Source organism: Onychostruthus taczanowskii, unplaced genomic scaffold (genome assembly GCF_017590055.1).
Source record: "Onychostruthus taczanowskii isolate IOZ18803 unplaced genomic scaffold, ASM1759005v1 scaffold28, whole genome shotgun sequence".
In the NCBI taxonomy this organism is placed as follows: domain Eukaryota; kingdom Metazoa; phylum Chordata; class Aves; order Passeriformes; family Passeridae; genus Onychostruthus; species Onychostruthus taczanowskii.
Genome location: NW_024500128.1, coordinates 1,285,389 through 1,407,284, shown reverse-complemented (window position 1 = coordinate 1,407,284; position 121,896 = coordinate 1,285,389). Strand labels below are relative to the sequence as shown.

The 121,896-nt window shown below is 40.9% G+C and overlaps 1 protein-coding gene across 2 annotated transcripts; it reads right to left on the bottom strand.

The window, feature by feature from the left end:
• Positions 1-12,501: 12,501 nt before the first annotated feature.
• Positions 12,502-71,959, bottom strand: TGFBR2 (transforming growth factor beta receptor 2). Of its 2 annotated transcripts, XM_041407846.1 has the most exons (8): positions 71,943-71,959; positions 71,512-71,757; positions 44,485-44,656; positions 42,635-42,825; positions 29,388-30,187; positions 26,151-26,292; positions 18,289-18,416; positions 12,502-14,754 (listed from the first exon to the last, which is right to left on the bottom strand). In XM_041407846.1, the coding sequence occupies exons 2-8, from the start codon at positions 71,603-71,605 to the stop codon at positions 14,575-14,577; spliced, it is 1,707 nt and encodes a 568-aa protein (XP_041263780.1). In that variant the 5' UTR covers positions 71,606-71,757; positions 71,943-71,959; the 3' UTR covers positions 12,502-14,574. The 2 variants fall into 2 exon arrangements, with proteins under 2 accessions (XP_041263780.1, XP_041263779.1); XM_041407845.1 differs by lacking the exon at positions 71,943-71,959 and having other exon boundaries at positions 71,512-71,865.
• Positions 71,960-121,896: the final 49,937 nt, after the last annotated feature.

Below are 121,896 nucleotides of genomic sequence, written 5' to 3'. Positions count from 1 at the left end.
CTGTGTCAATGATTAACCTGTGCTAAGTGAATTGCTGTGTGCCTGTGCTGCAGGAGCAGAGCAGGGAAGCTGTGCCAGTCATGGAGTCATCAAAGAACTTGTACATGCCCTGGCTCTGCAGCAATCTGCCCCAGCATGCCATGGCTCATCCAATATCCTAAAGAAGCCCTTCCAGAAGTCTGGACACTTTGTCGTACATTGATGATTTTTGTATGTATCAAGGTAAAGTTTATTTTAGAGTGGTCTTAGTAAGAAAAGTGACACTGAAGGGGTAATCTTTTTAAAGTCCAAGAGAGAGGACCACTTTCAGCCTTGGTGGCTCATGTGTAACTAAAGAACAATAAATCACATTTCTAAAATTCATGAAAGAAAACTTGTAAAATCTTTAATTTTATCAAGGATGAAGGCAAATAATAGAAAGACATGGACTCAATAATTCTGTCAAACACAGATGTTCTGATTTCATGAAGTAATTTATTTCTTATAACTTCTACAAAGCTATTTAAAAATGGAAAGTATGATGAAAGCACTTGCCATGAAACAGCACAGACCCATGGAAAGTAACATTTTTCTTTAGGACTGTGCACAACACTGTTCTTCTAAGAAACTCTCAGCCAGCTTGTCATTCTGGGAAGTGACTCCTTAAATCTGTCAGGCACTGACACTGGCAGCTTTATCCATCCTTTCTTTTCATGCCAGTTGATATGGATTTTTATTCTTTCTCTGGTTCTGTACTCTCTCTCATGCCTGTAAAGTTATTTTTCAGAGGGGTTTTTTCAGTATTTGGAGCTATAGGAAAAAAAAAATATATAGCTATAGCTATATATATCAGAGTAGCATAAGGGCTAAGATTGAAAGTTGAAGCAAATGTAGTTCTCAGGTTATCCTGATGGGATGCTTTGCCTTACTTTTTCCAGTAATGGATTTGTCCAGATGCTCAGATGATGAGCAGCCACAGCTTCTGCTGGAACTATGGTAACACCAAAATCAAGTCTTCACTTGGGAGACTGGTTTAGCCTTGAGAAACTGAGTAAGACAAAGAGTGACAGAGAGAAATGTTACTTGTCCTCTTTTACAGATGAATGATACACAAGGAACTTAAAACTTCTATTTTTGTGAAAACTTGTACTGTAGCTTTAGAAAAATTGTGGAAGAAGTCACTAACAGGAGACAGCAGTGGGTGAAAAATGGGGCATACTCTGATACGGGCTTGGCAGAGGGAGTGCTGCTAGACTAGCCAGAGAGCTTTATGGGAATAAAAAAGCTGATTTTCTAGACTGGACTCTTCAAGTATTTGCTGTTTCATCATTTGAGATAATCTACATAAGATGGGAAGCAGGACTGAAAATGTAAAGTGAATAGGACTACTAGTGAAAGATGAGTAATGGGGACAGGATGATACTTTGGTATTGATTCTGAGCCAATCTAACTTCATACTGTCATCACTAACCTTTCCAGAAAGATCAGACATATGTTCACAAAATTTGCTGATGAAGTTTTCTTGGAAATTTTAGACTTCAATGTGCATGGAGAACTAGGTGATTTCTAAGTAGGTGTGGCAGAGGAGACAGTAAAAAAAAGTGCAAAATCTTTGGGGACTTGCAAAAGCAGCAAGCATTTTTTTGTTTAAGGTAGGACAAACTAAACACCTGCAAACCAGGAAATTATGAAGATAAGTATAATGATGGCATAAAAAGCAGTGTATGAGTTAAGCCTAAATGACATGTAAATAAAGTAACCCAGCCAAGAAATTCAGTGTCTATCAAAGCAGACCTAGCCTCTCATCTGGAGAACAGCAGCAAGGAAACTCGAGCTGGGCAGCAGGCTCAGTGGCTGGTCCAGCTCTGTTGTACATCAAGCTGTGAGCAGTGAATAGTGAAAATATTGATTGGTGCTACAGAGCCAAAGCATAGCTCTGCAGTCATGTGCTCCATCTACTGGTGTATCCTCTGGTAACCCACTTGTACCACATCCAGCAGGTCTTTTCCAAAGAGCACTCCTGGGCCTCTCACAGGCAGCAGAGGAGGGAATGGAAGTGAAATATCCTGGGATTTTTTTTGGCAAAAATGATTTGTCACAAAATGCTGCTTTGATTTTGGTAGTCTCCTTTAAAAACATTGGATATTGATGGACTTAGGGGAAAAATATGCAGACCTGTGATTACTTGTTTTTATCCTGCCTAAGTAGTGACCAGAATGCTTGTAACCCATTATGACACTGGTGCATTTGAGGCAACCAAGATGAACAATGGAGAACTCATGGCAACATGAAAAATTCACTTCCCTGATTCTCAGCCACTCAGCCAAGCAGTAATTCCTTACCCTGCTTTTTACCAGGGTAAAAAAAAAGGAGTTCAGGAGTGTATAAACCACTTTGAATTTTTATGGCTTCAGAATGCTCAGTTTCCAGGCTTGATTTTATAATAGAATCAGAGAATAAGCTGAGTTGGAAGGGACCCATCAGGATCATCAAGTCCGACTCCTAGACCTTCACAGGACACCCCAAGTGTCACACCATGTGCCTGAGAGCATTGTCCAAACGCTTGCACTCTGTCAGGCTTGGTGCTGTGACCACTTCCCTGGGGAGCCTGCTCCAGTGCTCAACCACCCTCTGGGTGAGAAACCTTTTCCTGATATCCGACCTAAACCTCTCCTGAGCCAGCTTCATGCCATTTCCTTGAGGTTCCTCACAGGTCATGACAGTGAAGAGATCTGTAGCTGCCCCTCCCCTTTTCTCTTGAGGATGCTGAAGACCACAATGAGGCCTCTGCTCAGTCTTCTCTTCTCTAGTCTGAACAGACCAAATGACCGCAGTCACTCCTCACCAGGCTTCCCCTAAAAACCCTTCACCGTCCTTGTGGCTCTCCTTTGGACACTCTCTAATAGATTAATGTCTTCTCTACATTGTGGTGACCAAAACTGCACCCACAGATGCACTCCAGATGAGTCTGCACCAGTACAGAGGAGCGCAGGACCTTTATTCTTAAGCAATCCAAATGTCAGGGGTTTTTTTATATTTTCCTTTCCGTGAGAAATATCAATGTTCTATAGGGAGTTGCAAAAGAGGATGTCCTGCCCCCATGCTCCAGAACATTTTGCAATTTCCCACAGAACAAAATTTCCAGCTTCTTGGCCACTCTGAACTCAAACATTTGGAGGCATTGATTGAACACAGCCCTGGAACATCTGCAGCAGGAAAAGATCTCAAGATCTCATTGAGAAAATATGACCTCCATCCTGAAACAAGATCAGTGATATCAGAGAACTAGTGTCCAATCTTTTCCTATCTATAATTCATGACCAAAAATTCTGGAAAATGTACATTCTTCCCATGAGCTTTTTGTAATTGTTGCTTCAGATTTTTTCTTACATCCTTGATAACCACCATGATTAGGGCCAACAAGTATTTTCCCCCTTTGTGTTTCCTACATCTTCAAAGATTCTAATCTCATTAACCCTTAATTGTCTTCTTGTCTGGTCCTGCATTGCAGTAATTGCTCTCATGTTTCCTCAGAGGCCATGTTTTAAAATCTCCTGATTATTATGTCCAAAACAAGACAGAGGAGTCCCCATGAACCTTTCCAGGTTTTAAAAGAGTGGCAGAATCACTCTGTACATCTCTCAGCGACCACTGCTGTTTATCCATCACAGTGTGATGTTCACTTTCTTTTGTAACAGCAAGACATGATTGATTCTTGCCAGGTTTGTGATCCTCCCTGGGCATTAGATCTTCTTTGGCCAACTGCTCTAAGTGGTTTTTCCCCATTAGATATCTGTACATTTAATTAGTCCTTAGTAAGTGTTTCCACTAAAGAGAATGATGTTTTTTTGAAATATTTGTTTAATCTGCCAAGAACAATTCGAATTGTCAGTCTGTCTGTCCTGCAGCACAATTGCAACCTCTCCCAGCATGATGCAGTTTGCAGATTTAATAAGCTGATATTTTTGTCCATCACCTTGGCTATTATTTAAAATAATGGTTAGGAAATAGAGTCACTGTGGAACCATATTCAAATGCTGCCTAAATCCATGTTGTCTCCTTTTCTCATTGGTTTCCACTTGTCTATAAATAGTTTGATTCTTCCCACCCTTTGTAATTATCTGAGATACAAGGGACTGAATGGGTTCTCCAGCTCCTCTTGCACCCTTTCAAATGAAAAATGCCAGCTCTGCCCCTTGGACAACATGGGAGCAAGACGTGCAGCTGCACATCTGGGGGCATGTTGCAGCTTGGAGAATTTGTTCCTGAAGTGGTTGAACCCCAGGCTGGATGTGGATGGAGCTGAGACTGGTAGGTGCAGGAAGGGCTATGAGGCCATGTGCCTGACTGCTGACTCCATGGCTGGGATGTGCATCTGGACTTGGAGCCAGACATAGACTCTCATTTTATGCAGGATGTCAGAGTAGTCAAAGAGAAGCGTGGCTAGGTATGAGATTGTCAGAATGCATTTCACCCAGATCAGTCAGGCTGAAGCAATAAGACACACTAAGCATTCTTCACCTTCTTGTTATCCTGTGCTATTTCAAAAATTAATCTTTTGTTGTCTGATTGTAGCTAGAGAGAAGAATAATATAGTCAAACAAGTGCAAAACAGTTTGACCTTTCCAGATACTTTTCTCTTTTTCAGTTCTTCCTGGTGGGTTTTATTTTCTGTGTGTTTTTTGATTTTTTTTAATGTTTTTCTTCATAAAGCATAACCTCAGCATTTAGTTTGTTATGTTTCTTTAGAACTGGAGGACAAAAATGTTGTTCTGGACCTGGAGTGTTGCACCTGATGAGACAATACGGTAGGAGATATGACACTAAAAAAGAAAAGCTATTCCCCTTCCCAATTAAGAGCTCTTTCCCCATAATTACTGTCTTAATGAAAGCACAACATGCAGCTCACAATACCTATGATTTCATTTTAATTACCACTGGAAGACAATTAAAGCAGTCATTTAAAAATGCAATTCTGCACGCCATGGATGGGACTCATGCTGGAGCAGTTTGTGAAGAACTGCAGCCCATGGGAAGGACTCAGGTTGGAGCAGGGGAAGGACTCCTCTGCCTGAGCAGTGACAGGAATATCCTGTGGTGAACTGACTGTAACACCCATTCCCTGTCTCTGTGCCACTGTGTAAATCCTGAGGTAAATCCTGTGAAGGAGGGAGGAGTAGGCAGAAGGTGTCTTAAGATTTGGTTTACTTCTCATTATGATGCTCTGATTTTTATTAGTAATAAATTAAGTTAATTTCCCCAATTCAAGTCTCTTTTGCCTGTGATGATAATTGATGAAAGGTCTCTCCTGGTCCTTATCTCAACTCATGAACCTTTCACTGCATTTTCTCTCCCCTGTCCGGCTGACAAGGGGAGTGATAGAGCAGCTCTGGTGGGTGCCTGGCATCACAGCCGGCATCAAGCCAGGGCAGTTTAATAGGGAAAGTGAAAGCTGCACACACAGACAAAGCAAAACAAGGAATTAATTCACTGCTTCCCATGGGCAGGCAGCTGTTCAGGCATCCCCAGGAGAGCAGGGCCAAATCACATGTAATAGTGACTTAAAAGGACAAACACCATCACTCCAAATGTCCCCTGCTTCCCCCTTCTTCCCCTATGTTATAAACTGAGCATGATGTCCTAAGCTCCGGAATATCCCTTTGGTCAGCCTGGGTCACCCATCCCAGCTGTGTCTCCTCTCAACTTCCCATGCACTCCCAAATTCCCAGACTGTGTGGCAGTACGGAAAGCAGAAAAGGCCTTGGCTCTGTGCGAGCCCTGCTCAGCAACAACAAACACATCTCCGTACTGTCAACCGTGTGTTCAGTACAAATCCAAAACACAGCTCCATACAAGACACTGGGAAGAAAATTACCTCAGCCATACCCAACACATATCCTCAAGTTAATAATTTTATGATTGACAAGATATGTATCTCAAGAAGGAAGTGTGTTGCTATGATGGTAAAGACAAGGTATTCACTTCATAGCATTCATACGTTCCTATTGCTAATGTGTTGGCTGTGCACATGGAAAAGGAGATGAAAAATATGAACGTCAGCATTTGACTTTTCTGACCCTGTATCCAAACTTAATTTCATGCACTTGTCCATGAAAAAAATTCCATCTCTTCTAGAAGCTAATATGATTGATTTTGAACATCAGGACAAGTAGTGCAAAAATAGAGAGCTCCAGCCTAGCCACCCCACATGGCAATAAGGCCTCAGCAAGCATTGTCAAAACGCACATTGGAAAATTGAAAGGCAAAAGTTTTTTTGTAAAAATCCATTGTATGTCTTGCTTGTATTTTTGAGCTAAATACTTTGTATTATTAGCACTAATGTGAAGGCCTCTAAAGATAGAACAACCAGTCTTTAAGCTATTTTGTGAGCACTCTCCATGTGTTGGTGGGCAAAGCATGGTGTCAGTGCTGAAAACCTGCCTGCAATCCACAGACATGAGAAGTCAAATTGCTGAAGTCAAATCTACTGACCTGAGCAGTGTTGGTGAAGTGAAGGGACGGTCCCAAAGGACACCCACGAAAGCACATGGAGCAGGCTTCTCCTCTCCAGGCTTCAGCTGTGGGGCCGTTTGCTGCCCATGCTCAGGCTGCCCCTGGCTCCCTGCACAGCCCTGCTCCAGCCTGGCCACAGGAGCCACGTTTGGGCCAAGCTGTTGATGTGGTGAGGATGGTGACACTGCTGCATCGCCTGCTTGCTCTCCGGACATTTTGAGACTCTTTCACATTGAAAAGCAAACCTTATTCTGCCAAAATGTTTTCATCTAGACCTAATAAAAGCAAATTAGACTCTTCTCCAGATCAGGAATTAATTTTGTCTGGTTGTGTGTCATGGCTAGAGTAAACAGTTTATACTTGGGCAAAGGCTGTGTTTAAGTATGGCTGGATCCTGTTTGGTTTGCTGTGATTAACCTAAACAATTGAGAAATGTTGAAACAAGTTAATTTAAATTCTTTCTTCCATTTCCTACAGCTTTCATAAGGTGAGGTTCTTAAAGCAACTATTACAGAAATTATTTCAAGGCAATAAAATTAATGTTAACATTCTTACATTAAAATGAAATTACCCTGGGGAGCCTGTTCAGTGCCCAACCACCCTCTGGGTGAAGAACTTATTCCTGTTATCCAATCCCCTGCAGGCTGCTTTTGCAGACTTCCTCAGTGCTGGGGCTGAAGTGTCAGTGATGTCAAAGAAACACTGCTCCTGCTGCTCACATGGAGATTAGATGAGTAAAAGGAGTGATAGCCAAAGTACATTAGTGAGTCTGTGTAGAATTGTACAGGACTTACCAACTAGATAATTAAAAGTCTTGGTATGAGATTTATGTGCTGTCTAAATTTTTTTAGCTAATTAAAGATATAGCCTACTTTCTTCTGCCTCCAGAAGCACCAGATGGCTTATGGAAGCAAGTATTTTTGTTGAAGAGAATCAGTAGCTTGACTTTAATTTGATGAAAGGAGGAAACCTCATCTTTCCAGAAATGTCTGGATTCAAGTATCAGCAGTTATTATTTTTAACTTGCTTAGTGCCTGTCTTATTGATGGTCTGCTCCTGAATATGCTGTCTGCTAACCCATGTGCTGCAAATTGTAATTCTCCTTGGTGGCAGCAGTTTTGAGCAGATGGGCTTTGTGTTTTCTTTCACTGGATCCTTTCCCTGACAGCCTTTATTTCAGTTTTGTTGGATCAAAGATGAAACACTGTTTTTTGTCATTCTAGTCATGCAAAAAGCCTTGCTCTTTCAAAAAATAGTACTTTACTTGAAATGATTTACTTGAAAAGTCACGTGAGAATGCTCTGAGAGACCCCAGAATAGGCCTTGTATTTCCATCTCAATCACTGAAGCAACAACCCTTGGCACTTCTGGTTCTGGGGAAGTATTTCTTATATGTTGCCAAACAATGTATTCCCAATTTAATATGGATATCTTTCAAATCCTTTTTTACTGAGTAGTCATAGCATAGACAGCCTTGATCAGTGAGTGCAGAGCAGTAACATACATGTATAAGGAAGTCAGATAAAGCCCAGCCTTAAGAGCTGAACATTTGCAGCCACAGACAGATGTTTATCTGAGGAGAAGTTTATATTGGCTTCAGTTTGAGAACTAGAAAGACAGTTTTCACCTTCAAGCAAAATCAGGAATTAGATGCAATCAATAGATTCTGTAAAAAATTTTCTAACCTTAAATGGTCTCCTGAAAGGTTGAATCATGAAGACCCTGGCATATTTTTAACAGAAGGGAATCTATTTTTGGAGCTCTTTGTGTGGCACAGGCTTTATTGAGGTTCGGGGGGTGGGGGGAAAAGCTCCATTTCTGCAGCTCAGCATACAGCTCTGATAACAGGTCCTGCATCTCAAGCTGGTTCAGTTCATCCAAAATAAAGCACTTGCCTATGCCCCACACACTGCCAGCTGGTGGCTGAAGCACTCTGTAAAAACTGGGACATTTCAGAGAGCCTTATGTTACACTGGCAGGCGGCTGAGCTGTAAAATACAGAAACCCCTGCTCCAGCAGGGCTGGAAGCGTTGTAGGACTGTTCTCATTCTGGCTCAGCACCTGGGATTCATGGGGAGGGGGTTCAGAGTTGAGGATGAGGTTGGGGGACCTAATGCAAGTTGCTCATGTGTGTTACAAATTGATGGAAGCTTCACCCCAGCGGTACCAGGAGCAGATTATGTGCTTGTCTGCTCCTCCAGAAAAACAAGACAACTGTGGGCCAGGGAGCCTCATGCAACCCCTCATGGGAGCAGAAAGACAGCAAACTTGGCTAGAAACCTCATCACCATGTCTGTGCAAGCCTGTTAAAAACACATCTGATGTGTGGTTCTCTTGGGCTTTGCTTCCTCTGTATCGCTTCTGCCCTAAGAGAGCCAAGGGGCAGTGTGTTAAACAGGTGCATGCAGTGGGTTTGCTTGCTCAGGTGCTGATTCTGGAGGACAGACCTCGGTGGTCAGGGCAGTCTCTGCTGGGGTAAAGATGGGGCTGGGAGATAGAGGGGTGCAGGAGGAAGGGCACAGCTCCAGACTGATCAGAAACAAAGGTGAGGTGTCCTTTGGGAGGTCATGCAATATCTGCTGCAGGTCTTTTTTTCTGAAACACAAACACACAGGAGAGTTTTTGTGAGAGGAAGACCAGCACCCTGATCCAAAACCGGGGGGAGAGAGAGGTCACTGTGCAGCCCTTGCTGGGCATCTGAAGGTGCTGGGGAAGAGGAGTGGTTGGGAAGGACTGCTGGCAGCCTGGGCCTGAGGTCATGGATGAAAGAACAAAGAGCAAGGTGAATTGCTCTTTGTTTCTTCTTCCACAGAAAATCCTTGCTGCAGCAGAGGAGAAAGAGAAGTGTTTTCAGCTGTGAGTGCTCCCCCCTGTGACACAGGACCGGGTCAGCCTGGGAAGAAATGCCAGGGATCTTTGCTCTCCCTGGTTTCACATGGCAACATCTTTGCAAGAGAGATGTTTTAGCAGTTAGGGTTTAATCATGCCAAACTTGATCAGGTGACTGTCTGATCTTTTTAAGAGTTTAGCTACCTAAGAGAAACTATCTGAAGAGATTGTTTTATCACCATTACAGCTGAGCAAATAATTCACAACAGATAATTTATGAGCTGCCTTTTGCCTCTGCCTCTTCATGAAGTGATTAAATGGTGCTCAAAGCATTCATTAGTCAAGAATTTTAAATCTATTTCCTGGGCATGGTCCTCTCAGGAGCCTCACAATTTGGCTGTATTTCAACAAACCAATGACTGTCTCCAGCTTTCTGCCCATGAGCAACACCATTAGCATCCAGAGGTCAAAAGCAGGTGAGAGTGGCCAGTAGGTCAAGACATGGAGAGGAAATGGGGTCCAGATGACCAGGCTGGGGCACCGTGGGCTCAAGCCAACTGAGTCTTGTGGGTTGTGCTGGGAAATGTAACCAAGTAGGACACAGGTGTCTGAAAGAAAAAACAATAACAAAGCACCAAAATCCTGCAATGAGGGGCATCACTTATATTGACCCAGGCTGAGACTCGAATTTTTGCCATCCCCCCCACAGCAAGAGCCTTCTCAACACACACATGGTGTGCACCGACTTGCAGGAGTGTTTGCCAAGTAATAAGCAGCATGAAAGCAGCCAAACTGCATTCAGAAACAGGCAGACAGTCTGGAACTGAACTCACTCCATCTTCTTTGTGGCCAGAAGGAAAAATTGCCACGGGCAGAATTTTATTAAAAACATAATGCCAAAAAAAAAAAAAAAAAAAAAAAAAAAAGGAAAAAAAAAGAAAAGCAAGCAGGAGAGAGAGAAAGAACTAAGGATTGGGAAATAAATTAATCAATGTTCCTCTGGGAGGAAAGGAAGCCCTTGGGTCCCAGTACAGCTGGCTTGACAAGAGGACAATATTGCAGGTGCTCTACATGCAGGCCAGTTTATTTCCAGGTGCATTTGGAATAACGATGTCTTAATGCTTTTCTATTTCATTTTTTTTCTCCTCAGAAGCTGGGTCATGATTTTTTCCTTATCATTCATGTCAATTCCAGTGGCAATTTGGAATATCCTAGAAGGGAGTGAAATCCCCACTGTGCTGGAAATTATGTGAACCGGTGACACAGAGGCAGGCTGCACTGGGAAACCTCCTTATCCAGTAGAGACCACTGCAAGGTTCAGCAGCAAAGCCAAGGACTGCTTTCTGCACTGCACAGCTGGAGCCTCCTTGCTGAGGTGATAAAATGCTGACCGACATGCTAATTAAGAGCTGCTCACAGTAGGATGTACAATACAATATTTAGAATAAGAAAGGTGGGCAAAACCTTAATTGAAAAAAAGAATTAGAAGGATATAGAGTACTTTATTTCAAGGATATCGTGTACTTCAAGACCAAAAGATGTGTGGAATTTGCCTGCTACATTTTTAAAAGGCACTTGCAAGACTTGCTTGCTGTGTTATGCCAAAAGGACTCAGACTTTGAGCCAGCATAAACAGGATGTTGGGGCCTGAAGGACTTTGCCAATATGTGGCCAGTGGTGGGGACTGCTGAGGGGTGGCCACTGCCACCAGTGCACTGGCACACGCTAGGGCCAGCCACAGGGATGCTTGGCTTGCCAAGGCTCAGCAGGGCACTGCTGGAAACCACAGAGGTGTGGGCAGTGAGCCTTTGCATCCTGTCGGGAAGGTGAGAGCTGTTCTTGCACTTGGCAGAGGGCAGCTGGCTTGAAGGAAGAGCTGCTCACCTGTGGCTGTCTGCTTGAGGGGCACCTAGGCAAGGCTTCCCCCCCAAAACCCTCCTTTTGCCGGTTTTAGACCAGATGTGGCCACTGTCCTTTGTGCACCTGACACTGCCAGTGTGTGCTGTTCTGTTCAGAGCACTGAAATCACTGACATCCTGTGAAATCACTGACATGCTCAAAATCCCACAAGGCCTTCAGCAACCTGATTTAAGGTGCCTGTTTTGAACATGACCCTGGGCCAGGTGACAAACACAGAACAGACTTGGATGCCCCTGCCAGCCGCAGTTATTCTGTGATTTCGCTTGACTCATGAATGAAGATCTGTGGGTGCCTCTTTGAGGTCAAAAGGAGATATTTTGAGGTCAAAAGGAGATATTCAGTGCAGCCAAGTATGAGGGCCAGTGGAGGTTTTGGCACAAAAATACAATCTATGAAAAAAATGGTGATGTCTGGAGCATCTCAAATGCCGGTATCAAACACTGGTGGATGGCACCCTGTGCAAAGGCTTAGATTCAACCCAAGAAACATTTGAGACAATTTAAAGAGGGCAGAGGGAGGTATCTTGCTGTTTTTTTTTTTTTTTTCTAATCTGTGTTCTGCATGCCTTCCATGGGAGGGGTATCACCTTAAAAAGGTGAAAGCTCTTTGTGGAGAGCAGTAGCTGTAAGGCACAAGCACATTAATCATGCACTTCTCAGTGACACAGATTTAGTGTGCTGTCTTCTGGCTCACTTGAAGCCAGAAGCTTCAAGCTGTAAGGCACAAGCACATTAATCATGCACTTCTCAGTGACACAGATTTAGTGTGCTGTCTTCTGGCTCACTTGAATACCAGCACCAAAATGACTGAGGTCTAACTATGGCCTTATCATAGAACCATAGAATCCATTATGCTGGAAAGACCTTTAAGATCACAGAGTCCAACCGCTAACCCAAAACTGCCCATCCATGACAAAACCATGTCTGGAAGAGTCACATCCACACTGAGACCCAAGCCATCCAGAAGTAGGAAAGCACCAGCTGTAAGCCTTTTCTCCCTCCCTTTCTTTGAGACTAGTGAAGGTATAACAGTGCAGGGGCTAAGGGGCCAGCAAGTTTGGCCATCTGCTAGTGTTGTTCTGCTGAAGGGCAGGGTGGAGACTCGGGGAAGGAGTCATTAGCAAAGCAGGACACATGCATGCTGGACAGACTGAGACTGACATTCAGGCCCCTGGTGGGAAGAAATGGGCTTGAAACATTTTAGGATAGGGTTCATTTTAGGAAGAGGCCTCTCCCTAGCATGGATGCTCCAGAGATGAACTTGTGTTGGTGTTATTTTATTTGCTCCAATAAACATTTGATTTATACAAAACAAGACAAAACCCCCCTCAAAACAGTTTACAAAGCAAGTTAAGTGTTTGAAACTTTTGATATACAAGAGTATATATTGCTCACATTCCTATTTCATACATGATGTACAGGTGAAGTATTCCTTAAAAGAATAAAAATTTTCCTTTACATGTAGTGTTAAAAAACCCCATGAAAACGTCAGTATTGTCAGGAACTACTGGTCTCCATTCCTTGACCTTCTGTGTGGATGGAGGAAGAGAAATGGGCCGAGATCTTCTACCTGCCTGGATGCACTCCCCACCCCATCTCCTACCTCTGCCTATGGCCCTCTGAATTTACAACAACAAAAAAAAGGCAGTTACAAAACCATTTCAAATAAAGTATTTGCCATCATAATCTTAACTCCTACTTGAATAAGCATGATTCCTATTGACTTGCATGACAACATTTTTGAGAGGAATACTGATGTTTATCTGTCAAAGGTGTTTAATAAGCCACACCAGATACATGTGTCCAGGATTGGTTTGTGCTGGTTGAATTTCTAACTTTCAAGTCCTGCTGACATGCCATAAGGAAAACAGGATAAACCACTGTAAAACACTTAAAGACAAAATTTTTAGCATTTCTTAAACACACTGCTGTCATACATATAGGCCCAATGTGATGTCAACTGTCTCAAGCATTTTGGGGAACTGAAAAAATGTAAGCAAAGTCTGAAAAACTTTTTCAACAGGATCTTTCTTTGGTTTTTTTTTTTTTTTTTTACATTCTGTGAATTGCTGACTTGCTGAGGCAGCCCTAAATGCAAGCAATGATGAGGGCAGGATATGCCATTAACCTATTGCTATGGAGCTTTCTCTCACCTCCAAGGTCTTTTTGCAAAATAAGGGCAACAGCTGTTGCCTCTTACTTTAGAAAGCATGGAACAGTCACACTGTGGTTTGCCTAGCAATTAGACACACTGTACAGGGGAAAAAAAGTTTGTTCTTGTAGCAAAACAAACAAGGTAAAAGACAGGGGGAAAATAATAGGACTGCCCACACTCAGAATGCACAGCAAATATAAAACATCTGCTTGAATTGTTGCTGGCCTTGTCCTGTTCTCTATGGTTTGGGGGTGGGGATGGGAGAGGGGAAAACTGATCTTGCCGATATTTTGCAACCTGTTTGCAAGCGGCATGAATTCAAAGCAATAAACATACAACATTAATGAAATTGATAACAAAACACATGTGGGAAGGACCAAACCTCCTCACATGCCTGTTCTGGAACACTTTGAGGACTTTGGGGTTAAGATGAGAGGGAAAAGACATTCCTGAACTTTCCACAATGTGCTGCAGACAGGACCATGCAAGTACAACTGCAAAGTCAACTTGGCCTGTCTGCTGTGACACTGCTCCTGCAACTGTGAACAGCAGGATGGCAGCCAGGTGGTCACAGCACATGCTTTGAAAGTCATCTTCTTATTGCATATTATTCCTATTTTTTGGCAGAACGCTTAGTGCACAATTGCTGGTGTGGTGCTATACCAGTCTCCCCAGGCTCCTTCCCTAAAGGGTGGGATTTCTAATGCACTGGTAATTTCCTGGAAGCCCTTTTTTTTCATAACTTTTCTTTTCCCAGGACATGGCTGTTTATAGATATATAGATAGATATATATATACATACACACACATTTTTTATATATATATGTGTATATATATATATATATATATATATATATAGCAATTTCATAGTTATATACAGGCATTAATAAAGTGCATAATGTTATTGGTTATTTTCAAATCCTTTTCCTGAGGAAGTGCTACCATATATAGCTCCTCCTATGACATGATGCTGGCTGCCAGTGCTGGGGTATGACTGCTACTCCCCCAGCTTGTAATTCCCAGAATACATCTCCCTGTCCAGAGCTGGAGCCTAAAGGGAGTAGTGACAGCCTCAGTCCTCTAGGAAGCAAGTCAAGGCACCGATCAAGACTTCTTCCTTTGCCAAGGTGAACACGTCTAGGAGCGGCTTCCCTCCGTTCCGGAGCTCTCGGGCACGCGCTACTTCGCGGTGGTCACGGAGCCGTCCTCGGGAATCTTCTCCTCTGAGCAGCTCCTTCCCGAGAGCCTGTCGTGGTGCTTGAGCTCGCTGAAGCGCTCGGCCACGCACTGCGCCGTCAGCCGGGCCTCGGGGTCGTGGTCCCAGCACTCGATGAGCGTTTCACACACCATCTGGATGCCCTGCCAGGAGCACACAGACAGCAGCCGTGAGGGGGCCAGCCACCAGCAAAGCCTCTGCCAGAGAGCTGCTCCAGTGCCCTCCGAATTTTGGGTGTTATTTCACGTGTGTCCTGGGGGTTCTTTATGGGATCTGCTGCTTCTGTCATGGGGGCATTGTTTTCTTTTTGTTTTGTTTTAAAGAAACCCTACTATAATATTTTCAGCACTGTAGTTGGAACTGTCATTTCTGGGCACGTGGTCTGATATGTTATAACAAGAACAACGATGCTTTGGACTCGTGATAGAGAATCAAGCAGGGGTTTTTGTTTAATATATATGATCAAAATTCTTGGATAACATGACCTCCTGCTAAACCCATGCCCTTGCAAGCCTGAATGCTGCTTGGCTTTTTCAAACAAAATTCTGATTGCCAGCAATATTGGGCTGTACATCACCTTTTTATTAATTTCTTGTAGACTACCTATATCTATGTGCAAATATGGGCTACAGTCCCCCGAACACTTAAGCACATCACTCACAGTTGTAACTGTTTAACCTTCATTTCAATTCCAATGCAAATGTTTGCAGGAGCAAAAAACCAGTTGCATCTCTGTAATGAATTTTATAAACATGAAGTATTTGCCAGGAAACTGTGTTTTGCTTTATGGCACTAAAAGCCCATTAAGTAGGATTTATCTTAAACTTATTTAAAAAAATAACATTTCACAACACTGCATTAATTGTATAATCTACCTAATTGGTGATGTTGACTGATGTCAATGCTAATAGCAGAATGTTACTGTCTGTATACAAATAATATTAGTTTTCTGCTGGCATTGAAATTACAGGTGATGTTGACTGATGTCAATGCTAATAGCAGAATGTTACTGTGAAATTACAAGCAGTAAATTAAATTAAATATTAAACATTAACTTGAAATCAATAGTGCAACAAATCTCATTAAGGGGGGTGTGGGGGTAATTGTAATATGTAAATCCATTCCAGAATTTTATCATGATGAATAATGAGTTCATTACAAAAACACAACTGCAGAGGAAGGAAATGAATATGGAAGAGCCATTACAGTAAGAACAACTTCTATGGAGTTCAAAGCAGATCCTCAGCTGCTACAAACCATCACAGCCCTGCGGAAACTGATGCATCACTGCATCTTAGAGAGCACAATGTGAAACACTGAAGGGATTCAGACAAAGGGAATTAAATCCACCTTCATTAAATGTCCTCTAAGCATGTTATCAGGCATCTTCTTCCTTAGACTCAGCTGAACCCTGTTGGGGCCAGCTATGCCCATTCTGGTGACACATAAGCACAAGTGCATGGCCCTCCCAGTTGGTGGGGTGCTCTGTGCTGGGAGCAGTTTGAGGTGTGGGTTTTAGACAGGGAAGAAACTTCTGAAGTCAAATGCACGACACCTAGCTCCAAATCCATGATCATTTAACCTGCTTTATAAACCCAGAGGTGATGAAATCCACAGTGTATCCTACAGCTCTACCCCAGCACCTCAAGCTGCAGCTCTCTGCACACTCAGCCCTGCTGTCAAGGGCTTTTAGTGCTGTTAGTATCAGATACCCAGGTGTCCCTCAAAATTCAACTTTCTTCTCTCATTAAAAGGCCCTCCTCAATAGCCCTGCTCCTCACAGCTGAGTACATAAGGAGCAAGTCCCTGCAGTCCAGGAAGGGGCTGCGTTCTGCCATAGTCATCAGGTGGCAAGTGTTCCTGGTTGGAAAGATGATTGACTTTAGCCACTCACTTGGTCTTTTTTAAGTAGCTGTCAGACTGATTTTAACTTCCCAAATGGAATTAAAAAGGGAGTGTTACATTGCTCCTGAAGGATGTAGTAGATGATATTCTTGGTTGCCTGGACTTTTATGAAAGTCTGTGATACTTTCCTTTTGTCACTAAAGACCACTCAGCATATTTCACTGAGAAGTAGAATGACCAAGCCTCACTTCTCTAATGTCTCTACTGATAAAACTATTGAGAGAAAAGGTGAAGAAACGCATGTGTTTGGTGTGTTTCCATTCAATTTCATCTACTGAAAATCTACTATTGCCTAGGAAGTGCAACCGTGGTGCTCGTGAATGGAGGAAGCTGACAAAGTGCTTTGTGATATGCAAGGGAAATGGACTGCTAATGCACAACCTGAATAAAACCAGACTTGCTTGCTGAAGACTAATTTCATGTTTCCTTAAACCTGTCAACAGCTGGGATACAACTATGACTGGTTTCCATGGTAAAGTACTCAGATTTGCATTCTCTGCTGAAGATCCTCTATAGTAGGATGGTCTCCCTGGAAATGAGGTAAAACAAATTGAACAGTCCCCTGTTTGCAAAGCTACCAGTGGTGAATGAAGAAGGGCATCACGCTGCTTTTGGTGTTGAATAATGCTGAAACCAGCCTGACTCAAAGTTAAACATCTTGATAGTGAGGTGAAGATGTGGTAGACCTGGTGAACTGCCCAACAAAGGAACAAACAAGTGATACTTATCTAAAGCTGCTGAGCTGACTGAGCTGGCCTGGAGACATCTGACTGACAGTCAATTGCTTTATATTATGAAAGCCCAGTCCCACTTTTTAACAATAGCATCTTCTAACATAACCCTTCTTGGAGAGAGTGTACAGATTCCTCCTCTTGAGGAGTCCAATGCCTCAAGGTTACTCCCATGCCCTCAAGGTTACTCCTCGAGGCTGAGTGGAAGAGATTTTCCTAAGCTTGTTGGCATGGGTGGCTGACATCAATCTAAAGTTAATAATTGCTTTTGCTACCTTTAGTATAGTTGCTTTAATATGATTGCTTCAATATTGCTTCATAGCGCACACTATACGAGTAGTTACAGCTCCTATACTGTGTAGTACATAACTCTAAGACCTTTTTGTCTAGTCATTATCATAATAAGTAATTGACATTTTTATAACTAGTTTGGCATTCTTAATCATGTGGGACAAAGTTGTATAATAGTTCAATTGCACCTATATAATCCTTAAAACGTAAACTGTTGACAAAATCTGGAGCTAAGACTGAGCCCAGCCACACCTAGACACCTCTCTGAGAAGGAGCTTAGAAAGCAAAGGAATCCTTTCTGTACCTCACGACTCAACAGGAGGGCTTCTCTAATAAATTTTGTCTGAAGCTCCCATTCTGCCTGCAACAGAGGCCCATGTGTGAAGTTGTTTTCTTTGCCCTTTCAGAGCCTACACACAGTGTGCTTTAAGGGCCTAACTATTCCCTGGCTCTCTGGATGATTTTTGGATCTCAGGCTTCCAATGTGTGTGTTTTGATTGCATTTAGATTACACTGGTGTGCAGCAGGAATACCAGGGCACTGGGGCAGGCATGGTGAAGAGCACTGTGGTGTCTGAACCACGTCAGCATCAGTGCCTCTCTGCACTGATGGAGTTTCTCCATGTGTGACAGACCTCTCCATGCAAAGAGAGGTGCAGCCTGCTGGGCAGGGCACTGAGGTAAGGCTCAGGCTTCAGGCAGCAGCTAAATGCACAATGCAGCTCCCACTGCCCACGTGTGGTGCTCTTACCTGATGGTTAAGCCAGGAGCTGGGGATCTCGGGTCGCCCTCTGTCTCTCAGGACATTGTCCTTCATGCTTTCCACACAGGGGTGTTCTCGCACTTTGGAGCCGAATGGGGGCTCGTACTCTTTCACTTCTGGGAAAGAAGCAAACACAGGGTATTTAGCTGGGCTGTGCTGGTGCCAAGAGTGAAGGGAGCTGGCTGTTTTCTGGGAGTAGGAGTTACTGATTAGCTGCTCACTGCCACTGTTCTGCTTGACCAGCTCCAAACAAAGCAAAGCCAGTTGGCATTTTCAAAAATGTTTCAAATGTGTTTCTCACACACACTCTCTCCCTCCCCTTTTGTTTCCTAGCCAACAAAACAATTCTGATTTAAACTCCTGAGTACATAATAATATTAGCAACAGTTCAAGAAGCAGAGTAATCTATAATGGTTTGTGAGCCTTTCAATCTCTGCCGAGGTAAAATGCACAGGAGGTTTAAGGTGAGTTTTGCATGAGCCAAGCTTTTGAACAGTTGGTCACCCTTAGCTCTCCTGGAGTCACTTATCAGGTTAAATATAAACTGAAATCTATCTAGGTCATGGTAGATGTGAATGTGTGGATTGCTAGGACAAAACAGTTGCTTGGAAAGGGCAAAGATACAGTTAAGGAGCAATGCTGGAAGCTGCCACACTGCCCTTGTTTACTCCTAAGCTACATTCTTTTGTAGAAAGTAGTAGTCTGCTCTTATTTTAGATTTCCTTCCCAAAATGGATCAGTTTTGGCCTGTGATACAGGGGCACAGCTTTCTGAAGGGGCTGCTGCCACTCTAGTTTTTGTTTGCATGTTGCATATTTTCTTTGCTTTTCTTTGGAGAGAGAAAGGAAAAGGCAGACATATGGGACCTTTGGAGAAAACTCAAGAAATCTCTGAGAGCGGAAATATTATAGTAGATGCTGACACAGTGTAGAAAATGCTGTGGTTTCTTTGGGAACAGATGGAGACTTTACTCACAGGCCTAATGACTTGCTGCTATCAGATAAAGATTTATGAAGCTGGCCTGTTCTGCTGCCTCTTATTTCTTTCTAGGAATTAATTGAGGGCAAGAGAAACTGAAGTATAATCTACAAAGCAGTCTGGAGAATGCATGTGAATGCCCAGATGATGTGTGAACAGAGACGAATGAGCAGAGAGACAAACCACTGCTGCATGATGCTACAACCAAGTTCAACTGCAATGCCCAGTGTTGCTTACTCCTCTAAAGGGCTAAAAATAGAGAATAATAATAATAAAGGCCGAGAAATATGAATAAGGATTAAAGGCCAGAAGAAATGGGAATCTAACACTTGGGTTTGTTTACTTTGGGAGAGAAAGGTAAGGATGGGGTCATATGATATGTTACTGAAAAAAACTAAGGATCAAGACAACACAGGTCAGATCCTTCTGTCACATCTCATGATAAAAGCAAGGTAGTATTGAAGACAAATATCTCTGGATTTTTCTCCAAAGCCCTGAAGTCAGGCTGTAGGTCTCACTTGTATGTGATGGCCATGAGACGAAGACTTTATCAGGCTAATGCTTAAAAAGAATAGCCAAGTTACAATAACAAACATTTTGGAAGGGATATTAAACCTTTTGCTTCAAATGCTCAGCATTTAGAGATTCAGCTGCAAACAACTGTGTGCAATGCAGCAGATCACCCCACAGATGCCTCCTGCAGAGCTCTTCTTTCTTCTCCCTAGCCATCTGCTGCCGGCCACTTTCCACAAGATGCTCTGAAGAATGGCTATAGTCGAGAAACAAAACTCCCATCTCCTAAGACCCAAGGGCCAAAGTCTGCTTCGCTTTCTTTCCTGTACAAGAATGCAAACCAGTTTCACCCACATTAATCTGAGTCTGAGATGACTCAGCCAAAGTAAATTTACAAGACTTTAGCCCTAGAAATGAATTGGGAAGTTGCCATGTTGCTAGTCAGACCCAGGTTAGCATGCAGCGGATGCACAATGATTATATTGCACATACCTGTATGTTCAAAGCTAACAAAAATATTAAAGCTCACCGGGACAATTTTAATCACATGACCTAGATGGCCATTTCCTGCACCATCTCCATCAGTCATGGCTCAGTTGTGGTAGTGGTCATGGACACCAGCCAAGGTTCTGAGGTCTTGCAGGGTGAGGAGTTAAAAGAGTCTCAAGGGCCAACAGAGGGAAGCTGGTGCTGTGGTGCTGACTTGTTCCCTCTCACTAATTTAATCTCAAGGTTGCTCAAGTTAATGAGATGGTTCAAGCAGGAGAAAGGAAAACCTTTCCTGGGAATTGACAGTTTCATAATACCTTTTTTCTGTTTGAGAAATTGTTTGTAAGTTATGACCATTCCTCTTCCAAATACGAAGACTGAATAAGTTCTTCAGGTCTGGATTTTTTGTTGTTGCTTTGTTTTTGTTTATGGTAGAGAAAGAGAAATTTAGGTCAGTTGCCAATTCACTGTAATGACTTTCTACTAATACAGTCATGCCTTCCCTCAGTTTGAAAAGCATGTGGCATCACCTTGCTATTTATTCATGCTTCTCTTTCCCTTAGAAAGTAAAAAAAGCTCACTAAATCCTCATGCAGTAAGTCATCCTAATGCTGTGGAATCTCAAGTGTCAGACACATTTTGCAGTAATAGCTGGTGTTATTCATGGATCATGTTTACGTGCTGCAGTAGAGGTAACAGATGTCAATTTGAGGTAGGTTAAGATGTTTGTGGCTAGATGCCTGTGTGTGGCTGTACACAGATGCTGATTCTATTGCTCATGCTTTATATGTTTCTTTTCACTGGTTTTAGACTGGTTGGGCACCAAAAATGACAACTGAAGTACCATAAATATGTCAGGAACTACGAACTACAGAACCTTCAGCATTCAAAAATGGCAGACTTCCTTCAACTTTAACCTCCGCCACTTAATCTTTATGGTTGAGAACTCACTTGCACTACTAACTGCTGTACCTCTAGTTGTTTTTTTTTTATATTGGCCTAGCTATAGTTTTTAGAAAGGCTGGGGTTGAATTTTTAACCCCAAACAGAGACATTACAGAAAATCTATTTGTTCTGTGTGATGAAAGCTTGGAAAATTTGGTTCACTTGTGGTCTTTTTCTACTCTAAGCTTTTTGCAGTGAAATTTTCTTTGGGTCAGAAGAGCATACCACAAACCCTGTTGACACTCCCTTATGTGATCTGTCTCACTGATTTCAGTGGGACAACTTCTCATGCTGGATGGTGTTTTATATGCAGAATCAAAGCAGGAGTGAGGTGAAAGGCCAGCAGAAGTCAACTGTGAGGCACAGTCCACAGCAGACAGCTTGTGTTTGGGAACTTCTAGGCTCCTTTGAAATGCCCCTTTATTTAGAGCTTATGAGGGGGAAAAAGGGATAAATCAATTGATGGTGGAGCTACTGTGACAGCTCATGCAAACACAGGTAAGAATCCTTCAGAGAGTGTCTTTCTTCATTCTTGAAGAATTTGGGTAGTGAATCTGCTGACTTGCACTAGTTGCACAAAGAGAAAATAATGCCCAAAGCAGAGATCCAAAAGCTGTTTCATGGCTAAGTTTAACATGCTGTCAAATGCTTACTTCATAAATTTCCCTAGGTTTCCCTGTTGAGGGAAGGATGCATTGGGATAGTGAACTCATTGTGCACACATACCTCCTAAGTGACTTCCCATCTGATGATCAAAGACACAGCCACCCTTCTACAGGCTTGGGAGTGACAAGCCCTGCCATCAGTGTAGGCTTAGGGGCTGCTCAGTCAATGCACAGTGAATCCTGAGGTGGGAAAGTGGCAAACACAGAGCATATCAGTGCTCAGCACGGGGTGTGGTGCAGTGACCTTATGCACTGCCACATGGGCTTGTTGAAGGACAGCACTTCTGCCTTACATGCAGCACTGTGGTGACACTGGGAGAATTTCCATGACATGGGTGCCTGTCATGGGGTGACACTGCACTGTGTGGATCTACCAAGCAGGGTTGTATGCCACTACAAGCCAGTGCAGTGCACACCTGCCCTGATTTGGCTCTGATTCACAGAAGGAGAACTTTAAATCAGCCCCCAGCTGCAGCCACCTCAGGGCCCACTGGGCAGGCAGGCACAGCCCTGCTGCACAGGCCATCTGATTGCTCCCTGCTGCCAGGAACGTCACTGCTCCACGTCAGCGTGATGAAAGCTGAGCACTTCATGAGGTACAGGAGGCACAAATGTTTAGTTGCCAAACTGTGGCTCTTGGCTGACTCTTCCCAAATAAGCATAAGATTACTCCTGATTTTATTCACGTGAAACACAGCTCTGGTAAAGCAAGGCTGCCATTTTAAGCAAAGCTCTGCTACTACACTGAAGCCAGCCACCACTCCAGGCAGTACAATACTGCACGAGCAACATCACCATTTTCTGAGGGGTTTCTCTTCCCTCTCTTCACCAAACCCATGCATCCAAAAGTTCCCTTTCCTCTCCTTCTCCCCTGCCACCCCCAACAGTCCCTCACCCATAGCAGTTGCGATTCAAACCAGATGGTTTTCTTTTCTTTCTAGCAGGCTGTCAGAGAAATTACACTTGTCTCAGTCACCAAAGCTGTGTCACCCTGAAAGCAAGTGGTTGAGATGAAAATTATATTTCTTACAATGTGCAGCATCTGGTGCACAGCTGTTGTGCTGAATGAAATACCAAGTTAACAGCAGCGTGGAACAGTTGAAGTTCTCCCCAAAGTAGTATTGCTGAGTTTCTAAATATGCCTCTTAAATTATACTCCAGTGAAAAATCAGTCAACCTCGATCTTTGCCTCTGTCTCCCTTTCCCTTGTGCCCCATTTCTGCTTCTCCATACTTAGCACAACAAAGTAACAACGAACAGCGTGGCCTTTCACAAAAGCCGATCCCCACCTGCTTATTTACTACAGCAGCTTCACAGTATGGGTTGTGCTGCTGGGTATTTTTGTTTAAATGTCTGCTGACTGAAGGAGCCTGGCATAGTGTGGAGGCTGTGTTTGACAAAGCATCTGTAGTGAAAGGACCTGCCTGCATCACCTCCCACACTCACCAAACACCTGCACGCTGACAAATGAATCCCAAGAGCTCCCTTTGAAAAAGAAATAAGTCCCTGTATCTCTGTGTGGCTGAATGGCAATTAGCCCCCCTTCCTTGCATGCTTCCCTCCCTAAATAAAGTTGTTAATGCTGTTGTCTTGGATAAGACTCCCCACTCTTGTGCTCAAAACTGCCCTGAGCTGACACCACAGCCAAGCCTGCTCTGCAAAGGCAGAGCCTAGATCTTTTAGGCTCCTTTGAAGAAACTGTCTACAATCAGGTCAGCCTACCCTGCCCCACATGCAAAGACATTTTTCTCATTGTCAAACAGTCTAGGAGTAAAAGAGGGGCTTGCATGAGCAGAGGCAGCTCCTCAGGAAGGCTGCGAGGAGAGGCGGGAGTCTCACAAGTGACAGATGGAGAAGGAAAGCAGAGGGGGAGCTGTAGTCATGAATCACTGTAAGGGTATTTCACCAGCTGGCTGCAAAGACAACCAGACTGCTCCAACCACGGGAAAATCTGAGAAGGAAATGAGAGTAATCGTGCACTGCTGTTGCAGCTCAGTACCAGTGACAAGTTAAGGATCTACATCCTGGGAGTTGTGTTTAACTGCTTTAGCCAGAGATGCTAACAGCAAGTTCCAACCTCTACAGATCTGCCCTAGTGCTCCTGGGGTTTTGCTGGGGACCTCACCTCAGGAAAGATGACTGAAATAGGGAAATAAAATTCAAGAAATGTGTTTCTGGAGATGAGAATGACTAAGGGATGAAATGAATAGGGAAAATCAGGATGTGGGTGGGGGTTAAGCATCACTTGAAAGGGGATGCCGGGCCAGAGAAATATTTCCCTTTACTGAAATGACTTCAGCTTTTCTTCTCAAGGTTATAACGGGTCAATCTCCTTCAGCTAAACATGCTGGTGATTTTCCTTCCTTATGAAACTCCCTTTATATCCTCTTTTAGCAGTTGCCTTCTGAGAACAGCAGCAATAAGCTTTGCTTTTGCTGCAATCTTTGTTTTGCCCTACTCAGCAAATCTGAACAGGAAGGGACTCGGGCATCACCAAAGATGAAAGACTCCACAGTGAACAGCTCATATTAATACCAATCAGGTGAGTTCCTAAATGCAAGAAACAGAGACAGATCATGAGACAGAGCACAGTTCCTTTTTTTCAGGTTTTAAATCTCCTCTGCCACATTTACAAAAGTGCTAATGAAAGTGCTAGTGAGGTTGTTCCAGTGCACTTAGAAACAGGCATGACCATGATCCATTAAATATGGATAGGTTTGCCTTGTAATATGTCAGACTGAGGTTCAGTTCCTGAAGCACCAAATGTTTTACCCTTAAATGTTTGACTAGAAAAGAATTTGGTGTTCTTTTAATGCTTTTATGCTAGCATATTCAGCACACATACTAGCTTTGTAGCTTTCCTGGCAGGGTGCAAACAGGGGCAAATCTGTTGCCCACAATACAGCCCACCCAGCAAGACCAAATGCTGGTCAGACAGAGCAGGAGACTGAGATGGAGGCAATTCCTCCCTGCTGCACATGGACATCGTGGTGCAGCCACACAGTCACTGTGCAGAGTGGCTTCAGAGACCTCCCTTGTGGTATCCCACAGATGCTGGTAGAGAAACAAGGAGCAGCTATGCACATCTTCCCCTGGGACATTGGTTTCCCCCCTGTACACTATGTTCCTCATAGCACAGTACTCTAGCCTGCAAGACTCTCCTGTCTCTGCGTCTATGGCAGCCCTTCAAGGTGGAACTGTGCCAAGTCCAATGAAAAGGGAGCCTCTGTGGTTTTGGAAGAAGGATAACAAATCAAATCACGGTTGCATATCTACTGTAATATCCACATTAGTGTTACCTTTTACAGCCCCGCTTCTTAGACTGCCTGTGTGAGCCCTGAACTGTGCAGCAATATTTTTTAGAATGACTCTTAGACAATTCCAGAAGGCTGAAGAATTTGACATGCAGCTTTGTCTTATTTTAGTTCCTGAAGGAAGGTGAAAAACTTCAAATATGGCAATATGTATTGTAGATATCCCAATAGCAACTTTTCTGATTTCTAGCACATACCAGTGTTGCACACTGGGAATTTTGGGTCCACTTTAGGTAAAGCAGAAATGGAAGGTTTTGTTTCAGAAGAAACTCTGAATATGAACAAGCATAGCAGCTTTTCATGGAGCTGTTCTGATAGTCAGTTCTAATAATTTTTATTTTGTTACTACACTTTATACCGCAAACATCCCTTGATTTCTCATATGGATAATCTCTTGCAAAATCACGAAGCATGATGTGCAGCAGCTGGTGACTTTAGGAAAACAGGAAACTTTCCATCCCACTATGATGCCTCTTACGGAAATTACCAATTAGTAAATGTGACACTTAACTGGCCCTTACTAGGTTTGAGAATTAACATTCCATGAAAGTAAACGGAAAGCAGTTATCACTTCTTCAGTTTAATATTTCAAATTGACTTATGTTTCCAATTATTTTGAATGAGATCAACCAGACTGAGTCAATCCATAGCTACCCAAGATGTTATAGGGAAACCAGACTTTAATAATCTTTAGAAGTGACCTACCTAACAGCAAACTTATCCTTACACCAACTGAGGATCAATTTACTCGTGTGCTCAGTGCTTGGTGTTCAAGCCTGCCCATGCACATGTGCATCTCACACTACTGAAGGACTGTTGATTTACAGCATCCAGATACACTAGAAAACCTTATGATAGGTAAAAAGAAGTGCCCTCTCCCCAGACAACCATGAGAGCATGTCTGTCTCAACATACTTTTAGAGAGAAGAAAACAGATGGCACTTACCTCCGACAGCGTTACAGCGAGATGTCATTTCCCAGAGGACCAAAGCCATGGAGTACACATCTGTTTGTTTAAAGGACTCCATGTTCTCCAGGTTCATCCTGGACTCTAAAACCTCAGGGGCCATATATCTTGCTGTGCCAACCTACAGGAGAAGAGATTGGGGAGAGCTCACAAGCTGAAATTGCAATTCATGTTTTGGATTCCACTGTGATTTAACTTCAGCTTTCACAGAAACAGTGCCATTTGACATGTATCCAAAAATTCAGGCTATACTTGGCACAGGCCATATTTTCTGCTGCCAGGGGAATCTGGCATTGTCCTGACTACCAACTTACTTGCACCTCTCTTGGTGAGGAAAAAAAATAGCCCTTTTACTTCCTTAAGCAAATAATTTTGACACTGACAAATTTTCTCACTCTTTGGTTATTCACAGATAAACTCCAGCCTTTGGGCCTGAAGCAATTGCTGCTGACCAAGTGTCTTTCAGATGAGCAAGAAACACTGTATTATATTGCACACCATATTACAGTGTTAACTGTTTCTTTTCATGGTAGGCTTAAAAGGAGAGTAAATGCAGGCCTGGGAGAAGAAAGCAAACACACAAATGCTGAATGCAGAACCACACATTTGAATTGAAACCAAAAATCTGCCCTTTGAAAAAACGTTCTCATAAACTTTATTCATACTGAGCAATTTTCAGCAATGACTTTAGCAGCTTTGCTGAGATCTAGATTATGATTTTGCATTACAGAATGTGAAGTTTAAAAGTCTGTTTTTATCATGAGAAAGGATTTAAGGAAGAATTCTTGGATCACTCAACAGTTGCTCTCAAATGACAAACTCTTCACAGCGTATAAATAATGTATCCCCCTTGAAAAAATGCAAACAGAAGTCTTTCATCAGGCAAAGACAGATTCAAGTTGAAGACTGTTTAATGGCAGGGATGAACAAACACAAGTGGGTGATGCAGTAGGACATATGATTTAAATGAGCTGTTTACACTACAGCAATCACTCCAGAGCCCAGAGGCAAGCAGGGCTGTGAAAGATCATTTCAGTTACTGGGTCTGCAACTGCAGACAGCCACATAGTAAATGTACAGTCTTGAGAGAGCCCTATGACACCCTTTTATAAGCTTCTGTAAACATGTCTTATCACCTCAGGCTCAGGGCAAGTGGGAAGATGTTCCACAAAAAGTGGAAAGTATCATAAGAAGAAGGAAAGATCAAGAACATAGCTTTGTCACAGGACCTTGCAACAGCAGAAAATCTCTGTGTCAAAAATATCCAAATGGTTGTAGGATCACAGCCTTTATAACAGAGGACAGGAAAAAAAAAATCAGTGTGAGCAGTCTCAAAGTTAAGTTCCCTGCTACGTTGACACTGATGAATTTAAGGCCAAGCATGTGAATAGCAGCTATACACTGAACAGATACTTGGGACAGTCACGTCTCAGCACCACCAAGGTGAGCACCAACTCCCTTCCCTACATAAAATGTACATATGGAAACACTGAAGCAGAGGTTGCTGCTACCCACTATTAACTCCCTAGCATATAATTTCTTCTCCAAGCACATCCCATCCAAAGCTTAAGAAGATTATCTGTGCACATGGGCAAACATCTGCAAACCTTGCAGATTTTAACAAGAGTTAATGATGCCTAAACACAGGTCCCTCACATTGCCACAAAGTTCTCGTCTGGTCTGGCATTTAACACACTCTTTGCAGCAATGAAAATGATTCTGCACTTTTGCAGGACAGTGGAGGGTTGGAGTCAAATCAATTGACTCATACTCCTTGTCACATAGAAAAACAACATCAGCTGGGTCACCTCCAAACAGATTCACTGAAGCTAAACCAAATAAAACAGTCAGCCTCAACAGCAGGGCCCACGGAGACGAACTCCAAAGCCATAACCTGATCTGGGCAGCCCTGTACTTTGTCACCAGTGTTGGTGTGGACTGTAGAAGTGGTAGTATCCTCCTACTTACAAGTGACTCTGAGCAATGCCAGAGAAATCAGTGCGCAGTAAGGGTCCGCTTTAAGCAAAGTGTCTGTGGGTGATGAATTTCAGAGTCCTTCTCTTACTTCAAATGGGACCAGACTTACGACTGACAATCTGGTATGACTTCATTGAGCTCTAAAAAGATCTGGCATACTGGAGAGAAATGATACATAACAGAGTGGTGTTTGTAGTATTTTAAACATGGCTCCGCTAATTAACATTCACTCCTGGCTCTGGTTAATAGATCTTCTAAAAATGAGATCAGGACAGCTGCTTTTCAATAAGAAGACTTCCAAAGGCATATCCACATTAGATTCACAACAGTAAAACTCCTGTGAACTCAACAGAACACCACAGACTGAAGATCTGTCCCTGAAAATGTTCTGAGCTAAAATATTCGTTCTATGTGAGGTAGAAGTTAGTTTAAATAGACAAGATTTGAGTGACCTATGTATAAAAATATAAATATGAAATACACAAATATACGTACAATTAAACTATTAGTAATTAAGTTAACAAATGATCTGAATTTATACTATGGGAGTTTTCATTAAAAGAGACAATATGTAGATGTAGGTAATCTTCAACACCTTCATAAACATCCCTGTCAAGTAGATATATTATCCATGTAGAATATTATCCATGCCCCTTAGTTGAAAAATCACAACAGGACAATTATTTTTATTTGACATCCTTGTATTTACTTACATGTGGAGAATGTACCATCCATTAAAGAGGTCTCTTTTTTTGAATTTAAAAAAATATTATCTATCTGTAGTTACATGCTTACAGCTTTTGAGGATGCAAGACTGACTTCACATATGCTGGGGTAAACCAGGATTGGGTCACATCACAGAGAAGTGTAATGCCATCAGGCATGAAAACCGTGTCAAAACCTCTCAACATGAAGCAGATCCTTTGTATTTGTATGTGTGTGCATTGCAGCAGCACCATGAACAGTTGCTAACAAGCTCATACATGCTTGGTATAAGTGAGAGCATGGTTGCATCACACACACATGCAGGTCTCCAATCATAACAAAACCTACATTGCACTCCTCTCGCTGTTGCTTTAATGTTTAAAGCCTCTTTGTTTATAAACCCATTCACATTAATTTTAAATTATTTTAAGTCAAAACTGCCATAGAAGCTTACAATTTTTCCATCTTTTCAGCCCAGGAACTGACAGACCAACTGGTACATTACCCGCCCCCCACTTCAACCTCCTAACTTACCTGCCCACTGTTAGCCAAGTCATCCACAGACAGGGAAGGGTCCAGCCTCAGGGATAACCCAAAGTCACAGAGACAGCAGGTTAAATCATTTTTCACCAGGATGTTGGAACTCTTTAGGTCTCTGTGTACGATAGGTGTTTTGGGACGACCACAGGGTGTGTGATCACTGTGCAGATGGGCAATCCCCCGGGCCAAGGACCCGCCAAGTTTCCAGAGGTCCTCCCAGCTGATAATGTGCCGTGTGAGATATTCCTGCAAGTTGCCTTTAGCATGGAAGGCAGTGATCAACCAATACTGTTTGCCAAGATCTGTCTTGCGCTCCTCTGCTGTCAAGAACTGGAGTATGTTCTCGTGCTTGAGGTTTACATCTGAAAAAATATCTTTCTCAGTTTTCCAGGAAGCATATTCTTCATAGGAGAAAATCTTGACTGCCACAGTTTCATACTGTTCTGATGTGTTTTGCTTTAATTTGGCTTTGTACACTTCAGCAAACCTTCCTTTGCCAACAACAGCGTCCAACTCAATGGGCAGCAGCTCTGTGTTGTGGTTGATGTTGTTGGCACACGTGGAGCTGATGTCTGAGCGGTCGTCGTCTAACATAATCGCACAGCCATCACTGCAGTCCTTATGCTTCTTGGGCTTAACATTCTTCTCCCATGCTTTGCTGAGTTTCCTCTTCTTGTGAGTGCGGTAGGCATAAAAGATAACAATCACAGCAACAGAAATCACCAGTAATGGGACAAGACTTATGATTGTGACTTTGGAAATTTCATCTTTCTCCTCTGGCTTATGGGGGTCATCTGTAAAGAACAGAAGGAGGGCATGCATGAAGTTATATCATAGTTTGATATGTACAGAAGGCTGTCAATAATTATAATTTTTATCCAGAATGCAATACATTATCTTCTCCACTAACAGCAAATAATAAAAATTGTCTTTGATTTCTTGCTTCAAAATGTTGTTTTGTATGTAGGCCTCTGCTTACCAGGACTTCCCTGTCTGCTTACTTTATAAAAAGCCAGAACTGAACAAGTAAGATCCTAAAGTAATTTAGCAGCTTTGTTGTTCTCTCAGGCTTTTAATACATAATGGATGAAATCTTCACTTTCCTGAATACAATAGCCAAAGTCTCCTGTACTTACTCTGTCAATGTATTCTGGACAGAACTGCTCCTTTAATCACTAATTACTAGAATACATTAATTTTTCTATAGATAGACAATGAAGCCTGTGAACTCCCATTGTCCATTTACTCCAGATCCAGTATATTTTAGTAGGATCCCTGCAAAGCCATCTTCAGAAAGTCTGTTCACACACTATATAAAAATATTTAGGCACAAATATGTATGCTTGCATACAGACTCAAAAACCAGAACTCATTCTCATGTTTTGATGTATGTGAATGTTGCTAGAACTAATTCAAACACCTGCATGAAAACAGGCTAAGAACGGTCACCACCACCATCCTACAGGTACTTCTGTATGGATTTATATATTGAAAAATTTCCTCTGTGAGTTCCTTGCTGGCTGTACACTGGTTTTCTGCTGTAAAGATGTTCACTCCAAATTCCATGCCACTGCACACACCAACATATTCTTAGGTGGAACACATAGAAAATAGAAGAACAACAGGGACCTATTCTAGAACAGGGATGTGTTCTGGGAAGAGTACAGATTATTATCCTACAGGTAAGAGCTGCCCCGTCACCTCTAAAAACTACCTTCTAGTTCAGTATTTCTTAGGGAAGACAACCAGTTTAAAAGTTAACAGTTTAATTCCATTAAGAGATTAAAGGAGGGCCAGAGTTCATATCTGAAACTGATTTGATTGAGCACATGGAAATTTACTCTCTCAGTCTCTTCCTTTGATAAAATGTACTGTATCATCTTTGCATGAGGGAGCGAATTGTTTGGAAGAAGTCCTGGGAGCCTAACCTAAATGGACTGAAACAAATGAAGCTGCAGCTACAGTTAAGCAAGTGGCTTGTGGCGGCAGCACGGTGCTCTGGCGGATGCTTACAGCCACGTCATTGACTCAAGCTCTGTGCATCAGGCCAAATAAGTCAATACGAAAAGGAAAAGTTTAATAAGCTCTGAAGGGAAGCTGTCACTGACTACATTAGCCACAAGTCTCTGTTTCCCCTACTCTGTGCCTTTCAAAACAAAGGTGAGCAATGCTAAAACGGATAAGGGTAAAAAGTCTGCAATTAGCACAACCAGTACCTCTAACCCTCCAATTTCACTTGTAATCATTAATCCATTGTAAATCCAGCTGGCAATTAGCAGGAGCCATCAGCTGTTCAAAGGCAGGTGATAGGACATCTGAAAAGTATATTCGTTTTATTTGGAAAAAGGCTTGCATCCTGAACCAGGATGTGCTTCCTCTATTTGAAAGGTTCATCAAACAGATGCAAGTGAGTAATTAAATCCTAGCCTCTCTCACAGGGATTCAAGAAAGAAGAAGTGCCTTTCTAGCACTGTCATTCCCAGCCTAGCACAGGTCAATGACATGCACTAACAGTACCTACAAAAATATATTTCCTTTATTTATGCTAAAGAACTTCAGGCAATCCCTCCTTCCAGACCTAAGCAAACCACAAATCTTGTTCTCCAGTAGTTTCTCTTAACAACAAAATGTTAGTAAAATTTAAAATTATTAAATTTAAAATCAAAACAATACCTAAAAGTTCATCACAGATTAAAGCCAACTCTTCTGCTTTTAAACATATTGAAGAGGGGAAAAAAACTGCTGTGTTTGTATGGCTCTTATGGGAGGAATATATTTAGAAAGTCAAATGTCACTGTCAGTAAATAGATTTGCATTGCTTATTCCCCTGTGCATTCTTTGCTTCTAGAAAATCTGCTTTATTAAGAACTTGGGAAACACCCTGGTGGAGGAGAACTGACTGCAGTGTGGGATGGCTGCTTTGGAGTTTTGACTGCAAGTAGGTCACAACTACGTGACACAACCATGACCTCTAACAATCAGAGAAAGTAATTTTATTGAATATTTGGGGTTCTGTTTTGCTGGTTTTGGTTTTTTGTTGTTTTTTCTTGACCACAGAAAAGCATGCTTAAGTCTGGACTCTGCCCATGGAAGCGAGTAACATGTCATCTATATCATAGGGTATGATCTTTCACAAAGATGAAAATGTTTCTTTACAGCCTTTTAAGTTCTTTTTCTTTGTCACAGAGCTGCAGTATGTAGACCAGCTATTTGAAACACAAACATCTTTCAAAATGAGTGACAAAAACCCTAAGATGCATTAGTTGTCTGTCAAATTGCTCCCCAAGTCCAAGCAGCTGAAGGTAGCTGGGTGCATGTTCAGCTCTAACTGAGGAGAAACACACCATGCTCCTTTACTGTTATGGCTACCTGCGTGAGGATCTCCAGTTATTCCCACAATGTCCTAGAGCAGGCTGTATTATTTTGCTCTACAGCTGAGAACTCTCCAGCAGAGTTCTCAGCTCCTTCAGCTCTTCCTCTTTTTGCACAAGAGAAAGCTCTGCTTGCGGTGCAGGGGAATTTCTGGGTAGAAGGGAAAAAACTGTCAATGTTGCAAATGTTACTTGAAAAAGAATGTAAAAAAAAGTTAATCAAAGCAGAAGCTGAGCAGTTTGGCCACTTCCCTCTGAGCACTGTATCATCCTGCAGCCCTGCCTGCAGTGGCACATCCACTTTGGCATGTTCACTTGGAGGAAGCAGAGAAGCAGGGGTTGAAAAGCATTCAGCTGCACAACCCCACCTAAAGCAGCAGGGACAAAGGCTGCGCTAATTTTCAGTATTTAAGACACCAGGCAAATCCCACTCAGTGTTTGGGAAGTGCAAGAATGAGCACACATCAGGGAGAACTGAGTGTCAGGACTGACAAGGCTGAACTTAGCTTAGGAGGGGACCAAACTGCCTGACAGGAGAATTAAAGGGGATAGCAAGAGCAAAGAGCTGGTGGCACTGAGGTGCGTCCCAAGCAAGTCACTTCTGGAACTGCCTTTGATTTTGCTTAATGATATAAGCAGAAAAAAATCAGCCATTCCAGCATAAACTAAGCATGGGGTACTTCTCTGCAAAATCTGTGTACAAAATCAGGACAGGATCAAAATTCAGAGCATAGCTGTATGCTTGCATAGTGGCTAGCCAACATTTTATGGCTTGACTAGAGGAATCTAAGAATAAATATGTTCACTTATAAATAAACACCTATGACTAAAACCTCATAATTTAAAAGATGGGAGTGCAGCTTCCTCTTTCTGAGCACTGGAATGAGCAAAACTCGGCTGCACAGACAGGCAAGGAAATGGTTAAATGAAACAGCCTTTCATGTTTTGCAAACGTGCTCCTAAATAACTTTCCCCACCCACAACTATTATTTGGGTGGATCAGTCCTTTCTTAGGCTTCAAAAGAGCCTATTAATATAGCATAACAATGGAGAAGTTGAGCTAAAAGAAAGCTTCCTGTATGCGGTTTAAACTAAGCACAAACCATCTGCATAACCCTTAACACTACCTAAGCCTTGAGGGAATAGGGTTCAGGTGCCAAGGAAAATGGAAACACTGTACAGCCCCTGTTCAGTCAAGGAGCTTCAAAGCCCTAGAGCTTGCAAATTCTTTAGGTTGGTTTTCATGCCTTTGATACAACTTTAGTGTCACTGAACTTTGGAAGGAATAAGTAAAACAATGGCAGTGAAATGAGGACACACACTTGAATGGCAGGGCAGCAGAATGCCCAGCCAGTACTGACAGAACTACTTCCTTAGTGTCTGCTGCTCCTGTGAGCTCTAAAGCTGCTGCCTATTCAACTGCTAGTCAAAGCCACAAAGCAGAGAATGAATATACTTGATATTAGCAGAACTCAAGTTAAATATATCAACACCGATGTATTGCAAGCTTGTGCAGTGTTTTAAAAATTCCCAGAAACAGAAAGTCACAAAACATGGTCCCAGACACAGAACTGTGATCTAGTTATTTTGCAAGATCCCAAGACACAAAGCAGCCCTTTGAGCTGACTGGAGGAAAACTCCATTTTGTAGAAATTCTGAGGTTTCAAAGTTTGATTTGAATTCCACACTGGAATGAAAACCAACACTTTTTGAATGCTTTTGCCTGAACAGAATTTCTGTTCAAATGCTGCAGTTTGGCAAGAGATGTATGTGAGTGCTGAATCCTCAGCAGTGAGTGGACTGGTATGGGTGGGGTACAGCAGCTTCAAGTTCAAGATCTGCTCTGAATCGCGAGAGCTTTTTACGAAATGGGAGTTTGAACCTTGCACGTGTAGTGATTTCTGAGCAAGGCACTAGGCAACAAAATATGGAAAAGCCTGCCCATCTCTTTAGTAGTGTCTGAATGAAAACTAGCTCCATAAAATGCTTCACTTTCAGTGAAATTAAATTTACTCTGAACAGCTGTTTGGAGTAATGTAGTTTATCTCTATTGCAGAATCCTAAAGTGGAAATGAAATATCCATAGCTCAGTGTTTCATGTACATTCCTGATTTTGGCCTTTTTAGAATTAAAATGGCTTGGAAATCTTCAGCAAAACATTTTTTGGTGGAAAATATTGATTTTCAGAACAGAAACTCTGCTTCTGACACTCCTATACTTTTCCCTGAAACCACTATCTTGAGGACAAAAGTGGTCTGAAAGTTGATCCAACTTTTAAAAATTTCTGCTGGTTTTACAGGCATTGTTTTAGGGGGTTTGCAGATGGGAGGTAGGGAGCTTTTTTGCTCAGGGTGGAGGGTGTTTCCTTAGGAAAATGGTTGAGCCTGACACAAACCACTCAGTAATAATGAAATTCAAATGCCTCACCTCAAATTAACCTGCATTTTTTAAATCATGATAGCTTCTTGGAAACATTTTAATTTTTCATACTTGCTGGAGACAATTTTTTTTTTCCAATTTAATAGTTTTGTTGTGCAGAAAATTAGTTCCACCCCTCCCTCAGCTCTATGCTGAATCAACTCATGGCAGAAGAGTGAGAGATTACTAAATTTTAAAACCAGAGTGGGCTCTATATTACTGTCCAGTGGAAAATAAACCCTGGCATTTCTTGCAGACTTTCCTGAAAGCTGAATTCCTTCAGCAAGTTCCTGTATTTGACAGGATCTTTTTTTGGACTAGGTAAACCAAGTCTGTCAAGGCCAGGAAGATGTGCTTGAGCTGTATGTCTTCATCGTTTAGTCAGAAAAGGATATTACCAGGGTATCCAGAAGAGGATCTCTCTCCTGGAGGGGCACTACCTCCGGTAGTTGACAGATCTGCCTGGGCTGCTATAGAATCATGGAATAGTTTAGGTTGGAAAAGACCTCTAAGATCATCAAGTCCAACTGTAAACCCAGTACTGCCAAGTCCACCACTAAAACCATGTCTCTAAGTGACACATCTACAGGTCTTTTAAATACCTTCAGGGATGTTCATTCAACCACTTCCTTGGGAAACCTGTTCCAGTGCTTAACAACAGCTTTCAGTGAAGAAATTTCCCCAGCTATCCAATCTAAACATCCTTTGTACAACTTGAGGCCATTTCCTCTTGTTCCATTGCTTCTTACTTGGGGGAAGAGGTTGACCCCCACCATGCTGCAACCTTCTTTCAGACAGTAATAGAAAGCCAAAAAGGTTCCCCCTTAACCTCCTGTTCTCTTAGCTAGACAACCCCAACTCCCTCAGACAGTCTTCACAGGACTTGTGCTCCAGATCCTTCCCCAGCTTTGCTGCCCTTCTCTGGACATGCTCCAGCACCTCAATGTCCTTCTTGTAGTGAGGGATCCACAGGATTTGACGTGTCCTCAGCAGTGCTGAGTTCAGGGGGATAATCACTGCACTGGTTGTGCTGATTTCTGAATCAGGCCAGGATGCCATGGGCCCTCTTGGCCATCTGCTCTCACTGCTGGCTCGTGTTCAGTCACTGCTGACTAGCACCCCCAAGTCCTTTTCCTCCAGGCAGCTTTCCTGTCCCTCTTCCTTCAGCCTGAAGCATTGCAGTGGGGTGCTGTGACCCAAGTGCAGGTTCCAGCAACTTTGTGCCCTAAGGGTTTACTTAAAGGTATGGGAACTCATTCACCTGTTCTTTTGGGTATTTGACTGCCTAAATGTTGCTCTGCAGTCATCAAATGGCTGGCAAACCCAGCTCTCAGAGGACTCAATGCATGTCACTGCCCAGTGCCACCACTTATCTCTTTTCCTGAAAGGTAGTAAGCATGAGCTATTTTGAAGACCAGTGGCACACCCACTGCTGTTCTCCCCTGCACATCTGCAGCTTTGGCCTTGGCACACAATATCTAGAGGATCAAGACTCAAGACTTCTCTGTAACGCCCAGGGAAAATCCCCAGTTACATGTGTTACATGTTGGAAGAGTCATGCATATTCATCTGTCACCTGATGGGAATGGCTGCATCTTAGTCACAGGGGTGGGAGGCAGGCAACTTGATTGCCTCTGGGTGGCTTACTTCAGCAAAATGGCTGGGCAGCAATGACCTAATGGATATTTCATCTATTGTAAGCAGGATTTCATTTTTCAACTGATTGCCAAGTATGCTATTCATCACCCAGGAGGTCTAAGAAACTCTTAAGCTCTAAGACAGAACAAATAGTTTGTTGCTGCTTTTATTCCCTCACTGCTGGCTAGAAAGTGTAATTCCTTGGTTTGCTGGCACAGCACCCATTTGCTTAAAATCCTCCACCCCACTAATGTGTTCCCTTCTTATCTCTCCCATTCTAATAGGTCCCTTCACTGTGTGTACATGGCATCTCTCACACACTTTGACTTTTTTAGCTGAGCTTTCCTACTCAGCAATATGAAAGCCAACATATTTTAACTTTACATTATGTGACTGTGTTTCTGTGGGCTTGGGTGTTTGCTGCTGTTTGCTGGTGGATTTCTGGAACAAATCAATCTCTCCAGTTTCAATATGTTTCAACAGATGCCACACATTAACCACTATTTTTATTCTCAGCCTGAGTTTCACCCCTCCAACCTTTCCCAAAATATTATGTTGCCAGTGTTGGTTACAGTTTGTTTCTGTCTGTAATTATTAAAGTCTCTTCCATGACAACCTGATAAAAGGTTGGCCACATTCCCATACTTATTAAGCTCTCAAGTGATGCAAATTGTAACAAATATGCCAACCAGACTGGAACAGCACTGACTAGTTTGTTTTTACACAAATCTGTAACTGAGCATGGTTATTTTCCTAAGAAGCAAACAATATAAATAATACAGAGCAAAACAAAATTTTGGCTCCTTTAGCCTCTTTTCATTCTATTTCCTTTCTATCCCATTAAGTGAATCAGATGTTCAGCATTACACAGCCTCTCCTTTGGTTACACACAGCTGCAGGCACTGGGTGGGACTCTAGTGCCTGCAAATACCTAGGAGGAAACAGAACAAAGCCAACATACAAGCAGTGAGAGGCTCTGTGCAGTGTTATGTAATGTTACTGACCTCTTTTATGGGGCAGCTGGAAGACAGTTACCTTCTGAACATGTTAGTTGGATAACAGAAAGAGAGATTAATGAAAGCCTTTGTTAAAATTCACTTGGAAGGAGTCCAGCTGTAATCATCTCCCTTCTGATGTTCCTTGAGCACCGGACAACTCATCACACAAGTATTTATGGACTGGTGACTGTTTGCACACAGATCTTAAGTCTGAGATCCTTCTATGGAGTCAAGTAAAATCACTAACTTTGACTCTAGTAAGGAGAGGAAGAGGAGAGAAAGAAAGGAAAAGACGGGATCAACATGTTAGAGACAAATGAGAGGTACAAAGTTAAGGACATTTTGAAACATTATCCATATTTCCTGCAGTCTGGGCACAGGACAAGGCATCACACAGGCATGCTTGTGGTGATTCAGGCAGCAGAGCAGCACCAGCTCTCCCAGGTAACAACTGTACACAGTGAGCAGTCAGAGCACTTGGAGCACTGCAAATCCACAGGCTGTAATTTGTTCAGGCAAATGACTCAGCCACAATTGATTAATCAAATAGGCATGTCTCTTATACTCTCAATTAACCAACTCTGTAAAACCATGATCAATGCAAAGTTAAAAAGAAACTGCTAAAAAGCAGCACAACACCCTCCCTCCCTTGACACACTTCCCCAATTAGCTTCATTATTCTCATAAACTCTTGTTGACCTGTCAGTCTTCTCTATCACTGAGGTTTTGGTATTTCAAGACAACTGTCTGGATGGTTCAGAGTTGCTGCTTAAGGCTTCTCTCATATCTGGGTGTGGTGGGAATGGCCAAAATAATGACTTCATCTTGCAGTAGGTGAGCACTAAACACAGTCTACCTAAACAATCCATGGAGACCTGCATAGCACTGCAAGAGACAGGTGAGGCTAAAAAATTACCACCATGTCAGTTATTAGAATGAAACAACTACAAACAAAACAGAACTGTGTTCAAATCCTGGTTCCAACTTTTCAGTTCTCTGCACCATTGCTTGGATTTGAATTTGATGCCCAGGATAATAACTGCGTATATATTGACAACAGTATTTAAAGGATTTGTTTTCTTGTTTGCAGTCTCCACTTCTGGTTTGCATATTGATAAATGACTGTGCCTAAATGAGCGGCACAAGAGGAAGGAGTTCCATGGCACACCAGGTAGGTAAGTCATGCACTAAGTAACATGTAGGCATCCTTGTCTACAATGTGTACCTTGTCATTTCTGTCCACGGAGAACAGGTCAGAGGTGGGGCTGGAAAGGCCACAGTACTGCTTGGTCCCTTGGGGTAAACCAGGCTTAACTTCAGTCAAAGAACTTGAGATTGTTAATAAAGCCCAGCTTTGTTAGGCAGCTATCATGCTCACACTGGCTAATGGCTGGGAGATGTAGTGAAGGGAAAGCTGAGGAACAAAGCTGCCCAAGGATCACGGGAGGACTGGGACTATGCAAACAACTACAGACAGACCTGATTCATCCCAGCAGATCAAAGTAGAAGAAGGTAAAGCAAGATTCAGAAGATTCGCCAGACACAACCAGACATCAGGGTGCAAAAAGCCCTCACAGTCTAGTCCTGCTATCATTTTTTCCACAACAGAAGGATCAGGTCTCTGTCTGCCACCTAGCCAACCTCTAGCCACCCCAGGCCTTTTACCCCAATTCTGGCTAATCCTTTCCAGTGGTTTTGCTCCCTGGCTTTGCCTTCTGGTAACACTAACATTAGACTTTTGAATAAATAATAATTACAAAACACTGGCATTGAGATTTGCTGTGAGAAGCATTTTTCCACCACAGGGATGTAAGCTGCTTGCCAGTCACCCACAATTTTGTTTGGCAAAAAAAGAGAGTGATTAAAAAATAAACACAGAGTAGTCAGATTTACAAAGGTTACCTGTCTCCTGCATGTTATTTCTCCAAAAACTACAGAACATTATTTGGAGTGATTTGCACTCAGTATTTTCCACCAGCTGCCGGTGGCCTGGAATGCCAGGGATCTGAATCAGGGTCAGGCCCCTGACACAGCAGAACTGCAGGCATATTTAGGCACGTGTTTGACCATGTCTTCCTTATCTTGCAGACTGGCAATTTAAATGACAATCCATACAATAAAGAGGCATTTGAATTTGATGTATCTACTTCAAACATTTCTAAAGCCACTCTTGAGTGAGACACAACACCTCCAATACCCAAAACCTTTAGATGCTTGTGTCTAAAAATGGAGTCAGGAGGTTTGCACAGTCAAGACTCATGCAAGCCAATAGTTCTGTAAACCAATTCTTCCATAAGCAATAACAGCTCAGCTGTGAATCACTGGAATTCAGTGACTAACTTTTGCTGGAAATTAGAACTTGTTGCCTTAACCAGGGTTTTCTTTCTTACCTCAGAAACACCAGAAACAAACTAAATCTGGTCTGTCTTAATGTGCATACTGGAAGAAGAGGTAAAACACTAGTCATTTATAACAGTAGCTTAAAAGGAAACACTGTGATCAGCAGGTGAAAAATTGCAATCTTTTTTATCTCAATTTCTGCTAATAAGTTATTAAAATCACTGTTTGATCAGGCTTTTTTTAGAGTTGCTCTCATCTTGCTCTCTAAAACTAGAATGTGCAAAACCACTGCAAGAAATTCTTGTTCTGGTGTACAAAAAATGTAGAGGAAAAAAAAAATCCGCAAGAACAATATATAGAATAGGTCTGGATGACAGTCATTCCAAAGGCAAAATTATTACAAGCTATTATCTAGTTGTCTGGAGGAGCCATGGACCAGCTGGCTGTGATGTTCTGCTCAAAGTTAAACACAGACAGGAAACCGCATGTCTGATACTGTAAAAATCGTTTGTCTTCCTGCCATGGCTAACCAGGCAAGCAACCCAAAGGGGCTGTTTTCATTTAAAAGAAACACTAATCCACAACAATAAAAAAGGAATGACAAAGCCTCAATTCTCCCCACTCCTGACTGGAGTTAATGCCTGTGTTGGTGAATGAACTGGAAATGTTATGGAAGTGAAGTTTTGCATTACTTTAATTTTTATCTGTAGTTATTCACTTAATACATATGAATGCAGCACGTGGTTTCATGAGTCACCTGAAGTACTCACAGCACGTGACCTAGAAGGAAAGGCTCCACTAGGAAGAGTGAAAGGAATTTGGGTAAAAAGACTGGGTTTAAACTTCTACTCCTCCTTGTAGGTTGATCTGGAAGTGTGAGTGAGCTGCAGAGTTCATAGGAATGAAGGCACTTGGTGCTGAATTTCTAGAATGGTTTTTATAATCATACACACCAAAGACACACATTTATCAGTAACTGCATTCAGCTACATAGCTCCAGGAAGAACAGCTATAACATGGCTAACTCATAACAATTTAGCCAAAATCCACAAGGGTGTTGTTCATGTTGTACAAAAACACTACACAGCTGACACAGATTAAGATCTCTTCTCTGGGGACACATTCTCACCAATAAAACCAAACAATCTGTTGGAATTAGGTCTTGGGTCTATCACTTGTGCTCATATCAATACCAGTATATACTCCAAATCCTTTAAAGATCACCCAAATAAGGGTTGGTCACACAACCATGGATCAGTAGTCAGGTTGTCTAGTTTCAAATCAAGCTTGACGAGGGGATGGGGAAGACAGGGATGAGGGGTGGTACCAGAAAGGGATAGCCTGGGCCAAGGGAAGCAAAGACATGCTAGCTTGCTCTTGGCTAATTTGGTGTGGTTTTGTGACCTAAACCTGTTGGCCTTCTTGGAGGCTAGGAAGTGAGAGCTACAATTGCTCACATAGTCGTTCACTTCAGTGCAGTCACACACCATGTTTCCCAGGAGTGGAAAGAGCATCCCAACTCTTTGTTATCTGAGGTAACAAGGACTTAATTATATCCTTTTCTGAGGAACATATGGGTGATGGGGATGGGTGTGGTGTGCCACACCCCTTTAGAAGTGTGAATACACAAATTTCTCAATAGAAGACCTCAGTCTTTCCTGTGAGAAACCTGACTTTGTCTCAGTAAAATAATCACAGCAGGTAGGACAAAATGAAGCAGAAGGGGTGCGTGCACCCACACACATCTGCGTGTGCATCAGGAGGTCCACCAGCACTGCACACACCTGCACTGCCCTCACTGTGTCTGCAGCGGCCCCCATCAGAGCTCACGAAGTAGAATGGGGATGGGTTATGCACTTGTGGTTTGGTCTGCACTCACATTTCCCTGGTTTAACTGAACTCATGTACACTTCCTTGTGCCATAGAGGTGTGAGGGAACATATTCCCCAGAGAAGGAGCCCAGCGTCTTCACACCCACCACAGGAGAGGTGCAGATGGACAGTTACACCAGAGAAGCTGACTTAAAATTCACACTCTATCAGGTTACAAGTAACATCTCTATGTGCAGATAAAACATTACAGCAATACAGCCTTTTAGAAGAGGTAGGACCTCAAAGACGGCATTTGCCTTTAGTTTAGATTTTATAATGTAATTAGCATGTGTTGCATTTTGGTGTGCTAATAGAACAACTGTAAACATCTTTCCTTCATCTTCCATCGGGTTTTGAGTGCAATATCTTGAGCTGAATATCAGACTTACTTCAAAATGAGGACAGACTGGCAGGAAGAATTGTTCTGAGGGTACTCAGAACACAGAAAAGAAAGGTTGAGATTTTGCAAGATTCAAGAAAGACTAAAATAGCACCTGCCAGTTCTCCTCCACAAAATGCAATTCCAAAGGACATCAGTATAACACAGTTAATATCCACACAGTTAATACTACTTGCAAGGAATGTAGGTAAATTGTTAAACGTACCTGAGGTAAAAATGAGCATATCATTGCATTCTTCACCTGTGCAGGAACACATGAACATCAATCCCCCATCATCCTTCTTTTCCCTCATCAAACACTGCTCTGAATTATAATCATCCAAAAAGTGACCATACAGTGTTTCCTGGGGATCATGGCATATTGTTTCTAATGTCACATTTTCATCATTCTGTCTCCTAAAAATGAAAAAGAAAAAATTTAAATAAAAAAAGGAATATTTTATAAAGGGAGCAGACAGGACCATGCTTGGCCAAAATTTGCCTCTTTTGAGAACATAAATGGCATTTAAAGAGCATCATATGTTTTTCTCTGTCTTTCCTGAATGGGGCAAATTTGGCACTGTCTGGGGTCCTCACATTTGTACAATGGCACAGCTATTCCTGTATCATATTGCTGCTAAGCTCACAAGAGTACCTCTGAAAATCTCACTTAGAATTATTCAAGCTAATGCTCGATGAACTCCTGTGAACTTCAGAACATACTTTTGGTTTTTGTGGTCACTGAGCAGACAGTAAAAATCTGTGGGAAATTATGATAAAAACTGAATTATTTCCTCAAAATCAGAGACTTTCTAGTCAGTTGGTCTTTTCATTTTGCTTTTGAAGCCTACAATCAGCACAGTTTGTGCACTGAAGGAGTTATATACAAAACCCCCCCTCAATCAACCAGAAACACCCCAGCAAAATAACAACCATAAAAACAGATGCAAGTTAGAGTTGCCTCACAGCTAGGGAAATATTTACAGCTGATAATCTGGACCATATTCCTGTGTTTTGTCCTGGTCCACAGATTTAATTTCACTGACAAAAGACTTGTAGGCAAAAAGCACTTTACAGTTCTCAACTTACTTGCCTTTTAGATAAAGGTTATGAAAAACCCAACATGTATCTTAAATTGTACAACAGCTTCTTTTTATAGCAATTATAGACACCGATGACTTACTAAAGAATCACAGAAGAAATATGGAAAAGCACACTGGACTGATCCTGAACTGAAATGCCTACTTCCAATTATGCTGAACATCTCAAGTCAATGGACACAACTAATCCCTCACTACATGAATTAGTTATGTCCCTCTGTAAGTTGTTCCAATTATTTTACTAAATCAGCAGCAACACTGCAAACACTCAGTTGTGTTCCTTTAGTCCAGTTATTAGCTCATTAAGAGTGTTTCTGGCTTTCTTTAGTAGGACTGGATTCCCATTTACGAAAGGCAAGGGAAGCCCCAGTTTTTAGACTGGAACACAAGCTTAAAGCAAATAAATCCTAAAAAAGTGTTACAGCTCATTTTCATAAATTCTTGATTTCTTTGAATCTAGACAGAAGCTATATAAAAAGCATCATGCCTACATCAAAGTCTCTACCTACACAGAAATTTTTTTCCCATTAAGAGGAAGTATTTCTACCTATACATGGCAATAAGCCTCTTGTGATAATTCTACATAATCTAGTTCCCTTGAAACCTGAGAGAGAATTGTCTTTGTTCAGCAACTGTCACTACAATCCTCTCTTGAGCCTCAAATGTGTTTCCACTCTTGAGTGCTGTGGGTGGATAGAGCTTAATGGCTTGCACAAAACCATACTTCTTTTCCAGTAACAGTGTAAGCTGGAACAGAACGGTTTTAGAAAAAACAAGTCCCCAGAACATTTCATATCAGAATTGTTAACTTCAAGCAGCTCTTGGTATGCTGTGCAGAGATATGAGTTGGAAGTGGGAGAGCAAAGCCTGGTGAGGGAGCAGGGACATTGTGAATATCAGAGCAATCGAGGAAAGTACTAAGCAGTGATGAATGAGGGTGTGCTCCTGTCCCCACCTGTATGAAGAAATAACTTACCATATAGCAACACAGACTTCACTACTCTTCTCACAGATAGAAGTGATGTTGCAGTTACTCTTGCACCGATGTTGATTTGAGCAGGTTGTTACTTTAATATCACAAAATTTGCATAGGTTTGACATTTTCAGTCCATTTTCCTTATTTCTTTCTACAGGTGATGTAAATTCAGCTTAAGAGAAAAAAAACCAAAACAACGAAACTCAATAATGGTAGATGATAAGATTGCATTATTGCTTATTATGAAGATCAGGTTTTCATCAGCAGCAAACATTTCCTCTTACCTTAAATTACAAAATCTTTGATCTTTCACAGCTACCAATTTTCTTTACAACAAGGCAAGTGCCATGATGTCAAGACCAGGTTAATCAAAGTGAATTTGAAAAGCGAAATGAACTTCTACTGACTTCAGAGGGAGCAAAAGTTGCTTTGTAATTTGCAGAATTATGCATTTTCCAAAACCAGTTTGCACTGAAATAGCTCCTCTGCACTCAGCCATTCGCATTACTTACAGGCAGTGTATCTGTCCCCCATGTGTAACACTGCATCATGGTCTGTGTGCCACAGTAACTGCGGGTTCCACACTGAGAATGCACATTAGCTGTGTGACATCAATATAACATGGATCAGCATGAATTTTGCAATTTTGTCTTTACTAACCTGAGGCACAACCTAGGCGTCATCCCTAATGTGATTACTGTTCACACATAAAAATCACAGAGCTGGAACAGACTTTGAGCTTCAGGTAGATGGTCTGCCAGAGGATGTGGGTGAAACTCAAGCTAGAAATGCAATAGGGCATCTGTGCAGCTCATGTGATCTACTGCGGGAGTTTAACTGGCCTAACTGCAGGGGACTTGAACTCAAACTAACTTGCAATGACAGCCTGTCTTGTAGATGCCTGCTTTGACCCAACAGCTACTTTTCTGCACCCAGAAATTGAATAATTACATGCTTACTGGTTCTGAGTCTCAGTACTTACCATCTGCTTCAGTGTGGCAGCAGTAAGGAAAGAGATATTTTTTGTGCCAGTGTTTGAACTTCAGGAAACATACTTTTAGCTCAAAAACTATTTTGAAAAGACAGTGTAACTACAAGGAACAGAAAATGCTGACACAAAATTCTTTCTAGAGCTAAAATGAACATGCAACTATCTGAAGTGGAGCAGACAATCAACAACGGTTTCAGTATGACTCACTTTGCAATATAATTGGAAAAGTAGGGTGAACCACTTTGAGGAGATACTGGGCTTACATGCAGCACAGCCCTTTTCTTGTAGCCACCTGCATGTTAAAACTGTGTTCATATTGCTTTCTGGAGCCAAATGTTGCTAGTCAACCTGTAATAGGCAACCAGGGATTTATAATTTCCCCCTCTCTACTCAATTAGCTGAGAAATCAATTTTTTCCTTCTAGAACTTCACTTTTTACTACCATTAGACTATTTTACTACAGGAAATAAATATACATGATTTTTCCAGGAGGAAATAAAAGAGCCTCTTGCTAACATTTTCAATTGAGTTCTGAACCATTGTGAGAGACTGAGAGAAAGGTCTTCTCTCTTTATCCAAACCACACATCTTTCTCATCACTAGCATGCTCTGGTAGTCACCTAAGGTTTCTGATCTAACAGCCACTATAGTCAGTGGCAAAACTTCCAATGGTTTAACGGTATAGAAGAAGATGCTACACAGAGGGGTGGTTAGTATGAGCTCACTGGGTGAGGCAGTGTGCTCCTCCCTGCTTTTGGCTCAAGCAAGAGCTAGCAGGGGTAGTTGTGAGGGCTGCACCTGGCTTAAAGCTGGACTCTGGGAAGACAGATAACAACACAATAGCTGAGGGCCATAAAACTTACTCAGCAGCTGAGGTCTAGTTGAGCATGCGCCAACCAAAATACAGCTGGCATGCAAATCCCACTATAAGTCAATCATCTTACTCCATAAATAGGGAACAGCCCAGGGTCTGCTGAGCTCTCCTGCACAGCTGTGGGCAGCATGCCAGGATCTCCCCTTGAACAGGGATGCCTCTTGAGGTTGCGAGAATCCTTATTGCACTAAATACTCAGTAAGTGAAAGGGGAATAAGCATGCTGAAACTTTGAAATCTTAGCTAAGTGAGATAAAGGAACTGCTTGTGCACATATAATACTTTAGACTTAAGTTCCTAGCCTGCAGCTAGGTCTGGATCCAGCCACACCTGGAAACTGCCTGAGAATGTGAGGGGGTCCCTTCTGAACCTCATGACTCAACATGAGGGTGTCTCTGACAGTTTTGTCCTACCTTGTCCTCTATGCAGTAAATAACAAAGTGTATGTTGCCATCAAAGCTTATTATAGCACTGTCACGTTTACTATCAAATTTTGTCAAAATAAACATTGCTACTTTTTCAAGGCAAGTGTGTCACCCCATTTGCAACACTGGGAGCTCTTACATCTTACATGGGTGGAGAACACTGGCAGTGTATTATGGGCCGGCAGAATTTTAAGTTAAGCCCCAGGTAAACATTTCTTGTTCTTAATTACATGTGTTGCAACAACTCCCGGTAGCCATGTAGAGGAACAAAGCCTCATTGAAGCAGGTGTGGTAAGAACTCAGAAGGTCCTTGATATTGTATTCTATGAAATACATGTCAACAATCCTCACTATAGCAAATGGTATATCTCTTCTTACTTACCACATGCTGAAGAGAAACTAATAGCTGTCACAACTTATCTAGCTTGGAGTAATGATCGAAACAACCTGATAGTGAGGGACTGTCCCTCAACCCAGAAAAAAAAAAAATCCAACCAAAACCAATTCACAGTCCTAAAAGCCTGGAACAAAAATAGAGACAAATACTGAGGGAGAGGTGAAGTGACTCACCCAAATGCACACAGGAAATCAGTGGCAGGGGTGCCAAGCATCTTACAACTGAGCACGGGGGAAAGGGATCAGCTGCATCTCTGCTGCTTTCAGCTCTGAGCTCACAGGGCAGCTGTGGCACGATGGATGCCTGTGCCATGAACATGACTCAGTCCCTTCCAGTGCCCACAGCACTGGAGCCAAGAGCCACATGAAGGTGGGTCCTTAGGTAAACTGTTTCAAGCACATCATATTTGTTGAGAGAAAGGGTTTGGTTCCTATGCTGTCCCAGGCTGTGCCAGGTTCTGCCAAGGCTCACCCACTGGAACAAACAGATGAAAATAAATATGTTTGGACCTCTTCCAAGGAGAGATATCCAAACCAAACTACTTGTTTAAAAATTAAATATAAAAAAAGAAGAAAAAAAAAAAAAGAAAATAAAAAAGAAGAAATAAAAGCCATCTGGAAAGCAGCAATCCCCTGTAAGGTCACAAACCTTAGGTTTCTATGGTAGGCATTAGTTTCATCACTAGTAACAGTAGCAAAAGGTTGTCCAGTTAGGACCAGGTAATTTCTGATCAGATTTAATTACTATCCAAAGACAATGGGGTTTTCGGACTTCTAGAACTGACTACACTTGAATTTTCTCCCCAAAATTCTTCTAACAGAGGCTGACATATCAGTGACTCTTTATTCATGCCTCTGGCAGTTAAAAAAACTGCCTAAATTGCCCAGGTGGACAAATTTTATTCCATGGTTCAACATTTGGTTTAAAGCGAGACTGCAGTCTACTTTCCCTAAGAGAGTCATAATGCTCTAGCAGATGTCGGTCTATTGTTTGTTATTACTCCTTGGCCTTGTCCACTGTGATAAGCCATCTAGTTCCAAACTAAAGCCATGTTTGACTTTTTCTATCTGATGCTGAAACCACACCCTGCAGATGGCCTGAGAGGAAATCTGGAGTTAGATAGGAACTTTGATTACAGACTGCTACTAGACTCCGAGACTTAGAAATCCTGAAAAGATGGGTCTTCTTCCAAGTCACATGAACTCACACCTATCTTTAATCAACAGGTCCTGCCTGGAGAATGACAAATTGGTAGGATTCTTCCCTAGGAAAGTGTATTCACTCATTCCCTGAGGGACTCATAAGCAAGGAGTGGTTCAGGACCAGCAGACTGCTTTTCTTCTTGTTGTCACTTAAGTGTTCACCTCTAAAAATATTTGACTATCTTGCTGCACACTTCATACTACATGAGCCATCTCCTCAAGATTTTCTCTTCTTAGAGAAAACCAAAGTCACCTGAACACTGTGGACAGAAGCAATCTTTGATTTTGCATGAAAAAAAGTGGATGTAATGAAAAAGTTAGCAGAGAAATCACAGATTTGCACAGGCAAATGAAGCCATCCTAAAATGTGTGCTTGTCTCCTAAAATTTGAATTTGCCACACACTGTCTAATGTTAGTTTTCTTATTTTGACTTCTACAGGAAGCCTAATTCTAGCTTTCCTTGCTTCTTTGTCCATAGAGAGGGATCCAAATAAAAGACTGTGCTTTCTTGGCTATGAAACTTTCAGCCAACCACTTCAGCAGAGATCAGCCACATGGTTAAAATGTATGGAACATGCAAGCCAACATGTGGGCTGGACATTATGGAAGAAACACTAGAGCAGCCACATTAGAAATGTCCACTCCATGGATTCTGGTGGAGCAAGGCTTGCAGAATATCACTTCTCTTCTGTGGTTCACATCTTTATTTATGATCTCTTAGGACATCATAAACAGGACACCTCACCCAAAGTCTATTGACTTTGCTTGAAGTAGTTTGCTTTGCATCTGTTGTCTGGAGATATGTAACTTCTATTGAGGCCTAATGTTGTAGCTTACTTTTCTCTTATCTTTAATATCATTACAGAATTCTCACAAGCTAACAACATTAAATAAAGCCCAAAATAACATGCTGGTTTTTTGGAAATATCTACACTGGAAAACTTTTTATGTCTTAGGATGCATTTCAGAAACAGCAGCCAATTTCTCTTATTCCTATCTTGTAAAATCCTGCCATAGCACTTCTGTTCTCTCATCCAGTGTCTCTGGCACATGTATACTTATAAAACAGCAGGCAAATCCCACCTCCTACCCCCCCCCCCCCAAAAAAAAAAAAGATGCTGAGAGAGACGATGGGATGGGAACTCAACTACTCAGCTGCTGTGAGATAATTCCACCTGACAGGAGAGATTTGAAGATTTCACTCCACTACATCATGGAAATCTGCCAGGAGGACAATATCTTTATCAGAGAGCCTTGAAGCAGATTGTCCTTGTTCTCCCAAAGAGCACAGCTAGATGACATCATATATCTGTGTTTGGAAAGCACAGTAGCAGCTATGAAGAGCATCCAAACTGTATTGCCTTCTCATCCAACAGAAAGACATCAAGTTTTGCCAGGAACTGTACTAAACACAGCACGACTTCTGTTTTGACTACTATCCCCAGCACATGATCTACAGCCCTAGAGGAACTTTGACAGTTATGGAGACACTGCCAGCTTAATTAAATTTGCCTTACACATATTGATGAATTAACTGCAGGAGTGAGAGCGACAAGGAAAATGCATGACCTGAGTTTTGCTTTCAAGACCTGGATGTATATCATGATGGCTACTCTTAAGTATACTGATTATGTCCAGTGTGGTAATACAAGGAAGTGAAGATGGAAACATAATCAATCCTAAAGATAAAAAAAACCCCACGAGTTACAAAATCACAAGACTAGTCACACAGATCATCGAAATAAAGGAAGGGAAAAAACCCAAACAAAAAAACCCTTCCAAAACAAAAAAAAAACCAAACCCCAAGCAACCAAAAAAACCAACTGCTGGGTTCTCCGCTACTTGCCATTGCTGGCTGCACACTTACAAGTGCTTTTTGAGAGATGTTTTGAAACTTTGGCCATGAGTAGGAGGGTTGGAATTACCATCTAACTAGAAAAAAAGACATAATAAAATGAAAATAAATCACTAGGATCCAGGAGGTGGATCTTCAAGAAAAATATCTGTATTTCTATTACTCATCATAAAATCACAGGAGCTGGCAACACTGCAGATCACCTAGTAACTCCCATCATAACAGGGAGAGTTTCACAGGGTTATTCGGGGTAACCCTATGAAATATGTATTTTCAGTTGCAGCTGCCATTTCTAAGCTTAATGCCAGCTGAGCTGAAATGGAGTGCCACCCTGATACATACTCTTATTTTCACCATGAGAGTATGAGCTCACAATGTTCACACTATCCTGGACACTGCTTTGGGTGCAGTCCTATATCTCAACCATGAGCTACCCCAACAGGATTACCATAGGTACAGGACTTTTATGACTTTCTGACTGTTTCTATTAAGATTAACAGCAATGATTATCAAGAGTGCTGAGACAGCCTCTGTAAAGCCAAACATGTGCTATCTTTTACGTACAACTAAAATATGTCAGAGGAAAACAGGTTCCATGAATGTTTAACCGCCCCTGTGGCAGGACTCCAGGAAACCACATTCCTATGGATTGTTCTGCAGAATCTCTCAGCCTCGATCTTTATCATACACAATCACAGATCCCTGACTACCACAGAGCACAACAGCTGCCTTAGTACTTCAAATTGTGCCTTTAATTGTACTGATTGCACTTTTGCAAATTTCAGGGGCTCAGCAATGGATAAAATGTAAAATAACTTCCTGTTTGAAGCCAGTACTTTGTGAACTACTTGGAGGAGATGCATCTCATGGCTTCCCCCTGTCATGTAAAGGCTTCTGCCCATCATGTGAAAAAAATGCAAGTCACATCCATCACACCAAAGAACGATTTGGTGGGGCCCACAGGCTTTTCTGAGGTTTGTGTGACTGGCTTTTAGCCATGACTGAGAAGTCTGCTAGGAAAGAAGAAAGCAGACTAGGTAAGCCATGTTGACCAGTTAGACCTAGGCAAGAGTAGTTTGGCCACCCCCAGCAGAAGGAAGGACAAGGCAGAAGAAAGGAAAGCCAGAAAACTACTGATGAACTGCAACGAATTTGGGAAACCACCATTTCTCATCTACCAGCAGGCAAAGTATAGGGAAAGGTACATGCAGAGGGAGAAGACAAAAGGAAAAGGAGAGGAGTTGGAAAACTTCATTTAACTTGCCTCTGCAGTAGAAGTGCCTGGCTTTTAACAGGCAAAACTTTGCTGTAGGGATTGCTGCAGGCATTGACACAGACACAGAATCAAATCTGGCAGGAGCTGGGGGAAGGGACACAACCAGAGAAAATAAGACAGGGAACAGCACACTGGAGACCCTAAAGATGAAGATAATTTTTGTATTTAAATCATTAAAATGCCACTATTTTTATCCACTATTTCCAAAATGAGTGATCATTAGCAGTTTTAATCATGGGTTAGGCTCTTTTCTCTGGTACAGGGCACGGCAGTGCCTCAAACATGCCTAAGAACAGAGCTCGCTGTCATGATTGACTGACAGCAGTTCAGGTGAGAGGAGACTCCAGCTCAGCACTTAAAATAGAAGTGTGAAAGCATTCTGAAAACATTATTGTGATGCCTCAGATAATGAGGTAGATTTTCACCTGCGGATCTTTAACTTGCAGCACATTTTCTGGCCACTATTTAGCACTCCATGGCTGGCAGAACAAAAGAATACTGTTTCCAAGCAAAAAGGCTGAAAAAAATCTAAATGATGGCTTCCCATAGGGCACTTAAATGGACATTTCATCTTCTCCTGACTTTAACCCAAAGCCTCCCTAACAAAGTTGGTAAACAGCACACAGCAATGGGAAACCATATGTGATATAACAGCAGGTTCAATTTATGCAATAAATTTATTCAGTTTATTGTGACTACAGGGTCTAGGTTTTTTTCTGCATAATGCATTGAGTTTGGAATTTAGTGGAAGTTGTCTTCAGTGGTTAACCCCTCCTGGGACTTCAAATATACAATGGACATGGAACACAACAATGTTCATCTGCTTCTCAAGATTAGCAAAACCAGCTTTCCTGCTTTTTTGGAATAAGCACAATTCATGGTTCAGAACTGACATTTGCATAACTAACTCTGACCTGTGCACTAAGAAGCATATTCTGCATCTAAACCTCCTTTTGTATTCTCCTCTGCTCAGTGAAAGCTGTCATTACTTCACTTGAAACAGAGCTGAAAGAGTATAAACACTTCAGCTTTGTACAAATATTATTTTTCTAACTTATGTGTTCTGAAAATAGACAGCAGTCATTCAAGCATAATACAGTTATTTCTGTGATATTTTTTCATGACAGATGAGTCTCTGTGGAAGACCCCCTAACATTTAGAACATATATACTTAGGAACAATTCTGACTCAGAAAAACACAAATATGCCTCTACGCTCTGCTACAGAACCTTGCCCATGCAAGGTTTCACAAACCCATGCAATTGTACCTTCTGTGTAGCTTAAATGGAGTTTCTGAACACCTTTTCCTTCAGCCAGTTAAGAAAGCTTGTTTATAGTAACCTGCTTCTCTCCACTCCTGTTCCCTCAGTAGTCACACCACTGCCTGCCTGCTTCAAAGTATGATAGAGCTCTTAATTCTTCATAATAGCAATGGGGAAGGTGAATCATTTGTCCTGATGGAGGCACATATTGCCTCCAAAAGCTTAATTTATATTTCTTCCCCTTATGTCTCTTATGACAAAAGTAATGAGGAACATCCATCTTAAAGAGCCATTTACCCTGTTTTCAAGGTTCTATTTATTAAACTCCCAGTTTCCAAGAGGGAAATTCAGAAGCCCACCCAGTACAGGTGGAACAGAATTTATTTGCTAAAAATGTTATGGCTAAGCTATTTCTATTAGCCATGAAGTATTCCACAGAGACACATGCTGGCACTTCAGTTTATCTGCAAGGCTACTGAGTGTGCTCAATGTCACATGTGAACTGAAAATCCCATGAGATCATAAAAGAAATTGATCATATTCTTAAGGTAACAGTGCTGCTTATTGGGAGGCATCACTTTCTTACTTACAAGCAGTTCTAAATGCCTGCCTTGGGATATCTGCTTAATGCAAATGCAATCTTGTCTGCCTTTTTAGCTGCATCCTCACTGGACAGGCTACAAGAAAGCAGAGAAGTTTTGAAGTCTATGTCTCAGGTCAAGGGACTGCACCTTCTGCTAAACTTCTGGGCAGTAGAACACATTATGATCCATGGTACAGGGAAAAAGGCAAATTTCCAAAGTGTTAGGAGCTTCCTGTTATATAAGGCCTCATCCTGCCTAACTTTCTGAACGGCTACAAGTAACTAAGTGCTGGCCTGGCACACACACACCATCACATGAGTTTATTGCATTTAATTAAAGGGGGGGAGGTTTTAAAGTTTTCATCAAATCCTGTTAAAGCTGGATCCTGTTAAGTTTCCTCAATACAGGTTGTATTAGGAACAAGTCTAGTCAGACTCAAAATTGAGACCTACCACATGTAAAGTTGTTGTGGTTTACTCAATTACTTTAAAATCAGCTATAAGCTCAAGAGGTCTGAATTCCGTGTATGCAAAAAAGCTTTTGTGTTACTTGATTATCTATCTGCAGCATTTTCAGCAGTAATAAGGAAGTCTGGATAGATAGCAGAAAATAATCTCTTCCAAATGCAAAATGGAAATTATTTGAAGACTGTTCTCTACACTGGCAGCATACAGAAACTCAGGTGGCAAAAAGCCAAATCTTTCTGCTGAAACTAGTTAATTCTCTCTAGTTAACCCTTGCTACAGCTAAACTCCTGCCAAATGTGTATCCTCTACTGTATGCAAAAGAGCACACTAAGATAACTAAAACATAGAGGAAACTGCGAAAATAATAACCAGAAACTGCCGTGGCTTGCCAAGAGTTAATACAGGTGAGCAGATGTTTATTAATACTGTTTGTTCACTCAGAAGACTGGCAGGCACTTCCAAACCCTCTCTAGTCTCAGAGACCTGCCTCCAGGAAACACAATGAGAAGAGGTTGCTTTGGAGGAAGACTTTTGCTTGCTTTTCAAAGTAGCGAAAATGAAGCGCAGACATAAAGACTGTGACAAATCACACAAAACAGGAAATTCAAAGTTACGTCTGACTCCCACAGCTTCCCTTTGATACAGCCAGGTTGCTTGGTGAATCAGAAAAAGTATCATGCCTGTATTTGCCATTTTATACTTTTAATTCTCATTTTTATTAGCTTTACTAGCATGCCCTAAAAACTACTGACACACACTTTCCTGACAGGTTTAGAAGTCAGAAAGCCATACCCATCTTTCCTTTTGAAAGGCTCCTGCCACATGCAGCTTTACAGAGCCCTCATCAGATCCCTCCTTTGGGGATGCCACTGCAAAGGCTGGCTCACACAAACGACTGACATCTGGATTTTAATGTTCCTTTCTGATGGAAAGAAACAATATATTTTGAGAAAAACAATTGTCTGCCTCATGCAAAAATCCTCAGACCATTTTCAGAAAAATGACAAATTTGTACCTAAAGCATTGTGAACACAACGGATCTTCCCTTTTCCCCCTTTCTCTCTAGTGAGGTCATAGAGGAATATCTGCACAAAGAATTTTGCAAAAAACATCAGTCATGCTCCCCTGCTTGTTATGTGTTCACACCCCCCACTGCACTTTCTCCTGCCTCCCAGAGGAATCTGGCCGCACCTTACCACACCTCCCTCCTCCTCCAAAGGCCAGCCTGATCCAGAAGAGTTCTCCAGTCTAGACATCTATCTGACAACACAAACACAATGAAGAATGTGGTATGAGGAGTGGCAGCCCACAGCTGGGGTAAGGCAAAACTGCATATTTCAGCTGCAGAGCAAGGGCAGAGAAAAGTCTCTGTGGATCCAGGGCTGGAGCTACTTCTGGGGAAAGGTCAGGCTGTCAATACACCAGGGACATGGGGGACCTGCCTTCTGCTGCTGTCTCCAACCCACAGTCTGCTTTCAAATGTTACATACCCTGAGACAGGAGATGTCACAGCCCTTCCAGGAGAGGAAACAGGGGCTCTGCAGTTAGTCTTTTCTGCCAGGCATCATCACTGCAAGGGCAGATGGGATTTGCTTAGGACTCATCAGCATGGCTTATGATGCTTTGGGGAGCATTCCAAGGACTGATGTTTCTTCCCAGACATATCTGCAGAAGCACCTCAGGCCTCTTACTTGCTTAAATCCACTGTAAAAGTGGATTCAAGGTTATTTTGATTTTGAAGTATAGAAAAAGGACTTTTGGTGTCTCAAGTTAACATTTTACAGGAGACATTTGAGAAGACAGGTACTACTCTCTGTGACTGTTTCTTCAGCAGTACAGAGACCTATCAGATGCCTCCTCTTCACAGGATGCTGGAACAGTCAGAACAGTCTTGTTTTTAGAATGCAATTTTTTCAAGAGGAAGGATATTAAAGGGAAAGAGAGTATGTGAAGCACATATATCCTCTATCTGACATGAAACATTTGTTTTTGCTGCAATTCTGTAATGTGAACACAAAATAAAATTCAACCAGCCACCCCAATTCTGCTTTGTTCCAGGGGAAAAGCATGATGAATATTTACCTGAAACTGCCACAAGTCTGGGAAAACACTCTGTAAACCCAGACAAAAGTTTTACCTTTTGTTCTGAAACTTCTGCTGAACTGCAACTTGCATCTCTGATTTCAAATATCATGCTTCTGACTACAAGTCCCTTCTCTAAACTGGAATCAAAATCCTGTGGACCAATGAACAAAACTTTAGTCAAACAAAGCCAAACCCAAATAATGGATTTGGGATTTAAATTTAAAAAAAGTAAACCAAAAGCAATCCTAAAATATAACACAGTAATTGGAATGGGCTGCATCTGTTCAAATACTAGTTTAAGCATCACATTTACAAGTAGGAAATACTGCAGAATTATGAAGCACAAGGGGCAGAAATAGCATGCCTAATACATTAAAAGATTTTATGTCCAATGGCTTGGTTTGGAGCACATAAATTGGAGGCCTGCCATCAGTGTTCTAATCTCACCTAGGCAGAGATATTTGAACAGAAGTTTCTTGCTCTTTCCATGCACAGCTCCATAGTGAGCCTCTGCACTGGCCCTCCACAAGTGCACCTTTTGTGCCAGCTGCCCTGAGTTAGGGGCGCTTTGTGCCTCCAACCAGAACCCACGTTCTTCAGGCATGACCTCAGCAACCTGTACAGCCAGGATTGGAGTTGACAGAGCAAACTTCGGCCACAGCTCCTGAGGCCACCTTAAACAAGGACCGAGGTGTGCACGGCAAGAGTCTCTATCTGTACAACAGAAAGCTCTATGTGTGTGCACCGGTTGCTGCTGAACCAAACCAGAATTTCTGTGGTATTTTGTAACACTCCAGTAAGTGTGGGGAGAAGCTGCACGCACACAAAGGCTCACAGCTGCCCAATCAAAATAAGCATTTAAATGGATTAACCAGACAACTGTTCTTTCAAACTTGCCATCGTTACACAGCTACATAAATCAGAGGGATTTATAAATATTTGTTTTTCTAGATAAAAGGAGGATATTAGTGGGATTTTTTTTAAGTGAATTCACTGCCACTATCTGTCCCTCCCAGCCATTAATGAACAAACAAGAAAACAAAACAAAAAGAAGGATGTTATGCATACAAGAATTGTAGTAATAATTCTAAAATTGTTACTTGGGAATTTTGGTTTAAGCTTAATATAAAAAGACAACTTACTAACGTAAGCAGTATGAAAGACCTGATTTTATTTAGGTTTTTGAAGACCTCTGAACTTGAAGAATATTTGAGAGATCCGGAATTTAAGTTAAGGCACATTCCATGACTAGAGGATGCTATTATGGTACTGGTTTACAATATAATCTACCGATTATGATAAGACAGAATTCTATGCAATTTCTTTCTCTAGACCGGAATATAACCCATCATTGCTAGTCTATTTGAAAAACTGTTTTCAAATAAGAAGACTCATTTAACAAGTCCACATCCTTAACACACACACAGAGGCTCCTCTGTCAGCCACTGATGGGCAAACATGCTTATGCGGAAGCTCTGTTCAGAGCTCCTTTTTACTGTGAGAAGCCATTTTCCTTCAGGAAAATGGTGTTTATGAACCATTCTGTCCCCACACAGCAAGTTTTGAATGACAGATTCAGGAAAACAGTATTAAAAAGAAATTACTCTCTTTCATAATCCATCAGCTCAGATAAAATAGTAAATCAGAGGAAAGTTAGACACAAATGTAATCCCCTAGGAGTAGAATCACTTTGAATAGATTTGAAGAAAAATACACATCCTTCTCAAATTCAGTAGCTTGGATGGTTATATTTGTCTCTGTCAAGTTACATGCAAAGAAGCAGAATAATAGAATTCAATACCCTGGGGACATGCTATCTTGATAGATGCATCTAACTGCCACAACTATTAATGGGAATTATATACTGAGTATTGAGAAAAGGGTATATGCATAAAACTACACACTTCCAGTGATATTCAACCTTAGGAAAACTTTCTTTTTCAGACTTCTGTTGCAAAGATCCTACTGCTGTGGCACGCTGTTAGGGAATTATCAGATTTCTTGGTAAAGAAGTATCTCCCTCAGCAAAGCAGCATCTCCTTTGTCTGCCAAAGGTAAATTTGCTAACATATCTCCCAGGTATTAGCTGTTTCTTTTTATGCATTTGCAAATTATTTCCCCAGTTACCTCTGAGACTGTGAATCACTAGCTGGCAATACCACCCTGCTGAAATAAGGGCACATATGATCAGCTCCTTCATTTCTATTTGAGGCTGAAATTCTACTGGGCTTAAAGGAAAATAAAAGTCAAGAGTGAAACCTGCCCATTCTGAAATAAATAGGTCTTTCACCTTTAAATACCTCTCTTGAAACTTCACTGAAAGGTCCTTACCTTTGCCATTATTTCTAAATCACATGCAAAGAGAATTCATTCACAATATCATAAAACTGAGTATTTTAAGGACACTTGCGTCAATATGAGTGCATGGTCCACCTACATTAAAAAAAATTAACTATGGATACTGAAAGACCTGCATGTAGGAATACAACACTTCTCATTCCATACAATAACACAATACTCACTGCTTGCAGCAGCCAGCCCCCAGCAGGGCTTGCATTACAATGTAAGGGGAGGACATTCCCACATTAGGTGCTGCTCAGCAGGAAGGGACTTGCCAATCTTAAGTGTTTAGTCTACCTGCCTGAAGATGTATGAGGGAGTGCAGGCTCTTACACGTCATTTATTATGAGGCAGAATATAACTGTAAATTTGAAAAGTACACATCAAGTTGGATTTCCAGGGTTTTCCCCTCCCAGTTGCTTTGCCTAATAGTTGTTACTCTAAATCCACTATTTCAGCCCTCCAGCTATCTCATCAGTAATTCTTAAGACAATAATCTTTCACCAGGACTCCAAGACAGCATATACACTTGCAAGCTTGTTTAAAAGAAACATTGCAAGGAAAAGACTAATTTAAGTCTCTAAGAAACAATTCCTTCTATTGAAGAGAAAGCTGGGAAGAGATAAGACAGAATCACAAGGGCAAGTGTGCCAAACAGCAGCTCAGAACCCACCATTACCTCTCAATTTTCATCTGAATACCTCAAACTTCATCCAATTACTTCAACCATTTTTTTCCCTAACAACTAAGAACTGTGAAAAGCAATATATAATGACATTTGATAAATTTTTAAATGGTGCACTTCATTTCTGGCACAGTATTATGTTCCGCTGCTACTACATAATGTTACTGCTACTGCAGGACAGAAGATGTTTATTGCCACATATATGACTTAAATTTAATAGGATAAGGTCTTCACCAGATGCTGTGATTTCTGAGTGTTGCTATGTCAACTTATACTCATTGATGTTTAATATTTTAAAGTCATCAAATGTTTCTGGATATTGGTCATCATCATCCTTAATCTAGAGTGCACTTATTCAACTGTACAAATCAGTAGGAGTCTGCAGGATGTCTAAGGGCTTCTATGAAATGCCTTGATCTTTTTAATCAAATGCCAAGTGGATTAATAATTACATCATGAAAATACTATTTCAACAACTGTTAGTGAGGAAGCTGTGCATAACATGGTCATAGCAGCCAAGCCACTCAGCATCCCCTTAAACACCACGAGCCAGTTACATGCTTTGTTATGGTTTCTGGCAAAACTGCTCAGTGACACGGGCAGCTCATTCTCTAAACCCGTCACTTTGGCATTTCTCACAAATACTGCACTCATGTAGAATACAGTTTGTTTTTAAAAGTGTGCTCATAAGGCAAAACAATTCCAAGCTTTCCCAACACAGTAATAGCTTAGACTATACCAGAGGAAAGTGTTCCATAGCAATAGAGACATTTTTTTAATTCCTTGGATGTAAAATTTTATAACTCATGCATATTTGAAATATCCCTGTACAACATTAGTTATCAGAGCATTTTAACTGTTTTGTTACTTCTGGAGATGCTAGTCTTAATTCTGACAGGGATGTGAGTGATACCAGCCTGGTGGTGGAAACCTGCTGCATCAAAGATTCAAAGGTTGCAAGAGCTCTATAACTCTATGGATGGTATTCCCTGTCTGGCCTTCTGAAAGTGAACCTATTCCACCCAGCTAGTTTTGCAAAGTCCTAACTTACCTGGGTATGTGTTTAACAAGCCAAAGCCTGTCTTAATTTAGAGACTCACATTGGAAAGTCCATCACATGCCTTGGCTGTACTCTAATAATGAAAGTATCCTGTTTGCTAAAAATGCGCACCTTTTGTCTGGGGTGGTTTCACTCACCTACAGCTTCCATTTTTCAGAATGGATGCTTTTTCACCTTTCATAATATCCTCCCCCATGGAGTCTAAAATATCAAGTTAGCACAGCTTAAAACCCTGTTTTCCACCAACTAACTGTGGCAAACTTCCTTGTGAGCTCTGCAGCATACAGCTAAGCATTCTGGCAGAGCAGATTTAGCTAGGTTGCAGTACCTTAACTGTGCCTTAAGGCAAATTACCCCAGTTAATGGTGTTTATGTTATTTATGGTAACTTAACAAGGCATGGCAAAGTGCCTGCATATCTGACCAATCTGACCAATCATATCTCATATCCAGCCAAAGAACAGCAGCTGTGGGCACTACTCCTAATTCTTTAGCTCTTCCTATGCCCAAAACCACAACAATCCATCAGGTTGAAAAAGCTGGAAATTATTAAAATTAAACTCTCACCTGAAAACGTGAAAAAGACAGCATGGTTCCAAACAGTACCTCCTCCCTCCTTACCCACTGCAGGCTAAGGACAATAGAGTAGAAATTGATGCCCTGGCAAAAGCAAACTATATTTCATTTCCAAAAGCACAGTGGAAACTTAAATCAAAATCCACCTTTTAAAGGGAAAAGTGATGATTGTATGGGCAGTCTAAGTATCCATGCTAAGCAACAGCTTGGAAAAGCAGGTGGCAGTGCTTTCTATTTCTAGGTATGTGGTTATGATAGTGGTAAATGTGCCTTGTCATTAGCTTTCAAAAGTAAGATACTTCAAATAATTAGTGGTTTTCTTCTAGCATTTGCTACCCACCTTCACCAATGAGAAGGCCAGTGAGTTTCTGCCTTCAAACCACCAGTAGGTAAATGCCTGATAATCATACTATAAGACACAGAAGAAAAAAGCCTGGTTTGGGAACGTGCAAATTGGCTGAACCATGAATAATATATATGTGGACAACTGAGAAAAGTTAGGCCTTCAGTTGTCAAACAGAAGAAAGTTACCAAAGCTTCCATGTGCCTCACCAAGCTCCTGGCACACAGCCTCATAACCTGAGAAAAATAGGGGAGAAAAAAAGTCCTAATATATTATTCAACTTGACAGAGTGTTTGAGACTGTTGAGAATTTCTGGATGCTCTAAAGGCTTTAATCCAGAATTTCTGTAGAGAAAGAACAGGGGTTATGACTCTCTTTGAACCTCAATTTCCCAATCACAATAGACAAGTGTTGAAGTAATCTCTGTTCATTTCCCACAACTCCTAGAATTGTCTATAGAAACTGTAATTAACATATCATTGCATTACTTTTTGCCACATATTAAACAACACAAGCTGAAACTGTGGAAATACTAATATAAATGATTGTACTGAAGTTTCATGGTGGCCTCAAAAACACAATGGATGAAATCATGGGAAGCTGAAAATCTGTGTTTGAATCTCTAAGGTCTAAGAGGCTTCTCATCTTCTAGCTCACTGCTTTAACCATAGGCTTAGATGCAAAAGTTGTTGTAAGTCACCAACAAATCTTGTCTCCTTCTCCCATGTGAAACAAGGAGCCTCTAATCCCTTCCAGTCTGTATAGGATGAACTTTCATGTCTAATACAGGTACTTTGAAATTATTTTAGGGTCAAGTGCGTATTTTTTTAAATAACAGGATATGGCTGATTCTTCATTCTGAACCCCAGTTCCTGAACATTGGTGATTTAGCTGGAATCACATTTTTATTTTCCTTCATAAACATAACAATCAGGGGACACATATGTATAAGAATCCCTAGGCTGCTCCTGCACTAAAAAATATGCCAGTGTGGCCTCAGGAAAAAGTGAGAACAGCAAAGCCCCCAGCCAGCCAGAAACCTTAAGGCAAAAGTATAAAATATGAGAAGTAAAGAGTGTGTGAGCAAGAAGCTGATGGAGAAAGAAAAACAACAAAAAAGGAAGCACATTTTAGTTGTATTTGCTTTTCCAGAAGACTTTACCAATCCCTTCCTGCTGAATGTCTTCCCATATCTATTATCCAGAGAAAAGAGAGAGCAGATACGGCTTTAGTTACAACCAGACAGTGGGGTATTCCTGTTTACATGCAAACTTGGGCTACGATAGCTCTGAAAGCCTCATGGCCTGGCACCGTACTTACCAGATGAGAATACTACAAATGCAATAAAAGGATCAGCTTCCCAGATTTTTGACTTAAGGCATTCCCTTGTGGTAAAGCTGGGTGAGGAAATGGAAGAATAGACCGAGGGGAAGAAGGGAAATTCAATAGCCCAGAAGCATGTATTGCTGACCTAGTTACTTTGTGAAGGCTTAAATAAAGAAGCTTACGAAGTCATGACTATTACATGGTCCCCTCTGATCTTTTCATGAGGATGAGAAATGGTTGTTTTCAGTTTAGAAAGGAAAAAAGTTTCTGTATGTAGAGTGTCTCGTTGTTGTGCTGTGAACTCCCTGGAGAGAATATCAGTCACCCTGCAGGGGCTGGAATAATGAATGAATCCGTCAGGGAACAGGCTTTCTTCTCCTGTGACATGCTTTGGGGGACCACCCACACACATGTCAACCCTTTTTCTGCAAAGTGCTGCCTCTAAAGCCTTCCCCCGTTTCAGCCAGCAAGGATACTTCATCCTAGAGCTTTCATTGATGGAGTTTAGATACTCTCAGGCTGAGGAGTGACATGACCATGGGTCTCCCACTTTCAGGGCAAAAGCTCTAACCACTGATGAAAAAGGAGGCAAGGCGACCGTGAAAATTGGTAATAGGAGCTGTGGCGAGGTAGAAGGTACACAGCGGGGCAGCTGGCCTCCTGCCACAGCATGGTCACTGCAGAATCACAGATCTCCTTCTATGCCAGAGACAAATGAGAAGGGTAATTGCTGCATGCTGGTGGGCAGAGACGGTCAAAGGGAATAAAGATCAACCACCACCTGCAAATGACAGCTCTTCTCCATTGGTTCCTGACTGCAGATTATTCAAAATTTTTCAAAACCTCATGAAAGGTTTCCCATTAGTGAAACACACAAAGATTTACTCCTTACTTCCTGCACCCTTTCTGTAAGTTTCTCAAGAAGAATGGAACACTGAAATCACTACCCAGTTCACATTAAAGGAAAGCTTAAGATAGCTACAGAACTGAGAGCAGAGCATCCCAAGTGGAGCCTGAATTTGCACAGTGGATACTACCTGCATAAAGAAGGAATATTTTAAGAGACTAGACAGGTGGAGGAAAAAAGCTGGGAAAGGAAAAAGATGTAGTTACATCTATCCTATTTCCCCAAGCACAGACTTCAGTGGCCAGAAGTTATTCACATACACTGCTGGCTGCAGTACTTGAAGGTACACTGAGTCCTGATGTAACTATGACTTCACATTTGCTCCAGCCACAGAGCTCCCAAAGCATATGGAAGTTGGTCAGGACAGCCTGGTAATCCTAAAATCAGGAGGGCAGCCAAAATGGTAAGAAATTTAATCTTCCTTTGAGAACTAAGACCTGTTTTAAATTGTTGCCGAAGTGGTACTATCCAAACCACTGATGTACTGCAACTTTATATAACAAGTTTTCAGCAGTATCTAAAGCTGCTAATTAGGCTCAGGGATCAGACCAGATCAGTATCTCAAGACACACAAGAATCCTGGATAGCTGCTTCTGCTTTCTTCCCTGAAAATAACCAGAAGAGATAACCCATTACTAATCATCTGTGGTCTGCTTCAAAGTTCAGCCCCTTGTACAGCAACATTAAAGATGTGCTTATATTAGTTAGTGAGATGAAATCTACAAAATTGCCACATTATCATCCAAAAGCCCCAGGCACCATCAAACCATGCCAACAGGTGATGTATAGGCATGAGGAGCTTAATCCCATTCTGGGCTGCAGAATCCACAGCAGGATTAAAACTGGAGGGAGATGGTTCACCTGCATCTCACATCTAAAATATTTAGATCCTGGAGAATTACAGGTCAACACTTGATAAATGTAACTGAACCCCCTTTTCTTGCTAAGTCAATAAATTGAGTACCAGCTCACTTATGATCCTTCTGGGTAAAATGTTAAACAAAATTTAAAATCACATCCACATTCTGAGAAAGCATTTGTTCTTTAGTCCTCATTTTGCATTCTCCACTTTTCTTCCTTATTAACTACACCAGCACTAGAAGCTTATCAGTGATGAAGGAGCTTAAGTTTTCATACATCTTAGGAAATGCACACAAGTATTTTCAAAGGAAAGGCCTGGTCTTGATGAGAAATCATCCTTCTCAGATATTTATCTTTTTTTGGGACTACCTATCCCACATCAATTCATCTGCATCCTCCCAAATTCCCCTACCATGACTCCTTCTAGGCAAAAATCCTTAATGATACCTTACAAGAAGTTTGGAAGTGTTCTCTTTCTGAAATCACGCATTCTTAATGTTCTGAGGACTTCAAAAAACTGCAGTCAAATTACTCTTTAGCTCCAAGAAAGAGAACCAGATCACTCTGGCTCCTGTAAGACTGATACCACAAAAGCCCCCTCGAGGGAATTACAGCCTCATAACATACAGTTGCCTATTATTTATTCTGTGGCCAGATTCTGCCAGCTGGTATAAATCAGGGCAGGTTCCTGGGCTTCAAGAGAGGAAGCTGATTTATGCCAGCTGACAGTCTGGCTGCACGCGTTCCACTTGCACAATGCTAGTTTTTAAAGAGACCTGTTAAAGTGCCCCAGGCACGTAAGAACCACGCTCGGGTCTTTACTTGGAAAACGTCGCTCCGAGGAATAGAACTGCGAGACCTTCCTGCTGCTCTCTGGGTGTACTGCTCAAATTCACAGAAGAAAGTCTCTAAGCCCTGACAGAGCCACCATGACCTTGGGAACAAATATACATTTTCTAATATCCCCTGCATAGAGCAGTTTTTTTTTTAACTGAGCTTTAATGCTGCATTAAATGAAGCCCATGGGAATATCAATGCAATGTTTTGGAAGAACTGATCAGCTGCAGAGAGGGCAGAATTGATCTTTCAAAACTTGTGTTACTGGTAACTATAAACACACTACAAAGAATGTGGTGTGACTTGCAAATCACTGGCTAAATGTATGCCTTTGGCTGCTTGATAAAATCTTTCTTTTTTTACCTTAAAACCTCAGGTATCTACTTAAGAGAACAGGGAAACAGCTCATTTGAGGGTGTGGGCTTAAGTGCTTGGGTACAAACAGAAGATAGTAGGAACAAAAGACAGCTTTCTAATACCTCTGATTTCAGATTGCCATTGCAAAGGCACAGTGTTAATCCCAGGTGTCACTGTAGGGATGTAACTGCTGGGTTGTCAACTGAGGCATGCTTCAAGTGTGAGGAAGCAGACTTCTCTATCTGCTCCTGAAATAGATTAATTTCAGTCCGATTTTTGCCAAAACACTGCTCTGGGTGAGCAAAGAATTGGAATCCTGAAATCAGACTAACAGGACTGTTAATAATCAAAATTGTGGTTCCTTTGCATGACACAAATTTCTGAATACAGCTTGTTATTACGATATGAAACAAAGACTAGAAGATACCATTCAGAGCACTGCCATCCCCACCCAACAAGGAGCAAACAAACACATGGCTACAGGTCAAACTCAAAAACACTGTCAGGGGAATGTTTTTCCTGCCCCACAAAGTGCTTCAACATTTCATACATTTTAATACTCACAACAGAGTGAAACCAAAATCATTTGAGGTGTTAGATATGGGGACATCTATATATGCATGCCCAGTGAGAGTGACAGCCCTCCAATATCCTGGGGAGAGTGGATAGGGGGAGCTCCAGTTTCAAACGTGCATTTTGTGAGTCAGGCCATGCACTTAATCCCACCTTTCTTCCATTGACCAGTGTTTAGTTATTGATTAATGATTGCTTTTTAATCTTTCTGTATCAGAAATTGTACTGTGGACTAGGGAAGTCCTAGTACAAAAAAAAAAAAAAAAAAAAAAAAAGGAAATGTTTCCTGATGAAAGTTTAATGGAAACTGGTACATTTCCACAAATTGTCTCAGTTTTGACAAATCAGCATTTTCCCATGAAAAACAGTGTCAAAAACTCTCAACCAGGTCTAATTCTAACCAGATTAACTCAGGGATGAATGCCAGCAGGAAGTTCTTGCTAAATACCAGTTGTTTGAGCAAGGGAAAACTACTTCTTCCTGAGACGATCTTCCCAGAGGTGAAAAGGCTTTAAAACCCATATGAAAAAAAGGACAGGTAGTTCCAGCTGTAACAACTACAATGGCATTCACAGCAAGAGAAAGAGCAAGGAAATGGCATATTTAAAAAAATATGCACGAACATGGACAAATCAGCAACTAGTACTTCCCCTGACACTGTTAATGTTATCATTTCTTAAAATCTAGAACAGCTGCTAAAGCTTTGCAGCAATGCAAACAAGCTGACATTAGCCTGTATGAACTGCTGGGCAGGGCACTTAAAACACGCTTCAATTTCAGTTCTGCTTAAATCTCTAGAAGATAATGGACACATACAAATGATGAGCATGCTGTCACCAAGAAAAAAACAGAGTTAAGCAATTCCTGGTGAGATTTTTTAGTTCTAACTACTCCTCTGGATGAGATTCCATCAGTCAGTGGTTTGAAACAATTTGCTCTCTTTACATATCGTACCCTAAACATCTGTACACAACTAAAACTGTTCTTTCAGGCAGCAGGATATAAAATGCTGTACTCAACAAATGCCAGTGCTATGCCAGAGTGCAGACATAATACGAAAAACAACTGTTGAAGACTTAGCTGGGTCACTGAGAACCCAATTCTGCAAATATTTAGTGCCAACCCATTGCTTACAATGGCATTTGCCCTGTCCTAGTGTGTACGCCCACTCCTTGCTGTAAAGGCAATCTATCCCCTGCAGTAAGAAGCTTCTCTGCTGTTTCTTAATACAACACCTACCAGTGAAATTAAACTTCCAAAGGACTTGGGCTGTCAAAGCCAAGACATACTTTTTCTGATTTATTTTAGTCTATTTTAACCTTCCAGAATAAGAGTTCATAGAAAAGTGCAAGTATTTTTTCTTCACCTTTTATTTTATTTTTGAAACTATTTTATAAGGATTTAAAAATCACTTCCCATTATCCTATAGGAAAAAAAAACCCACAAGACAACAAGAAACCCCTCTAACACCAACAGAATGTAAAGCTAAAGAACAATTAAGTAACCCAAATCTCAGCACACTTAGACTAGGATTCAGCCAACTTTCTTTTTCATATCAGGACAGGCACTACTTCATGCTGGGAGCCCCTTCTACTCTTCCACATCTTTACAGACTGATACCTCAGTCAATTTTACTGAGTTTGCAATGCTCTGGCAATACAGAATGTCTAATGTTCCTGGGATGTGCCTACCTGGGTATTCCCCCTGAGTCAAAAGGCTGCTCTACTGCAAAGGAAAGGATGCTATTGTCACCACCTGCCTCAGGGCACCCCTTCATTCCTCTGCTTGTCAGGTGCCAGAAGGGCAGAAGGGCTGTGGGAACCATGGGCAAATCAGGGCTGTAGCAGCCCATGTCCCCACTGCTGATCCCGGGATCACAGAGGTGGCTGGAAACCCTGCCTTGCACTGTGGGCTGGAGTGTAGCCATGCCAGCCAGGGTGGAGATTGCACGATCACTTTCTTCAGAATCTGTCAGTGCACAAGTGAGCATGTTTCATACCTAGCTGATATAAATGCACCCTGTTATGCAAGATCCAAGAGTAACAGATTGGGCGCAACCTGTTGGTTTTGCTCATTTTGGCAGTACTGGAAGTAAGGCACAGATCTTCTGAGGTCAGAGAAGTGGCAGTGAATACTAGCAAAGTGCACACAGCACATACATACATTATTGAGAAGAGTTCCTATGCCACAAATGCAAAAAAAAAAAAAAAAACCCAGAAAACAACAAAGTATCACTTTAAAAATATTTTGCACAGGAAATATAAGCATCGGAAACTCCAACAACTGGTGCTACGGTGATACTATGCTCTTTTTTTCTCCCCTCAAAAGAGCAAATGCTTTCTAAAAGCCTTTGAAAAAAACAAACTTGCAAAAGCCCCCACAAACCAAACCACGAGGAATTTTCCTTCTTGTAACAGCCTGACACCATATTTCCTCCTATGTTCAGAGTTAACCTTCTCGCAATGACAACTTTTATTAGACACCATTATAGGATGCTGCGTCTTTCAAACTGCAACAATTCATCACAGAAAAGAGTATTTAATTTTGAAACAATGTTGTTTGACTAACATATAACAGTAATATAATAGTAAGTGTTTATAAAATGAGTGAAAAAATACTACAAATATTAAAAACTCTGAATTACTCCATTGCCCTTTTTTTAAAAATTACTTTTGAAACTGTTTCAGGAAACCCGCTATAACTCTGTATAACTCTACCAATGCTAATGGAACTATAGTCATTTGCAGCAGCTTGAGACCTGGCTCATAATTTTTTAATAGAAACTATTGTGATATGGAATTCACCACACCTGAGTATTAGAGAAGCATGTTGATGCCAATGAACTAAAAATAGCAAGCAACCAAAAGTGTTTTTCAAAGTCTTAGGTATAAAAGTCTCACAATTCAAGGACATCCCATAAATAGAAGAAAATGCAATATCATCTCTGATATATCCCTACTTCCCACCGAAATACCCAGAAAAAATGCCAGTTTTAATGGGGAGCAGGAATGCATTTTAGACTCAATCTTGTTACAAACATGTTCCATCCCATTACAAGATGTTTGCGCTCCTACTTCCCTTTTGCAAACATTTGAAGCTCTAAATTTGATTTTCATACTATAAAATTAACTAACTCTGATATGGCTTTCAAAAAAATAGACAATAATGCAAATAGAGTTTGGCTGAATGGAGATATTACGTTCCTGATGTTCAGAGAACAATTATTACGTGGATGATTCCAAGGAACAAATTTCTGGTTATGATAACCCAAAGACAAACTAAAAATTCATATTCACTTGAACGCAATAACACCAATTTCTTATGTGAGCAACTGCTGTTTTGCACTGCCATTAATTGATAAAATGCTCAATAAATCATTCAAAACCATTCAAAAAAATCACATCTTGCCCCTTTAGCCAAAAAAGTCAATTACTTCCATGTAGTGCAGGACATGAGAGTATCTTTTTCAAAGCAGATAATTCCTATTGAACCTGTTCATGAATTTGTGGGTTTGTCTGGAATCTTTATGGGAATGTGTCATTCTTGTCCAATATTTTGCTGTGAAGAATGTTAAAATGAAATTTTACCAGGTGCTTTGTTAACCAGCCACCAGCCATCTGGTTAGTTAGTAGGCACACCTGGGAACTGAGCTCTTCTGAGACTGATATATCTCCTTTTTTTTCAGCATCACTATACTGATGAATTACTACAAAAGAAGCAGCTAATTTTTTTTTCTGTTTTGTTTTCCCCCAAGCATTTGGCAGCTCTAATTTTCATTCTGGTGCCAAATAAGCACCAACATCCAAACCTCACACTTTCTGCTCCACAGAACTGTTGCTTTCTGATTAACTCTTCCTGTCATAATAGAATTCTATGGCACAATAGAATCCTATGTTGATTATCAAAACAGCTTTTGGAACTATGGGATAGATTATCTGACAACAGTTTTGGTTTGATTATCTACTCAGTTTTGGTTATTGTGGGTGTAGATGAAGATGAGTATGAAAAATGCTGGAATTGTAAGCAGTTTATGTTCTTTTTCCTCACTGGACCTATGATAAGAAAGAAGAAAAAACTCCTGAGCCATGCCTGCTTTTAAAAATCTACCCATAGTTTGAGACTGTCTATAGCTGATTGAGTGTAATATATATATAATAAATAACATAAGATTAACAAAAGCTGAACTTCTCCATTTAAAGTTTTTTGTGATGGGAATCTGCAAAAGTTGGAGGCTGGGGTCAAAATAAAGGCCATCAATAGTTGAGTATGATTTATGTTAATGAAAAGTTATAGAAAATATATATTAAAAATTAAAAGAAGCTATAGACCTCAAATTTAATATAACTTTGAGTGGTGGGACACCACAGTGTCTTATTCTTACACTGTTCTTTTCTTCTGCCCTAAGCTTTCATGAGTAACTTTGCAGGTATGCAAAACCTGTTGACTTTGACAGGGTTGTTAATGAAGCATGAAGTTATTCAAAACTGCACATAGCTAAAGGCAGTAGCTATTCAAGAGTTATCCACTTTATGTTATTATGTTTCAGTCAAAATTTGGGATCAACTACTGACCATGAAGGGACCAGACAGGAGAATCAGAGGGCCCAAGGCAAAGTTTGTAGCAGCCCAGGTGTCTACACACCTTACCTGAAGACTAAAACTAGATATGCCATTACAAGACATCTTAGAAAGCTACTTAATTCTTCACAAGTGTTTCAGATGCTGTTTGCTGCAATATCCTGTTCTCTTTTTAGTTTCATCACCTGTTCTACAATGTGATTTAGGGCCTAACCTTGATATCACAGATGTTAATATACAGATGTGGGTAACTACTGGTAGGACAGAGATGGAAAGCCACTCAGGGCACGAATCTTGTTTTTGCAGCGGAAATTTAAGCTCATAGTATATTATAAATTATGATATGAAGAATACTGTAAGCTGCAGATCCCAAAACCTATTTAAGGATGTATTGGTAGAAGCAGGGTAAGGATTATAAAGTGTCATTTTTAAAGTGAGTCCAACAACACGTGCAGAGAGGAATGAGTGCTTTTCAGTCCAACTGCTCACAGCCACGGCTAAACTCCGCTCCTAGCAGAAACTCACGCGAACCCCAAGTTTTGGTAACCAAGTGCAGACCCACGCAGCCGCGGCTCTGTGGCCACGCGCAGGCCCTCGCTCTGAGAGCCGCCCGAGGCACGTCCAGCCGTGTGGCCGCGGCGGTGCGGCACAGCCGGTGCCGAGCCGAGCGGCGGTGCCGGGCCCGGAGCGCGCTGCCAAGGGCCCGCGGGGTCCCGGCCCGCGCCCCCGGCCCGTCCCTGCGCACGGGGCCGGCACCAGGTGCCGGAGCCGCCGCATCAGCTGCGGGCAGGGCCTGCAGCCCTTCCCCCGGGCACCGCAGGCAGCCCCCCAGATGTCCTCTCCGGGCTCCTCCGGCCCGAGCAGACCCTGCTGATTTCCTGCCAAACCCGCTCCTTTCTCCCCCTGTTCCCTCCACAGAAGGACCTCAGCTTTGGCCGCGAAACCCTGAGATTCCCAGTTCTTTCTTCCCCGCTTACTCTCCCGCAGGGCCATCAACAAACACGCTCACCCCCTCCCGAAATGTTTCCAGGCTCAAAACTTTCTTAGCAACCGTGTCCCCCGCCTCCCGCGGCGGACGCTTGTCGCTCGCCCGCCTGCCCCCGTCCCCTCCCGCCCCGCTCCGGCCGCAGCAGCTGTCAAGCGGCAGCGCGGGCCGGCGCGCACTTACCCCCGAGCAGAGCGGGGACCGAGCTGCCCATGAGCACCCAGAGGGAAAGGCGCAGCAGCAGCCGCCGCAGGCTCCTCGGCAGCCGGGGAGTCATCGCGGAGCCGGATCGGCGCGGCCGGCGAGCCGCGGGCGGGGCGCGGGGGCGGCGGGGAGGCCGCGGCGGCGGTGGCGGGGCTGGCGGGGAGCGGGGCTGCGCCGCTCCGCTGCTCGGGACCGCGGGTGACTCACTGAAACTTCACTTCGGCGCTGCAGGGGAAACAGGAAATCTTAAACTTCGCAAACAGCTGGGCAGGACTTTCTTACTCTTACAGTAGTTCCTTCTCCCCCTTCTCACAGTCGCCCCCTCCCCTGCTCTCGCCCTTTTTCTTTCCTTTTTCTTTTTTTCTTTTTTTTTTTTTTTTTTTTCCTTTCCTTTTAACATGAAACCTCACCCAGTTTGGTGTCAATCATCTGCCAGAGGCCAGCCCCTCTCAGGTCTGGCTCTCCCACCACAAGCGCGTTGGGGCCAGCCCCGACGTGCAGCCCGGATCCCTGCGCCTGCCTCCCTCCGAGGCGGGGACCGGGCACAGGCGCCCGCCCGGAGCTGCACCGTGGCTGGCGAGGAGGCTCAAGGTCGACAGGAAACCGCCAGCTCGAAGGGCTATTACTCGCTCCCTGCGAGTTGAAAAGGACCCAGTCGTGTCATTTGGGATATGCGTACTTTGCAGGGCTCCTCCTCGCATCCGTATCCCTGACCTTAATGATGCTGCAGCAGCAGCCTGTTTCCTCCTCTGCAGAACGGGTATCGGAAAGACGGACGTAACCCCCGGATAAAGCAGGGAGCAGGGGAGGTTGAAGTCAGGTTAACAGCAGGAAATATTCACGTAGACTAGCTGGGCACTCAGCTTGCAGATGTTGAAGCTGACTGGAACAACTTGCCACCTGCTGCTTATTTTGCTCCCAAATAAGCTGGTTGTGCACTACTTTATCTCAAGTGCTGTGTATGTGACAGAAATGAAGTTTGTCTCTGTCCCTCTCCAAAGGAACTTCTACCAGCGATTTTGCCTTCTCTGCAAGGGGGAATTTACACCTAGGATTCAGAGAGTAGGATCACACTGGTGATGCTAGCTTTTCATGGCCCAGTCAGAGACTGTAAGAACCATTCAGTTTTGAACCTGAATAAGGGTTGAGCTCTCTGCCAGTATAAATCCAGCCAATGCATAGCCAGCAGTTTTATTGAAACCCATTTTCAGCTTACAGTCTTCCTTCCCCTCTGATTTAAATGGCTGGGCATTGATTGAAGGGTAAACTGATGCACATGGGGATAATTTGAGGGCGATTGTTCCAACGTTGTTGATTCGCTTTTGTCTCAGTTACAACACTAGTTAGAGATACAGATCTGGGTATTTCAGAAAGAGGGCTAAGCCCTCAGGGGGAATATATGTGATTCATGCTCTGAATGTCCCAGATCACCTCTGTTTGAATTTGGAAATGTTTGCATAAAGAATTTAATTGGCCTATAACAGACATTTTAAAAAATCATTGTGCTTTTATGTAAATTTAGTATTAAACACTCCCTAAATGCATATTTTCACCATGAAGTCTCAGTTTATGGTACAAAGTCTCATAAACCTCTCTCCAAGAGCATTGTCCTCTCCCTCACCCTCTTTTAATATAGTCAAGATTCACTCAAAACAGGCGGTGGTCACCACCCTCCAGAGGTAAGAAAAGTTGCAGACTCCCCTTTGAGCACAGACTGGAGTGTTCTTATCAGTTTCTGTGCACCAGCTCTGTGCTAGAGGGTGACTGTGTTTTCAGTATCCACTTAAACAAAAGCATTTCTCAACTCCCACAAGTATATACTGTGTGCTGTACACTGCTCTCTCCTCAGAGCTGTCAAATTGCAGGTGCCAAAGAGTTGCTATTTGCTTAGAAAGTTGGCTGTGTGTGCTGAACTCTCCTATTAGTTTCTGGTGTCTACCTTCCAAGATGAAAAAGAAGTTTAAAAGCAAACAAGTACAGATTTAATATTACTATTCAAACCTGTCACGATCCAGGCGTGACTTGGCAAGCCTGTCACTGTCTCACTTGCATCTCTCTCCCCCACATGAGTGCTATTGGCTCTTCTCCAATATAGCCATACTGTGTCCAGTCTCTCTCATCCAGGGTCTGGCAGTAGGTGAGGGGCTGGCAGGAGATGGAGGCTTTGGGAAGGGCTGTATTCAGGTTTCCAGCAGTCTCAAATCCTCGAGTGCAGCCAGGCATCACTGCCCCTTCTCTCACATGAGGTGATACGGCACCTGTTAGCCAGCAAGTGAAGAGTCTGCTACAAGTGGACTTCAGGAATTTGATACTTCCATGTAAGCACTGCCTTTGTTTTTTCAGATACATCACGCTGTGAGATTGTGCTACAGCTGTGCTTTGGGTGTTCAGAGAACCCATGAGAATGAGAGATGTTACTAGAAAGTTTTTGTGTGGAAGGAAATCTTACCTGGATATCCTCAGGGGAAGAGTAGTGTATCTTTGTCACCAATAGCGTGTGTGGAAGTTGAAGTAAAGACAACTTTGGTTCACAGATTTATCCCATACAGGCTTATTAGCGAAAACTCATATTTTACTACAAACCTCCCTGTTAGGGCCCAAATGCAGCTTAATCAGGATTCCCTGGACAACCAAAATATATGAAACAAGACTAAGCTGGTAATTTCTTTCCATTTCCTTGTTCATAGCTCCCAGTTCCCTATTTTCAGCGAGCAGTTTCTTCTAGATTGAAACTAAGTATTTAACCTCAGCCTGACTGAGGTAGAGAAAGAGTCCTCTTCAAAGAGTGGGAGATTAAAGGTGTAAATAATAATCTCCAGCCTGACAGGGTGAGGGAAGACAGCTACTTTCAGTTCCTCACTTAAACAGGCAAAATATCAAAGCACTGAATATTGTGTTTTCTTTCTGAGCCTTTGAAATATATGCCGAGAACACAAACAATTTAGTACCTCTTGTATCTCGGGGTCTCCTAGTGAAAACATGCTAACTGCTCCTTGCTGCAGGTTTTAAGTACAGCTTTTAAAACAGTCCATAAAATTACTGAGTATAAATTATCTCTCTTTGTTATTCTAACTATTTTCTAGCTTTTTCTTATTTCTGTCAAAATCCCATGTGAACTGCAGCATTGTCCTCCTAGAAAAACACTTTCAAGCTTCTACAAAACATGCACTGTTACTAAAAAGCTGTTGTTTTACTGTACTTAACATACACTCAACTCAAAACCATTCTGCTCACAGCCATGAGCTGCTGATGTCCACAGTAAAGCAATTATTTTGATTAGTTTATTAACTCCAGTGTTGCTTTATGTAAGAATCCCAGAACAACACAGTTTCCAGATGTGGAATTAAGTAAGGCCTATAGAGTTGCAGTAACACAACATAATATTCATGCTTGATATATGTGATTGTAGAGCTGATATATGTGGTGTAGGGTGAGACATCTCAACTTACTTTAGCTGCCTAAAAGTTCTGAAGTTCCAGGAGATGGCTGAGAAAACCCGTTGCCTTTCTCACCAGCTAATGGAGCAGTCCTGTTTGCTCCACTGTGATGGGACAGTCCCAGATTGGGTTCAAGAACCAAAGGATGGAGGACAAATGCTGGATGAACAGAACTGTCATTATGGTGGCAGCAGGCTATTAGGGTACCCACATTCCCTTGGTCATCCAAGGAGGGAAAGGAGTCTAGATTTTTTAAAACCTTCTAAACACAATGAACTGATAATAGGGAGCATAATTAGCCCAGACAGCTACTTGGTAGGTATCTGATGTTTGATGACGTGAATCCTAAGAAAATGCTCTTTGAATTGTATACATCACAAAGCTACAAGATGCTTTACCCACTGGCAGTCACTGGAGCTAATGCCTGTGATTTTTGTTTGGAATGACACTAGGCAACCAGTGTCACATACATAGTATGCTGATATTGCCTTACTGAAACTATTAATTAAGTAACTGGAATAAGTATCTTGACCCAAATAAAAACATTGATGACTCTGGACAACTTTTGTCAAAACTACTTTCAAAATAAAAATAGGAAATCTGCTTGAAAAACTGACATGTCCCATGTTGATGTTTTTGTTGTGATACAGATTGGGTTTTGTTTTGAAGTAGATTATTAGTTTTGAATTTGAATTTATTTTGTTTTTTTGTTCTCACCATGTTACATATGAAAAAAAAAGGACATGGGAGCAATATCTGACACTTTGATTTCACTGCGCTTAGGCAAGAAGTTTATTTTTCAGAGAAATTTTGGCATTTCAGTTCAAATCAAAGTCAAATTTTGTAAACCTGTATTTTTTGAAACTCAAAACCTCTGTTCACTGCAGCGCTCTGTTCACAAAACTGACATTTGCCTGCTAATTTTCAAATTGAGAATGCTTGGCATGGAGCATTAGCCTTTCAGCATCCTTGATAAAAGCTCTGCCTGTCTTGTGTATCATTGGCTGAAGAACACTGTCCTCTTTGCAGCAGTGTGAAACTATTGTGTCCTGTATCACCATTTGAATCATATTTCTCTCTTAATTTAGGTTATCATAGAACACAGAATTACAACTACTGTTAAATGCAGTTTGTTTATTTTGTATAATCACTGGTTTCAACTTGTTATTGATAATTTGCACCATTATGAGAACACACACAGCCTCAAGCAAGGACATTTACAATGGGTTACATTCATTGTAAAATGTTTTTCAAAACTTATAAAATGTGTTTGGACTTAATGCAGCAATTATGCTTATCTCAAAGATATAATCAAATTAAAACATCTGTTGTGTGTAATCATCCGTCAGAAAAAGGAAATCAGCTTGTTATCAACTCCGGCATACATCAGAAGCAACAAGAATAATGTTATCTTCAAGATTTATCTTAGTAAATCTTTCTGCACAAATCTCCTGAATGACACTTATCAAAATAAAGTTTTGAAATATTATTTGAATTAGTACTCGATGCTCAGGCACTGCTGTTCACATGATCTCTGACTTTTAGCTAGAATGCAAATCGACCATTTCTAAGCCTCACCGAATTGGCTTGCTCTCTGTTTACTGTGAATGTGTAAATACCCTGTAACAGTGAAAGCAGAACTATGTTAGTGTCAGAAGAGATATCTTTCTGCAGTGCTTCTGGCAGGAAACACCATTAATGTCACCACACAACCTTTAAATTAAAACTTCCATCTTATTTTTCCAAAAGCAAAGGACATTTGGAGACTTTATACTGTTTTCTTCAGCTTCTACAATGAGTATCTGAGCTGGAGGGAAACTTGCACACTTCCCTCAGTGTGTTTTTGTGCGGAATCTTTTACATGTACAAAGAATTTGTAAAATTAAGTCTATACGATGTGACATTCTTAAAAGACATGAAAACAAATTATTACAGATGTACTCTGCATATAATTTAAGTTGCTCAAAAATATGGTTATCTATGGAACCTGTCTTCATTACCACATAATTTGTAGTATTTACTATCATTAAAACTTGTTTTTATAGGCTCTTCATTAGAAAGAATTTGAACATTGGATGCCAAGCCTCAGAAAATATCTGAAACTATCAAAGAACCTCAGTAGTATAACACAGAGGCCCTTCTGTTTCATTTTTCCCACAGGAACAAAAGGGAGTTTTGAATCTATCATAAAACATATCCCTAAATCTAATCTGAAAGACTCTCAGTACTTCAACCACAAAGCCCCAGAACTGAGGAAAGCATCCTCTCACCCCACCAAGCAGAAGATCGTGTCTGTGTTGTTCAGGAATGCAGCACACTGATGATGTTAAAGTGGCTCATTTGACCGCGATCTTTAAACAAATTTATTTGCGATAGCACAGCTGTTCCTCTCAGGAAGGAAATGCACGCTTCCATAATTTTTATCTGCAAGGCAACTTTATGATCTGCGGTCACAGGCGGTGGCTACTGTGCTTTAGAGGTCAAAAGCAAGCAGTTCAGGAGGATCCAGAATGCCTTGGGGGTTGGATATTGTTCCAACAGAGCTGACCCCATAACAAATGAGCTAATGTGGCTTGCAAATAACTTAGCTAATAAAATTCACTTGCTGTTTTCCTCTTCTGTGACTAAGATCTTCATCAAACTAGTCTGCAAGCCCCATTTTCAGGCTGTGCACACACAGTCTCCCACATCTTCCAACTGGTGTGACATCTCCCAGGTTGGATGATGCTCTCCATGCAATCCTAGCGGCCTTGAATGTTGGGCAAGCATTTCCAGTCACACCTCAGGCCAGAGTAGCCAGGCTACCGTCAGTGGTTTCAACTCCTGGCTGTAGCAGTCTAATACTGAGCAGTGAAAATTACACCGTGCTCACCTCAAACTCTCAGATGTGAAGGGCACCTGTCTGCTAAGTTGGGACAAACATTGGGGCACTAAAGACCTCTGCAAAGTCGAGGTAAAGATTGTTAAACCACAGCTTCAGTGATACTCAACCTTCCCTGCATCACTAGAACAACACAGGGGCTATTAGAGAAAGCTTTAATGCAATTTGCACACATTTTGTTACCTTTTTCAATATTAAAATGTTATATATAGTCCTTAACTGAGAATTAAATTATTTGAAGTTAATAAAAGATTCATATTGACTCCACTGTCTATGGAGAAATAACATGATATTTTCTGTCAATTTGGCAGTTCTGGAGTGTCAATTTCCCAAGTTCTATGCCCAGATATTGACTTCAGTGAGGGAACAAATGCACATTGCTGGTTCAAAGTCATTTTCCCTTCCATAAAAATGTGTACAAGATTTCTTGCTCAACTTCGCCCTGTCTGTTAGGATATTTCTGTCTTTGGAGAAAGCGGTTTGGTAATTCTTCTGCCTACTACAAATGGAGGTGCAATTGACAGCGATGAAGGATGAGAGTGTGAGTGAATATTTGATGTCTCTTCACATGCTTTGAAGTATAGATAAGGAGACATCTTGTCCAGTGCTACCACAGTTTGATCTCTGATGCAGCAGTCAGAGCCTTCCTATCCTGAGGGACCTCTGCCAATCATATCAAAAAAATGCTCAGAAATTGAGGAATTTGTAGATTTTATGGTGACTAAAACAAGACAGACAGGCAGCAGAGTGGGATGTTGTGCAGAGAAATGTAGTGATATTCCTTAGGGAATGAGAATATCCTGTTGAAGTCAGACTGAATTTTCTGAAAATCTTTTATAGTCCTTGCTATTTGATGCATACGTTTGGCTTGCCATAAATACTAGCCTGGTTTTCATCTCTACCTTTCTTTGATGATTTTTAGCATGGTTCAGAAATAAGAAAAGATGGAAAAATCAACTTCAATAATCTCCATCACAAATGAAAAATAATTTACAGCTGTCTGCATGACATTACTCTTGTATGATTTCAATGTTTTTCCTTTAAAGGGCATGCTGTTCTGAATTGGCATGTCTTTCTTTTCTTCATTTTGTTGCCTATTTTTGCCTCCATTCTTTGGTTTCCTTTCTCCCATTTCTCCTATTCTCTATTTAATCTTTGTTTTGTTCAGTTAATTTATTCTGAGTGTTATAATCCATCCCCACTGATGTTTCCTTTGGGTGTCAACTACAGACTATTATGTAAAAAATTAAAATTTTTAACATCTTTGCTATTATTATTATGTCAAAAAATTCTAATGTTAGACTTACAAACTGCTTTTCAAAACTGTCTTTGCTTGTGTGTCTACATTAACATTTCATCTAAAAAAATAATGACTATTAGTTTCGCAATTAGCAACTACTACACTCTCTTAATTAAACAGTTGTAAAACCTCTGGGCCTCACATAGTGTTTTTTAGTCAAAACCCTGAATAAAGGGCACAGGGAAAGGAGAATGGCATAACATACTTCACAGCTCATTTATTTGCCTTCTTAACTACAATAAAAAGTCCCAGCCCAGGCTGGTCTCCATTTCATTATCACCCTCAAAAATTTCTAGCTATTTTCAGATGTTCTGATAAGCTGATACATAATGTCCTGTAAAAACACCATGGCACAAGGTCCCACCTTTTCTAGCAGTGCAATCGTATATGTGTGTGTGGTGCTGGCAGCTGAGCTGGCGTTGGTGGAGCAGAATGAGCTTGGACTCCTGTACAGAGCCTGCTTCCACTCCTGTCTGATCTACTTGTGGATCTTAGTGGCATGTTGGGGAGTACAGTTCCTATTTTCACTGTAAAAAGATGAAAGATGTCTAATTTGCAGCGATAGCACGAACTGCATTATCTCACCTGGTCCTTCCAGTTGCTGAGTCCCCTCTCACAGTCTCTCTGCAGCTATTTCTAGCCCCTCTGAGTTCTTGCCAGCTGCCCCTTCCTGCTCAGCCCACTCAGCACACTGCATGGTTTGCTAGGCAGCAGCCCCCAGGGCTGGCATGGTTTGACATTGTTGCTTTGGGTTGTTGTGCCCTTCAGACAAATGCTGGGGTACACGCCTTTGTCTATCCTGTCTATCCATGGCTCTTATCATGGTATTTCCTGTGAAGTTTCTTAAACCCATTAAAGATTCAAGGAAAAATGCAATCTGAAACACCTACTGGGTCACTGCTTAATTTCTTTCCTTACTTGGCTGCAGTGGGCAAGAGAATTTAAAGGGCAAACAGGACTTTTAACACTTCAGTGGTGTGATTAAAGTTTGCTGGTGTCAGAGTCATACAGTCAATAATGATTGACAAGGCAGTTTTCATCTCTGAATTTTTACCCATAAAGTGTGGAGTAAGTGCTGTATTGGACTCTTTAAGAACTTGGATGTCTAGCTGTTGCATATTGATTAGTTTTGATGTTGTTCGTCCTCTTGGGTGTTGGTGAGAGCAATAAGAATCTGTCAAAGACCAAATTTTACACAGACATTTCAGGTATCGTTCCTTCCCTTGCCCACACTAAGCCAGACATGGCTGTCAGCCCAATCATTTAGAACACAGGCTCCAAAACTCTCCAGCCCTACAGAGCATCCAATGAAAGTCACAATCCCTTCCATGTGCCATGACAAATGGTGCCAGTTCATATTTCACAATGCTTGGAGCACAGAGCCAAGCTCCATGGCCTTCCTGCTTTCTGCTCATTGTACACCCATGTCAAGGCAAAGGAAGCTGCACATTTGCAGGGGTTTCACTGGCAACCAGAAGGCAGGCAGGTCGTGGAGGTGATGAAGGGAGCAAGGTACCAATTTGATTCTTCTACATGGAAATGTAGAGCTCCCTCAAACTGCTAGTGAAGCAAATGTAAATAGTACTTAACCTTCCACTAGAGGTAATCACTAGAGGAACCCGACTAATTTTTTTTCACTGCTAATTTTTGTAAAAAGTGGGTTTTTTCCTTTATTTTTGGCATTGGAATAAACCATTCAAGGTGCAAATTGTCACAATTGCACAATTCATGACCGTAGTCTCTTTCTCTCTTCAGAGAGCCATAAAAGTTTTCTAAGAATCAGAAGAAACACACTAATTTTTATACATGAGGAGATACACTGCTTCCAACAAAAAACTCAAAGATACTCAGCTGGAATGCATGGAGAAAGAGGCTCCTGGGAAGAATGGACAAATTTCTTTTCTCATGACTGAATATTATGACCTAAAAAAATAATTGCCTTGCCTACAGCACTGAACGGGTTTTTAAACAAAGAATTATATCTGTTCTCATTTCTGTTGTTTACTTTTGTCTACGGGATATGAATGGACAAATTTAGGATAACTCATAACTCTGTGGACATGTTTTTTTTCTGTGCAACACGCAAGTAATAACTACTACCCCACAGTGTGGATAGGATTTATCTATTAGGATTTATGTGTCAGAATTCACTTCACAGGTGTAAAACACCATAAATGATATATGTACTTCATAACTCTAATATGTTTTCTTCTACGTGGCCTTTCAGGTGCAAGAATCCATCTCTTTCCAGACTCTTAACAAGATATCTGTGGTATCAAAAGCGATCCATATAAGGCTTGCTAACATCACCACTTACTACTTATAGCTGAGTACCAATCATAGACCAGCAACATGAGATTCCAGGTGTGAAAGGAGTGGTGACAAGTGAGAACTGCAGGTGTTGATAGAATGTGCAACCCAATATGTGATAAGCAGCTACCAGTGTGAGCTTTGGTTTCAAAGACTATCACACATTTTGCAAAGGCAGCGTTTGCAGCCCTTGACAGGAATTAGAGGTTGTTTTGCAGCACCCACAGAATAACCTTCTGCTGTTGCTCTACAAAGGGTGCACACCACTTTCAGCTTTTGCAGAGCAGTTTACCATAGACACTTCTTTGTGGGCTCACCCCTGCCGTGCTGGTGCTTTTGTACACAGGCTGTTCAGAGCATGCATCTGCTGGGGGCTTTCTCCCCACCTCTGCAGCAGGGAGCCATTTCTTGCCTTCATCTGCACCATTAGGAGATGGGCCCCATGTGTAAAGTCCAGGTCTGGATCCAAACACAATTTTCTTCAGCACTCACAGGCGATCTTATCCTAGGTTTGGGCTTGTTCCTTTCAGATCCAAGACCAGCTGCACGACTTGTATTCCAACCAAAACTTTCTCCAAGTTTTGGAGTCTGAGGTTGCAGCTCTGGTTTAGCTCCATTTCTAGCTAATTTAGAAAACTCTATATGTAGAAGATTTAAAGCCAGACATTTGTCCCATTGAAGTCAGTAGAGTCTTGCTTTCTTGAAACAGATTGAAAAACCGCACTTAGGTCATATATGTAAGATTAATACTAACTAGAATGTTTAAAAATTTTTCCTACAGGCCTAACATTTGATTGGGAATCAGCCACCCTAGGTCTGTAGAATTCTCCTCTTTGTGGTCTCATTTTATTATATTACATGCATGGACATGTCTATTTAATATTAACTCAAGAAACATGTCCAAAAGACAATCCTTGTTTAGTTTGACCTTATACCTTCCAATAGTTGCTTCTGGAGGGGTGGGTTGTTTCCTCTAAGAGATTTAGCGCAGAGATAGGATAACAGATTGGAGTGGACTATCAAGCCATTCCAATGAAATGATTGTTATATTTCTGCCATTGTATAAAACCCAGGTTGGAGCTGGGTAGGTGAGAGCTGATGGTGCACTGAGTGGCTCAGAACACCTGCTGCCCAAAGGAAAGGACCGCACTGTAAGCACTCCTCGGGAACACCCATGAGTCTTTAGAACAGTTTTGCTCTTAGCTCTTTATTGCAAAGGGTTTTGGTAAACATCTCACTCTAGGAAAAAGAGTATTTCTAAAGTGTACGTTATTAGTTATCTTTGTTTGTTTGTTTGTAACAAAATTAAAATTGAATGGGTTGTGCTCACTGAGCAGCACAGAAACAGCAGTCGGCTTGAAACGAAATGAACTTGAGTTGAAAACCCTCATCTTCTGATACATTGGGCAATTCCCTCTTAAAATGTGATAAAGTTTATTTGTATAAACAATTGCTTCTCCAGCAGTGTACAAAGAAACAGGAGCAGGGGGTGGTTGTGGTCACAGCTAAGCAGTCTCAGTGACCTTAGATTACTAACCTAGCACTACATTACTCCTGGGCTCTTGTCAGGCTCTGAAACACAATAGCGGGTTCTGCTCAGTCTCTGTGTGAAACTTCATTGTGTTGGATGAAGGAAATCTTCGTCTACCTGAATTTCATTTCAGCTGATAATGACAGCTGTTTTTTAAGTGCTTAGAAAACCAGCAAGAGCAAAAAGGCTCTATCAGACATTAGAGGTCAGAACAGAGCCCTGGGAAAATCTACAGTTGCAGCAGCACCTGTCATGTCAAGCTACTATTCATGTAGGTTAAGCTGTGTAAGGAAGAAAAGAGGGATAAATTCCTGTGGTTACTTATGGTCCCATCACAGCCCTGTTACTGCTCTTACACATGAGTATAGGCAAGAGTTTTAAGATTTTCTGTAAAGTAATTTCAGGCAAAAAAATCCACAATGGAATTATTTTAAATAGTTGTTGAAGAGACCGCCAAGGATAACGAGAGAAAAAGTGCCACCCTTTTTTTTTTTTAACTGGGTGGAAAGAAGTTCTTGGAGAGTAATGTGGTAAAAACTCACATGTAGCATAGTGTCTTGGCATTGTACAGTGTTTTGTGTGATTGCTGTGACAGCAAACCTACCTACAAGGGTTTCACAGAGAGATTAAAGCAAGGCAAGCAATTTTTACTGGGGAGATTTATAAAACAATGCCTCACAAGTGACAAGAAGCAGCTCTTCAAGGCCTACCAGTTTACACATAGGTTGACAGAGTTAGCAAACATTTTTGCAACAGTGCCACCTGGCCTTCCTTTGAAGGAGGAGAGTGCAGCACACATACCCCTTGTTCAGGTGGAGCACTGCACAAACGCCTTGTTTAAAGCTGTCTGATATTTGTAATGGGGTTAATGTTCAACATCAAACACTTTTGCAAAATAGCATAGGTGACTGGGTCTACCTCTGAGCTGTGGCCAAGAATAAAATGTAGGCAGTCAAATTCAAAGGTGTCCAACCTTCTTCCTTGAACAAATGATGACATTCTCAGAAGTTCTTGATTTGCAATCAGAACCAGTTAGATTAAAACAGTGAGAGAGATATCTTTGGATTTATTTACCTTCATTAATGTCAAACAACACTGGACAATCAGGATTCAGTGTGAATCATCTGGAAAGGATGAAGGCATTAGTATGCCTTTTGCTCACCTAACAAGGTCCTGTTTTTAATATTAAGGCAAAATTCTAAACCCTTCCCCAGGGGCTATAATTATATTACTGCTATTTACTCTGAGTGCTTTTCTAATTTCTAATGTAACTGTTCCTAAACTACTGAAGTTGTACTGGGTAGTAAGAATCCTTCTCATGCTGGAAGCTTAAACAATTCATATTGCTCAGCTGATCAGGAATGTTGTGTTTCTTCAGTGTGAGCTATAGCCATTAGATCCATGAATTCATTTTTTTGTGACACCCCTGAGAAATGACTCCACTGTGTTACTGCCCCACAAAGGAAGGAAAAGAGGGAAGCAGCAAATATAGAATCTTTCCCTGATCTGAGGAAATTGCACAAGAAACATACTTTATATCCCTAAGAGGATCTGTTGGGTAAACCAGCTTAGTTCCATATTCCCCAGGAGTTCTTGTTATTCATGACAGTAGAAAGGACTAAGATTTGGTGAAGTCTTCTCAGAAAATCTAAAGAAATACATGTTTTGTAAGCTTTGAAAGGGAATGACATTTCATTCCCTAAACCAATTCTGTTAAAAAATTGGAAAAATATTTAGACTTTTCACAAGTGTTTATCTTGCTGGTTTTACTGCCACTCCTCTTACCCGTGTACACCCCAGTTTGCCACTAAAATGATCAAATGAAGGGATAATTAGGAAAACACTAAATTTTAATTTCAGACTACTCTGATGAATCTTCTCCAGATTTGAACAATAATAATAAAAATATAATCTTCAAAATAATGCAAAGTTATCATTAAAGGAAATATGCAAACTACTTTTTTATTACCTTTTTGGGTCTTAGGAGCACTGGCAATAATTATGGCGACTGCCTCGGGTCCCTAAAGAAGGGTCATGGCGGTAAAGTCTCCTATGCTTAGTAAAATGCAACACTAAAATGAATTATTTGAGTTAAACCAATGCTGTTTCTCCATGGACACTGTTAGACAGATTTACTCCTGCTTTATGTTGCCAGAGATTAATTCAGCTGGGAAGAATAAGACTGAGATGTCTCCGTTAATTATGCTTATCTAGAGAAAATACCAGAAAAAAAATCATATGCAATAAATGACCAGAAGTTTAAGGGAGATGCTTGTGAAATGACATACATTCTTTTGAAAATTGGAAGGATGACTGATCATTGGAAAAAAAAAAAAACCCTGGTCCAGATATCTGCACTTCTTGATATCTTCAGACTGAGGAAATGTGTTGCAACTAAAGACAAGTTACTGGACTGTCAGAATTAAAGAAAACATGGGTCAGACTAAGTTAACTAATCATATTTTCTGACCATAAATTATAGGAATCTCCAAAAAAGTATGAAAATCACAGGGAAAGTGTGGGCAGCAGCTCTCTCTGTCTAGTTCCAGCTGCTTCTTCTCACTGGCTGTGGGCTCAGGACACAACATTTCTCTAATCCATGGCAACTAGGAAAGTAAGATCCTTTAGCTTTTTTATTTTGAACTAATCTGTCTTTCTCTCTGAGCTTCTTTGCTGTTTCTACTAGGCTCTTTTTACATGGATAAATTTGGATTTCTTGTAGAAATTCCTCCATGTATGGCAGAAAGGAAGAGCCATGACTTCAGCTTCATGGGGTCTACTGAGGACAAGCATCCTTGCCTTCAGTCTGACAGGAATATGGAAATTTATGCTGAAATATTTGTCTGAATTTTATTAACTGCACATCTAATGCCTTGTCTACACACTCTGGGCTGCCCATTTTCCCCAGCAGTGGTCACTATCAATGGGAAAATGGCTCTTCCCATGAGAGGCTCCCACCAGTAACATCTGTGTTAGATGTGTCTGCCTGCCTGCCTGCCTACATCTCCAGTTTTGCTACAAGAATGGCAGTTTGGAACGATAATTTCTCCTTTTTTTTTGCTGTTGCATACAGGATATAGAGTGAACCATTCATTTCATTATATAATCACAGAACATCCCGGGCTGGAAGGGACCTTGAAAGATCATCTGGCCCAACTCGCTGAATGCACAGAGCCAAAAGGCAGGCTCTATTCCCAAAACATTGACAGCCATACATAAATACATATTTTCTACCAGCCTTTTATCTTCTACTCAGTGAACTATTTCTATTCATCAGATGTGCAGTTTAGGCTGCAAGGTTGTCCCAAAGCACAGCAAGGATTTGTTTGGCCAATGTATGTCTCTCAGTCAGCAATGAATGCAGCCAGAATGGTGGTGGAAAAGGAAATCAGGGAAGAGCTTTATAGACACACAACTGCTCTATTGGCCATATGAACAACCAAGACAACAACCTGTGATTGGTGCAAATGAATTTTCAATCTTCTTCTCCACAGAAATGTGTGCTAGCCACAGATTTACAGCTGGCTTTCTGTCATGAATTCCAGTCAGGTCTGCTGCTCTGTTTAATTCAAAGCAGCAGCCCGTTTCCCAGCTGGTGCTTCACAACTTAGGATCAAGCACATCTCTGAGACCTGAGTCTGGTCCTTACAGCTAGGTAAAACAGGTGGTCATTGGCCTCTAAGCTCTGCTAGATATTCTAAAATGAAAAAGGTTGTAGGCAAACCAGTTTGCCCATGAATTCTCCTTATAACACGTATACAAACTCAAGGGTGATTTATATTTTGAAGACCAAAAGCATTTTTCCTATGCAATTTACTTAGTCTTCCAAGCCTTTTGGCCTCAGTGCAGTAACACTCTGTGTATCCTCACTTTCACCTAAGCTTTCTGTGTCAACATTTACTATTCTGCTTTTCCAAAGAAAAACATGCATTTTCATGGAGTATTCCTTTCAGTTTAATTTACTTTGTTCACATTCTTTGCTATCATATGAAAACCACCCTTTCTACAGTGGTTTAACCTCTATCCCCTTGTATTTAGTTACTTGTCAAAATAAACCTAAATATTAAACTGTTTCACTGTTCTAAAAGCAGTTTCTAAATACCCTCCTGTGTTTCTAAATACACCTTCCTGTGTTTTTATTCTGAATGAAACTGTTGATTTACTTGACTAATTTCAACATTTTTGTTATTGCTTAAGAAATAGACTCTTCACAACCTCAAACTGAGTATGGAGCAGCAGAGAACTTCTCAGTATTTAAGCAGAAACAAATTCTGTTCCATGTGAATAAATCACATGAACTGACTTTTGCACTCAGAAGGTCTCACTCATGGAACTCTAGAAATCAATTTTTTTTAAAACCCAGAGTATTTGAAAAGCTTTATGGTCTCCCTTGAAATAAATGCAACTGAAGCTGGAAAGAGCCTGAAGGTAAAATAAATTATCTTCTCAGCCTAAAATCCTAAACAGAACAAGGCACTATCTGAATTTCTTCCACAGAACAATCAAAAGCAATAGTAAAGTCCTTGGTTACCTCTGCATATGGTCTTTGAGATCAATATTTACTAAGTTATGGGTGCTTTTGGGAGGTTGGGTTTTTTTTGGTTTGGTTTGGTTTTTTTGGGAGTGAAAGGAAGAGGGGATTATGGAACAAAACCAGCTGTTGAATTGTGTCAGATGTAGTAACAAGCTCCTTTCCTCACCCACCCAATCACATAGGGAAAACACCAATATTTCATCAAAACGATCAGAATCCAGAAGAGCATTCCACAGCAGCATTACCTTGGCAAGAGATACAGACATCACAAAGCAAAACTAGATTGATTTTGCAAATAGTTCTCCCACATTTTTTCCTGAACCCCGTGATCTAAAGCACATCAGAAGTACCCAGTTTACTCTGACATTTCTTCATTTCCTTTGAAAATTATGGCCAAGGCTGTAAACAGGTACTGAGAGAAAGCGGAAGCCAGCTGAGGGACTTGAGTTCTGACATTCAGTGCTAAATCACCTTACACTATGGAAAAAGTCAGCAGTTGCTTTCTGGATCTATTCACAGGTTTCTGATTCCACTTCTGCTACAAGAGCTCAGGATGGAGGTGACAACTGCATGAATCACTGGGACGACGTGTCCATCTACAAGGAAATGACGGAGTTTCCTAGTGAGCTGAAAGTGAGAGAAAGTATTTCTGGGAATTGCTGCAAATTTGATCATCCATGTCTAACGAGGAGTCAGCCATAACTTTGATGAATAAAGGCTATATATCTTTGAGGAAAGGTGGTGACAATGTTTTGGCCAGCTCTTCAAAGTGTTTCTCTTTTCAGCCAGACACACTTCAGTCTTGCCTGGGTTCAGCCTGAGCTGACTGTGCTTCATCTACACACTTCCCTGTAGGCATTTTACTGTGGTGCAAGTGGTGGTGGTTGCAGTGTTCAACAGGGGGTGTACCGGAGGACAAAGAAGACAAGTTTGGGTGGACACAGTAACTGTGAGATAACTCTATTAAGGCAGAATTCCCTTCTAGGTATTTCACTAACACCTTAGCAGCATCAACAGCCTCACCATGCAGTCTGAGCACTTAGGAAAAGGTGCCAACCCTGTCTCCGGGTATGAGCTCACTTGTCCAGTCTGAATCAAGTTGTGCTAATGGGGATCAATTGGCAGAAGGGCTCCTACTGGAGCCCTTCTGGACAAGGACTTGTTACAGAACTCCCTTTACTTGTTACAGAAGACTCCCTTTACTTCAGCATCGCTATGCCTACCCTGTGTTGTCAGTAGGTTATAAACAGGCTGTGCTGGCCAAGAGAGATTCTCCCCACACACTTCTGTCCCCTTATAAACATGCATGCAAATCACTGCATACAAGTACAAACTTGCCATTCAGAAGGTCTGAACATCTCAAATAGATGGCCAGAATTTTTAAAAGCCTCATCACTCACACAGGAACCAGAAAGAAGCTTTCCTAACTGAATAAACCAAAACCCACTCTGATGCTAATGAGAGCACTGGACAGTCTGTGACTGAGGTGGCCCAAAGGGACTGAGCTCCAAGACAAGGAGCTCTGCACAGGGCTGCTCAATCCTTCAGAATACATCCTTCATTGTTGTAGCCTCATACTTTGGTACAGAAAAATCACCAATAGATGCCTTTAGCTATTTTTAGATGATATTAATGATTCTCAGATTGCAAATCTGAAATGCCATGTGCTCACTGTTCCTGCTTTCTGAGTGCTTGTGTGCTCTTTTTTGGTTCTGCCTAACACACATTCTTGATGCCTTTGAAGTCAAGAAGAGTTTATTGTTAAAGGTGACCATGGAGATGTTGGTAAAGTGAATACCCATAGTACAAAGGTGTGTACTATGAATCAAAAAATAAAATAAAGCTTTAAAAACAGCAAAATATATGCTGGTCAGTATTCCTCTGCATTATACTGAGAGGAAGAAATACAGGTGAAATACGAATGCTGTTATGTGAAATACATATACCAATATTTAAGAGTGCTAAATAAATAGATCTTTTGCTTTAGCTGAAGAATTGTAAACTGAAAATAATGTCCCTTTTGCATGAGGAAAAATGCTCTAAAATAGAGTTGTTCAAGAAAATCTGTGCAAACACAAACTATTCCCAAAGGCAGGGAGCAAGTCACTAAAAAATTTGCTCTAAAAGTCGCTATGCTGATTGCACTTGCCTGCTATGTAATTTTCTCTTCCTGCAATTCATCCATAGTCTTCAAACTTTCAGTCTCAGGATAATAATTTTCACAGTGCATGCAAGCAGTATGGTTAGACTCAGGTAAATGCTGGAAAAAGCAAGCTGTCCATTCAGTTACCTGGTGGGCTGTAAGTTAGTCAATGGCTGCTTTGAACTTACAGTTTTGGAGGTTTCCTTTCAGCCTTTCACAGCAGAGCCTTGAATTACTGGATTCAAATAGATGTCTACAATTTATTCATTCTTAAAGCACAATTTCGTACTTAAAACTGAGGCATCCAACCCCTAAGACAAATACCTGTACTTTTTTTTTAATATGGATATATTTTCTTTTAAATATCAGATAATATAAATTGGAAACCAGAATTATACTGCATAAGTAATTTCTTTTACTTGTTATTTAATCCATATGTAGGCAAGAAAGAGAAAGAGGTGGGTGGGGACTGGACAGATGATGGGGACTTTTAAACATCTGTTACATTTCCAGAATTCCATTCCTGGTAAGAATTTGAAATGTCACAGCTGCTGCCCTTTTGCTTGTATGATTATTTCTCCAGCTGTGTGGAAACGCTGCAAAACCATTTTGTGACCTGTCACAGAAAATATTTTGACTCAACAATCAATAACATAGAAGTTCCTACTAAATGGTATTAGCTAACTCGGTGTCAGAGTGGATAAAAAAAAAAGTTGGTTCTTAATTATTGTATTTAGAGCTGATGTGCTTAGAATGTATTTTCCCAGAAGAGTTGCATTCCTTACTCTTTTAAGAGTTTACAACTTGGTTCTTCGAATCTCCTCTACACACTTAAGCACAAGTTAAGGAAAGGGTTAAAAGGCAATTAAGGGAGAGACTTTATCCGTCACTGGAGACTGATTTCTGACTCTGAACTATGTGCAGGGATAAACCCCCTGCAAATCAGAAAGAATTTTTTTTGCGCAATAGACTTTAGAAGTGGCTACCCAAGTACCCGAGAAAATGAAAATGGATGAGGGGGAAAAGTTATCTAAGAGAGCTGTGAGGCTGGAAAAGCCTGGGAAAGCACTAGGGAAGTTATTCTAATTGCTTTATAAATACTTCCCCTGATGGTTCTGGGTTCTATTGCAAAATGTCTCAGTTATCAAACCCCGCAGAGATACAATTCTGCCATTTCTCAGACAGGGCTGACTGACTGCTGGCCACCTGACAAACTGGGGAGATGCTCCACAAAAGTAAGTGTCACTGAGCTGCCAAGTGAAGCCAGTGATGTGCAGGAGGCTGAGGGATAGAGGGAGGCTCACCAACCTCACAGTGAAGAATTTCTCCCTAGTATCTGATCTAAGCCTTTGTAGATACTCTCTCTCCAGCCTGTCTTGTGAGCTCCCTTCAGGTACTAAAAGATCTCAGTTAGGTTCCCCGAAACTTTCTCTCTTCCAGGCTGAATAAACCCAATTCTCTCAGCTTTTCCTCACATGAGAGGTGCTTCATCACTCTGATCATCTTGGTGGCCTCCTCTGGACTTGCTCCAACAAGTTCATGTTTTTCCTGTGCTGGGGACCCCACAGCTGGATGCAGGGTTCCAGTGGAGTCTCACCAGAGAGAAGCAGAGGGGCAGAATCTCCTCCCTTGCCCTGCTGCCCACACTGCATTGGATGCATTTGACTTTCTCTGCTGTGAGTGCCCATGGCTGGGTCATGTCCTCTCACCCCCCAGCTCCCCCGAGTCCTCCTCTCCAGGGCTGCTCTCAATCTGTACTGATTCTTGGCCTGTACTGATACCAGGGGTTGTTCACAGCCAAGTGTTTTCTATCACCTTGTGATACTGTCCCTTGAGATCAGACTGTGACCTCTAAATGTTACTTCAGTCAGTCTTCAGGAGAGATCAAGAGGGAATCCTGTCACGCGTGCAAGTACAAGAACAATGTTACATACCCAGCTAAATGCACATAGCTGGCTAACAACATTAAATACCTGTCAGTGTTCATTATCTTAGCTTACATCAAATTGTTGACTGTGTCTGAACGCAGGAAAGGCTAAAATGGACAGTGGGGTGGTGGTTTTTTTTTTTTTTTTTTTTTTTTTTTTTTTTTTGAGAGGACATAAGGCAAAACTACTGCTGGTAACAACTGCCCACAGATTTCCCAGTCTGTCATTACAAAGATGTTGAGAAGGAGATTGAAAATTTGGCAAAAAGATTTTCAGATAGATGCTTTCCCACCTCACTGAAGAATGTCTTTAAGAAAAATCATTCAACCCTATCAGCAAACTCATGTTTTCTGTTTTTTTGGGGTTTTTTTTGCCATAAAAAAGGATTCCCAAGAGTTCTTTAAACTGCTTCCAGTTATACTTGCACATGTAATAAAATCCCAAGATTCTAGACTGATTAGACACATTCTATGGTTACACTGGATTACTTTCTTAGAAAAAATTGCATTTTCTGTAATTTGTTTCATAATCTGATACATAAGGTCAAATACTTACCCAAATTCGTGGAAGAATGATGTTAAATGAGGTTTTGAAAGATATTAGTGGGTGGAAAATGAAGCTGTTGCCACCATTTCCAAGGCCCTATTTGTCTGAAGTACTGCTGAGCTTCACAGTTACTCTTCAGGTTCTTTATGGAGCAATGGTTTGGGAAAATAAAAGAGTATCAGAATCTGAGCCCATGTTGCACTTGTTCAGTCTTTCAGATTTTCACTCAAAACACCTGACTGAGCTACATTTTCACAGAAACTCATGTGGGAAGCATAAAAAGAAGGGTTATCAGAGACTAGCAAGGGAAAATCATAATCTGAGAAATAAGGCTTTAGTGCTACAAGTGGGATAAAATCCTGAATGCATTTCCTTCAGTCAAACCTCCTATGATAATATATAGTGATATAAATCAGGATGTAGATTCAAGTATGTGTGGTAATTTGTCTGTCTTTCTTCAATACCCTGCTGGCAAATGTGGTTTATCAAGGGATAAACCTTGATGCGACAGAGTGACTGCCCCATTTTCTAGAACTCTTTCAGTATTGGAAGTTGATACTGTGAAAAAAAGTTTCAAGGGGAGCAACAGCTGGAGCTTCCCAGGAAATCGATGTGCCGGAGAGGAGACATTTGACAAGCTGTCTTGTGCCTACACACTGTGTATTTGTCACAGAGAACAAGTTGCTATGCCAGAGAAGAGCAAGAGGGTTTAAGAGAGAACAATTCAGTTACCTAAACATACTCATGACAGCCTCAAATGACACAGGCTCTGTAACAGATTTTAAGACAGACAACTGAAAGCCTTAGGGAATACCCTAAGCATTGGAAGGTCTCTGGACACTGATGTTTACGTGAGTGAATCCCACCCTGACAATCAAACGAAGCAGCAGAAGGGTTCTGGGGAGCAGAGAGACATCTGAGGTGGAAGGACAAGGCCTTGAGAAGACAGTCAGAGTATATCCACTACATTCTATTATAGAAAACCTATGGGATCAAACTGCTCATTATAGGAAAGACAAGATAAGAGGGGAGAAGATGAAAAGGGGAAAAAAAGAAGAAAAATTTTGTTCAGAATATGGACAATCTAACAAGGGGCAAAACCAGGCACTAGGGAAACATGTCCTGGAAAGGGATATGAAAGGTGAGGAGCAAAGAGGGAGGTAGATCTAATTTGGAGAAATGTAGAACCCACCAAGTTCAAAATACATGAAGTAATAGACCCTGTTTCATGAAAGTAGTTTCCAGTACTTTTTCAGCATTTTTCCTTGAAGAAGACCAATCACTAATTTCTGCAGCAATGCGGAGGATGACCTTTTCCAACTTTGGCCAGTTTTTCCATAAGTTCTCAGAAACACTCAGTTTTTCTTTGTCACTTCCATACCACAGCTAACATGTTCCCAGACAATGAAATTAAAAATACATGAACCTGACAGTTTATAGGATAAAGGAAGAAACCACACAGGAGAGAAAAAAGATTACAGGGTTTTTATTTTTTTTCCTCTAAACAATCCAGTGGGCAAAATTCTCTCAGGAGTTCACCCTCTGAAGTAAGGACAATTACAATACTGTAATTAAGACAGAAAGATTACTAGTTAACTCTAATTACATTTTGATTTCTACTATTCTTTATGGTTCTTTTTTTTTTTTTTTTGAAAGCTATTACTCACTGGAATGAGCCTGAACAGCTGTAAGCCTTTCTTGGTGATATGGGTTAGGAAATACTATCATTTGAACTGATTAAGTGTGCACGTTCCACTTGTCTTTATCTCATTAAATTGTAATACACAATACACTGTACACACTGGAAAACACACAGATCACACGCACAGGAGACAATCACTTGAGAACTGGAGACACCAGGCTTTCCTGGAGGCCACCTGGGATTAATTCCCACATAGCACAGAACGTATCAGTTTAATAGACCTCATAAAACTGGGATTAAGATTTCAGCCCTACATTAAGGCACATGACAAATTTTCAGCTGCTTTGAAAATGAAAGAGAGTGAAGGAAATATTTTAGAAGAAAATGTGGGACACAATTTACATAACAAAACTCCCCTTATCTAGGTAATATAGTCTTTTTGCCCAGTGGCAGCAGCCTATCTGAAAGGGTTGCATCAGGATGTAATTTTCTTCCCCTGAAATAGAGATTAAAACCTGCCTAGTAAAAGATCACCAGAAATCCAGGACATGCTGCACCTCCGAAACAGAATGTTTTACTGATGGTTATTTCAGTTCTTTATGAGACAATGGTTTCCAGTGCAGTTTAAATCTAAACAGAAGCAGGGAGGTGTTGCCTTTTTCAGATCTCTATTCTGTGATGTTTCTCCTACCTCTAGACCACACAGCATGATAGAATACCTGTGTGCCATCTTTGGTTTTCCTACCCTTCTTACTTATCTCTGTTGTGGACTATTGCAGCTCTTAGATCTATTATTGGGAAATGCAATGACTCAGAATAATGTATGTTTCCTACATGAAAAACAAAAAGATAAACTGTTACACTCCCTTATGGCACTTGATGCTTGATTTGCTGAAGTTATAGGGACTAGTCAAATATTAACAATCTTCAGAGCCTTTACAAATGCCAAGGCTGTTTTGCCTAAGGTCAGACATTACGCAAAAACATTTTCTTAACAAAAAAATACTTCAAAATCCCAGTTGAGTGCCATATATATATATATATGGATTTTAGGTTATTCTCCAGTGAACTGCACTGAAAATCTCAAAGCCCCATTTAGTAATTCCCCGCCTGCCTCTCTTAGCCTGGGTCAGTTGCCATGGCATCTGCACAGCTCTTTAAAAAGAACCCAAAGCCAATGTAAGCTACATCTGAGTCAGCTCAATGCCCAACAACAAAAATACTATTGCCTAAAAATGGGCACTCCTAGTAGATTTTACCTGAAGCAGACTAGTTTAATCCAGACAATAACACTACTAAGGCAAGACAGTGCATGCAACAGTTATGAGCAATAAAATAACTAATTTTGCCGCTGCACTTGTCAAAGAATTAGAAGATGTCATAACACCAGGTGTCAGAGAAAACAAAATAATACACCAATGCACAGACAAGCACCCAGGGTGACGGACCTGACAGCTTTTTTTTTTTTTTTCTTGTATTGGGCACGGGTTAACACTTCAGTTTTGTCTTCATTCAGATGTTTCCAAAAATACACTGATGAGAAACATAGGTTTCCTAGGAAGGAAGGGGGTGACAGAGACTGCTCTCACACAAGTAGTGCTGATATGGCACATTTACCTCCAGGGAAGTGATGGAGAGATGTCTGTTCAGGAGAGGACCATGCTCGTCTCCAAAGGGACATCTGGGTTCATTTTTCAGCATGTGTGGAATCTCATTCAATGCTCAGGCTTATTATAGATTTTGTGACGGAAGGAAAAACAGCATGAGAAACAGAGGCCAACAATTTTGTTTCTCAAGTCTCTGATCAGCCCCTGTCAAACTCCTTTTCCTGCCAATAAAAGCAAAAGAGTGTAGTGCTTGAGTGTGTAATAGTGGGAGCTGGAATTCATAAGCACTTAGAGAAATCCCTCCTAAAATTTTAGTAAACACTAACGAATTTGAACGCTACATTTCATGCAAAGTACTGGACATCTTCTATTTTTAGCACAGCAAACTATCTCTTCCTAAAGCAGTCACTATTGAACCCTTTTTGCAGTATGTGAGAGTGAAGGGAAGTTTTGCCTGGTAAATTTTAATTTTTTTATAGTATCATGAAGGGAGGGGTTTGTGTTTTTTTTTTTTTCTTTGTTTTGTGTGAACAAATGCCTGTTTATTCAGTCATTCACAACTGACAAAATAATAAAAAGTGTACCTGTTACATGTTTAAATGAGAGTAGTAGGGAGTGTCTTGGGTCATTTGCCCATGCTCCAGACTCCAGTTTTAAAAAGCAGGGACTGGGCACATCCTGCTGCTAATTCTGCTCTTCTAACCATTTGAATCTGGAGAGCTAGAGGTGAATAACTGCATCTGGTTATTCCAGAAACTTTCCTTTGCTCCCCAACCCACTGAAACCTCAGAAAATTCTCCTAGCCTTTCATGCGGGGCTAAAGAGGTAAAAGTCTCAGATACAATCTAACAGCACCCTAATCTAGGACAAAACCACACATGCCATGTGAACCAAACACTGCCCATTTGACTCTGCCATACCCAAGCCTCCTGCACACCTGCTAATGGAAAAAGCACACATGCAGACGCATGCAGGTTCCTTTGGAACAGTCTGCCCACTGGAAGAGAAGAAATCTGCCTTTCACATGAAGTCATTTTGCCAGTGTTTTGAATAGTATTTTCCGCATGTTTTTTCTATGAGATCAGCAGTCATGCCCTACTGTTCCACATTATCAGCCTTTTTTTTTCCACCCTGTGTTTTACATTAGCAAATCAGCCAGCTCTGAGATCATATTACGTAAGTTTCTTGTTTTCTCTTTTTTTTCATTTTTTTTTTTTTTCAATTTCTGTGTTTCTCTAATTATTAGGAAGTGGCTCTCCATTAAGGCCTACAGATGACAAATGGCTTCCTTTCCTCATTTGCGCACAGCTCAGCTGCGAGCCCATTGTTCCTTGAGCTGCTCTTTCCCAGTGCTGCCAGCCCCAGGGCTGTTGTGTTTCACAGAGCGAGAACCACTCCAGGAGCAGGACAACAGTGTCATGGATACATTTGTCCCTCACCAGCCAGAGGCCCTTGTGACAAAATACAAACGTGCACACAATGAAATTTGACCTGTAATTTTAGCCTTTCCCTAAGGAGGGTTCATCTCACTTGACACTGACCTGCTGAAAGGCAGCTGTCTGAGCTATTGAGTTACTGATGTTTCCTCTGTAATCAGTGGGGAGGAGTATTCAACCCATCTGAGGTGGATGAGGATTTTCAGGAGGTGCCTACTTGCCTCTGGCTACAGAACATACTGAGGCAGCTACTATTAAATTAAACATCTACTTCCCAGATGACTGAAGTGATATGACATGAATTCCATTGTACATGGTTTTCTGCACCAGTTGAAGCCTGCTCTGAAGGAGAAATGTCTTCTTTATCCTTCAGTCCAAAACAGTCAACACTACCTCCATTTTCTATTTTGAAGCTGTTGTATGTTTTGTTTTTTTGTTTTTTTTTTTTTTTTTTTTTATTCTCTCTTTCATTAATAGAACTGGTAAATAATTTGCCACAAATCATGTAGTTCAATGAAATTAAAATTTTGACACCTCCCAGTTTTCTTTCAATGCATATGCTTTTCAAGATTTAGTGACTGCATCTTTTATAGACAGTTGGGTAAGAATAGTCAATAATTAAAATTCTAAGGTTGAGGGTTAGTCTGGTTTGGATTCATTCACCACAGAGTATTTCTCCTGTTCTGTGGCAGAATACAACTGGAGGTTATTTGCAATAATTTGACTCTGCTTGGTACTGGTTTAAAAGCATGGCAGTGGTCTGTTACAATGACTTAGTTGCATGGCATTAATTTTGAGCTGAGATGGAATTATTTAGGGTGCTGAAATATGATTAAAATTATCTTGTCTAAAAATTAAGCTTTATGAGGTGAAAATATATTTTCTGCAGATTAATCCTAATAAGCATTTAAAATTCATAGTTTCTAAGAATACTATTAGTGAATTTATTTGTTGCAATATTTCTGAAAAAATTATGTAGTGCAGAATGATGTATTGGAAATACAGTCGCTACTTTTGTTCAGCAAGTTAGAAGCTGAGCATTAGCACAGAACTAAAAAGAGGTTAGAAAAATAAAAAGGAATGATTGAATTGCTATTCCCATTATATTTCTGCTCAAACAAAATGTTGAAAATTGTTTGATTGTCTCTGATATAAAAGATGTTATGAGCGAATGGTCATTTCAAATATAGCCATTCTCACTTGCATATTGAAATCTGAAGAAAATCTCAGATTTTTATTTGGGAAACAAATCCTTGAGTTCTGCCAGTTATTTTTAAAACAGGCCTTGAACAGTTAGAACTGAGTGGTGTCACAGAGCAGAACACATACACAATAGCTGTTAAAATGAGATGTCATATTGACAAAGCTCAGGGGACAACACCCTCTAATAAAACAGCCTACGTTACATCCATGGTCTTCTCTGAGTGTCTCCACTGAGAATCCTTCCCCAAGAGTCCTGGCAACAGCACCCTTCCAAAGAATCTGGAATCTCTTTTGCCTTCCCAGCCTTGTGCTCATCTCTTGCTAGAAGGTGAGTTGCCTTCCAACAGGCAATTCTAATGTGCTACTTCTTTCTTGTTCTTCTATATTTAAATTTTGTTATTCCATATTCCTCTCCTGCATGGGCTGGAATTTCCTAAACTGTCTTCTGTGCAATGGAACAAACTAATCAGCCAGCCAACATTCTCTATCCCCTTTATTAATTGGTCACAAAATCCAAAGAGTAGAGCATTGGACATATTTCAATTATTGAGGTGAGTAAAGGAAATGGGATGTGTCAGAGCTGATAGTCTGGTCTCTGGCAGCTAAATGCTATAGCAGCACACACTGCTGAGAGTTACTAGATGGAGGATCTGTTCCACAGAGGTGTGCTGGTAAGCTGATTTAGCAGCTGTGCCTAGATACAGGTCCAAACAAACAAGGATCTGAAAGCTGGCTGCAAATCAACAGCCTGGTAACCATTCAGCTAGTCTTAGAAAATACTTTGTTCCAAGGCTTTAAGTGCTTTCTATTTTCTGCAGGAAAATATCCACTGAGTTACTGTTATGCACCTTTCACCCAACAGAGGAAAATATGTGATTTCTTTGCATTCTGAAAAGTTGATTTAATACAAAATCCTAGTTGGTAATTTGGCATTGGTGCAGACAAACTCCCAAGAATTTCAGAAGTGACTGTTCAAAGAGGGTGACAGGCATTAGTATGCTTTGCAAAAAAAACCCCACAATGATAACTCAGCACATTCTTCTGTGTTTTCTTTTTCAGGTTCTCTAGAAGAAGCATTTTGCAACCACACTCGGAGAAATTCCATTTGGTTGCAAGACCTTTGCCCACACTAGAGAAAGCTATTCCAGCATTGGAGTAAAATTACATCCAGAACTGTAAGGGAAGTAAAACATCCAGGAACATTCCTCTTTCAAAAGCTACTGGTGAGAATGACAGGCAATGCCCCCTAAGTTTTAGGAAAGCTCTGAAAATGTCTGTTTCTGTTTCCAAAGCTCCATTTCCAAGTGCCTGTTTGACTGATGCAGATCTCTCAGATCATGTAGGTTTAAATATTTTCCTTTAAAAAGCGACAGCCATACTGCACCTTCCCCAACAGAAGCATTTCCTAGCTAAGAGTAATAATTATCAGCAAACCCCAGAAATTAAAGGGAAGTTGTTTGAAAATATATATTTGAAAAATATATGTTAGGGAACTAAAATTTCCTTATTCCTGTGAACAGGCATGTCTATCAGTCTGACAACAATCAGTTAGATGCAACAGATCCAAATTCTGATTGAGAAATCCAGAGATTTATAGGATTTATAAAGTAAATCTAAGGTTTTTAGGTCACTAGACTGAATCTGGTCTACTTTGGTAATGACTAAAAAGTGTTATCATCACTGCAAGTGGTGTTGTGTTCACACTGGTGTCTGTGGTGGTTTATGCAACTTGAATGGACTAAGTTTTTTTATTTTTTGTTAGAAAATTGTGATGTCTTGCTCCATAATCTGGAGAAGGTAGACAGCTCCAACATAAGGGAATGAAGTCAAAAAAGAAATATGATTATGAATCAGAATGGAAAGGTCCAATCATCAGGAGCGTACACAACCTGTGTCAGGACAAATGAATATTCTCTAGGCTTGTGAGTCTAGTATCCTTCACAACATTAGAAAAAGTCAAAACAAAAAGGAAAAAGAGGCTGGGAAAATTTGTAACCTTACTATTGTAAGCCATGCACAACACCTGGAAATGCTTGGGATTCCAACAGCATCTCAGAATATAGCCTTTTTTTTTTTTTTTTAACAAACCATACTAGTATTATTCACTCTATTTTTTATCTGAGCAATGTAGACTGGCAAGTACTATAAACATTTCTGGAAATAGTCACTCAAATTTTGCTTCTCCCGGACTTAAAGCATTGGTATTTATTTTCTTGGATTACTCTTTTCCTTGGGGACAGAGCCAACATCAGAGTAAATGTCACCCTCTGAGAATATTAAATGATTGATAACTAGCTTATTCTAAAAAACAAGAGAAAAGGAAACTTAGCTACTCTTACTGTAATGCCTCAGTATTACTCTAGCATCAATGTGTATCACTGAGAAGAAATTTTGTAAGTCAGACACTAAAACTAGGAATAGACTAGCTGATTCCCCTGGATCCATTGCACATTTTCTTTGTTTCATGTTTCTTTGTTTCATTAATTAAAACAGTAATTACACAAAGTAAAGGAGAACAATTTATTAAGAACTTAATAGAAAGAAGACACTGCAGGCTCTCCCCTACAATATAGTATTTAACTACCTTGCTGGGCTGGGCTTCCTTGAAGTAATCCCTTGTGCTTTGTTTTGGACAGTTTTTATCATAAATTCTGCTGAAAACCTCCATTTGCTGCAATGCTCATCATGTCACAGTGCAATAAGAGCAGGGCTGCTCAGATCTACCATGTCACCATGCAGTGTTTAGTTGTGTCCTTGTGCTCTCCTGCACATCCACCCTCTACCTCTGGACAAGGAGGTGTCTGATGCCAGGCTGCCTGTGTTTGTGTTGTGTTTGCGCAGACCTGATCCCACAGAGTCCCTATCTGTAAGCATATATCTAAGCTCTCTAACTCATATAAGATACCAGATAAAAAAAAAAATCCCCCATTTGCTTACACATAAAAGACAAAGAAAAATAATGGAAGTACTCACATATAAAATATTATTAAGAGGAGAGCTTTGAAGTTAGTTTTGAAGGCAGGAGGAGTCACAACTTGCTGGAGAAGCCAAGCCCCTAGAGAAGAGCCTGCTGCTAGCTCAGGCCAAGGTGAATTTTGGGTGGGAAACAGGACAGGCTCAGTGAAACAGGAAGGTTGACAGTTACAGAGGACAAAGAAGGGTCCTTGCCAGTCCACATATTTTGTAGCTGGGCCAGCTGGATTTGATGCAGACCACTCCAAACCTGAAAATTCTGTGCCAGACAATTTCAATAGGGAAATGAGGATTTTTACAAAACGAAACAGAAAAAAGTTACCACCCACTCTGCTTGTCTTCCTGCAGATTTTAGCACATGGCAGTGTCATTTGCAGCTTACAGAGTACTGCGGGTTTCTGTCATTGCGCCAGCTTGCAGAGTTAGGAATGAGAGAGGTGAAGGTGTTGTTAGCTCACTGTACAGTCAGTGGGGTGGGTGAGCATGGGGAAGAATAAGGGAGTGGGTACAAAGGCAGTATGGAGTGGAGTCACATGCCCAGCAACAGCCCAAGTGAAATAACTGGCAGTATGGATGCCGACACAGTTGCCTCAATGGTGGAAGGTTCTCAAGTGATGGGAACAGGTCACATCTGAAATTTTTCATTAGGCTGTCTACATATCCAGGAAAATACAGGTGTTTTGGTTTGACCCAGTTTTTTCTTCTTTTTTGTTTTTTTTTATTTTTTTTCTTTACAACTAAGAACTAGAATTGGATTTTAGATTAAAGCCCTTACTTAGGAAAACAGTTCTGTGCTGTAGAGCACACTCCATAGCCTGTATCAAGGCTACATGAGTGCAGGTCACCTGTAGCTGCAGCTCTGGTATTAGACTACTAAGAACTTGCTTAACAACCAAACATGCTGTGACCATGTCTTTGAACGGGGCTTATTTCAGTACAGCATTAAAGGTTAAATTTCAAACCAGCATATCCCTCAGTTAATGTTTCCTTTAGCCTTTGATGTCTGTTTACTCTTCCCCATACCTGTTTCTATTTCAGGTCAGAGGGCATTTGTATGTAGGTAAGAGTACACATATCTAAGAGACTATTTCTGCAGGGATGTTATAGAGGGTAATTTTAGGTCCAGGACACATACTGAGAAGTGGACAGGCTGCCAGAAGGGTTATAAAACCACTCGTGTGTTTTTCAAATCCAAAGGACAGGTTTCAATTAAGCAAAGCTAGGTTTGGCTGTTACAGAAATCAGTGCCAGGTAGACAAGGCTTCTCTGATCCCTCTCCTGCCTCATCCGCCCTTCCCATTTTGTACTTTTGGCCAGCTATGAGATGAACATTTGCTCTGAACTTGCACAAACCCTTGCAGCATGACAGTCTACGGAAAGCAGTTCCAAGGTGAAAGGTTTGTATATGGCTGGACAGACTAGATTGGTGCAAGAGGCATGTCAGAGGCTGGCCCATTGCCAGGAAGATAACCCACCAGTCCATATTCTGGAAGTCACTTGCATTAAACAGGCAGGAAGATGCTGTGTATTTTGCCATTGTATAGGTTCTGACCCAGTGCCAAAATAAGCTCCCGAAATGGATGCACAGCGCAGCATCTAAAATGCTGCACTGTCCCAACTGTGGTAAAAGGAAAACACTTCTTTCCCTGTTGCTATGTACTTTGGCAGATATCCCATCCAAAGAATTGTGCTCAAAGTACTCTGGAAACACCTGCCAGGAGACTACTCGGGAATGTTGTTTAAACAAGCCTACCTGCCAACTTTCCAGCACTGTTGACTTTGCAGTACCAAAAACGCGTCCTATTTTAAAACAGGCTTGATGGATAACAGGAACTGGGCCATAAGGATGAAGCACAGAATGTGCTTAAAATCTGCTTGCAGTTTCTGAAGCTGCTCAAAGTATGTAACTGTCTAATGTACAGACATTTCAATATGCAGCAGTATACATGGTTGAACTCCTGACAGGAACACATACGTAATAATGGTATGTGTTGATGCTGTGAGGAGAGGAAGGGTATGTTTTTCCTACAGTAATTTACTCTAAAAGGCCTTCCATGTAATTGTTTTCTGATAAGATGTCTTTTTAAGTGTGTGTACAATATTTTTAGAGGAGCTATAAAAATTTTCAAGGCAAAGCTTTAGTGTACAGTGTTTGTTCTCAGGGGAGGTCATGCAGAATCAGAGGTAAAGAGAGTAGCCTCTTGCCAGCTTTGTCTACTGAAGGGAAGAGGAGGTGCAGACAGACAGAGAAAATGTCCTTTTTCACACACACTGACTTAGCATGCACACAAACACACTGGCATGGCCAGAGTTATCAGGTAGTGATGAAAATACAGTCTGCTTCATTAACATTGGTCAGTGCAAGACATATTGACAAAACTTCTAATGGAGGAAACAATTTCCTTCCATCCTCGCTATGCACATACTTCTATTTCCCCATATTTCCCATTGTGTTTATCTTCAGATGTAGGTAACTCAGTGTCCATTTAGTTAAATTCCCTCTGGTCTCTGAGGATTTCAGAGATCTGTTCATGTTCTTGACCCACTCCTAACATGTTCTTTTGACGGAGGACTTGAATCCCATAGCAACTTTCTGTACGTGAAAGTCTGTGAGGTATTCCACCCCCCTTTCACTACTTCTAGCAATAGCTTTAGTCCATAAATTTAATCTCTTCAGGGAACTTCAGCAAACATGGAAAATGGCTCTATAAAGGGTCATCATAGGCACAAGGAGGAGGCTCAGCCTCTCTGACTCAATCATCCACACTATGCAAGTTCAGTGCTGCAATAACTCCAGGAAAGGCTGCATCAGAGTTTTTGCTGATCCATGGATGTGTCAAAATGCTTACATCTAAAGTTGCAATTAACCCCCAAGAATATGCAGCAAATCAATGAATGTCCATCAACATGGCAAACAGCGAGTTCTTTCAAGCCCTCTCAAAAATTTCCCACTGTTGACCCACAGCAGTGAGGAATACATCTGCCACTTGTAATGCAGTATTTTGTGAACTTTAAAACTGTTCTAACCAGCTAAAATCAAGAAGCTGTCTGAAGTGCTCTTTATGTCCAGATAAAAAGAAACTGTCTGCTGTGCTAGCAGAAGTATATAACTCTATCCTGAAATATTTACAGCCTTTTTGGGCTGCATTTTTCTCTGTCTGAAGCCAAATAAGTATTTCCCAAAGACTACAGACTTTGTAGGACTATTTATACCCAGCTTCTCTTGAATATCAATGGAATGATTCTTGTTGACTTCAGTAGGAGCTGGATCAATGATCATATCACTGAAGTTATAATTCATTAGACAAAAGGTTCACAAAATTTAGCCACAGCTACTCTGTCACTAATCAGTGGTTAAAAATTTTGCTGACCTTTCCACTGCAAAGGCACCTGTGCCATCAGAACAGTCCCAGCTGTTATTCAACAGTTTAGAAAACATTCACAAATATTATTATCCAACTTTTTGTCATGTAAAGTGCTCTGGCTCTATCACTCCATCTTAACCTGTGGAAAAGGCAGAGGGATCCCTATGACTAGAGCAGGCTGAGTACTGCACAACCGTCTCCACGGAAAACTCTGAAATGCAGAGCTCTGAGCTTGGCTTGAGGACCCTTAGCGTTTGTTTTTGAAAGCTTCCGTCTCTCATGTGCAGTATGCTGTCACGGAGAGAGTTCATGTCCTCAAGCCTGTAGCAGACACATGAAAATGCAAAAACTTTCCATATCTTTAATCAACAACTGAAATCCATAGATGTGTGGCAGGGACAAGTAAAGCCAATGCACATGCTTTAGTTATTTTTTTTATTTTCTGTAGTGAGACTGACTTGGCTTTATGTGTATTTTCCCTTTTCTAGTGTGCTGTGATTCTCTTCACTGCCATTACAACCTGATAGCTCAGTACATCTTTTCCTACAGTGTTTTTTGTTTGTTTGCTTACTTTTCTGCAGGAATGCTGCAGCATTTGCTTAGTTTTCTGGTTTCCACTACATCAGAATTAATTTTCTTCTTTTCAGAAATATAGACACCAAAACCAAAATAGTGTGTGTTAAAAATATTTTTAGGAGGAATAGTGCTGTAAGGTGTTTATTTTTAAATGCCTTATGGTATTTAAAAATGTTGAGTGCACAGAAAATAAATGCAGCACTTTGATATTCCTGCAAGGTTCAGATCGCCAACTTCATGGGAGGAAATTTTGTTTTAGTTATTATGAGCTCTTTTATCCATTGTCTAATTCTTGTTTCCTGTATTTTAAGTACAGGAGACTGAAGAATTAAGCTGATTAAAATCAGAAAAATGTTCTTTTAAAAAGCTAAACATAATTTCTGAGGTGAACTGTCCTATACATAGCATTCTTAAACATGAGAATTTTTCAGCACTCTGAAACTGAAATACTTTCTATTACAAGGTATTGTGCTTGCATACTCTGAAAGATGCTTGAGATACTTGGCTCAGGTTTATCTTCTATGTGTAATGAAGCCCATAAAGCAGCATGATAACAGATACTAAATTACAGCAGCAGACATGAGTGAGAGGTGGAGGTTATATTCGGGGCTGTGTGTGATGTCATATTGTGTTTGTCAAGAACTCGATTATTATATTTCCCATATTAAATTTTAATTTAGAAATCTCTTTTCTATGTCTGAACCTACAGACTGCCATGCATATACAAGCCCTTTCCCTAAAATTGAGGGTCTTTTTTTTTCCCCAAAGAAACAATAATTTGCAAACAGTTGATGAATGCAGCTGTAATCTTGACAATTTAGTTAGAAAAACTTTAATCCTTCACACAGCAGCACAGTGAATTTTTTGAGTAAAGTCTCAAAGACAGAGGAGCTTGGGGACTAAGGACTTCTAACCAAAAAGCCTCTCTAATCTTACCACAGGTTTGGGGAGATCAGATTAAGAACTATGAAAAGCTCCTTAATTTTATTTTGGGGTTGACAGGTTTGCTTCATCAGAATTGCTTTAATTTTCCTTCTGTCTTCTTTCTTTCTCTAATTTTAATAGTTGAGATGGAGCTACAAAGACTCAGTCATTTCATTCAAGCAGCAACTAGACCCTAGCTGCTTTCAGAATTGACTGTATTTGACTTTAGCCACAAAACATAGGTCTTAAATGCTGGCAGTGCTTGGCAACTTTAAAACCCTAATAATAGGAAAAAAGATTCAGCTAGGAATTAGAGAGCAAGCTGCTGGAACTTCATCAAAAATAGTGTCAGATGTGTCTGTGCTGGGGAACTGTCACTGCAAGAGACTGTAGAGTTCTTTGTGGTAAATGGGTCAGAGAAGGGCTGAGAGTGGGAACTGATAACTTTGTGACAACTTGCTCAGCATGGCAAAACCCAAAGAGTTGGCACAGAGGGTAGCATGAAGTGTTGCTGATACGCAGGAATTCCTAATTCTAAAATGAAAATTTGTTGGAGTTGCTCCAAGGTACGCTATTGTTCAGTGCCTAATATTGACTCCACAACATTTGATTTTTGAAGGATGGGAAAAATCTGCACTGGATTTCATGTCTCCATAACAAAGAAGTAAAGTGGTTATAAGAACCATCTACCTTGGTCTTATGAAATCTGAGGACTTCTGAATATTATATGCAATTTTGGCTGGACAGCTTGAGCCATTTCCAGCTCCCTAAGTAGTAAAAAATAAAAAAGAGCAGCAGAAAAGAACCTGCTAGTGTATTCCCTAGAAATAACAATAATAAAAAAGTGGTATGCAATGATGTGGTGGTATGCAAAAAGGAATGGTATGGCCATAGAAATACAGTGAGAAACAGCAGGGAATGATGTGCACCATCAAAAGTAATTTTCATCTACTCTATTACTAACCTCTTCTTTTTCTATTGAGGCCAAGAAACAAGGGAACAGCACCATGCCCAAATCAAAGCAGACATGTAAGAAGCCTTTTGGGACAAGAGCAATATCCCCAGCCAGCCAGTTCAGGTGAGAAGACCACACATATTAAGGGACCAGCTCTCCCTGCCCCGCCAGGCACTGTGCTTCTCCCCCATCCCCTGCCTGTGCTTCTGGTTGTGATCATGGCAGGGCAGCTGTGGTGTCACTAAATGGCAGGAGAAAAGAGAGGAGAGGCAGGGAGGAGAGTAAACATGCACCAGTACCAGCAGCAGGGGCTCTGTGGGTCCAGGACTCCCCAGGAAGCATCCAGATGGTGCAGCCCTATCTCTCTGATGGTGGCATGTAGCCCAGGTGACATTTTGGTGACCCTTTATTAGCCTGATAGTGTTAAAGCCTTTTGCTGGAGTCACAACACCTTGTTCTTCTATTGAAAAGTGCTAATCAGGTTATTTTCCAGCAACTAACTTGAACAGCATTGACAATCACCTTTTAATTTATGGCTACTACCCTGCTTTCTTAAAGTTCATTTTATTTATTAACCTGCTGTTTTGTAGTGGTCTCTGTTTCATTTTCATACAAGTGCAGATGCAAAATGTAACAGTTTTGTTAATTCAGAGATTTTATATCTCTAACAGTCTATAACTCACTACACTCTGACAAGCAATGTTATCACAGTTTACTGGGCACAAGATGCAAGTCTTGAAACAATTCTGCCTTTTTTTTAATGAAGATACTAATGAATGTGGAAAATGTCTCAAGTTAATTGGTTCCTCTCAGAGGGACTGGAATGGGAAAAGGAAATGACAAGGGAAATAGGTATAAAAATAAACCATTCTTGTGCTCTAAATTTCCTGATCCCCTGGAGTTTTTCATAAGCCGAAGTAAAGGAAAAACCTCACAGCTGGTGCATTTTTGCATTTTAGATGCATATGAATAGGAATATTTATGCTTTAAAATACCAACATAATTTTAAACCACCATTTTCTAATTGCAGCTGATATATGCTTCATGTGTTTCTTGGCGGCTTCATTTGGAAAAGACACAGGAACCTCAAAAACTGTAGGATTTCATTAGGGAAAAAAAAGCAGCACAGGCTGCTGTATATATTGAGGAGCTTGCCAAGCCTATGGGAAATCAGAGGAACAGATAGACCAGCCTCCTTCCAAGCTCCATCTCTATGAATTAAACTCAGGAACATTTTCTGCCTGGGACATAAGAAAGTCTTATGTGCCTAGGTAAAAAAGAACAGTATGTGCTTAGGCTAAGCCAATCGCCCAAACCCATTTTCCATAAACAACGCTCTGCTACGGAGACATAACTGTGTTTAATCCTGTCTGGATGACTTCATTTGCTAAGCACTCCAGAGCTTGCCATGTGATTCACCCAGCTCCATTCACTCCAGAAAGTGACTCTCTCTTTGACTCTGAAGCAGCAAAAAAAGGTCATTTATCAGAGCAGTAGAATTAACACTGGGTCATGAATACCCTAAAAGGTTGTGTTGATTTTGCAATTGCAACCACCACAAAGGTTTATCTTTCCTTCAGGAAAAGGCTTTCTAAACTGTTGTATTTCATTGATTTTTATCCTTTTCCCGTTGTTTTTAAATAATTTCAACCCACTTCCAATATGGATTCACAGCAATTCCAGCAACTGGAGAGCAGTAAGTGTTTCATCCGGAACATAAAAGAACTCTATGTCTTGATTTTTTTTTATCCATGTTATATTTTAGGACATTATATAACTGCTTCATACAGCAAATAATTTTTAATTAACCTTTATGCATTCATGTTTTTTCTCCCCTACTACATGGAAGAAATTTCCCTACCCGTGAAAGGCAGGTTGGAACCAGATGTTCTCTTAAGTCCTTTCCAACTTGACCAGAAAAAGCTGGATTTTGAGTCCATTTATGCCTTATGTCGTAACTCTTTGAACTAACTCAAACACGCAGACAACTGAGGAGTAAGAACTGACTCAAAGACTGTGCAGGTTTTGGCCCTGAAGGTGAGCCTTTCAGATCTGCCAGTGACCGTGAGGTGCCACACAGGTTTCTCAGGCTGAATTTCTCTCCACCATACCCTCGAGCTAGAAATGCAGGCCAGGGAGCAACAATCCCTGGAGTCTAATTAAAAGATCCTGGCTTGTAGTGTGGGAAATGCCTCCATGATGAATAGCACTTTGCTGCACTGAACAATCTGTTCTTAAGACATAAAATGGATGTGCTGATTGTAAAGTGGGGATCTGTTTTATTTGTACTAACTAAAGAGCATTTGCCTACATGATATGAATAGGGACTGGGCAAACTGCTAGAACTTTTGAAGAGTTGGCTGTAGCACTAATCAGTGGGCAGTGGCTGTTAGTGTGGAAATCTGATCTGGATCATAATAGATGTGGACCTCAGCAAAATCTACATAGCCTGAACCATGCTGTTATGCAGCAGTCATATGTCTGCTGCATAACAGAGTGAAGTGCAGCAAAGAGAGCCCAGATCTGGAGCAGAACAAGGCAGTTCAGAAATATCCATCACAGTGCTGCACCAAATACTGCTTTAGATTACTTGACTGCACTTTGTTAATATATAATTCATTCATGTTCACAGTTTACACAAAGAGGCCTAAAGCATGTTCTCTGTTATTCCTATGCCATTGTCAGATTCTTTTAACAGATCAGGGCAACAAAACTGATGCCATGCCTCAAATGTAGAAAACCAGGGATCTCTTTCTAGTGGGAGATACTGAAACCTAGTCTGAAACAACGATATTCTCACACTTAGACCACAAGATCCTGGAACTGAAAAACATTTTCCAGTTCCTATTTTGTCATAAATGACAAATTATCCTCAGAAATTTTAATTTTATCAAAAAGAAAAAAAAAAGGTGGAATATTCCAAACCACCCTGCAAGAACAGAACTGAGTGTATGGATTTGGAAGACAAATTTCTCAGGAAGGGATGAGGATGATGAGCAGATACAGGCATTGACTACTAGAAATAGTCCCAAAGAAACAAGATACAGCATGTAAAGTACTTTGCAAAATGCCAAGATATGGTCAGCTAGTGCTAAGGAAATCCTATAATGTATATTCATGTTGGATCTTCAGGGGGATGCAAAGCAATTTTTTAAAAAGATGTGCTGTAGCTTATTCAAGATTTTTGTTGTTTCTCCTGTTGGCTTAGTGTTAATATGACTTTCAGAATGGTTTTAAGATTTTTGTGATCCCAAATATTGTAAGCTCTTTTGGCTTTTGTTTGTTTGTTTATTGCTGCTCAGTTGAACTGACCTAAATTCTGGGACTGTCTCTTGCAGAGAGATCAGTATCTCATTTCTCCTTTTGTGGACTTGGCTTTTATTCCTTTTGATAATCTCACCGAGATTGCCTGTAAATCATTCCCATCAGGGCTGGTTTTCTCATTTTCTGCTTTTGTTTCTAGTGTATTTTACTGGCTGCCTTCCTCTAAGATACAATTCCTGCAGCCAGGCCAAAGAGCTTCTTCAAAAGGCGCTTATTTAAATGCCTCTAAAAATTGAAAGGAAGACAACAAAATATCCAAACTTGAAACTGATGTACTCAACACAGAAAGCAGCAGAGGGAATGAGAGATGGGGATACCTGAGGAATTAAGCAGCACAACCACAGGGTCCTACCCAGCCTCACAGCATATCAGCCCTGCTGCCTTTATACAGGTTGGCAGGCAAGAAAATACTTCGTTACTCAGCTGCCCCCTCCGTGTCAAAATGGCTAACTTACTTTCTTTTTAGATTTTACAATGCAGACATCAGTACTTTAGAGAGTATAAAGTGCCATGTTCCCTAGCACAGCAGAATTACATATATACATGCATACACTTCTTTGATGACAAATGCTGTCACCAAAATTATAAGAAGAAGCTGCAGTTTGGAAAGAAAAGTATATTCCCTACTTAAATGTGAATTATGTACTAAATCTATCTCCTGTCACATCATGATTCAGAAGAGTTCCACACCCACAGTGTCAAAGGCTGTATTCTGTGCAGAAAGATATTTTTTAATCAGGTTTTGCAGGGGAAAAAAAAAGCCAATAAAATCTGTTTGCCTTTTTCACACCTCAAAAAATGAAATCTCTTAAAAAAAATTAATAACAGATGGAAAAATAAAAGACCAGATTTTTGAAGCTAATAAAAATAGCTATGATTCCCAGTTAACCTTGCTCTGCAGTAGCAAGAAATATCAGACTTGCCTGGGCCGTTTGAAACTCTCAACTAAAAATGCTACAAGAAAAATTTGGGCTGCAATCATCACACAAAGGATATTAGGAAGAGAGCAAAGAGAAATATTTTATTTTATTATTCAGATGAAGCATTTAAGCAATGTCTTGAGCCGATTCCACTCCTCACTGAATTCTGAGACTCTCTGGTTATGAGAAACTGTTCTTCAGAACGACCTGATTGGAGCTGCTGGACCTTAAAGGACTTGCAAGAAAAAACTGTAACACTTTGTCTCCCAGTTAGCACTTCTAAATATGTTGTCTAAAATCTAAATTTTAAGAACTTTGCCCGTTCTATATATTAGATATTTTTTCTCCTATCCAGCTTCTCTTAATGCTTGAAGAAGAAAAAGAAAGCAAAAGTCACTCTTTAGGCTAATGATGTGTCTTCAGGATAAAGAAGGAAAGACCTGTATCTTGATTAAAATTTATCTGTCACTGGGGTTGTTTCTGTGCAACTCTTGTGACTCAACCATAAATCAGCCCAGTTAAAATATCATGCTATACACATCATTCCTTTCTACTCCCATGACATTTTGACTTTAGAAAGAATAATGTCAGCCCCCGTTATCTAGGTTTGCTTGGTAATATCTCTTTTCCTTTTTGGCCTGTGTGTCTCTCACTTTCCCAGTGAGTGTCTTGCTGATGGAAATTCCTGTACTTTTGCCTTTTCCCCTAATATTTCCTGTAAATGTCTTCTTTTAATGACAGTTGATGTTGCAAAATAAATGAGAAAATGATATCCCGTAAACACTACATTTCAGTTAAAATCATGTTTCTGAGAAGAGACGGATGACTCCAAATGAAAAGTGAAACTGTCCTAGTCCCACAGCTGGACTGGATGTTGATGAGACAGAGATTTTAGCAATTGCTAGGATGAGATGAGATGTGGGTCCTAGGCATTTTCCTGGAAAACCAGAATGGACACCTTTGTAAGGCAGTGGACACACACATCTCCACCCCCCTTAACCTTTCCAATTTGCTTCACCTAAAACTAACCTGGATTGCCCACAGCATGGGGGCTTTTGTCAGAAGGACTGAGCAGAGACAGGGTGGGGATCCTGTTATGGCAGGGTGTGTTTCTCTGTAGTCGTAAAGACTCATCCCTCCATTGTATTTACAGGAAAAGAAAATCAATCTTATGAGCATGTCCTCATCTTAATCCAGTTTCTGTACACACAGATAAGAATGAAATCCAGACTCCCCACCTCCCCTGGGCTTCATCTTATTGACTATAAACCTCTAGATCTGCCATGTACTCAAATGCTGAGATATTACTTGTAAATTGGTAACAGAATTCTCAAGGATGTAAAATATTTATAAAATCATGGATAAATCTGGATCAAAGTATTGTCTCAGATTTTAAAACAGTCAACTGAGTTAGGTAATAGTAGACTTTTTTTTAGCTCATAGACACTATTGAAGGATGATAAGTTAAAAAACGAGTCAAATCCCTACAGTAAGTTTTAGTCTAAATCTGAATAATCCTTATTAGGAACATGGAATAGGAAATTAGGAACATATCATCTTCAAAGCTGCTCCACTTGCTCAGCTTTGACTCTGGGGTTATGCCCAGATCTTTTTGTTCTAGAGCTTTTCTGGCTTCTAGATGTAGTAGAAGAGTCTTGAGAGCTTCATGGCAGAGAGGAGCGAGCAAAGAGCATATTCTGAGACTGAGTTGCAAGAGTGTATTGAAACTGCAGTCCAGGCTCATCCTCTGATTAAGGGAGATGCCTAATGAATAAACTGGATGTATAAGAGCTCTGGTGGAGTGAAGCATTTCCCCAGCTCAATCTCCTCAGTAAAATGTTTCAATTTTTTTTACTGCTAAGAAAATAAAAATTAACACACTTATCCTAGTATGTCAATGGGCTGCACGTCCAAAGTGTCTTACTCCAGCTCCACCAGACTTCTTTCTCCTCAAGTGTCACCCCAGATGACCCAATGGGAAGAATCACATTCTCTGTGTCAGCCAGGGCAAGGAGGACCAGAGGACACCTCTCTCTATGACAGGATTTTCTGCTGTGCCCCCACAGCATGAGCTGGGCTGAAGGCTGGGCACACACCAAGCAACCTGTGCAGCTCAGCACCCACACAAGCAGGCTGTGGCCCTACTTAGATTTGAAAAGGCAGATTGATTTCTGCACCTCATGTGGCTTGTCCCACTGGAAAGCTGTCACGAGGGTCCAAATTGCAGAGACTTATGAAGAAACAGAAGCCAGATAAATATGGAAAGACTAGAATGATTCTCACTAAGAATGCAGTTCTCCTGGACTGTCATAAAACCATTGCAGCACAGGATTAACAGAACTTCTAGATGACAAATTTTCCTGCCTTTAGGCTTGTTATTTTTGGGTACTAAAAATCATTTTAATAAAAAAAAAGTTTTAGATGTTTTTAGCTTATCCTTAATACTCAATCCTTACAAATTTATTATGTTTTTTTTTTTGGGTTTTTTTTTTTTTTTTTTTTTTTTTTTTGTTTTGGGTTTTTTTGGTTTTTTTTTTTTTTTTAAACAGACAGGGAAACCAAAGAGAGTGATACAGAGGGATTTTTCTTAAAATGGTGGAAGAATTATGGGGAAATATCTGACATGAAATATGTAATGGCATGTGTATCATCAAGGCTACGGAATAACACAGACAGGTATGACCATTTTGGACAGGATATTTTGGGGAATAAAAAAGTTGTATAATATTTTTCCTAGTATTTTTTAAATTAAAATTATGTCATTTTCATATGGTCCCTCTTTTCCAATATGGATGATTTTTATCAAAATATGCTTTTCCAATGCTTCTGTTGAAAAAGGGTTTTGCAAACACCCACAGAACAGTTCCAGTCAAGAACAGGGTTTCATTCTTACAGTTGGTACTAAGGTGTTATTTCCATAGTGAATACGCATAGTGAGTACAACCATTAACAGTGTGGTTATGGGATATGGCAGAGACGGTTTCACAGTGCTTCATAAAGCAGCTTTCCTTACTAGAACTTTACTACCCAGAATATTAGAGATTAAGGCAAGGCATGGGAGAAGCAACCAGGTGACTGCTATAGAGACAGAGAACAAAGCTGGGAGGACTTTTCCCCCCAGATGCACAGAAAAGTTGGAGGACAGGCAATGTGCTTGGCAGAAATGAAGTGGCTGCATTTTTTAAAGTGTGGGAGGAAGCTTATGTGAAGGTACACAGCCAAAACGGGAATGAGAAGATGGAGGAAGTTGTCCTGAGGAACAAAAGTGCTTGAAAACTTTTAGCAGCTCTGCCTGACTTGCAAACTCAGCAGCACACTGTTCAGTCCATCTACAGTGCATCTAACAGCACTGGTGTATACATTAGTGGCAGCCTGTGGAACTCAACCCCTTTTCTGCTCTGCCATCATGCTAGGTTAACAGATGGACATGTTTGCATAAAAAGATTAAAATGCTGAAAACATTGCAAGCATGCAGTATTTACTAGTAACTGTAGCTTTTATCTCCTGCAGCCATTTTCCTTCCTCACATATAGATGTATTTACATAATTTTCAAAATGCCTATTATCAAGCTGACTGTTATGGTACCTCTGGAGTGGTTACTGTCTATTATGTAAACACAGCACTGCTCCAATTTATAACAGTCCTGTTATTTACCCCAGAGAATGTGCAACTGTTCCAAGTGAGCCATTACCGACTGCCACCTAAAGTAAATTCCTCTTCAGCTGCTTTTACAAGCATGAGTTGTAACAACACTTAACTTTTCAGTAGTGCCATGCACGTTGGAAGATCTCAGTGCACCTTATAAACATTAATGAATGAATTGAGAATTAAAAGCAGATCTGTGGGGAAAAAAATAGAACTAACCCAATAATTCATAACCAGGTCCCAGTTCAGGAAGAAGTTTAATCGTGGGCAAGGACTTCAATGTGGCTGCTTATGTGTCAGAACCTTCACACATGCCCAAGTTCCCAGGTGACTGCAAATCTGCAGGGTCTGTGACATTCATTTTTCATCTCTTTCTTTTGGCCGAACACGCTCAGCTTACAATCTCAACACAGGAGGTCCCTCTGCAAACCAATCTTAATTCTGTAAGACATTTGGTTTGAATTTCATGCACACACACTCCCACCCAACCACACAGTGAATTCACTCTTTTCAGGTTCCTTGTATCCTATGCTAACTCTTCCCAGAAGAGCGCTCCATCCCACTGCATGGTGTTCTTAGAAGCGCTGGAGGGAGGCAGATGGTAAAGTCAAGCAGAGCTTTTCCCAGCTGGGCAGCAAGGACACAGCTCTGCACTCAGGCATTTCTGCTGGCTGAGGGTTTGGAGCCTTCAAAGTTCTTAACAGAGAAAATAGCTGCAGGTGTCCAGACAAGAATGTTAAAAACCCACATGTGTCCAGTGCAGAACAGCGACATTCTAAGGAATAGTAAAAAACCCTCACCTCCAGTAACTATTTTCCACTTTAAATCCAAGATTTTGAATTACTACTAAGATATGCCATGACCAAATGGTATTCCTCTGAAGTGCATTTTATTATGACAACTTATTTGGGAATAAGTGAAATGGAAATGAAATTTTATATTCACTATGAACTTATATATATATATAAAAGTCCAGTTATCCTGTAAATTGTACTGGCTCCTGAAACACCAAAAACAATGGAGCTAAATGAGTCAAACAGGAAGACAGCAGCACAAACAAGAAGAAAATTCTGTCTTCTTATTTAAATTAGTAAAAAGTTAAAAATGCTCAATAAAATACTCTAATAATTACAGTGCCTACAAAAAGTAGTAATAAATAAATTTAAAAGAGCTCTCAAGAGACACCATCACCTATGCATGATAGCATTTCTCCACAAGAGAAGACAGAGTGAAGCGAGTCAAGCCTTTTCATTTTAAGAAATGGAATAAGTATTTAAACTCTAAATATTAACCAGATTGCTACTGCTGAGTTATACTGGATTGCATTTTGTTCTGCAAATCTGTTTTTAAACTACACAAAAAGCATGCAAATGTTCTCTGGAGCATATACACTTCACAACCTACTTCTGATCAGGCATAAATTTTAAAACTGAAACTGAAGTACCAAAAGTGTTCTCAGAAGCAAATTCCTACACAAGTGGTGCATGGATATCAGATTGTTTACTGGGCTCCCAAAGGTGCCACACCACTGAAGGTCTCTATGAACAACATTTCAGGTTCAAATGCAGTTGTGCCTTCTTAGACAGTACCCGGGAGCCAGGTTGCACATACACACCATGGATTGAGCAAACACTGGTTGGAGAATTGTCAGATGTGCCTCAAACAGCCTTGCAACAGCTTGACATTCTGTGTACTGGAAAACCAATTACAATAAAGCAATGCATGGCAGGAAAACAACTCGCAGGAAGGTTACCCTTAACCTTCCCTCTATCATATTCTCTTCTCTTATTTACTGCTGCCTATAGCTTTTCATTCACCCTGCAATGATATGGGAGAATGCAATGTCTGGAAAATTGGTGGAAGTGACTCCCTTAAGACTTAATGAACTTGGTTCTTGTCTGACAGCTGGCTGACCTTGTTGCACCTCCATTTAAATTCACGGAGTTAAGTCAACTATTAAATCAAAATAGTTTTGATCAACATTTGTGTAACTAATGAAAGCATCATTCCCATAGCCTCTCTCAAGTGATACTTAATCTTCTGTGGTGACTGAGCAAAGATTTCCCTAAAAGCAGAACTCCTTTTTTTAAAAGCTGAATTCTGGGTTCCATGAAGTTGATGACAAAATGCTCACTGCTTCTGATCTTTTTTTCTGGCTTTTCAACATTATGTAAGTAATTTAAAATGGACAAGTGCACAGTCTTACAGTACTGAGCAACATTGATGCGGCAGATAAATGATACACTCAAAAAATAGAGAACTTTGAATATCCCTTCTTCTGCAGATTTAATATAAGTCAGATCCTTCAATATTGTATGGATGTGGGTAAAATTAAAGAGTTTGAGAACAATCCCTAAGTAGTGAATTGAATACTATCATTCAAAAATGTAATACAAAAGTGAGTTAGAAATCACAAGATATGAAAGACTTGAGAAAAAATTAATGGTCATGCTCTCATAGCTCCTAATGATAAATGATGCCTTGCATGCAGATAGAAAATCTCTTGCCTTTTGCTTATGATGAGTTTTTCCACTCTATATAACTGATACAGAAAAAGAGGACTTGAAATATTCCTAATTACAGGGAAATTCTGATGTGGAACATATATCTCATTTCTTTATGTCCCTCTTATTGCTTTTCTGAGAGATACATGAAGTGCCAGTTTGAAATTCAGCAGAAGAGGGTGTATTCCAACTCTCCCCAAAGATCAGAGGTTTGTGTGCAGCTGGGCCCTGTGTATTAGCAAACACAGTTATTTGAAACCTAAACATATGGGTCCTTTGTATTGTCTCATGGAGTACAGCAAAAGACATGAAAAAGGTTTACATTTTATCTTTCAGCATGAAAGGTACTGTGGGACCAGGGGAAGGAGCCTCCCCATCAGCACAGGTTATGGGGATGACCCTATTACAGCTCTTTTCTCAGCTCCCTCTGAAATGCCACTTCTCTAAAATGGGAAAAAAAGACACAGGCAGAGGAGGGAGTGCTAAATCTGTATTTTCTTTCTCATGGCCCATTAACAAAACACACTTTAGAGAGGTCTGAATTTACAGTGGGAGCCAGTCAGACCTAAGAGCACAAAAATACAGGAAAATCAAAGAGTTTGTTAAAAAATCTCTCTTTCTTCTCTAGCGTAGTTTCTACGCTAACCACAGTGACCGAAATCAAAGAACTCAGTTTATGGTACTGCCAACAAAGATTCTGAAGTTAGAAATTCTGAAATTTTTTGCTAGCCTTTTATAAGCAGTAGTTTAATCAGGATACTTCCAAGGGTCTCTTCCCCACTTGATATTTTTTCTATATATTGTTCCTATACTGATTATATAACAATAGATCCACCAGTGAAAATACTCAAGTGACATGAGATTTTCAGAGCTTTTTTCCCCTATCTTCAGTTTTGGAAACTAACTTCACTCTTCTCAGGAAGCAAAGGGGAATTAAAGTTCAGATGAGAAGAGAATGAGTTTCAAATGACCATCTTCCAAAAAACACCTTCTCTTACACGTATTTCCTTCATAGTGGAGAGATTTACAGAGTCCATTTTCCTTCCTCTTACAATTGTAAAACTTCACACTTAACACTCAGGCATCCCCGTTTCATTCTTTCCCAAATGCCTTTCAGTCAACACGACAGCTTAACTGCTTCTTTCAGCCATGTAGTTTTGCAGGCTTGCTGCCCAGCACCATTCCCGTCTTCAGAAACAGATCATGTTTCTGGATGAGAAATTTCAAGGGCATGTCACATACACTCATGAACTGTCACTGTGCTTTCTACACCTACTCTGGACACCATGAGATTTGCCTCTTGAATATATATATATGTATATATGCAAATACAGCTGGCTTTTGATATCCTCCTGAAAAGGCTATAGCTGGCTTTATTTCCATGTATTAGGTGCCTGGCCTTCTGGAAGACCTTAAGCACCTCCACAGACAGACCCTTAAGTAGGTGCAATGTTTCAGCCACAAAAGAAGCTGCAACTTTAGGTTTGATTATCCATTTGAAAGAAATGTAATGGAGGTAATTAATTCCATGTGACTAACCACAGACTTGCAACTAATTTTATTTGTCTATTTTATGGGATCAGAGTGCTTGAAATTTAGCAGGACTGGTGATGAACATCTCAGAGGATAACATTTTTCTTCTTTTTCTGTTGCTATATAATCACAGAGTATAAAATTGGTGTCTACTTACCAGAATTTGAATTTCTTATCCCTACAAGTCATGCTTTGCCAGTATAAGGTACAATTGTTTGTAAGGAACCATGCAGACTTTAGCCTTCTAATATTGCTCATTTAAGCACACTACTTATTTTTGGGACCAAGACATTTGCTTTATCAGTATACATTAAATCAATGTGCTTTGGATTTATTGCCTGCAGTCTTGGCTTGAAAGCACAGGTTGAGCTTCTATCAGTTCTATTTCTTTCCACATCAAATTCATTAGAGTGAATAGAAGGACATGGGGTAACCACTGATTACGAGATTTGGCCCAAAACTCATAAATGGTTCAAGCTCTCCATTCAGCTGCAGAACATGTCTATATGACAGTTTTGGGTTTGCCTGCATGGAGATGACTGTAAGAAGTGGCTGCCTGACAAAGTCTGAAGCAAAGGCCACAGTCTAATTACTTCTTATTTGTAGAAGTGGCTTTAGGTAAATTTACTCTTAAAAGCCTCAGTGTAATTGTTGATGCTATAGATTTTTCTAAGGAAAATAGAAACACAAAGGAAGAGTAGAATAACCAATTTTTTTTTTTTTTTTTTTTTTTTTTTCCCAGAAAAAGCTCAGCTGCTTCAAAACATCCAGATTAAGGTTTACCCAGAAATCACTTTTGTGAGTTTTGAGGCTCCTGGAAAGTGGTTAAATACTTGCAAGATGGCAAAGTAGGCTCCACTCAAGTACTGAAATGAGTCAGTCCTCTGTTCTGATAAACACTGAAGGAAAGAGTCTTCTGATGGAATCTAGAAAACTGAACCTCTCTCCAACAAACATTGTTGCTGTGTATTGACTAGGAACCTTTTTGCAGAGTCCCATGGTTAGGTGGCAATGAGATCCACTTGGGGGAGATCACACAGGAGCCCTGCATGGGGGATCTCCACACACTTTGAAGGGCCACTGCTCCCCACCTCACTCTGCAGGCAGGCCAGGCTGTGGTAAATGCTGTTGGGAACTTAAAGACTCCCCTCAAAGAGGACTGTTCTGCTCATTTTCACTGGTATGGAAAACGAATTTTCTCTCATAACATTTGCTTTACAAACTAGAATAACAAATGAGGGATTGATTCTGTAAAAGACAAGCTTCCTTGTGTCTCACTAGTTTCATCAGCATGGAGAATGCTCTCTAGCATTAATTTAATACAACTATAAATTTCTCCAACCATATTGCATGTACCACTACGATTCCCAAGATTAAGCTCTGCAAACCTCCTTGTGGAACAACGATCTCCACTTCTTTATCGAAGTCACCACAGACATGGGACAGCATAGCCACAGAGTCTGGCTCTGCTCTACAGCACATCTCATACAACACCACTTCAGCTGTTCAAAGTGTTGATTGCTGCAGCTCCAGAGGCCTTTTCAATATAAGGATAAATGTTTTACATTTTATTTCTGCCAAATGTAGAGAACTCTTTATAGATTGTACAATATTAACTGCAGCTTTTTTTTTAATATATATATATGATTGGAAGATAAGCATCATCCTGTGGGGATCCTGCCAACTGATTCAATATCTACTCTTTTTTCCTTTAGTGCTTCTGAGAAAAACATATCAATTAGTAGGATGAGGGGATGGGGAAAAATCTAGGGTTCCATTTTGGGAAATTGGGCATATCTCAGATAGCTTTATCTACCTCGAAGACAAGCAATCCAAGCCAGTCACACAGGACTACTCACTCTCTCTTAAGAGAGTTGTGTTGAACGAGTCTCAGGAGCTGCCCGTCTCTGTTCCTCCATCTCAAGAGAGAACTATGATAATTCACACGGATTAAAGAGTGACATTTAAGATAGATGAATTTAAGATATAATTAGTATGATCCTTGTGCTGAAGCCCACTCCTTGCATGAGAGAAAAAAAGAAGATTACATTCTAGTGACTAAATTACAGGGTCTATTTTCTTTTAAATGCAGGATACAGTTTCAAACATCTTTTTGTACCCACTGTTTCTAATCCATTGTTTAAATGATGAATTCTTGCTTCCTTACATACCTAACAGATTTTGCTCTTATTTACAAACTGAAAAGTCTCATGCTTGGTGCTAATATTTTGAGACATATGACATTATTATGCATGTGAATAAACACCTGAGGGCCATCCTTCAGGCTGGAAGGAAAATGAAGCACTGCAGGGCTGAGCGAGTGTCCTGATGACTGAAAGAAGGCAAAAGAGAGGAAGACAATCCTGAAGATGCCAGCCCATAAATATTTTTGTGACTCTGTTAAGTGATTATATTCACTCGAGAGTCACATTTGTGCAAGTACAAATCTAGGAAAAATGCCAAACAAAATTATTTCAGTTTGGCGAACTGTTTCTCATGCAGAACACTAAAAATTTAAAGTACCCCTCCCCAGCTCTCAATTTTCTGTTTCTCTGGCATCTTTACAAACACCATTGCAATATGATAATAGTGGGTTTTTTTGTAAACATGAGCAATACTATTTAGTTTGAGTCTGCCTGACGCTTTTCCTTCAGGCTAGAGGAAACATTTGCATGTGTGAAGACTTGTCTCTGTTCTCCAAGTGTTTCAGCTGGTCTAATGCACACAATAGCCTCTCCCTTCTCCCTTTTGCTTTCAAAAAGAGCATGCAGACACCTCTGGTGTCAGAAGGTACTGTAAAAGACCTGGATCAATGCTTCCCTGCAACAAAGGCCAAGCAAGGAATTGAATGGATGTTTCAGTTAAACAAGCAAAGAGTGAAGGCAGTGCTGGGGAGCACAACAGCAAGCATGGAATGTGAAGAGGATTTTGGGAATTATACCCAACACCTGCAGCCTCACTAGCGGACAAATATTCAGGGCTCTCAGAAATGACTCATACTAATTTGAGTGTGTAGAGGACAAGCTTTGACAGCACAGTCACAGAGGCATCTCTTATTCCATGGAGCCAAAAGGCTGTTCTTTATGCAAACAGCATACTCAATGTAATTTTAATCTCACCACAACCATTTTCCAAGCTGGAGAATG

Bases quoted from the DNA above. Each gene is read 5' to 3' on its own strand.
- TGFBR2 (XM_041407846.1), bottom strand. From the start codon at position 71,605: ATGACTCCCCGGCTGCCGAGGAGCCTGCGGCGGCTGCTGCTGCGCCTT. The intron at 30,188-42,634 runs GTACGTTTAACA...TGTTCTTTACAG, and splicing joins TATGCTCATTTTTACCTCAG to ATGACCCCCATAAGCCAGAG. The intron at 14,755-18,288 runs GTAAGAGCACCA...TGCTCCTGGCAG, and splicing joins GCTCCTGGCTTAACCATCAG to GGCATCCAGATGGTGTGTGA.